This window comes from Sylvia atricapilla, chromosome 1 (assembly GCF_009819655.1).
Source record: "Sylvia atricapilla isolate bSylAtr1 chromosome 1, bSylAtr1.pri, whole genome shotgun sequence".
NCBI classification, from domain to species: domain Eukaryota; kingdom Metazoa; phylum Chordata; class Aves; order Passeriformes; family Sylviidae; genus Sylvia; species Sylvia atricapilla.
In genome coordinates this window covers 8,643,028-8,787,206 of record NC_089140.1, presented here as the reverse complement: position 1 = coordinate 8,787,206, position 144,179 = coordinate 8,643,028, and the positions used below count along the sequence as shown (strand labels likewise).

Below are 144,179 nucleotides of genomic sequence, written 5' to 3'. Positions count from 1 at the left end.
ACACAACACGCAGCTGAGATGGAGCTCACAACACTGTACCTGTCTCTGTCTCTTACATGGCTTCTCTTCCTCCAGAAATTGTATCACTGACATCCAATTATTTGATTTGATACTAACAAGGGCAGATGGTGCTAGGACAAGAGGGAATGGCCTTAAACCATTGAAAGGGGACAGGTTCAGATTAGGTATTAGGAAGAAATCTTTACTGCGGGGGTGCTGAGACCCCAGCACAGGTTGCTTGGAGAAGCTGTGGATCCCTGGAAGTGTTCAAGGCCAGGTTGGACAGGGTTCAGAGCAACTTGGTCTAGTGGAAGGTGTCCCTGCTTATGGCAGGGGGCCAGAACTGGATGAACTCTAAGGTCCCTCCCAACTCAAACTGTCCTGCAACAAAGATCCTGAAATACATCTCAACTGTATTTCAACCTCAGACAGAAATCCCCATGAGTTTCATCTCTACAATGAGGAAGCCTCACAGCCCAAGTTTCCCTTTGAAATTGTATTTGAAGTGCAAACCAAAATACTACTGGGAAAAAAAACCCCAAACCAACAAAAAGGGAACCAGCCCTTATAATGAAACTTAATACTCACTACTAGAGGGAAACAAAGAAATAAAAATTCCACAGTGCAACCACATGCAACCCTGCCATGTCCTCCATGGTGTACCCAGACACAAGGTGCCTCCCACCAGTGTTTCCTCTGCCCCTGTGCCCAAGCAGAGCCCTGTGGACCTTCACAGCTCTCACAATTGTTCTCCAGAACCTCCCAGTTCCAGATGAAACAGTTCCTTCACTGCCCCCAAAGACAAAACTTTGCTTCTTGTCTTCAGCCCTTCTAGGAGTTACCACTACCAGGGTAACCAGAATTGGCTTCTAATTAAAAAGCTCTTCAAACAGCAAAAGCAGAGGAAAAGTGCTCTTCTACTTTTCCAACAGATCTTTATAACTCTTAAAAACTAATGAGTTGAAGTATCAAGATGTCATCTTATATTCCCCATTAGTGGCCTTCACTGAAGGAGCACCTCCAGAACAGTTCTGAGCAAGCCCTAATTTGCAAATTGTACAGCTGTGTTACGTATTTTTCCATTGATTATCAGCTTTAAACCAGTCTTCAAAACCTTAATGCACAGCAAAGCCAGATTACCATAAAAAAGATACATTAAAAAAACCCCATGCAGTTAAATTTAAAAAGAAAAGAATCTCATGTGTGACTTCAGAAAAATGTGATGAATGACTTCCCCAGCTGTTTTGTCAACACTTCCATAGTAATTTGGCAAAAGCACAAAATCACTAAGTTTATACTTTCATCAAATGGCTGTTGGTGCTGTTGAAATATCACAGACACGAGACAGTAAGTGCAAGCTCCACGTTTCAGATTGCACTGTCCACGCTCAGTTTGCAAGGTCTTATCTTTTCAGGTTAATCATTTGAAAAATATTCTCCCTTCTACCCTGAGGCTTAAATATGACACTATGGCTCTGACACTAAGGGTTCCACATATTAATTACAAAAAAAGAAGATATACCTGCCCTCTCCAATTATACCCCCCAATATTCAATTTACTCCTCATCTATCTATCCCTGTAATACCAGGACTACCGCAAGCAAATCCCATCCTCCAGTGTGAGCACACCTCCCTGACTTACAGCGCTCCAGAGACCATAATCTTTTAAATCACCCTGAAAACATCACATGCTCACAGTAATAGGACATCTCATCTGACGGCTCAGTAGGTTTCAAAGTGTTTCATGAACCTTCAGCACAAAACCCAGTCCTGTTTCTGACATCTTCCCAACCACAGGAACACTAAAGTCACAAGCTGCTGTTCAATTTTTGACAGAAAAATGACAAGCCTGAATTTAAAAAAAATAGTGTTTCAAGTTGACCTTCACTGGTAGTTTTGACTAAATACCATATTTAATTATGAAATCTGTACAATTTGCCTTAGAGGAGACCTGACTCCCAAGCTGCATCACCTTTTGTTGTTTGGCATGTCCAACCCATCATAGAACTCTCAAAGTTTCCAAACATTCTTCCTTTCCCACCCATATTCAAGATCTATGCCTTAAAACCCACCACAGTTTAGAAATGCAACTAATTTTTCAAATCCTATCAATAACAATGTTTATGAATGTTTATGAATGCAAATGGATGCACACATATACATGCACGTATTTACAGAGACAAAAATAAATTGTTCCACGTATGCTTCTCAAACTGAACTTCCGACCCAAACAGCCAATAAAAGGAACACAGAAATGAAGATTTTCTCAACTGAAAAATCCCCAAACACCAAACCAGGAACATGACTACCATCCAACACTAACAATACTTACAATTCTCTTTTGTGCCTGGAAACAAGTATCATCAGTTTATACGCTCCTTCTGCAGAGATCCAGTGGGAGCAGGCAAGATTTTACCAAGAGAGCTTTGTGAGTTTTGGAAAGAGAAGGAGAGTTTGAAGAGCAACATTAGTACCTCTTGGTGCACCCAGGAAGGCCATGTATGTCCCAGGAAGGCCACCCCAGGGCTGCCCATGCCCACCTTCTCCTCTCCTCACACACCTTTGGGATGAAGCACCAAGGACAGTAACAACTGTTTCCAGCCACAATCTCTGGGGCCAAAGTAATAAAGGGGGGACCAGAATTTAAGATTTACTATAAAGGCAGAGAAGCTGGAGCGCTCCACAGTCCAGAAGGGTGGAAAGCACCCTGGAGTGCCCACTGGCTCTTGGTGGAGAGATGGATGTGACCTGGGGAGGGCTGCACCCACCAGAAACTGCACACCTGCACAACTCAACACCTGAAGTTGCCATAACCGGCTTCTGCTCAAAATCACCCAGCATAAAGATGTACCCTCATCTCCTGTCATTCTGCAATGGCAGTGAAGCTTTATGGAAGAATGTTTAAGTGACTGTTTGTCAGTGGGCTCCTTATATCATGGTATAAACATTTGAAGAACTATAAAAACAAGTATCAAAACTGCAGAGGTTTGAGCTGTGTAACTACAGTTTTGGACTACTGGCAGCCCAAAGTGCAGAATTCAGCAGAGCTCCTCCACCTCCTCCTTCAACACCAGCAAACTCTGAATCTTCTCAAAAACATTTGCCATGAGTTTTACTAAGTGTAAAGGTGTCAAACTTCATTTACACAAAAGCATTTCTCCTCATCCTTGTGAATCATTGTGCCTCCCTTTGCAGGGTTGGATTGTCTTGAGGTCAGCCCTGTGACAGAGAAAGGAAATCTGGAACAGATACACAACAGGTAAGGCTGATGTTCACCTAACATTCTTTATCATGCAAGTCAGTGACTGACAGAAATATTCCCAGATTTTGCACATTTGAGAACATTTCATCACTTTCCAATTAAAATTCTGACCTTGCTTGAACTGCTGGTATTGGATACAGCCTGGTATCTCTACAGAAACAATCTCCTTTTACAGTAATATTTTAAAATACTAAATAAAAGAATCACGAACTGTTTTTCTAAGGAGTAAGTTGCTTAGTCAAGGCTGAATAGTGGACTGGAAACAGAACTGGAGCCAGAAGGGCAGCAACATTGCCTTCCAGGAGATGGAATCTGTTTGCAAAAGCCTTCAAAGCACTGAATGCAATTAAGAAGATAAATCAATAAATAAAACCATGCTGTTGTAAGAGCAACAAACAGACATTGATGACAGTTCAGCTAGGATCTGAGTGTCCACATCTATCTCAGTTTCAACCGAAAATCTCGAGGACCTATATTTTAAAGATTAGCCAGAATTGTCACAAAAATAGAAAACCCAAGAGGCTTTGACCTCTGTTAGCAATCTATCATCTAATCTACATGAAAGCTGCACTCTAAGTTGCCAGCTTGGCTCTGTGCCACTTACAGGCCCAAACTCAACACCAGAGACACTGACAACTTGGGTAATTTTGCCACCACACCCAGAAAACAACAACGAGCTGAATCCAGAGGCCAGTGTGAACCAAGGGCTGGCTTTTGGTTTCAGGGGGAGCTGTGAGGCGCAAGGCAAAATTCCCACCCCCACAAACAGCTCTCATAAAAGAACTTTCCACTATTGGAAACTATTCTGTGCAGGGCAACAAGCACCTCCCCTGCAGCAGAGCAACACGGGCATGCACTTGGCTTCATGATTTATTCCACGAAAAGGGTTACCAGGGATGTAGTCATCATCTTCTATAAACATTTTGAGGGCAAAAGCATACATGTGATCGCAGAGCAAGTGCTGCAGGAGGGGGAAGAGTGGAAACCACGTAAGAGTAATCAATTAATCTTGTGTTCTCAATTTGGTTCATTAAGAAGAGCAGGGAGGTTTAAACACCTGTATCTTCTCAGAAAAACGTTTCATTTCCCTGAGCTGAGCTGCTTGTTTTTAGGAGTGATTACAAGAAGCATCTTCTCAATTAGTCACTGCATTAGAAGCCACTTAAAAGTCACTTTCTGTTCTATGACACTTTTTGAGACAGTTAGAGCTATTAATAAATAATTAACGGCTACAAAACTGCTATGAGAAAGCTTCCGGACAAATTACTTTACTTTCTTTTAACCTTTTACCAAAAGGACTTTCTTCCAATTCTTTCAGGCTAGTACTTTCAATACAGATCAAAAGTAGGGCAATAGCAATGTTTCAAAAGTACTTTTGAAATTATTTAGACACGCCCCCCCTTGCAATAGATCCTGCAATTTAGATACCATGTAGTAGTAGCAGCTGACATTGATATATAACACATCTAAAATATAACTGTGCATAGTAAAGCAGACATAATTTTCTTTTCACTTAACAGTGGTAAAAAACAATCATCTACTTGTCATTTTTTACCTACTTCTCAAAAGAAAATGGTGTTTTAGTCTACGAACAGCTGGCAGTGACTCTGCCTGATGTAACAGGGCACTTGAGTTGAACAGCAAACAAAACTGCATTTTCCACCTCTGAAATAGGTCCCACACAGAATGCAACCCAAATCTTTTAAGGTCCTTGGGAAATATAGATAAAATCGATAGAATTGTTCTGCTTTGACAAGTTCCAGTTCTGGTACATTTAAAAACAATTAGTTTTGAAGCCATTTCCTATAGACGAACATTCAAGGTGTACCCTGGCTACACACTTTGCAAACGACAGAAATGTTTCTGTCCGAGCCTCCTTTTAGGCCAGAGAAGGGCAGAGCAGTACAGCATGTACAATTGTTTGCTTTTCCATTAACAAGATTCCTTGTGTCACTACAGCTGGCTCTGTCCATGCTGGTGACTGGCAAAAGCTTCACAGTTTCTATTGCTCAGAAAGGAGACTGCACAAAGATTATTTTCAGGGCTGAATACTTAGATCTCAAAATATGGTTTATTTGACCATTGAAGACTAACATTCTGGAGTTCCAGCACTCTTCAAGCAGGATACCTTTCCCAGAAAATTTGGAAGGGACCTCAAGAGATACCAAGATTTACCACACAACAGCTTACATTTTAGTTTTGTTATGAACTATGTTTGTTCCTTATATGACCCAAATGCTGCTGATTTATAATTCTAGGAAGTTGCTTTTCCTCAAGTTCCCCTTAGAAATAAACCTAACAAATGAAGCTCTGGGTATATAAATAAAAAAAAAGCATCCAGAGAGGATTTTCACACACATAAGCCTTGTAGGATACTTCCCTGGCTATTCTGTAGAACTATTTATCTGACATAATGTAGTCTTATGCACACTACCAAAGGTAATTCCATTAACAAAAAGTCAGCTCTTTTCATTGCAGTAATTTAAAATTCAAAACACACATATTCCTAGCCACATGAGATTTAACACAAGCCAAAAATAAAAAAACTTTAGATCATTAAAACATTGCCCACATTCAAGAAAATTAATAGTTTACTCTGTAATGTGGATCATCTTTGCTGTATCATTACACTGATTAACAACAGACTTCCTAATCTTCAACTCAGGAGTTGGCATTAGGCTGCCTCAGGGTGTGCAGTCAGTAGTAGGTGAGAAGACAAGGCCATCCAAAAGGGCTGGTGTTGCAAATTCCAAATCTAACTCCCTGGCACAGTCCATGAGGAACCAGCAACCTGCTTCTTCCTCCTCCTCAATTCATTCTTCCAATTCATTCATTACAATAAAGCACCTTACCTGAACAGATCCAGAACGTCTTCTCCCACATGAAGTCCACTCTTGGCACCTACACATCCCACACTGGATGCTTTAGGGCAATAGTCATCAGGCTGCCCCAGATGCACGTGGTGTTGGCTCCTCTCTTCCCAGCTGCCCTGCTTCCTTGGCACCTCCTGAGAGGCAAAGTGGCCCCCACATCACAAAAACATCCCCCAGTCTCAAAACCACAGTAAGGGAACATGACCCGTGTAATGTCAGCACATCAGGAGGGAAGAAGCCAAAATACAGACCATGGAGGAGGGCTGGAAGAACACTGTGCTCTATGGTGCATCTCCTTCTGCACCCCAAGCTCCTAGAGCTTCCACTACTTCTCTCTAAAGCCCAAGCACTCCCTTCTCAACTAGGAGATATTTTTCAGACAGCTGGTCTTAAAGACACTGAAAGCCAGAGAAACTACTGCTCTTGGCAGCTTCTTCCAACAGTTAATCATCCATGTGTTAAAAATGTATGTTTATCTTCTCATTTGAATTTGTCTGGCCTGATACAAATATTTATACTCTTCTTCCAAACAAGGCGACCTTTGATATGCATAGTTTTTTCTAACTGGTGTACACATTTTTTAGAATCAAAGTGGAATTTGGCACACCATCCTCAGGCTGCAGAAGCACCTCCCCTGCTTGTGCTGGCAGGGGAACAGCCTCCAGAGCAGCCCCGAGAACAGGCAGGGTTCACTGGAGAAGGAGACACAAACACCCATCACTTCTGCATTCACTGTGACAACTCGTGATCATGTTTTCCTGATGAGAAAGGCAAATGCCAAATGAGGAGAAAAGTCCTTGAAATTTATGTCAACAGCACAAAACAAGCTGCATTGTTTTCCTGCTTCTCCCTTACTGGTTTCAAGGACCTTAAGATTTTGATGAAGTTCTTCTCAGGGCTAAACCATCCAATCCCAGAAAAAACAGAAGTAGCACTAGAGGTGTTTAATAAAAGAAACATTTTGGTGCTTGTCCTAACTCTGAAGGTTAATGTCCCCAAGAGAAAAATCTTCCACCTCTTTGCAATTACTCAGGAGCTCAATCAAAAACTGAGGGCAGGAGGCTTGTGAACACTACTCCTGCTTGCAGGCAGCACCAGATGCACCCAAAATAGCTCCAAGTGAATTTCTAGCTCTCTACTGCTCTCCTGGACACCCAGCTCCACTTTGTGTAGAACAGATGAATAATGCCCTTTCATTATCAAAGTGCAGTACATGGTGTGATAAGGACCTGACTGTATTTCCATAGGTACCCAGCAGTAAGAAATGACATTAGCAGAGTAATTCTCAGGGGTGTCTGTGTGACTACTTAAAGATGTCCAAATAAATCAAAGCATAAATCAAATAATCTTGGCTATGTGAGTTTTCTCAGTTTTCCTTCAGAAATACTTTCACAGAGAAGTCTGAAACAATTTTAAAACATCCCCAGCCTGGCTCCCCCTAGAAGGAGAATGACAGAGACTGATACTGCAGAATGCTCTTTCACAAAAGCAAAGCACAGTATTTCCGTTGCTGAGTATGACAAATATCACAACAGGATGACAAATGCAGATTTAGTTTCTGTAAAAGGCAGCCTCCAACTACATGTCTAGGAGAAAACTTTGCCAGGGGTGACTATGGTGACAGTTATGCAAATGTGTGATAAATTACCAAGTTAATCTTACTCTATATATCAGCTACAAAGATTAACACAGGCTTGACACGTATTTCTGGAGGGAAACTGAAAGATGGATGAGGCTGCCCAGCTTCTCTACCAGATGTCTCAAAGCCTCTGCAGCCTTATGACTTCTCTTATTATTGGGAGGTAAATTCCCCTCCTGCACCACAATTCAATCAAGCTTGTGACTGGAACCAAGACCGAAGACTCCAGAGCTGCTGCCTTGCATTTTCAGCTGGTTTAGTAACACCTTCATTTAGCAACTCCATTACGGACACAGCCAAGCAATTCTCTTTTCAGGCCGTCAGGAATTTGTGTTCCACAACACGAATTCTATGACCAGTCACTCAGGCTGGACTCTCTCTCATTCTAGTAACCCAAATAAATTTAAAAGTAAGAAACAACGCAGGGAATTTCAAATTTGACTTTTAACAGTCAAAAAAGAGGAGGAATTGAAGCATCCTCCAATGTACCATGTTATCTGTCCTATCACGTAACAGATCAGATACCTCACGTTACTATTTAATCTCTCTCTAACATTCAGGTGAATGAAAGGATTCAGCTTTCACTGCTGGTAAACTAGCAGCTACAGGGTTTTGTTTTTTCTGTTTTTATGAAATTCACTTGAAGCTGGTTGCATTGAAAAGAAGATCCGGAAGAGCCCTCATAAGAGATTCAGAGGTAAGGATAAGCTATAAATTTGGCAAAGCCAAATTTTAAGAGTTATTACCAGAAGCCTCTAAGAATATATCTTCTTGTCAGTTTTAAGTCTGTTTCAAAAATTACCTATTTTAGTGAGTTTAAATTTAACTCAATATGCTGCTAGGTTAACTATTGTAAAAGCCAGAGAAACTAAAGAGAATTCTATTTAACAGTGTCATCCTGATAAAGTGTTTTACTTATCTTCTCAATTAGACATACTTTAATCCCCACAACATTTTGAAGCTGACAACATCTAAAGGATGTTCCACTTCCTTTATTTTGCAGGTAATTAGCAGTCAGGCCATCAGTGCAATCTACCTCACACCAGGACAGCCCAGCTTTCAGGCCTGGGCACTATCACCTCCAAACTCCTGCCTATCTTTTGGCCACAGCAGCATGACAGAGCATAGAGTACTCATGTGGGGTTTTGATTAACTTGCTACCAGCTGTTGTAAGTGAGATAACACCTAATGCAGCACTGAGTCTTGCCAGAACAGAGTTTTCAGAGAAGTTTCAATGAGTTTAAATCAGCACAGCTTGCAGAGGTTCAGGGTTACGGCTCTGATCATCACAGGATTTTAATTCTTTTTTTTTTTTTTAATCTGACAGCAGCATCTCAAACATGAGGTTTATTATTTTGTGAATGTATGACCTATATAGTAGAGTATAAACCAAGCACCTTCAGCTCTAACCTTTCAGGACTGCATTTCACTCAACAACCAACTCTAGCCAAGGTATTGTTTTTCTAAACCAAGTAGGAAACCCACTAGAATCATACATTCAAAGGTACAGTTTGTAAAACAAACAAAGCCAATGTTCTTCATTTCAGCACTAGTGCAATGTAAGGACCATTTCAGGTGAAGATAAGAAGTTCTGTACCTACGACAACCACTTGAATACAAATAATAACAAGAAAACCCAAACTGTCTATGTTGAGTACTAGGCAAAGCAAGTCCGTGGTCACAATTAATTCAATCTTAAAGTAAACAAGCCCTGAGGGAGCAAACAGTGCAAACAAGCTTCCTTACATTAAAAAAGGGAAAGTTTCAAAGTTTAGTTACTGCTGACTGGCAGATTACTGATAGCCATATTACCACCAGCCCATGAAAATACCATGACTTAAAAATAAGCCTAAATACCAGAACATCCAAAAATCACAACCTAAGAGGCAGATTTTCCAAAAATACTAAGAAACACTTCCACAAAAAGGTTAACAAGTATTTTAAGTACGGAGCCCTTTTCAAAGGTTCTCTGACCACAAGCATCAAACAGCTGTAGCATTCATTCTGCAACACAACCATCTTCAGAAGCACTATCCTGTTACAACCACAGATTAAACTCAGGCAAGAGAGGTATTAAGCTCAAGCTCACTTCTCAGAACAGAAGCAGATTCAGGAACACACATTTCCAAAAGTAAAATTTAAAAAATCTAACTTTATCACTGGACCATCCCACAGATGGTCTGAAACACAGCACAGCTAAATACAAAAGACAACCCTCCAGTTACACCTAATGCCAAAACACTGAAGGAGTCAAGGAAACAGGATAACCAAACACAAACACTGAGAAGAGATACAAACCCTCTGGGCTTAGAGATTATGGGTTTTTACATCTTTTACAGTCATGTTTTCAGCGTTTTAACTCCGCTCATCAATTAACCACAAGTTGAAACAGGATCCACCTTGCAAATGCTATGTAACACATTCTCTGCAGAGCACCTTTGTCACCTACACCACAAAGCAACCCCTCTGACTCTCAGCGGAGAAGTCACTGTGAGAACTGAGCACTGCAGGAGTGCAGACATTTTACAGTGTGAAGCATTCTAACACAAAATCCCAAACTCCTTCAGTAAAGCCAAGTGGAAGGGGTGGGTGCCATGCAATCAACAGAGAAACTGGGGTTAGTGTGCTGCACTGGAATTACTGCCATGCACAAGGGACCAGAAAGAGGTTGCACCAGGAGAAAGCATTACAAAGTTCTTGTATCCACCAATGAACTTTGAAGCAGAGCATGAAAGAGTAAATGACTTAGCAGGTTCAAAAACTCCATCTTGGTTTTTCCAAACTGCTGTTTTTCCGAGAAGCTTAATTTAGATGGGATGGTGTCCCTAACTGTTCAGAATTAACCCCTCATGTATGAAAAGATGGCACTTTTAATCCAAAAGCACCTGGTTTTGAAAAGCTGCTTTATCCCACTGTACATTTGTACCTAGCATTTGCTATCAAGAGCTTTTTCTGTTATTAATTATTTTGTACTATTTGGGCCAAAATTGAAGTTTAAGGAAATGTGCTGTCCTTGATGATCCATCACTTCTAATAAATAGGTCTCATACATCCATGCAAATTGTATATTAGAAAGGAACAAAATGAAATTTTTTCAAAGCAACCTAACAAGTGGGTTTTCAGGAGAAAATAACAAAATTCAGGAGAAGAAATTCAGAATATAACATGGAATGTGGATTGATTTTGTGTTTTTAAAAAGGAGCTGGATGCAAGAAGTTGCATCCAAAAAAAAGTGTTGGATGTGGTGTTATTTCAAAAGACACAATGAAAGAGTGGACCCTGTTAGATTTAGGTCAAGTGAATGATGACAGTTTTTTAAACCTGGAACTGGAATTGCTGGTCCAATGATATATTTGGACCAAGACCACATATCCAGTTCAACCACCAGCCTATGGAAACGCTGGTGTGTGGGTATCTCATTCCTGCAGGAAATCCAAATTCTGCCTTCTGCTGATTCATTCCTTGTGTTTTCCCAGTTTCTCTTTCTACTAAGGAAATGCAGCATTGCCGTTTTAATGCTGCATTTTGGTCAGCTCTGACAAGCAGCTTCAAAGACCTGAAGGCAGAACAGAGACTACCCAAAACACCAGATCTTGAGTACATTTAGTGTTAAAAAAATTTCACTATAGAGCCCTGGTGTGCCCTGTTTGTGTGTGACACTGTGAGAAGGACCACACTCTCCTAGGTAACAAGATAAGCATGTGGGTACAGATTTTCCACCCTAATTGTGTTTTTAACCTGAGCAAGGTAATTTAAATGCTAAAGGAGATAACTTGGAATAAAACTAGAAGGCGAAGTTTGGCAGTTTGATGTAAAACCTATGGGTATCCAGAGGAAGGCATTCAAACTCAACTCCAGATTGTCCTAATTTTATTTGACTTGGTTAATCAATTTTAAAGCATTTTTTACAATTTACATAATTTAAAGGAGCACACTGCATCCTATAAATATAAATTAACATTTTTAATAACTCAAGACATCACAACAAAGCCAAATTTTGAAATAAATTTCCTGTTTAGTTATCTGGATCAAGAAGTAACATACATGGGGGAGGGGAAAAAACAGCATTAACAAGAAAACACTGTTTAGTTCTAAACTAAGTTTGTGCTTCTACATCAAAAACACAACACTGAAGTAACAGGAACTTTGCAAAGAACTTGAAAAGGTATATAACTGTTTTAGTCCCAAAACCAAAGTACATTTTTTTTTTCTTCTACATGTTATTTTTTTCAGTTCTATCAAATTAGCATTAATGGTAGAGGGACAAAAGTACAATATACTAATTTTACTGCAAATACAAATTCTGTTGTAGCAGTTTGTTAGCTTGGTTTGGCTTAAGTTGAAATGGTTTTCCTGCATGAAAAACAAGAGTATATCTTTTCAATGTATTTAATAATCAACACATTTGTTAGTACAAAGCAAATGGTGTTCAGCAAGAAGGCATTAGGTGAACATTTGAAAACACCATGCTTTTTTTTTTTTTTTTTTTTAAATACTAAGCCACCCTGAAGAGTTTTGTGAAGGCCAGATGTTCAAAGCTGGTGCACAGATGAAAAGTGCACATCCATGATCTATGCATGGAACTATCCAGAACCTGGCAGGTGTTAACATACACCATTAGTTACCTGCATGCTTTCTTTGTGACACACCAAAACCAAATCATCTTTCACTAAACTTTGAAAATCTGGTCTTAGCTACAGATGAACTCTTTACTTCACTCCATTAATTTAACAAAGGGCATTAATCCATCTTTTGATTTTTGGTTGAAGACTAAAAATAAGAGTGAGGTATCATAATCCTAATAATTTTATCCAAATCTTCAAAGCAATTATTATTTGTTCTCAAAATAGCAAAAAATCTCATAATTCACAAAGTCTTTTTGTAATTATTAAATGTTAAATAAATAAATTTATCAAATGTATATTTATATTTACTACAGATTATTTTTTGAAGCAAATCTCAGAATAACTTTAGAAAACTTTTTAAAATAGAGGCCTAGACCTAAAACAATTACATATTAGGGCAAAAGATGGAGTTAGAGAGTCAGCCACTGAATGCTTTTTAAAAATAGGTGCTTCAAATACAGGTTTAGAAATGAAATTAAAAACCATGTTTTCAGTCAAACTGAAGAAAACATCTGCAAAGAAAAAAGGCCCTCATCCTTAAGACTGAAGAAAAAGATGGTAAGGAAAAAAAAAAAAAAGCACCGTTTTCCCAAGTTGCCCAAATCACACACAGACACAGGAAGGTTACAAATGCCATTCATGAAAGAATGCACCACAAACATCAGCATTTATTCATTTTGAATTTTTGTTTTTTTAGCAAATGACAGAAGACTCAGCTCACTGGCTTCACTTTTGTTTACCTTTTGCTTACATTACACATTTAAACATTTGTCAAAACTTACTAAAGTTGTCTGCATTCATGCACAACTAGAAAACATCCTTAATTTATTTAAACCAGAAATGCATTACCAGAAATGTATTAACATTGTTCACTACTAAACATTAAAAAAAAAAAAAAAGTTGAAATTATTAAAAAGGTTATCCTGGAACTGTTAACTTCACAGCAGACTTGAACTACTAATTGGCTCACATTTCAAATTGGAGAAAGCAAGATTCATGCTAGTGTTAGTGTACATCTCGCCCTAGCACTACTGAAGGATCATGGTTCACCTTGATCACAGGTAAGAAAAGAAAAGTGCATACAGAAGTTTACAACAATTTTAAGGACAAAAAATGGTCCGATTGATGTGGTCCCAACAATTAACTCAAAAGTCTATGACAAATACGAGCTTCTGTAAGCTACTTATACTACTTAAGATTGAGTACGGATATACAGAAAGTTGAATTCATTTGAAATCTTCAAAAAATGTTCCTGTCAATCCTCAAATGGTGGCTGTTATAGCTTAAAATTTCTGTTAAATGCGTGCGTTGAATTACTTGTTATCCAAGCGTAGCAGCCGCTCCTTACCATTTATTGTTAGCGACCTTAACTGGCCATCTTCTTCAACTTCTACTCTCTCTTGTCCATTCTCAACAATCCTGCAGGACAAAAACACCATGAGCCATTTTAGAGTACCCCAGGCAGTTTTAAACACACACCAGACCTCGGGTTTAGCTAACAAACTGTAAAGGGAGCACCATCTGCTTAATGCAATCGTACTTGGCAAGCTTTGGTATTTACCAGCACAGGAGCTGTCATCAGTAACCATCTACATTTCCCCACTGCTTAGTCAGGAAAATTGCCTTCTGGAAGTTGGAATCCTCCAAGATGTAGAGTTCACAGTTACAGCTGCCACCTCACACACTGTCACAGTTGTGCTCACACTACACACTCTTATCTAGGCCTAAAATGCCTTAGTAGATTAACTGCACAATCCTGACATTGCATTTAATCCCTACCAGTTTGTTAAATGTATGATATTATAGATCCAATCACAATTTTGCACACAGTATAGTCCTTAATCCACTTTTAATTTGATCAGAGCAAATAATTTGTAGACCTACTATATACCAACTTTATGACCAGCATGCATGTTACAAAATTCAAGTATCCCTGATTGAAAAGAGAGATTATTAAAGAGCTTTTGAGTTTTCAGATTTTTCTGGAATACGCTCACAGAAAAATACTATGACCACACCAGCATGTGATCCAGAGGCTATTTTTGAGTGGTCAAGATGACAGGAGCTCTCCAGTACAACAGTTCACAAAACAAGTTTGCACTTAGAAGCATGGGACACAAGTTAACAAACAAAAAAATTCATCCTCCCTTGCTTTTCTGTAATTTTTTTATCAAGTAATGAGATTACATGTATAATTACTTGTTCAGTACTCCTATATTGATTATAATATTCCATGTAGGCTTTTCTATAACTAACTAAAACTTAAGTTTCCCAAATACAATGACTTCGCCATCACAAGCATGAAATGGAGAGAAAGTATACTGTGCACAGGATGTGAAAATTCACTTTCCAACAAACAGGTACATTTTTCTCCAAAGCAGGCTTCGGTTGCTTATTTCACGTAACAGACAGAAAAAAATTACTAAAAAGACTTCACTTCACTGCCTAGGAAAGCACACTAAGCAGATGCTAGGGAAAATTCTTTCGTAACATCTGCAAAACTAAAATTCTTCCCAATTCCCAGTTAAAAGTTTGAAAATCACTAGACACCAAGAACACTTTCCTTCCAGAAGTTCAAGGCAAGGATCATACTAAAAAGTGCAGCACAAAACAGGAGGCTCTGAAGCCCAAAAGAGCTTCAGCTACAGCATTAAGTACTTCAACAATGCCAAGAATAAACAGAGAAACCAATAAAATATTTCAAAATGTTTTTAAGCATTCAGAGAAATCAAAGTAATACGATGAACATAAAACCAGAAGTAAAAACCCATAAAAACATGTATCACTCTATGTGTGTGTGCAAAGATATAGTATATTTATATACATGTACATATAAGTAGGTAAGTCTCTATATAGAGTTTCATATATCACTCACCTCTTTGTAGTAATTTTTTTGCCATTAACTATTTTAGTTGAGGTTGATACTGATTTGAAGTTTCCCATTCCACTGCCACCAAATGACGTAGAGGAGAACGATGAAGTAAGGCCTCCATGTCCCAGTGAGCCAAACGAAGTAAAACCTATTGAAAAAGAAGGCATTTGAATGAAATGTAATTTTGCATGACTGTGGGAACCAAATTTATCATCCCCTCAGACTACATCCTACTTTCAGGAAGCCCTCAGCTGGTTGCATCACACAGCATCAGTGACTAGATAGCATTAACACCAGCATAAGAATAAAACCAAAACTCCAGCCCCATCCATTTCTCTCATAAGGACCCACAGTTCAAATTCCAAATGCACAGCATCATCCAAAAACCATTTGTCAACTCCTCCCCTGAAAAAGCATTCAACCTTTATCCATGCTCTGCACTCAGGGGAAAGCCAGCAACTCTAATGAATGAATCTTTGGTGCAGATGTTGCGATGCCCGGAGGTGGCAGACAGAACAGAACAAATGCTGTAACAGTAACACCCCAACCAAACCCCAAAATGGGGTTTAGGCATATGTTTTTCAGGACCTGTAATAAAAGCCATTACACTCCTGAAAGCAAAGAGAAAAAAGAACTCTAAAGCCATAAAGAAACTGTAGCACCAAAATAAAGAAAACAGAAAGTTCTACTTCTTAGAGATCTGTTCACGCTGTATGAATTTTCACATAGCCCAAATAATCTAACTATGGCTTTATTTACATTTACACCTTACAGAGAGCAGCTTAATTAGGAAAAAAAATTAATAAATCAGTCAGGACTGGCTGAATGGAGAAGCCAACTTATTATATTGAAATCCTTTGTGAGCCAAAACAGAATTCTTTCTTAAGTACTGTGATATTTACCTGTGTCAAATGGAGAGAAACCACTTCCAAAAGCAGGGAATCCACCAAAGGCAGAGAAAAATGATCCTCCACCACCTCTGTTTCTGCTTCCCCTTGGACCCCGTCTGCCCCCGAAGAAGTCCTCAAAAGGGTCTTCTACAAAACAGAAGACAACATTTAAAAGGTCAGTATTACTGAATGATTCTGTATTTAATCATTAGGGACACTTTATTTAAAAAAAAACCACCACATTTTTTGTTAGCAGATAAGATTATTCCTTTGAGACATATGAAGCTACTGAACTAAGACTCCTCCAAAGGTAACTCCTATGCTCCTGGTCTATTCTGATTCTGAATCAGGTCTGCTCCTGATTCCTATTCTGGTCTGAATTCTGCTTGCTTCTGGAGCTAAAAATAATTTTATATATAAAAAGTAGTTGAATTCCTTGTTTTACTTGTTTAGCATTAAAAACTAGTAAATCTAATGGAAAATACTGCATACAGGTACCTGAACTTTCCAGCTTATTTCTATTCAAGATTTATTATGGATCACCATGATCTGAAAAGCAACTTCCAGATAGGTTGTATTAATTATTGAAATCTAAAAACAGCAGCAAGGGATTGGTGACTCATAATCCCAAAGTGTTCCAAGTGTTTAATTTAGCACTTGCCACATTAGATACTCCAAACACGTATTCTGCTGCACGTTTAGCAGCAAAGTATGAGGGTTTACACACAGTGTCCCAAAGAGGCATTTGGGCTGTACCAAGCAGGAGGGAGAGGGCAGAAATAGAGAAAAGGGGTCATGGATAAAATGTTATTTCCAATTCAAGTTCCACTGCTATGTCATTCAGAACAGCTATTGTTCCACCCTCACCAGGAAGACAATAGTCTCTTTCCAAAAATGAAAAAAAAAACCCAAAAAAACATGGGGGAGGTGTTGGGCCATGGGGTACAATGCCAGCACCTATACAAGCAGTCTTTATTTACTAGAATTATCAGAAAACTGTTTTTTTCTAATTCTCTCAAGACAAAGAACAACAGAAAAAAATTGCAAACATAAACCAGAAAGTCAATAAACATGATATTTGCATTAAAACCAGAAAAGTTTAGGAATTAAGTACTCTCTTCATCAATCACAACTCTCCCAGAATGAGTGTTATAGAGAACAATACTGATTTTACCAAGCTTTGCACATAGACACTCAGTATTGAAAGTTCAGAATAATCTTTTAATGAAAAATGAAGAATCTGGTGATACCAGCAATAAAGGTATGAAAGGAAGGAAACTGTGACTGACTGCTTGACTGTTCAGAACTACAGCTGACAAAGAGCAGGTCAGAAACGCAGCATTTATTCCACTTCGGGTACCTCCACAAAAATCCAAACTGATTTATGATAAATCACCATGTTAATGCAACGTGCATTATGCATCATTAAGTAATCAATATGATAATAAAAATATATAACTTACCATCTGATTTATGTGCAATTAGTTAAATGTGAAACATCACAATGTATTTATGCTGAATAAGAGCAGCTGCAACAAAATACCCCTACCCCTCTCCTAACTTCCATAGTTATTAAGTAAAACAACACAGGACCAAACTTTTAGCTTAAATGCACTGGCAAGCAAGAAGTTTTTTGAACTTGGACACTTTTTGCTTCATAGCTTCTTTTTTTCCCCATGTAAAGCAAGTTTTCCTCAATATAAAGATGGCCTATTAGTACCTTTACAGAAGTTAACCAACACTTGAGTGTGGAAATACAGGGATTATTATAATTTCCAAAACAAGCACAATGTCTATTTTTAAAAAAGGCCAGTTTTGTCAGTCTAGCACATCAACCAGCAAGTACAACCACTGCAGTTAATTGCTTTGTAGTCCAATTTATTCTCACAGGAATGACTCAGAGGTTAGTTATGAAGGTCATTCACTCACATGTACAAATGATCTATACTATATTACTCCCACTGTTAAGCTTTCTATTTATAATCCAAATTTTCTCGTTACCTGGAGTTTGAATAAAAACAAAACAACCTATCATGTAAGCTTTGAGTTTCTAATCTCCCACAGTGTATCAGTCTATTCTCCAAGTGAATCTCTCCTCCTCGGCACAACAGCTGCAGAAACAAAAGTTATTTAAGGGAAGATCATGGACTCTCCTAGAGATCCCTGATATCACCCCAGCTTCTCAGTGGAATATTGCCACAGCAAAGCCTAACCAAGACTTGGCCATGCCTTATCAGCCTGCCCAGCAAAGGAAGAGGTCAGCACTTGGTATCAGCACGTGCTCAAACGTCAGGTGATGGCTGTCAGCAGCCCTGGGAACAATCCTGCAGAGCTCTTCCTGTAATTCTCTCCAGTAAGGCAAAGCAGCCGCTCTTCCTGCACTGCGGAATGCTCTGCAAGATGGATTGTGCCGAGACAGGAAAAGGGGCAGGACCTGTCAGAGGAACTACTCCTTTATGATTCTGACAGCCAAGTAAAGCAAGCAGAAGAAAAAAAAATACCAAAAACATTGAGAGAAGGCAGCAGGAGGCTGCTGCATTATCATTTGTTGTATCTACCACCAAATACACGTTAATATAGCAACCTCACAGCTACTCAGACCCTGTTTATGCTTTTACTCCCTAAATCAGGATGATTAATAGCACCACTCAGCAAAATAATAACATTTCAGCTCTTTAAGTCTGTTTCAGCAGAACCTTTCCATCCATGATAACCTTTTCACAAAAAAGGCCTTTTCCAAACAGTTCAAATGCAAGGTGTTGGGGTTTTTTTAATGATTCCTCTTATTATAGTCATTTTGATACTTCAAGTCCATTTTTTACTGAATGTGAGCAGCATATCAGATTAAGAAAACTAAGCAGCAAAAAGAAAAGAAAAAAATTATAAAAGTCAAGGCCTTTCTAAAAAGTGGGAAATACTATATAAATACAACTTCCAAGCTTCAGAAAATCAAAACGTTAATCCAGTGATACTGAAGGGTAATACTAAGCACTGTCTGGAGATAAATTCAGTATATTATAATCTAGGTATTACCAGAAGCTTACGGGAGGACAGAGTATTAGATTCAGTTTCAATAAAAATGTTGAAGTACACTTCTAATGCAGAATTTGTGGTGCTGTCAAAATAGCGAAGATCAAGAGAGAATAAAAGGTGAGAAACCTCAAGAAAGCCAGTGAGAAAAACTTCTGATCTATCAACAACAGCAGATGACATGAAACTTTTTGGAAAAAGGCCAATGCTTCAGCAAAGAACTCATGGTAACCCATTACCAAAACACAAGGCAAAATGAAGGACTTCAGGACTCTTGCTGTTACTAGGTAGGAAAGATGAAGTTACAGAAGCCAAAGAGTTAATGTGGAGATTGGAACACAAATCCCACAGCCACACAGAAGACTGTACACTAACAAACATGCCTGGAAATAATTGCATTGGAGGTAATGTTCCCAGGAAAATTTACTTTCTTTAGAAAAATCATTGCTAATTCAAATGCAACAACTGTCTCGTTCCTCTGTTTTCCTTGTAAAACATTAAACCTGCTCCCTGCAAACCACGGAATACCACCTTGCTTTTCTCTTGTCACAGGAAAAGAATTTCACCTCTAAACAGGTCAAATAACAACAACTACTGTAATAAATATCTCACTGCAGCTCAAAATAAGGCAGGTTGTGGTCTCTCCACTCTGAGGAGTCCCCAGCTGTAACACAGAAACAGGATTTTTCACCTTTCCGCTCAGGGCAGAACACTACTTAAGAGACGTGATTGTTTTCCTTTCCTATCTTGTGATCATGGAACCAAGTAAGTTGCACTAATTTATTGATCCAAAAGAAAACACTGACTTGTTACTTTCTACTGCACCCATGAGCTAATCTCTTTCAGCACTGAAAGTCTGGTGTATGGGGAAAAAAAATGGGGAGGAAAGCACCATACAACAGGGAGGAGGAAAGGACACAAACTTCACAATTTGAAGCAGTCCACAATGCAGTTAAAACTCGAAATTCATTATAGCAATCTAAGGCATCAACTGAAATTATAATAGTTGATAAACTACAAGTGTCCCACTTCCTGTGGCAGTCACTTCTACCAAGACCCCTGTATTCTGGCTGTTACTTAAGGAACTAGATCAGGAATTGATGTGTTGAAAAAAGATGTCCAGATAAAAGCAAGTTCAGCCACATCAAATCTATGCTAGAGTTCACAGCATAAAACTGTGCTGGCAGGCAGCAGCAGAAGTGCCCAAGAGTCAAAGGCAGCAGAGGAAGATTGTTGCAGTCACAGAAAGATGCTACTGCTGACAGAGTGTTGAGCACATTCCTCTGCAATGCCATCATTCACCTCCAAAAATCAAAGGTGCTGAGATAAATGGTGAGCTGTCAGCAAATGCTCTCCCATGCATGTACTGTCACAGTCAGAGATGTCGATAAATCCTTTCAGGACAGTGTGCAAAGGGAACAGCCCTGTCCAAGCAGGGCCACTGCTCAGGCCCCACTCACTGAACCACCTCCCCAGCCAGCAAACCTTCCTTCCTTTATTCTCTGCCACCAGAGCCTCACCACTGCCTCTGCCGAAACACGACACTTGAACCGAGGGCTCCTATTGCAGATGCAGGAGGGTGCCACTCACTGCAACACAGGACAATTGAGAAAGGAAAAAGGATACTGTGCAGTCCCTATGGAAGGGCACACAATCCCACACCCAATGGGATCCAGCATTGCTGCAGTGAGCAAAGGCTGCCTACTCAATGCTTTATCTCAAAAGCATCTTGGAATGACTTTATACGTCCTGCCAGAAGAGTCTCAAATGCAGGTCTGGACAATGTGTTTATGCAAAGGGCTATAGATACAATACCTACAACACAACAGAATTCTTGGAGAAGGTGTTTTCTACCTTGCATCCTATCAAAAAAAAAAAAAGTTTCAAAGATGCAGGTTTGCAGTAAACACACACAGAACCTCATGCTACAGCTCTGAAGAGCACTCAGGCAGTAAAAAACATACCATCAGAACTGGAGGGGCCACAGAAACCTGTAAGCACTTATGCATGGAAATACTGTCCTCCTTAGAAAGTAAGCATACTCTTGATGTCTCCAACTCAGGGGAGATACTAAGATGTTGATGCAAGCACTGTTGCTTCACCTGCCTAATGTTTCAGCATGATCTTTGTAATTGTTCACTTTCATAAATTAGATGTCAAACAGATGTTTGCCCCATTCATTTACTAAATTCCCAGAAGAAGCATTTGGAAGTCTTTCTAAGGATATACAGCAGAGATCTTGGGATTCATTATTTTCTAGAAAAGGAGACCTAAAACATCACCTTTGAATGTCACCTATATGGTAATTACAGAGATGCTGGAGTACAGTAATCAGCATTTCATACTTATCAAATGAATGTTCAAATGTTCAGGCACACCTTAAAAATGGAGGAAACTTCCATTACCTCAGTACGACCTGCTCTCCTTAGGCAATGTTCAGCATTTGTGCTCTGACCAATTTAAGCAGCTACCTGTGCAAGGAAACCAAATCAAACCATTTTCTTGGGGACCATCAACCACAGCTGAACTGGGATTCCCAAGACACACTTTGGCTAGTACGCTATTAAACAGTTCCTCAATCTATCTAATGGGACATTAGACAAAGATTATAGTTTTAAGATAGACATGAGAATTTGGAGCAAGGCCTCCTCCCTTCAGCAGGGGTAATCATGTATTAGTTTGGCCATGGAGCCACAGCACTACCTGCTTTTGTCTGGGTGAGACAATTCTGTGTTTCAAAAGCCCTCTTTGAACCTATCAAGTTATTTCTGAAAAGATCATAGTGAGATTTGGACTATTCATTGGATAATTATGATCTAAGACTGGTGGTTATAAAATAGAACTGAACATTCATATCAAAGCAATGAATACATATGCAAATCTGTGAGCACTTCATAAATTGCACCAAAAGCAGCAAATTTACGTCAACAAAAAGATTAATTACCAAAAAGACACTGCTGTTCAAGACAGCTTTAACTGAAAGCCACCTCCATTTTCAGTTTTAAAAGCCCATTTTACTAACAAATATATTTTTCATTAGAATATTTAAACAATCAATTATCAGAAATGGGATAGCATGTGAATTAAATCCATGATCTGATTCTTATGTGAATCTTTTGCCACAGCAAGACAACTTTCTGTCCTTGAGACAAATAGTTTGATGAAGCTGTCCCATTCAGGAAAAACACCCTAAAAAACGTCTATCATGTAGAGTTTGCAATGATTACTGCACATAAAAGTTTCCTCTCTTTTGTCAGGTTAAAACTCTTTTGCCTGGAACACTAAAAGTAACTCACTGTATTTTTCCAGAACAGTCCTGCTGCTTTTTATGTAATCAATATTGCAGTAGTCAATCTGAAGTAATTCTGACCTTTGATGGAACCAAAGTACATACCAGATAACTAGCCAACTGACATTCTCTGTGGAAAATAATTGTATCTAACTAGCTGTATAAAGGTGTTAAGTTTCATTTTCCCTCTCATTTCTAAGAGTATAGATTTTGAAATATCACATAAACCAGGTAAACAGAATTCTCAAGGGAAAACTCCAAAGAATCCTTATGGGGATGCATTAAAGTACATTGTGAATGCATTAAAGTACATAGTGAATCCTACTTCACAATCTAAAAAACATTTAAGACATTTATATATTACCATCTCCAAATGTACAGTGAGAACATAAGTATGTTTAGGAACCACAGCGAAACTGTCAAGACTACAATCAATGCTTAAAGAGACCCCACAAACAGACCTCTCTTGGGACACTAAAGTCTAGAGGGCGCATCCACCACAAGCAATTTATCATGTCACATTAGTAGCATATTGTACCAAGGAGAGAAGCCAAGTTCCTTGTGGGATTCATTTAACTACATACACAGGCAACTGGAAGCAGTTTGAAATGCCCTAAACCATCTTGTCAAGCTTGTAGACATTGCTGCTACAGGATATTGGTCTGCTGTAGGCCCTGATTTGTATTTCCTAGCCCATACACAAATTACTGGGGCACCACTGACACATCTGGAGATAGCTGGGATAGTCTAGGGTGTGTATGCAGCTTCAAATCTAGAAAAAAATAATTAGCTCCTTAAGGAGTTTCTGTTTGGTAATGTTTTGATCTTGTTATACCAACTCCATCTTTCACAGTAACTCCTTCACTGATAACACCTTCCAACACAGAACCCAATCTTGAAGTGAGAATCTGAAGAGCCTCTAAACCAAAACCAAATCAATTCTTTAACAGCCCAGCCTACACTAAAGCACATCAATTTCTGTTCCTCAGCCTGAAACAGCAGTCTTTCATCAATACACCTCCATTACCAGTGGTAACACTGGGATTCTACCCTCCTGCGAACTGTTAAAGTACAGAAGAAAAAAGGTCCTTGACAAGTTTACTAGTAAAATACATATAAAACACAAGAAGGAACACAAATCACACCATATAAACGGAGTAGGATACAGCTGAAGTATAAAAGTTTAAGTATACTGACACGAGAAACCAATTCCTACACTACAAGTAAACAGTGAATTCCAATGTCAAAGAATGGCCAGAGAGCCAGAGGCATATGGGACAGACTGAACACCTGATCACCAGACACAGCTTTGCCACGGCAGTGCTCAGCAATGCAGAGTGTAGCACTGCACAGGAAGCACCAACTTTTCTTCCTGTCACAAGGATCACCACCCATCCGTATGTCAAGGCTAAAAACTATTCCAAGGAGAGCTCACCAGGAATACACACTCTGCTGCAACCACATGCCACAAAAAGCAAGCCCACAAATCTCAGAGTAAGAGTTAAGCATCTGTCATAGTACCAGATCAAGTTTTAAAAAGTACTTGCCTTCATGCACCCCTAAAAAGAATTACAAAGAATTTGCCTGAAAAAAAACAGTGAAAATAAACTGTGACTGTCTCCAGTGCAACACACAGCATGTAACATTAACTTTGCTCTATTTGGAAGTGTTCAGAGCTGTCTCCAACAGCATTACAGATTATCATTTGAAAAATCTGAAGGAACTCATCATTTAAAAATTGCCACAGAAGTCTTCAAGCATCTTCCTCTTTTCTAGAGATGAATAAAGATGCCTCTGTTTATAAAGAAAGTTTTCTGTAACTGCAAGAGCGGTGCAGTATAGCTCAGTAGAGTTGAACAGACTGAGTTCATAGCACAATTTCAGAAATTCTTCACATCCATAAATTTACAGGAATTATGCATATGAATGCTGCTCTTTACATACTCAATGACAATCAGGATATAGAGAGTCCCACCTGCATTCTGTGGGCTTCACTACGTGCCACTTCAAACTGTATAAAAAGTACGAATGTTTTAAAGTATTTATTCAATTTCATCTTTGATTCCACCAGTGCACATTTTTAGAAAACATGATCTCAGTCCTTATTTAGTGGCTTAGAATATCAATTATAACTTTGAGTAGCTCCTCAAGAAGTTACTAGTTCCACAGAAAACTTATCAACAAGTTGAAAACTCCTCATTCTTAGAAAAATAATTTTCTTTATTATTCACAACAGAACTGTTCCACTAGTGTTTCAACACAGCAGAACCTACAAGGGCTGTAGTTCACCAGTACAAACATTCATGCTATACATGCTAATTCTACTGCTTTTTTTTGGAATTGTAAAATGCACTACATTCAGCTGAAAGCACACATATTTTTATGTTGTACTATCTTGAAACACTCATGTATGTGCAAAGGCAAATTCAAATACTTTTCACAGAAATTTGTGGGGGGGGAAAAAAAAAGCTTCGAGTCACAGCTATCCATGTGAGAGAACGTCTTAAAACATCTTCAAGAAAAAAAAAAGTGCTCACTTTGAAACGTTCTGACTAGAAAAAATTCAAGAGCTTATGCTCCAAATCCAAAGCTTAACTGAGGGTTTTAGGCCTCTGGTCACTGACACTGCAACTATCCTCATAAAGTACAGAGGCAGCTTAGGAACGATTAGTTTTCATTAACTGGAGGGCACATAACACTGCTGACACTGCCAGAACCTCGGCAAGAAGCAGAGCCTGTGCTCAGTACTCTTATCTCCAAGCCAACAAAGACAGCGATCAATACATGAAGTAGATAACCTGCTTTTGAATAAATAAATAAACAAATCTGGGTATTAAGCAGGCAGAGAATGTCTCTCTAGGTCACTAGAGCAGAGGTATGTTGTTAAATTCACCAGTGCCCTAAGGCAAGAAGAATCCCTGCCTCCACAGGAGGGGCTATTGCTGCTGCAGTACCCCATGGAAACACTGGCAGCAGTGGGACCTCCATTTGATAAGCTGGGTAGCTCCGTGCACTGCGCTGTACAGCCTTCTTTCTAAGGAGCCAAAAGGCAGGGCCTCAGCTTTCTTTAAGCCTATTATTTATTTAACAGCAGAACTAAACTTCACGGGTTTAAGGTTAATCATGAATACTGACATTTTCAGAGACAGCAAGTTAAGTTTTCTGCTAGTGTTAATGAAGTAAATAGAATCAAAGTTAAACAGAGCCTATGTCAGTCTCCCACTAGTCAAGCTAGAACATCTCACCTATACAATTTTACTATAAAGATACTTGATTGAGAATCAACTATTTTGTTTAATAGATTGTCAACCAAAAAGTAAACAAAAGAACTCAACACACTCCCTCCCTCCCAGCTCCCCCACACTGGCTTCCTACTCAACATCTTGCTCTTATTTTTCCAGGTTTTCTACCACACAATCACAAAACAACTAAGTTGGACAGGGGCCTCTAGAGTTCATCTGGTCCAACCCCCTGCTCAAACAAGATCAAGTGGAGTGGGATTTCCAGGACCACTCCAGGTGCCTTCTGGCTATCACCAAACATGGAGATTCCACAACCTCTCTGGACAACCTGCTCCAAAACACTGTTGCCCTCACAGTACATTTGCGCTACCTTAAATTCAGACAGAGGCTCCTGTGCTTCCATTGGTGGTCATTCCCTCTGATCTCTCCACTCCCTTCTCAATGCATTCATGAGACTCTCACCCTGAGCCTTCTCTATACTGAACAACTCCAGCAATTCTCTCAATCATGTGAGAGAAACTCCTGTTATTACCTTTCACTGGACTCTATCCAGCAGCTATCCTTCTTTTACTGTTGCATCTACTCAGTTCAGAGCCCATTCCACTCATCAATATTTTGTTAGCTGCTTCTTCCGATCTTCCCTTTTGTACTTTCAGCTGATTTCACATTGGATCCCATTGCACAATTCAGCTGCTTATCTTCTACCAGATTCTTCCTCTAGCTATTCATCTAATTCATCAACTAGCATTCTCCTGCATTCAACTCCTGGCCCTTCAACCCCTTTTCTAATCCTTCATTAGTCATCTAACAGCTGATGATCCTAAAATAGCAAACCAGAGAAAGATATAATCAAAATCTGAACTGAATTACCCCTTAATGCTTCCAAAGGTAATAAATTACTTTTAAGAATATTAAAACATTTATAGACATTATTACAGAGGTAAATCAATACCTACATACTGAACAGGAAGAAAGCTTGGTTATTCACGTACACTTCTTGCAGTTTCAGTATGGAACTTTCTCACAGTAAATACTGAACACAGCAACTGTTCTGCTTTATAGGTCAGAATTTTGCTGAGTTGAACATACACAGATATTGCATAAGAATCCCAGGACCTCTGAAAAGACCTTCACTAGAGCAAGCAACATCACAAGGCAGAAGACCTTCAGCATGAGGATAATAAGATTACTTAGACAACTTGTATCACATATTGTTTCCTAAATGAAGAATTCAGGCCTCAAGAACTATTTTACTTGAGTTTCTAGGAGCTCTATACCCCAAACAAACAAGTGACATGAATTTGGGACTGTGTCTAGATGATGTATGCAACTGCTCCTATTCTGATAGAAGAAAATCAGTCCTGCTAGGACACAAGTTCACACTGAGAGCTATGGTGTAACAATTATAGCTAAGCTGTCCAATTCAGAAGCTCTCCAAGTTTTATTTTTAAATTTATTTACAGATCAAAAGAGAGAAATCCAACAGACTAAGTTAGCCTGCTCAAATTCTTGAGAGGAAATTCCAGTATGCACTTTTTCTGTTGATAGATACTCATAACTAAAACCAGGGCATCACTTACCAAAGAAGTCAAATGAAAAGGGGTCCCTTCCACCAAAAAACTCCCTGAAGACATCATCTGGGTTACGGAATGTAAATCCAAAATCAAATGGATTATCATGATGATTTCCACCTGAAAAAAAGAAAAAAGTTACATTTCAGTTACCTTCACATATTCTTACAAATAATAAAGTTCAGGCCCATAGGGTACTTGAATCATCTTAAAATATAAATTATTTCCAAAATTTCTCTTTCAGATATCACTCAATTTAAGTACACACATTACTTCTTTACTTTTTATAATCGTTTCTCTGTTTTCAGATAACACTAACATCATTAATAATAACTAGAAAAACTGTGAAACAACTATAATCTCAATTTTCAAAAGACTGAATTTTAGGCCTTAGTACAAGCATTTCCAGACTCCTGTCTCGAAAAAAAAAATAGAGAAAGCAAAGAACTGCTGGTTGTCAACATACCTCCACCTCCATTTATTAGGCCTTCTTTTCCGTATCTGTCATAGATGTCACGTTTTTTAGCTACAAGAAGAAGTTGTACATCATGTCAGTAAACAGGTTTGTTAGTTTTGTGAAAAAATAAAAACACTTAACTGATATTCTCAGCTAAGCATCTTCTCAAAGCTAGTTTATTTAAGGAAGTTCTGGCCTTTAACAAGGACTGCCAAAGCAATTTAGTTCAGAAAGAACAGTTACTGAACTTCAAACCTATTACCATTAAGTTGTAGAAGGTCTGGCCCTGATGTATGAGAAAAAGATTGGTTTAAGGACAGACTTCACATGGAAGTTTACCTTTAAGAAGCATATGGCAGTTTTCTTCTTTGGACAGCTACCATGAAAAGCTTTAAGGCTGTGAAGGACCTCTGGACTTCAACCTGCTCCTCCACATAAGTCTAATCATGAAATTGGTCACATCCTGCCTGAATAAAGCTGTGATCACCATCAATTTCCAAGATAAGATTCTACAGGCTCTCTGGAGAACAGCTCCAGTGCTCAAGCAGTCCCTTCCTTCTATCCCACTCGCAAACCCAGACCACTGCCTGTTTTCCTTTTATTGCACAAGGCTGAGCTCATTGTGGTGGGAGTTATGAGAAACAGAAGACCAGTGTTTACATGAGTGACTGCAAAACCCCTAAAATTTATTATAACCACTTCTGCTAGTTTCACAATGGAGAATGAAGTGACGTTCCAAAATGCCATGGAAGGATGTGACTCAAACTGCTTGCTCTCTATTATTTTAGAAGGCATGGAATGACTATTAATTTCACTGCAGACCAGCCTCACAGTGTTCATCAGAAAGGAGAGAAAAATGAACTCTAAATTACTGTACAAGATCAGATGGCACTTTGGTACTTTTGGAAGGGAATCTGAAGACCATAAAGAGGCAGACAGTCAGCTCACTTTGCTTGTGATGGTATGGAGGTATCAGTCAAAAACCAAGCAGGGCATTTGATTTTAGTCTCTTAATATTACCATGCTTTTCCCAGTGGAATCTCTTCAGTGAAAGATGTTTTGAAAATTTAAATAGCATCACTTAAAGAAAATGCAGTTACCTCAAACAGATTCTGGAAAGTAAAATACTTCTGACTAACAGGAATTAAAATTTTATATAATGGTTATCATCTCAAATAATAGGAACTTGCAATAGGTTCACAAGCAGACGAATCCCCAAAGCTTGATACATTATCTGTATTGCCTTTTTAAAAAGCAGTTTTTAAAGAAAGGAGATTAACCTACCCATCAAATTATGAAGAAGATAGCAGGAAAGTAGATAAACTGTCACAGGCAGGAAACAGCAAGGATGCCCTGAGGGCTCCCAAAGACCAAAATTCATCTTGAAAAATGTTCCATTTTTGAAACCACAAGGTTTCCCACAAGGGAAGTGTGTTCAATGATCACCCAGTTTCAGTATTCTTTGCTTATGTAATCCCTTACAAAACTATTCTTCTGCCAAAAATCTGTCATCATTCAAGCCTGTAATGGTGTCAGAAAATTTCATTAAGTTTGCAGAACATCTGACTGCCTCTCAACCACTGGGCTCAGGATTCCAGTATCCCTGCTGCACAAATGATTGTTAAGACACCAGTAACTTAGGATTTGGCCTAAGTCCAAAAACTGGTAGCACTTTTAGAAGATGTTCTAAAATTCTAGCAGTGTACTGCTCTCAAAGAACTTAGAGATCTGTGCAACAACCAGACCAGTAGCTTATTTTTATCCTGCTCAAAAAAATGAGCTTAAGAAGGATAAAGTACTCTAAAAGACAAGTATACAACGAACTAATGATAAATAAAGTTCTTTTTCTCCCCTGTCAATTTAGTATCAAAACCAAGCAAAGAAACACAGTGAACAGGACTGCAGCTCACTAAATCAGGCTGAACTCTGAGAGGTAATCTAGATGCTGCTGGTGCTTTAAATATAGCTTTCCCATGCTCACTGTCTCAGGTGAAATCAAGGACAGTTCAGAAATAGCATATAGACAGCTGCAGTCTATTACAGAGGAAAATAATCAAAGTAACTTAAATCACTTTGTTATGATTCAGGCTGCTTTTGTCAGAACACTGGCAAAAGTTAATGATACTCTTCAAGCAAAAAGACACGGGTAAGCTGTAAACTGCATCCCTGCACTACATGGGTCAGATTAAACACCTCTTTCAGAACAATTCAAAATAAACACTATCTTTAGTATCACAGTTGACTGAATTTACAGAACCCATTCAAATGCAATTCAAATTTTCAACAAGGTTTACAGTATGCTTGGTTTTGTCAAGACTAATTTACTGTTACAAAAACTAGAAGCCATGGGCCCAACACTGGATACTTCAGAGTTGGTGTAGCCTGACTTTAGAGGATAAACACAATACTCCTATACTGATGGTAACACTGGCCTCACCTGCTAAGATAAAATTCATCTTGGGATTCACAGAAGTCTCTACAGAAATTTCTGGAAGACACTGAATTTCAGTTTCTAGTAGTTTGGTTACATATCTAGGGATATCCTGAAATTCTTGCTTCAAAATTTCTGCTTATTCTGTCTAATCTGCAAGCTTCTTTCTCTCGCCTTTCTTTTGAAAAGGAAGTAGTCAAGCTGGATGGTGAACCAAAATTACAATATCCCTTCAAAGCACCACAGATCAATGTTTTCAGACTGATCCCTAGAATAGAGACAGGCAGTTCAAGAGCCCTTTTAGAATACCTACCATCTGACAAGACTTCATAGGCCTCAGCTACTTGCTTAAATTGCCGTTCTGCCTCATCTTTATTGTCCGGGTTTTTATCAGGGTGCCATTTTAGTGCCAGTTTACGGTACCTGAGTGGAAGGAAAACAAAGGACATTTTACTCTGAAAAAATGGAATACGCTACACAGATAAATACAATGTTGTCAAGCTAAAGAGGTTGTCAGGGACTGAAGTAAGAAATTCCTGGTGCTTTGTATCTTGCATATTGATGTTGGGATCAACAGATCCTGCAGGTACACAAAGAACCACCTACTCAGATACGTTTTAAATTAGAAAGTAGGTTTTGGATTCTTTACTTATTCTAAAATTACTCCTGTGCATTCCTGATGATCAACATCTGCAAGACCTAAGCAAACATTCCAAAAGATTTCTGCTTAGAGCTCCATAATTATTCAGTGCTACAACCAACCAAGGGAAGCGTCAAAAAGGCTCTGGTATGTTAGATGTTGATAAAGCTCCAATACACTGACTGTGACATGCTAACATCAATGCCTTCTTTGACAGCTACACCTGCACACAATTCCTATTCTCAAATGAAACAATTTAGGCAAAGTGCTCACAACTTCTTACTTAGAGGGGCAAAGCTAAGCTTGCGCTTTAGGCTGATGTTTTGCAATCATCCAAGATCACTGTTTGAACATTTGAGTTAATAAAGTGGCATGTGCAGGAATTTGCAAAAAAACACAGGAAGACAACAAAATGTCAATCCAAAACCCACGTAATTATATCTGTCCCTTAAAATCCATAGCATCTACATCAGTGACACTCACGCTTTTTTGATATCCTCTGCTGAGGCATGCTTCTGCACTCCCAGAACTTCATAATAATCCACCATGTTTCAGGAGTTGTTTTGGTAACAACAGCAGAGTCCTTCAAGTCCTGTAACAACAACAACAACAACTTGTAAATAAAGCTTTCCCAGACACTGCTACTTCATAAAAGTCAGGTAGGAGCCTGGTATTGCCTTGTACCAAATGTGATCAAAGAAAGACAAAGTTCAAATGTTCCAAACCTCAAAAAATAAAACTGCTTTCCTTCAGGTCAAGAGATCAAAGAATTACTTTAATTCATATTTCTGTGTTCTTTAATCCCACTGAGATACAGTGTACAAACACATAGATATACAGCAGTCCCTGAAACAGATTAGACTGATAAGCTAAATTTAATCAGTATTTTAAAAGTGTATCTGGATCACAGCTTTGATGTCGGTATTAGGAACTCTGAATGCAAAAGTTCACCTGTTACCTGTGACACCAGTCATGACTTTTAAGCACATATGAGCATAAATAAAGGGACCCATCTTTCACATTTCTTCAGAGCATCCACTGAGATGCTCCGTTCAGAAAAGCAACATATGTGAAGGTCTTGGAAATTTAAAACTCAGCCTTATTGAGTCCAATAAACCGTTCTTGTACTCTGACAAAAATGCACATGTTGCCAAAGCTACTGAATACCATTTGTCTCCCTTATGTTTACCAAGAGAAGCACATAACCAGGCAAGATTGCTCCAACTGCAAGGTAAACTCAACCAACCAACTCCAGTGCAGAGGCACCTAATGTTTGCTAGTATAAAAAAATAGTTACCACAAGAGTCCTGAGAAACCTAGACGTTAAAGCAATTTAAACACTGACAGTTTCTTGTCAACGTTAAAGAATAATTACAAGGAACAGTTACACTGACCATTACTCCAACTAAATGACCACTAAGATTAGAGAACTTTCCTAAAATGTTTCAAGAATGTTCTGTGTCTTCATGCAAGGCTACCTTTCTCTCCATCACTGTAGAAAGTCTCCACTTAGCAGAACTTCTAACCCCCTTTCCATTTTACCACTGCTGGTTCATTCCAAGTTTAATGAACACGGAAACAGTGACTTTTTCCAGTAGTTATCAACTTGTTGCAGGGCAAGTCACCCAAATACACTCAGAACATAACAATACAGCAATGTATTAGTCACATTTTCTTATCTTGTGCACCAAGAACAAAAATTCTTTGAAGTAACCTTCCTCCCCTCAAGTCATTCAGCATTTTTCATTTTAGCCCAGGGAAAGTCTGTTTCCTTTTCATTCCCATAAATGCTGAAAGAACCAAGTATTATGCAGCCTAGTGAAATACTCTGAAATTAATTTATTGTACTACTTTTACATGTTATCTTTCAACATCCCGGGATATAATCACTGAAAAAAGACTTCCTTTAAAATAAATTAGTACATCTTCAAAATATGTTCTTAAGCTGTAGGTTAAAGCTTAATTAACTTTAATTGCGGTTACACACACATTCCCTCAAACGGCAAAACCAGCTTAAGAGATACCCTGCCATGCTTCCACTCCTCTCCAAACTACTTACAGAAGGAAATGTACTGGAGGACCCATGTGTTTAAAACTTGGTGGTTTTAACAATCTACTTAACCATACAGTCCCACAAACACAAAATTAAAGTGCAGCAAGTCAACAGCCCTTTGCCCTTTGAAGAAATCTCCACATCAAAAAAAAAAAAAAAATAAGGGTACAGTTAATACTGTGACCAACACCAAAGGAAGTGGGGGGACGTGCATTAAAATTAAGAATGCCAATAACAACATACTAATGGCAGGGTTCAGTATATATAAAGATACAGATTACCCAAAATATCCCAGGAGATTTGCTATCAACTGGCCTCTCTAGTTTTATCGTTTCCCACACAACAATTAGAACAGCTCTGTGAACACAGAGGTGAGGAGCAAAGTCAGTATGGGTTACGTATGTTCTCAAATCCCACAGCCAGCCTTATGAGCAATAGCAAATACGGAACGTAGAGTTTACACAAAGAAATCAGAAGGGGGGAATCCAATCTGAGTCAAGCTTAAGGCCAGAGGTCAGAGTCCCTCCTAACAAGAGGTACTACCAGCCTACAACTCCTAAGCTAACAGCAAGAAGCCACAGGACAAGAGCATACACAACAACACTGTTTTCTTTCCATATGCTCGTTTTCTTACATACAGGACTTTCATTAGCTCTCCTCTCAATTCTGGTACCTTAGAGGGAAAATTTAAAACTCAAGCTTCTAACTAGAAAAGCATGTAGGAAAAGCAACTTAGACATAAAAAATAAATCAGATCTTTTCCTAGAGAACTCTGAACACATGTAGTCATACTGATTTCAAGACAGTATCTTTTTAAAAACCTCCCTGCTCATTTAAAACCAATGCTGCAGAGCTGTTAAGTTCAGACTCAATACAAACTCCATATATCCTAGACAACAGAAGCCTGAAGTTGGGACAAAGAAACAAACCTGAAGCAACATGACCACCTCTTAACAGATGACTCTGACCCTAAAAAGCAAGTCCTTCAAGACAGAGAAATTATTTGTTTCAAAGAAATGTATGGGGTTTGAATAGTCTGTCTTTAGTGAGTGTTACTGCTCAATTTTTACTTGCCACTAGTATGAAGTCTGGAATTAAAACAAGACAGAAACTGTCTAGAGAAAACAAATTCTTAATATTTTCCTTCTCCTAATCAAAGTGTCATGAAAGTCAGGTGACAGTAAGAAATAACAGTATATCAGAGATGAATTCTATCTGCTAGTTATCATAAACTGTACTGCTGAAATTTTAGTTATCACAGGAACCTTTTTTCTGTATATAAAAAGTTTTAAAAATATTTACAAGAAAAAAAATTCATCTGCTTTTTTTGTCCAGCTTAAGAAAAAAAAGTCAGCTAATATTTAGCCCCTCAACAGCCACTAAGACTGAGCAAAACACCACCACACACATCCACAAAAGCCCCCTCCCTCCAAAAAATCCAACAGTATTCACCAACTAGAAAAGACCTCTGTCTGTAGTATTCTCAGGACAGAGTTATTTAAAATACTCACTCAAGGAAACAGACACCATCAGCTTATACTAAAGCAGAATATGGATGACCACTGACTTAGAAAATAGAAGATGGCAAATTTAAAAAAAACAAATCAGTACTTTTAAGATTCGTAGGAACGTGCATGGTGAAAATGCCAAGATGTTTCAAAGATGCAAACCATATACCTCCCTGCAAGAAACCACTCAACTATCCTAACCAAAATGACATGACAAAAATCTTCTCCAAACACCCAATCTGTCACACAATTTGTCTCCAAATATACAAGCAAGGCTCATTAATTAGGCACTTGAGAGTTTTTTCTAAAGCCAGGAAGAAGCCAGCCTACATTAGCTGATTTCCTGCCTCCATCCACAGAAAATCTTCAAATTTTCAGAAGACAAGACAAGCCAAAAAAAAAAAAACCTCCATGTTTCATGGCCTTCGTGTTTGCTCACAAAAAGCTGTACTTCCTTGAGCTAGGAACAGCACTATGTTTACAGTGTGCTATCAGTTACTCCAACGCCTTCTTTGGGGCATGAAAATCAAACAGGCAAACGTTTATATGGACCAGAGGTTTCCATAGTTCATAGATTTCTCAGTCATCACAGGAGAAGGCAGCTGTGCTCTGGCTTACAGAGCAGTGGCCCTGAACCACTGACTGAAGGCAAGTGACAGGGCCACATGAGCAGGCTCAGCCCCTCCTCACACAGCTCAGCCCAGCACTCAGCCAGTTACCCAAAACCTCTCCTTACAGCACAGTCCTCAGCTACAGAACAAGCATGAGAAGGATTACAGAAGGCAGATATGTAGAGAGGTCTAAACTTTTGTAAGATCAGATGACAAGAGGAAAGCAAGTAATCGGACAAACAACTGGCAGGGATGAGAAAGCAGCATCCCGTACTAAGTACATAACAGAGAAAAGCATCCAAACAAGAAATTCTTTGGAGCAGCCAAGAGAGAATTCATACAGCAAGGGGCATAGGACCTTTGCAATCAGCTTAGTCAGAAAAGTTATCTATTTCTGGCCATGAAGCAAGGGGCAGCACAGAGAGCCCTCAAAGATGCCAGAACAACTCGAGCTCAGTGACTACAGCAGTCAGTCACCTGGAGAGAGGGCTGGAGTTCCAAACTCCTGATTCACAGAGTTCGCAGAGCAGGCAGTCACCAACATCCTCTGCAATTCCCACAGTCCCCCAGCCCAGGTCTGAGCACCTGCCTGCTGGCCACGGACTCACCTAAAGGACTGCCTCCTGCTGCCAGCTCTGGAGGAGCCAACAGCCTGCTCTGAACCTCAGGGCACTCTGAGCTCAAAAAAATCCACCGTGCTAACACAAACATTCCCACAGTTTACAAGAAATTTTTTCTAAGAGTAAGAATGCTAAGGAACAAATAAAGTTACTTATGAGTGCAAGAACACGGAGCAAGAAAACCTGTGTAAGTTTTATAATTAATAAACCTGACAAGTACATTTAAACAAGGCACCAGCATTATTTTTCTTCCTTCTGCTTATACATGTACAGTGCAGTGCAGTGCAGACTAAAGCATATTAACAGCTTCAATACTTTTAACTTTTATTTACCTAAGCTTAGAAAACCTGTCACAGGTTTAACTTCACGGGCCCCTGAAATTTAATGTTTCATGGAAAAATGTTAATTTATCATATAATTAAAGTTTATAAAGTGTACCTAAATAGCCATGTTTATGCTCATTATTTTAATACTGACTCACCAGCCCCAGGAGATGAATTTAATAAAATGAACATTCCAAAAAGCTTAGTTTAATCTCATGTTTACAGCAAACATCCTGCTTGTATGTCAGACAGCAGAGTGGATTTGGATGCAGTTATTATTATACCAGTTCATACAGGGGGAAGGCAGCTGGGCTGACTGCTTTATTTGCAGTTCATGTTCCGTTGTAGAAAAGGCAGCAACAACACAACTCCAGCACAGCCAAACAAGAGACACCTGCACAGGACACCCTCAGCCCTGAAGGCAGGATGTTACAAAGAAGCCTGTCCATTCCTCTCCTCCCCAGGGCAGGAAGACAACTCTGGCATGAATTACAGGAATTGGTCTGTATTGCTGCCTGGCACAATGAAAGCCTGTAGAGGGCAACAAGTAAAAAACCTTAAAAAAGAGTGAACCAACCAAAAATTGAAACAGAAGAAATCCAACATCTTCATCGGTAGAAGAAATGTAAACTGGCTAACAAAAAACAGGAAAGGATGTTGATCAGTCAACAGGCCACCCTCACTCCCTTGGCTGAGACTCTCCTGCTTATCCACCCATCTGATCTCTGATAAAAGAGGACTTACTCATGATCTTTCCTTAAAGCAAAGGAGTATTTTTCCAAAACACGACAACTCAGGTGTCCAAATTTGGAATTGTGTCACAAATATCTGGAACACTGTCACTCTCCTAAAACTAACCATACATGGCTATTTTATATGAAGTAAAATTCGTATCGTACTTTTAAAAATATATTATCTGTGTATGATTAAGCAATTAAAAACAGTGAAAGCCTCAACTGAAAGATAAGGCCCAGAAAGTTTTAGGCAAGTAATCACATGCAATCAGATGATTCTTCAGATAAAAGAAAATAGTTTAAAGTTTCTACACATTTCCCCTGAAGTGTTTTCAAAGTCATGATAAGCTTATTGAAGGAAAAAAAAAAAAAAAAAAAAAAAAAAAAAAAAAGGGGGGGGTGGGGAGCTTCATTAAAGCAAAGAGCAAATTTTTTTCAGAGTGTTGACAGACTGTCACAGATCTCAGGCTACATTTTAAGACAGAAAAAAAAAATCTTACCAGAAAATTTAGTTTTAATAAAAACCAGCTGCAATGTAGCTATGAATGGCTTCAAACTTACTTTGTGACATTTAAGATCCTTGTTAAGTACTGAGTCCTCACTAATATCAGCCGGATTTCTGTACTCAGAACAAACAGAAAACATAAAGCCTACAACTAGTAACTGTAGGAGTGAAATGCATATGCATGAATTATTTCTTCCCTAGCAGTTAAATAAATAAAGCAGAATGATTTCATTAAGTTTAAACTAAGGAAAATCTAACATCCATTCCAATGTATTTCACTCGAAAGAAAATATAATTTAAACCTACTAATACTCTCAACTGCAGTTTTATTTTAAATCTATCCTGAAAGAAACAACCGTCACACGCAAGATCCAACAAGTTTTGACAAAGCTAAGTCATTTCTCCCTAATCCTTCCATTGCTTGAATAAGACAAAGGAAAAGCTTTGACAGAAAATGTTTCCAGGACGCAACTGACGAGGTTCTTTACAAATGCCATTAGAGAAATGGAGCACTTCCTACTTAAGGAGCACAAGGCTTAAACATAAACCTTACAGAGAGCTAAGTTGAAAACCACAGCAAGAATTCCCTTCCAAGCACGAGTCCCCGGCTGGGCAGCAGGAGCGCCCGAGCCGCGCTGCCGCCTCCGCCCATCGCCGGCCCCGGGCTGGGGACAACGCCATCAGCGCCCTCGTCCCGCAACCTCAGCGCACGGAGCTCGGCACAGATACAGAACGAACCAAAAAATCCCCTGTTTATTTCCTCAGGGCAGTCCGGGTATTGTTAGGAACTCCGACATCCTACAGAGGGTGATGATGATTTAACATAAGCTGCTCCCTCTCCCCACATACGTTCCAAAACTTCTAATGGATAAAAGAATCCAGTCGGTAAAGAAATGTATTTGTCTATTTAAAAAAAAAAAAAAAAAAAAAAAAAAAGGTAGCAAAATGCATTAACCTTCTAAATAAAACTTCAGTGTTATACAAAATAAAGCCCTGCATGCCTTCTTCCCAAGCCTAGCCAAGACAAATTAGCCAACTGCATCGATCTGGGAATAATACCCGAGAGAAAATACCCCAGAGAGAAGCTGTTTGGTATTGTGCTTTCAAACTACAGCAGATTCTTACCCAAAAAGACAAGTCTGATGGAGAACAAGGGGAACTCCGGAGTTTACAGACAGAGATATTATTAGTAGTATTGCAGTCTCCAACAGTGCTGCCAATAAAAGCAACAATTTAAATTTCTCCTCCAAGAGAGATTATTTAAGAAAATTTAATACTAATTTAACTTCCATTTTCAGCACACTCTTATTCTCTACTGAGAAGTCAGCACAGGAGCCAAGGCGAGTATACAAAGTTAGACCAGTGTTGTGCAATAGTTAAAATTAGGGCTGTTTGCAGTAATTAGAAAAAAGTAATCACAGAGACAAGATCTGTAAATACATTTACTCATTGGTCCAAACAAATCTTCTCTGACAACATAATCCATCTAACTAAATGGTATTTTAACTACCAGCCTCTTGATCACCAGCTGAACATAAAATCCCTAACTGGACTACAAGGATCTCCAAAGAGTAAACAAAAATTAAGGTCAGCAGGCAGCAGTGACTGCAACCTCTGCTGCACGACTGGGGAGACAGAGCCTTGCTTCACCCTAGTTGTTCCCTTTGTGTCAACACCTTGTTCTTATCGCTTTTCGACACTTTATACCCTAAAAACTCTTGGGTTTGATCACTACTATGCAACGTCACAACCCTGACCACTTGCACATTAACGCTGTTATAAACTCAGCTTTCATGTTACTGCGTCTAATTAATAGCAGTTTATTATTATCGAATTCTAGTAAACTTAAAACAGATTTGATCAGTATTTCGAATAATTTCTAACATTTCTATCATTTTCAGCAGCCAAGAGGAGCTCCGACAGCCACACAAAACGAAGCGTTGGTGCGAACAGGAACGCGGGTTGTAAACCCAGCCCACGGCCCCCTCTGAAGTGCAGCAAACACTGACGACAAACACTGTTCCTTACCTGCCAGTGTCAATTTTCAACTCAGCTCGGAACCTGGCAACAGCGAATTCCAAACACCCGACCTCTGCCGACCTCACTCACAACAAAGCTCCCTCCTGCCCCTACGCCGAGCGATGAACACTGAGCAGGACGTAACTAAACTGCTTCCATCGGAGGAAAAATCAGCGCCTTTGGCTTGGGATCATCAAGGGTGGAAAAGCCTCTGAGATCATCCAGTCCAACCACCTCCCCCAACGCTGTGACCCTTAACCACTAAACCACAACACCCAGAGCCACATCCAGGCGCCCCTTACACATCTCCAAGGATGAGGGCTCCACCACTTCCCTCGGAGACCTATTCTAATGCCTGACCACCCTAAACGTGAAATATTTTTTACCTGATCTAATCTGGACCTACCCTGTCTCATCATAGGGCCATTTCCTCTCACTGCAAGCACGGCAAAAGAGTCCGTCACGCGCCTCGTTACAATCTCCTTTCAGGGAGTTGTAGAGAACGGGAAAAAGCAGGACACAATAACGCTCCCAAGCCGCCAAGGCAGTACCCTGCGACGAAAAGCGCTTAAAGGACAAGGTCTGTTTACCGAACCAAGGCTCGTCCTCATCTTCTGGAAGCTCACACCGCTGTGAACGAGGAATGGAAATCCTCCATGGAAATGGATTTCTTTTCTGCCTTGCGGCGAACGGGCGGCAGTGCGAGCTGGGACCGAACGTCCCGGGATTTGTCCCGCTCCGAGCCCGGGGGGAGCCCCGGGCAGCCGCTCCGGCCCCGAGCTCCCTGCGATCCCCGCCAAGGCCGGGCAGAGCCTCCACGGCACCGAGGCCGTTCCAGCACTGCGGGGCCTGCGCCAGCCGCGCCGCGAGGCCCCGGTACCAGGGACGCCGCTGCCGAGTACCGGCACCTGGCCAAGCGCCCGCTCCCCGCTGTCTCTGCCTCCCGCACGCCGCAGCCGCTCCGGCCTCGGGCCCGCCTGCCCCGCACTCACCTGCCGGGGTCTCCTCAGCGCGGCCGCGCCTCCCGTCCGTCCCCTCCCGCGGCTCCCGCCGGGACAAACGGCAGCGGCCGCAAACAGGAAGCGCCCCCAGCGCGCGCCGTCACTTCCGCCCCGCCGCTTCCGGAAGTTTCTCGAACGGCCCCGCCGGGTGTCCTTGTGAGCGGAGAGCGCCCCCTGCCGGCGGCCGGCGGCCCTGCTATGGGGCGGGGCGGAGCCGAGGATGGGGAGGCGCTAATGATGGGCGGGGCTCTGTGAGGGACGGGCGGGGCTCTGTGAGGGAGGGGCGGGGCTCTGTGAGGGAGGGGCGGGGCTCTGTGAGGGAGGGGCGGGGCTCTGTGAGGGGAATGGTGGGGCTCTGTGAGGGAGGGGCGGGGCTCTGTGAGGGGAATGGTGGGGCTCTGTGAGGGGAATGGTGGGGCTCTGTGAGGGGAAGGGCGGGGCTCTGTGAGGGAGGGGCGGGGCTCTGTGAGGGAGGGGCGGGGCTCTGTGAGGGGAAGGGCGGGGCTCTGTGATGGAGGGGCGGGGCTCTGTGAGGGAGGGGCGGGGCTCTGTGAGGGGAAGGGCGGGGCTCTGTGATGGAGGGGCGGGGCTCTGTGAGGGGAGGGAGGGGCTCTGTGAGGGGAAGGGCGGGGCTCTGTGAGGGAGGGGCGGGGCTCTGTGAGGGGAAGGGCGGGGCTCTGTGAGGGGAGGGGCGGGGCTCTGTGAGGCGAAGGTGCTCGGGCGGCGCTGGTGTTTGTGCACCCGCACCTTTTAAACCGGCGACATCCGTTCCCTTCTCAGCAGAATCACAGGCTGTCTAATGGGCATTATGGTGTGTTCAGTTGGATTCTTAGAGGGTTTTTTTCCCAACTTAATGGACAATGTGATTTTGTGAAGCAATTCCCGGGTGTGCAGCTAAGGGAAAAGGAGAAAGAAAAAGAATAATGTTGAGAAACATTCTTTGAATAGGTGAGTTTTGCTACTAGAAGTGAGATGACAAAATTCCTTCCCCTTCTGTGTCTTTACTCTCAAAAACTGGGGGTGCCAAGAGGATGGACCAGGCTCTGCTCAGTGGTGCCCAGCAACAGGACATGAGGCAGTGGGCAAAATCTGATGCACAGAAGTTCCACCTGAACATGAGGAAGAACTTCTTTACTGTACAGGTGGAACAGAATGCCCAGAGAAGCTGTGGAGTGTCCCTGACTGGAGACATTCCAGCACCATCCGAATGCAGTCCTGTGCCATGTGCTCTGGGATGACCATGCTTGGGCAGGGAGGTTGAACTAGATGATCCATTGACCCTTCCAGCCTGAGCCATTCTGGGATTCTGTGAGGGGAAATGTAAAAAGTGATGCCTGAGTGTGGTGCTGTAGGAAGAGGTGAAAAAACAACTAATAATTTGAAGACACGCTCTTTGAATGGGTGGGTTTGGGTGCTAGAGGTGAGATGACAAAATTCTTTTCCCCTTGCGTGTTTAATTTGTAGTCTCAAAAATTGTAACTCTGGCACACAATTCCTTTGAGGTCAGATTCCTCTCCTTGCATGCAGCATGTGGTTAGAGCTCAGCACTGGATGAATGTACTGGAGCATCCTTTGTGTTATATTCAAGTCTGTGGTTTTCTGAGTGCCATGGCTGAGAGCAAAGTATAGGGCAACAAGGTTAGTATTCTATTTTTAAAATGTGGACTTTATCCATACTTTAAATTGCTGAAAAATTATATTTCTTGCACCTTATTGAAAAAGTGAGGGCATTAATTCATAGATGACCAAAGTGCAGTTAGAGAGTTTCCACGCCTAAAACGTATGCTTCCCACATAAAGTCAACGAAAAGGCTACTCAATATTTAGGAAGTGTTTGTGTGAGAGTGGAGTCAGTTCAAAAAGACAAAAGCCAGCTTGGAATAAGGCAGAGGAAAACATAAAACACATCAGCAGGATAAGTAATAGGACAACCCTAAGTATAGGCTTGGTGTTTTGGGAAAATGCAGGCTTCAAAAGAAATATTGTTGATTATTGATGCTAAGTTGTGGTCATGGACACAATTCTTCAAAATTGGAGGAAAGAGACACCTCACTCCATTATTAGTTTCTCATCAGCAAGTCGCTGTGAAGTCCAAGTTGTTGATCCACTTGGAAAGAAAAAAGCCAAAGGATTAGTAGGTTGGACTGGCTCTTCCTAATGGGTGAGGCTCAGACCTCAGAGGATTCGCAGCCTGCTAAATGCAGAGGCAGGTCAGTACTGTGTGGTGTGGGAGGAGACTGTGTAAAACTTTGATTTAATCCTTTAAACATTTCTTGATGTGGAAATAAAGGTTTTTCCCCAATCTTTCATAACTGATTACAAGGGAGAAAAAAAGTGTGTAGAGTCCTAAAATCTGAGCTGCAATAAACAAGACAGAAATTGCACAAGGCAGTTTCTTTGATTTAATAGAGAAGATTAAAATTAAAGATTTAAAGAGAAGATTTTATATTTACAGTTAAGTTATGATGGATGCCAACCATAAAACTTTCTGTTTATCCAAGCAAACAGAACATGGCAAAGAAGCACGATTCCATGTGGAACTAGAGAGTTGGAATCAAAACACTGCCTGCATCAATGCAACCAGGCTTCTGTAACACAACTGTTATTGTTACATTGGTCTGCTCAGAGATTCTCTAACACTGTTCTGACTCCAGACAGCCCTGCTTTAGCATCCTTCAGATATAGGAATAATATTTGAGACCAATTTTGCACTTGGAGAAAGGAAGGTATGAAAAGCTGAAGTGCCTGCTGATAGCTGAGGGCAGGGGCCAGCTGTACGAGATGCAGTTTCTACAGCAAAACACTGAGAATATAAACAAATGTTTCCTAACAAAGTTATAGATGGAAACAAAAGATTGTGTAATTATTTTAAAAAATATATTTTAAGTGGTTTATTCTTGTTTTCTTTGAATATATGAAGACATTTCCCAAGACTTTGGGAATGGGCAAAGTAGAATGGGCAGCTGACAAGAGTCACCAATTAAAATATCATTTATTAGGGCACCTCTTTTGTTTTTAAATTGTAATCTTAAATAGTTAAGATTATCTCTAACACTGAACGATAAGAAGAATTATTTACTTTTTAGAAGTTTGCTCATATTGTGCACATGATATTTAATTTTCTGTTCTCCATTACAGGGAAGGCAGGTGATTTCAAATAAAATAGCACATGGCTGAGCCCACCAGAGGAGGAACTTCAGGGGTTACTGAAGCACATAAATCCAGGTTTGCCTTGTACCATACAGAATCCAGCACTTATGCCTGGTGGAACTTCATATGGTTGGTGATTGCTCATCCCTCTGATTGGTCTCAGTCTCTGCAGGGCAGAGCAGAGAGCAGGTCAGCAGCTCCTCCCAATTTAGTGTCCTTGCCAAACTGACTTGGTCTCCCTTCCAGTCCTGCATCCAAGTCACTTATGAGGATGTTGAGGAGCACAGGGCTGAGGCCAGGGCCCTGTGGAACCCCACTAGGGAGAGGAGAGCAGCCTGGTGTAACCCCATCCACTGTAACCCTCCGTGCTGACCCGTGAGCCAATTGCTCACCGAGCCCATCATGTGTTTATCCAGCCGTGTGCTGGACATTTTGTCCAGAAGGGTCCTGGGAGACACAGTATCAAAAGTTTTACTGAAATCCAGAAGGCTTACATAACTGACTCATTAACATTTTTAATTAGATCTATTTATAGGACTAATAAAACTGAAAAGCTTTTAGATTCAGAAAACCTTCAAAAGTATTTGCAAAACTATGAAGTCAAAGTGTCCTATGTTTTTATGGCTTGCTTCTTGCAGCAGAAGCCTGGAGTACTGTGTTAAAGGGGCATTAAATCTGATGTTGCTGGCAGAGCATCAACATTCCAATAACAAAAGAAGGTCTGGTGGGTCTGTTAAAGCTGGTATCAGAGATCCGGGCTGATATCCAAATGCTGAGTCATTGAGTCAGAATAAACGCTGCTATCAAAGATTCTTAATTGTTTAAGAACTTTTAACTCTCCTCTGAGAACATGAGGGAAAGGTCTGGTCCCTTCACCTAACTTCAGCTGCCTCAAACCTCCAGTGAAGAGAGAGGAGGAGAGGGCACCTGCAGGGCACAGTTCATCCCACCCTCTTTGGAGATGTGTTTCAGGAAACAAGGAACTGCTGCCCAGAGCTGTGTCCCAGGGCTGCCTTTTCTCCCCAAGTGCCTCGACAGCCACCTCACAGATGCCTGAAGTTAAGTGAGATGAATTCAGGCCTAACTGGTAGCTATAACCTAATGATGGAAATAATGTGGCAGCATTCCAGGAGGTATTAGCAATTCACATAGTTCCCAGATTCTTTTTTTAAACCATCTTTTATGATTTATGGAGGTCAATTGTATAAAGACCATCAGAACACAAGAAATGCTTAAAAATGCTGCATTAGAGAGGCATTAATATTAGTTCTCCTAAGGTGATAATGGCTGTAGCCTTCCCAGCCTGCTGCTCTGCCCTGCTGCTTAATGCATCCAGTTTTTCTATTTACAGATTTACAGATTCTATTTTTGGTGTTAACAAAGAATATGAGCATATGTATCAAAGACTGTTCTCACATCATCTAATTATAGTACTGCTGGCAAAGTAATTCTGGAAAGTGCCACTTAATTAAATATAAGCATTAACTTTTTTGCTGATAGCTTATCAGAAACAATTAGACTTGAAATATGGCAATACACCTAGAGTTTAAAACTTTCAGAAAGCATTAAAAGCACAAAATAACCCATTTTCACTTGCATTCTCCAGTGTTTTCCTGCCAGTTTCCATCAGTGCAGTGTGTCTTAGGTAATCTGGAGGCTGCAAGTTTATCTGGACTCCTCTTTGAGCACAATAGCTTGAGCTAAGTGGATGCTTTTGAGAGTGGTTAAACCACTTCAGCATAGTTGATGTTTTTGCCAATTCCTCCTGAATTATCAGATGTATTCTGCTGATTATCTGGGGTCTGCACACAACAACCCAGGAACTATTGGGGGCAGATGATCTCACAGCTTATGCCAAGTGCTCATTCTTTGCAAGGACAGCTTGATCAGCATTTACATTCATTAACTTGATTAGGGATATGCTTTTTTGTCCATGTGAAAATGCCAAATATTAGTTAATTCTATGTAATTCTTCATCAATAGCCAGATAGATCTACCAGATAATTACACCTAAAATATCTCTGCAGAACTTTAAGCTCTGCTGCTGTTTGCCTGAAAGTGAAGAGGGGGAAAAAAAGAAAAACAGAGCTGTAATGAAAGTAATTATTCTTAAGTAAAGATACAAGTAAAGATACAAGTAAAGGAAACAATTCCTTCAGAAGGTTTGTTTGACAACATACAGCAAAACTACATAGCAACTGAGGAGAGACACTTTTCCCAGGTCTAACATTTGGGCAAGCAGCAATAGCAGGAGGATCTGAAATAACACCATCTGGTGAATGCCTGTTTCTTTCTTCAGCAGTCAAGAACTATGTGTAACTATAAACAAATAATAAAATAGAAATAATGCAAAACTACTTTTCAGTTAAATGTTACACCAAATGAACAAACAGCTGCTCTGGGAATGCAGAAAAGAATGATGTTAAATATAGCAGGAAATCTGAGCACGCTGCTCCTATAAATACATGAACCAACTTTGCAAACAGAATGTATGATTCTGCAGAGCTCTGGACAAGCTTAGTCCCAGACTGGAGAGCAACTATTCTGGCAACAAATGTAGCAAGGATTTAACCATTACACAAGAAGAGCTCATCCCTTGACATCCCTCATCCTTGTGAAATCAAGCTGCAGGATATCTGTGCTTGCTTTTATGTCCCATTTTTTGCCAGTCACAGTTCCCATGTTTCTCTTGTTTGATTGTCTGATGTGCTTTGTTGAATTCTGGGCTACAGGACCTTCAGGAGACAGTCAAAATACAGGAGTTTGCACAAGAGGCTGCACTTGGGTGTTTGATGCTGTTGGAGGCAAAAGCAAATAGACATTTAGGTGATTTAACATTAGTCCTATGATTTTATATCAATCTTTAGCATCCTATCTCTAAAACATTTGTGAGAATAATTCAGAGCTCAGTTTTTACTAAGTCTGATATTTTGCCTTGATAAGAGATTTGCAAAATGCTTGGAAAGTCAAAGCAGCACTGGAAGTTGAAAAAGCAAAGCCACCAAAATCTAACCAATTAAATCCAACCGTACCTGGTAGGTGACACTGATTAATCATAGGAATCTGACAAGAAAGAGATTTACTGTCATTTATCTCAGTCCTCAGTCACATCAAAGCCCTCAAAAGGTATGAAGAGAGAAAGATGATTTAGGTTTTGGAGGCTGTGTCATATGAGGAGAGGTTGAGAGAGCTGAAGTTGTTTACCCTGGAGGAGGCTCAGATTCCTTAGTACTGCCCTACAGGGCAAGAGGCAGTGGGCACAAACTGGAATACAAGAAATGTGTTTAAACCTGATTAAAAAGGGTTTGTTGTGAAGTTGATTGAACACTGAAAACAGGTTGCCCAGAGAAATTGTGGATTCTCCCTCCAAGGAGACATTCAGAGCTCCACAAGTGAAGGTCTTGTGCAACCTGCTGTAGGTGGCCCTGCTTTGAGCAGGGGGCTGGACTAGGTGATCTGCAGACATTCCTCCTGACTTCAGCCATCCTGTGTTCTTTATAATGCATTCAACTTGTGTAACTTCATGATCACTTTTTGCCTTATTTTGTCTCTCTACACACATGAGAAATTTAATGTCCTTTCCAGACTACCAGATGCATACCAAAAAACAGGTCAGATACATGGGCATTCGTGTCTTAATTAGTGCTACAAATTAGGAAATTCCCTACAAGAGGAGGTTTTTGTAGTTTTATTTTACTGCATTTTTAGTAGCAGGTAAGCTGAAGCATATATGCTGCTATTTCTAAGCATTCAAAAATAAATATGCACAATACTAACTTTATCAACATTAAAGTAGATCTAAAAGTGTATATAGCAATGAAAATAATAAATAAGCAAATGGAAGCAGCTAAGTCTATTTATCAAAGGAGATAAAAAACTAAATTGCACTTCAAAGGGGCCCACAAGTGTGAGAATTCCAAAAGCAGCTGAAAAAGAAATTTATGAATTACAGTTTCTCAGACTCCCATCCATGGCGGTTTTTTCTTTCCAAAGATGTTAGCCTATGGGCTAACATAACTGTCCTGGGTTGTAGTTTAGGATGTATTCTATCACCATCTTCAGTTAATGGCTCATCAATGCCTTGTGCATGACTCATAGATAAATCCCTCTGGGAGTTATCTCTCTTTAATGGGCCATCAAGGCCCTCTTCCATGACTCATCATCCCATTGTGAGATGCTCCCCCCAGGGGGAGGAGCCAAGCATTCTCACCTGGATATAAGCTGGGATTTGGAACAGTACAAGCAGCCCTCATCCACTGGATTTTCTGAGACCAGAGCTACCAGACTTTTCTACGGGATCACTGCTTCAGGAAGACCACCTCGCCTGGACTGCTTCCATCACCCTGCTCAGGTTGTATTCTGACTCTGTCAGTTTATTTTTTTTTTGTAAGTTTCTGTATTATTGCATTTATTTTATTTTATCTTTTTTCTTTCCCCTTTTCTTCTCATTAAATTGTATTTCTGACTTAGAGCCTCTCAGTTTGTTTTCAAACCACAACAGACTGCCATCCAGGCTTTTTTAATGGGACAAGGAATGATGCAGAAAGATGCAAAAGTCCTCCAAGATTGCGAATTTTTTCAGTGTTTGTAAGTCCCTGTCCCGACAGAGGCACAAAGGCGCCTGCTGCTGCACTGTGCTGGATTGAATAGACCTCGTGGCTTGAGGAGTGGAAGTTCTGTCGCCAGCTCCAGAAAGAGACTGAGCACGATCAGGAAGTGGCACAGCCGCCAGATCCTGAGGGCACGGTGGAAGACGAAGGGTCAGGCAGAGCTGAGAGCGAAAGGGGGGCTGGCAGCGGGAACGGCACAGGAGGCGGAGTGCGAGGCGGAGACAGGAGCGAGGCGGTGCAGCCCCTTCCCCTCTCCTGACAACAGGGGGGCTGAGGGGGGCAGCTCAGTGCCGAGTGGGGCTGCGCAGGGGCCGCCATGGCCAACCGCACGGTGAAGGACGCGCACAGCATCCACGGCACCAACCCGCAGTACCTGCTGGAGAAGATCATCCGCACGCGCATCTACGAGTCCAAGTACTGGAAGGAGGAATGTTTTGGCCTCACGGCCGAGCTGGTGGTGGACAAGGCCATGGAGCTGAAGTATGTGGGGAGCGTCTATGGAGGGAACATTAAACCTACGCCTTTCTTGTGCCTGATGCTGAAGATGCTGCAGATCCAGCCCGAGAAGGACATCATCGTGGAGTTCATAAAAAACGAAGACTTCAAGTATGTGCGAATGCTTGGAGCACTGTACATGAGACTGACGGGCACTGCCATCGACTGCTACAAGTACCTGGAACCGCTGTACAACGACTATCGGAAAATTAAAAATCAGAACAGAAATGGGGAATTTGAGCTGATGCATGTGGATGAATTTATTGATGAGTTACTCCATGAGGAACGTGTTTGTGACATCATCCTGCCTCGACTGCAGAAACGGTATGTTCTGGAAGAAGCTGAGCAACTTGAGCCTCGTGTTAGTGCTCTGGAAGAAGACATGGATGGCGTAGAATCTAGTGAGGAGGAGGAAGAAGAAGATGAAAAGCTGGAGCGGATCCCATCCCCTGACCACCACAGGAGGGGCTACAGGGACCTGGACAAGCCCTGCAGGTCTCCAGTGGTGCAGTACCGGCGCAGCCAGAGCAGGTCTCCAAGGAGGTGCAGCCGCTCTCCGAAGAGAAGCCCATCGCTGCACCAGGAGCGGCATGGCAGCCAGAGCCCCAGGAGGCAGCGGAGCAGATCCTGGGACAGGCGCCACAGATCAAGATCTAAATCTCCAGGGCATCACCATAGTCACAGACACAGAAGTCATTCCAAATCACCTGAAAGATCTAAGAAAAGTCACAAAAAGAGTCGGCGAGGGAATGAATGACAAACAAAACCCAGGCCACCATTTAAGGGTCTTGAACTGCAGTCTAATGCTGTCCTATTTGCTCTACAGGACAGCTGGCTCCATACTGGCTGCTTTAGGAGTCTCTTTTTTTAATCCTTATCATTTTGTTGTCTTGGATTTTTTTATTAAAGGTAAGCTAAGGATACTTTTTATGTAGTTAGTTACTCATTCTTGTGATAGAATTTGAAGGTTGTTTTTTAATTGTTTTTCTTGAAGCCTGTAAAAGCAATGTTTGTCTTTAAAAAAAAAAAATTAAGATCATTATAAGTTATAAGCTATTTTATAAGGTTTTTGTGTTTTAAGATAAGAAGTAAGTTAAGTAAGTTGAGTAAGTTAAGTAAGTTAAGTTTATGATAATTATTTAAAAGACAACCTTTTAATTGATTATTTTGTTGTTGCTATTGTCAAGAGCTTTGTTTTAAAAAGGTTTTAAGAGATATCACTCAAGGTTCTGGCCACACTTTGACTTTAACTAGAGAAGATGTTTTCATCAGCAAACCCAGATGTTTTCTGCACAAGACAACACTAGATAAGTCACTTTGACTTGACAATTTTACCTTATATATATATATTTGACAGCTGAAGACTTTTGATGTAAACTTGGGGAGCCTTACTCAAGGAGGCTACCTAAGCCCTCCCTGAAAAGGAGTTTTCAGCTGTTGCAGAATCTGGGACAACGAGACAATATTTTAGTAATTGACAATCATTCAACTTTATATGTGTTATTATTACATTTCCTTTTGAGAGATGACCCAGCCTAGATAGCTCAGTCCATAGAGCACTGTGACACCATTGACAGGTGCTCCAAGAGAACAGCCACCAGGAATTTTTCTCATTTGTGGAGATTGAGCCTGGTCTGCAGTATCATGAAAGGCTGTAGGAGGTGTGCAAAAAATAATTAGTTATACCTCTGACTCGGTCTGAAATTGTTCAAGAAGAAAAAAGGGGATTTGTTGGGATTTATATTTGGATTGATTGAGGGTGAACAATTTCAGACTGGGCCCTGAGCCCACAGCGCCTGCAGCCCACAGTGGCGCAGTAGAAAATTCACAGCTTATATTTAGGTGTTCTGGGAAGTAATGAGTTTCTAAATGTAGAATTGTAGTTCTAACACTTTAGCCACCTTAGGACTTAGATAAATAAGGGTTGTTTGCATTCTTTGTATAGCCTGTAATGTAAACTAAGTGGCAAATCTATGTAACTCACTGCGGGCTGATAATAAAGGGAAATTGGACATGGAAGTCGTATTGTGTCGTCTGTTCTGTCCAATCTCCTGTTAGTAAGGGACCCTTGCTACAGGTGACCAGTTCCAGCAGTACTAACTTCAACACCAACAAGCAGATATTAAATTAATACTAGATTCTTTATGAACCTATTTAATACTATCAGTTTTTAACAAGAAAATGCCCAATTTACTGCAAAAAATGAAAATGTTTCTGCAGAGTGTCAAGAAAACTCAAATTATTTTATTCACAAAAGCAGAAGTCAATAAAAATATAGATATCCTGATCAGTTTTACAGACCATGTTAAATTCTTCTCTCCATCACTGACAGGCAAAAGCATCATGGAAAAAAAAGTAACAAGCATTTACATCACAGACCATTATTATCACAGATTCATGTATATGAGCAAATATTACAGGTCCAACAAACATTTCTCCTTTGTTTTTTCCTTCTTTTTCTTTTCTGTGCTGCACTGTTTTTCACTGGTGGTAAGAGTATGTGCTGTGTCACTGGTATTTAACTAACAGTTTTTGGTAGAAACTGAAATGTATGAATTCACTGCGTGGAAAGTGTTTTCTCTGAATTCCAAACTCCTTTATAGGATTGAATGAAGACTCTTGTGCTATATTACTCAAGTGATGCTGAAAAAATGTCAACCTTGCTACTACTAGCATAAGGAAGCTCGTTTTTTATTATTTTTATGGAGCACTTCCCCAAAAAATACCTGAAGATAATCCTTATTCAAATCAAACTTCTGTCAGCTCAGTGATTACACATAAACCTGGAGAAAAATCTTTCTCTTTTGAAGATCTATAAATGTTCCCTAGAAATCAGTTTTGTGACATTTATATAAGTCTGGCTTTCAGGACCACGATGGAAGACAACAGAGAGTAGGGGCAAGGTGAATTACTCCTGGTTTGGTTTGCTGTGCTTTATGTTTTTTTAATCCACCTAACAGGACCGAACCCCCATCTGGAAAAACTCTTACTGAAATAAAGAGACCAAGTGCTAATTTTATTTCTTTATTCCACTTTTAACGCCTTTTGAGCTTTGTAAAGATGAAAAATTTGTGAACTCTTCCATCATACAGACCTTGACAAAAATGTTTATAGAACAGGTTACAAAATCACAAGCCCAAACTTACTTGAAAACAAAAACCAATCAGAAAATACTCGCATTTTCAAAAAGCAAGTACTGAATTAGGAGGAAGAAAGTAGTACAGAAACTTAGTTTAAGGATGGGTTGTCTTGGACAGAAACCAACCCCAAACTCATTTTTGCTGCTATAATTCTGATGATGAAATCTACAATAATATTTCGTGTTGCTTGCATGCAGAGTGCTCCTGCCTCTGCCTACCTAAACTCTGGGAGCATTACCACTGGGGGACAGTTCGGTCTTCTTTTAAAATCCAGTTTCATATAGAAACAATTCTTGCTACATAAGTGCTACAAGAGATCATTTTGACTCCCCTGCTCCTCAGAACATGACTGTTACGTCTCACACCTTCATCTCCTGTTCTTTAAAATATCCAGCAATAGATCATTGAAAAGCAGGAACTCGTGCTTGATCCTGCCTCTCTGGAAGCAGCTGGCAGAGCTGGAAGCACTGGCTGCCAAAGGAAAGCCTCACTCTCCTCTCACTGCAGCCTGGATTCTGCTGAAGCTGCACAGACCTCCAGCCTGTGCACAGGAACTCGGGGTACAACTGCTCTGATGCCCTGTCTGTGCAGTGTCACACTCCACGTACAGCACACACAGACATGGCCGAGTGCTGCAGACCGAAGAAATAAAACATCAGAGTATGGGCAGCAAACTCAATTGTCTCCTGAAGGTTCCTGCAGCTCTGTGATTCCTGCAATCACTGCTCTGTGCAGGTCACTCTTCCCCCAGCCTACCCTCCCTGTGGCCCCTGCTGCTTTCCTGGCCACAGACAGCAATAGTGGGCACTGGCTCCTTTTCAAAAGCACAAAGGGGACGTTACCAGTCACCAGTACTTGGCATGACTCCAACACAATCTTCAAAATACAAATATTTAATAGAAAAATTTAATTTAATTTTACAAAATACAGATACAACACTACCCAATGTAGCAAAATAATGGAATTGAAAAATAATTTCAAAATATTTAAAGCATTAGGTTCTAAAATAAATAATGCTATCTAAAAGAAGTGTTCAGGTTTTGCAATTAGGAGGAGGCAGTTTCACTATTACTGATCTCTTTTTCAACTTCTTTACAAGTTTCATAATTTATGTAGAAAAATATACAAGAAAGGAATTTGGGATAAAGAATAGGTTGAATATGTACCATTTAACATAAATAAAAAGCCTAAAGCAAAACCAAAAAGAAAACCAATCATTTTATTTCTGTACATCAAGACTACAAATAGTATTTTAACACTTCATTTATTACCCCAATTAGGAAATTATACATTTTTATATGGTTACTAGTAAACATCTTAAAACCACTCAGTTTCCCCACATTTAAACAGATATTGCTGGTTACTGATTATTAAATAGGAAATCCAGCAGAGTTTCCAGTAACAGCAAAATATTTTTTTGCATAAGAGATGAGTACAAATTTGATTGTAACTTCTGATTATTTAAAATATAAAAGTAAAGTTCAGAGGGATGGACTGATGAATCTTACAGTCTGAACTATAATTCCTTTTTTAAATTCACTGGAGTTTGCATAATGAAACCCTACGATGTGCCTACTACTAGAGGATCAGCTCCTTCCATACAAGAGCAATTTTTTCCCCAGATATCAAATTATATTAAGCAGCATATTCCCACTTACTTTTCTCAGCAGAAATACTGCAGGGAAATAGATATAAAATCTGTTTAATCAAAAAAAGAAGTTAATCTGATTAGTGTCTACAGCACAGATATGGCATTTAAGACGAAAAGAAATGATAGGGAAAAGGAATGTGAACACCACAGGCTTCAAATATAAAAGATAAAGCCTGATAACTTTGGTTCAAATAACTTTAATAATTATTACATGTATATTTTTCCAAAGTGGTGATTTCTGTATGTACTGTGTATGCAATAGGAGACTGATTCATTTAAAACCAACCAACCAATCAACAAACCTGTACAGGCACAAGACAGAAACAGGACAGAGAAAACCTGGAAACTCACATCCATTCAGAACAGTGTCCAAGTGATAATGATGCAGCAAAGCTTGAACTTAAAATAATGCAAATCAATTTTCTTCGAAGTGTTCCAGAAAGCACAAATGGAATATTACACCCATTTTATCTCAGTGCCTATCATCTTGAGAGAAGGTAGTATGAAACAAAATCAGTTCTGCCACAACTATCATAGAATCATGGACTATGCTGAGTTGGAAAGGGTTGATCAGGATCATCCAGTCCAACTCCTGGTCCTGCACAGGATACCCCAAGAGTCAGAACAAGTGTCTGAGGGCACTGTCCAAATTTTTTTTGAACTCTGGCAGACTTGGGGCTGTGACCACTGCCCTGGGGAACCTGTCCCAGAGCCCAACCACTCTCTGGGTGAGACACCATTTCATGATACCCAACCTGAATCTTCCCCAGTCCAGTTCCATGCTGTTTCCTCAGGTCTCATCTCTGCTGACCACAAAGCAGAGATCAGTGCCTGCCTCTCCTCTTCCCCTCACAAGGAGTTGTAACTGCAATGAGGTCACCCCTCAGTCTCCTCCAGGCTGAACAGACCAAGTGCCCACAGCCACTCCTCACACGGCTCCCCTCCAGGCCCTTCACCACCCTCGTGGCCTTCTCTGGATGCTCTCTAATGGCTCAAAATCTTTATATTGTGGCACCCAGAACTGCCCTCAGCACTCGAGGTGAGGCTGCCCCAGAGCAGAGCAGCACAATGCCCTCCCTTGCCTGGCTGGTGATGCTGGGCTTGGTGCTCCCAGGACAGGGTTGGCCCTCCTGGCTGCCAGGGCACTGCTGGCTCGTGTCCAGCTTGCCATCAACCAGGACCCTCCAGATGCCTTTCTGTGGAGTTGCTCTCCAGCCTCTCATTCCCCAGTCTGTCCACACAGTCAGGGCTGCCCTGTCCCAGGTGCAGAATCCAGCACTTGCCCTGGTTGAATTTCATACGGTTGGCGATTGCCCATCTCTCTATGATTTGTAAACAACTCTACAATGTAAGTTAAGATGTTAGGTTGTCAGTAATGAGCATTTTCATTCTCTCAGTTCTGGGATATCTGCAAACACCTGCTTTCCTTCCTTCAAAAAGATTAATTACAGGATGTTAGCCCTGTCTCATCCCAATGCACCGCACAGTACACAACTTTATTGCCAGTTTGCAAAATTATTTATGTTTGAACAGCACAAAGCCAAAGCTTCATCTTTGGTTAATTTCACTGAGATGTCACTGTTCTTTAAATGTGCTCTTTCTTCACATAAACACAGAAATCAGCCACACTGCACACAGCATTCATTGTTTTGAGTTATAAAAGCAGTGTCAACACAATATTCAGTAATGGAAGCTAACTAAGAAAACGTGTTTAGAAATGAAACCTATTTGAGGGCATTTGGTAAGACACAAGAGCTGCAGAAATGAAGACAGAATTCCCTTAAAACTGCTTGGGTATGGGTGCTGCTTATAGAGTAGGCACTGGTTCGTTCTTCTGCAGATCATCCAAGTAAGCATCGGTTGGACTCAGCTGAGTTCAAATCCAGCAGCACATTCAATGGCATAGAGGAGCTTGCTTCGCATCAGGTTCTCATCATAAAACTCGGGAAGCTTCAGCAAGTTCATGCAGGTACTGGCAGTAGGCAGCCTGTCTAAATCAGATCCTCCATTGTGAATGCAAAATGCAGGATATAACTCCTGGAAGATGCAAACAAAACAAAAAACAATCACTATCAAAAAAAAGATATACAAGCCAAAACCTACTCTGTAGCAGCTGGCACACATTTCTGTGAAGTAAATCACTAGATGAAACCTGTCACAATGACACTCAAATGGCATTTCTTTCATTCCTCATAGAACCAAAACCACTCTTAAATTGTGCAGTGTCTCTCTCTGCCTTATCCCAACAAGATCCACTGATTTGGAATACACAAAGCAATTTATATGATTCCAAGGAAAATACAATGACTTGTATTGACAGTCTATGATACAAATTTACAGTGCAACAAAAACATAATATCAATGTGCATAGTGAGTCTGTAATATATAAACTTGTCAAACCCTGATTATTCTTCTGATGTGTTAACTACTGATCTGAAGAACACACTGTAAAGACATTAGGTATGTAATGCTAATTGTTTTAATAATATCCTATATATCTTCTTCCAAGAAATAGTATACTGAAAAAGATATATATTTGTTACCCCCAAAGCACTGCTTTTTCTGGTAAGATAGTATTCATTTTATCAAATGCTTGCCTGAGGTAAAAAAATTCTGGTTTTAGAAACTGGGAAAAAATTCCAGCTACAAAGGCAAAAGGTCAATGAGATTCTAAACTAAATTATTGTTCAAATGGAGGCCTTAAAAGTATTTCATGGCTAAAATGTTGCATTTTTAGTGTTCCTTTCAAAATGCTAATTGAATTCCCCTACTCTAGCTTTAAAAATGGAAAAATGGAGTTCTAAATTGAAATGTCATGCCAAGGGCACCATTTGTTGCATAATTAAATACTGTACAGCGGGAAACTGCAATAGTTTGGAAGGGAAAAGTACCATCAATTTATTATGTGACCTGATTGGAACTTAACAATTTTCAACCACACTTTAATGATTTTTTTTTTTGGTCCGTAACAATCACATTTATTAAACTTATTAAACTTTAATTAGCTTTAGTAAATGTTATTCTGAACCTGACTCTGGCAATGAAAGTTTAACATTTTTAAATAATGCAAAGCTAAGTTATGTTATCTATAAGCTATGACTGTCAAGATGCTTCCTAATCTTAAATCAACATGCACTAACTTGAAGAAAATATGCTGGTCCCACAATATGATGCATACACAGAAAATTTCAGAGTAAGAACCAGAAATTGTGTTTCTTTCAGAAAAAAAATACAGCACACATGCTAAAACTGCAAACAAATTTTGAAGATGGTTTGTGTTCATGTCTCCCGTCAACATAAACACATTCTCACACTTACTTGGCCAGCAATACTCAGCACTCCTGTGGCTTCACACCCTGCACCTTCAAAGCTCCAAACAGTGGCACTGTCATGGGCTACCAAGACATTCCTGCTGATGACAACACCAGTCACCCACTGCCTTTCATGGCAGACCTTTCCTGGCAAGCCCCTGGTTTGGAGGTAAATCCCTGCTAACAGGAGCTGCTGCAGCCACCCTGCAGTTCTGCCCTAACGCCCTTTCAGCTGCTCTCCTCTGCCAACACTGCTGCGTGTGCCTGAGCATGAGAGCCCCTTGTACAGTGAAGTCAGCTTTTCACTTACTGCTTTCCTGCTGAAATTTTTGTCATTTGCTTACATTTTTTCCTAGCTATGTATGTTACAGGCAGTTTGTGGCCCATCTCCCAAGTGAACACACAAACTGCAGCATTCCACATTTAGTTTCTTTCAAGTGTGTCACTGTCAGCCTTAATATTTTTAGACTTTTGATTCACTTACTCCATCTCTTCAAAACGTCTTCAAATGTCACACCGGCTACCTCAAAGCTGGGTACCTACATTTGCATTTCTTCCTCTCCCCTTGTAATTAAAGAAGATGACAACAAATGGGAACTTCTGCTTACTTGGTTTCCCCTTCCTCAGGTGACTAATGTGCACTGTCCTATCTTGGTCTCATCCTGCAAGAAAATTGCTTTTCTTGATGTCCTGTAAAATCCTATTCATTGCTAGAGTACTGTACAGTGATATCTGCATGGACTTGAGGGTTTGGGAGAAAAGGCTGCAGACTCTCAAATAGGGAATCACATAAATCAATCAACAAATACCTGAGACAGGATTCATGTGATTCAACAGCCATGTCCATTGTTTCCATATCCATGGCTATGGACACTCTTTACTGTTAAAGGCAATCTGGTTAGCACATTTTGGTGAGTCCAAGACGTGACTCATTTCATCCTGAAGCTGACACACAGAACAGTCACATCAATTACCGACTGAAAGTGCCAGTTCCAATCCTAGATGTCTGGAAAAAGAGTGTAGCTAAACTATAGATCACAGATACTGAAGATGGAGGATGTTCCCCATCCACATGGTAACACCACCACACAGCACTGAATGTTCCCACATTTTAGAGGAAATGATGTGATGGCTCGTTCTTAACCAAAATTTTGCAGTCCACTGAAATTCATGGGTAGAACAACCCCAGAACTTAGTTTCAAAATGTCTTCACCTTGCTTTGGCCTCTCTTTAGTTTTATCAGCAGATTTTTCCTCATACTTAAGCTTCCGTGTAAATAGCAATCTGGAGACTGCAGCTAAATATTTTGCTGCTAAGGGTAATGAGCAGTGAGCCATAAGCAGATAAACGGGAATTAGAAGAAAATACATGTCCTGTTTCAAATGGTTAATGTAGGAGGATCAAATTTAACAACTGCTTTTATATCTTAAATTCTCTTTTGCCTGACTTAGAAGACACTAGGCTTAACTCAACCTGTTGCTTGAAACTGGTAGCAACTCTGCTTCTGCCCAACATGAAATGGCAGCAAGGACCCTCCATCACACATGGCAAGTGCTCTAAACAGTGATTTGCAGGTTTATCAACTTTCACAATTAAAATAGAAAGCAACAGAACACTCCATTACATATTTTAAATCTGTACTTATTATACATGCAAATGCAAACATTGAAGCTGTTTCTGTAGACACGGACAAGTCTCAAGCTGTAGATTCCTGGACAAGAAAAACTTGGACCAACATCTGCAGCATTTCTCCAGCTTGCCAGTAAGTCAGATGACATACCTTAAACCCCAGAAGAGGTGGTCGAGAGCAGCTCGTTACAAATTTGAGTAGTTTGCGTTTCTCTTCATCAGTGAAGCCTTCTACAACCCTCCAAAATATTTTGATTACAGGATGGTCTGCTGTGTAGCCACCTACGAGGAGATTTAAATGCTTTACAGCTAGGATAGTTTTATGTAAGAAATAAATTCTTCAGAAAACCTAGCATCAGTCTTGAAGGTTTGGGGAAAATATTATAACCAGCAGGCTTGTACTGCTAACTTCCAGTACCTACAGATCTGTCATCACTACAATTTCAGTTTCATTGCTTACCTATGGCTACTATATCCCTCAGCTTCTTAAATGCAGTTTTCTTCATGGAATCAGATTTTAAATTAATTTTATTTAGTTTAGCATTTAGCCAGTAACTTCAGATTATTGCCTTTCACTCCAATAGTGTGCAAAATTTGCAAGACTCAGGATGTTACTGAATTAATCCACCTACCCTAAGGTAAGCCCAGATGTGAACTGATGATTTGGTAGCTACCTTTTGATTACATTAATGAGAAATGCAGGGGGGACAAATGAAGTAAGATACCTCACATTTCTCATAAGGAAAATAAATGATCTCTCTCTTCACACTGTCTAAGAAATGCTAAGTATCTAAATGGGGCAGTAAAAACTACTATCCTAAAGTCATTTGCAGACTTATTTTCAGATCAGACACAGTGAGTGACTAACTTCAATTTAAAAAAGAAACACCCTCAAATTATCTGGCTATACAATTACATTTAAGCAACTGTGTATCTCAATTTCCCACCATTTATAAAACTGGGTTGTAATTTTAGCCAATTTTCTGAAATCCAGGTACCTCCACCAAATCTGGCCAAAGGTAACAAGAATAACTCTGTAACTTTTTCTTTAAAAAGTAGGATAAAAAGCAAGTTCAGGTTATTCCCAAGTCAGTCATAATAGATTTTCTGTACTTAAGCAAAATATGCTTACCTGAATAATTTGTGAAAGATTTAAGGTCATCCAAACTAATAGGAACTTGTGCACCAGAAGTCAGAACCTAACAGCAAAAGGAAATTAGACCATTACATGACAGTAATAATAAACAGAATTGTTTCTGTTCAGAGCACTAGTTTTGTGCAGCTTTAAGCACAAGTACCTGTATTTCCTGCTGGTCAAACATGCGAAGCCACTCGAGGTTGACGACGTTGGCCAGCCCCTGGCGGAAGGCCAGGCAGTGCTGCCGGATCTGTTTGTTCAGCCGGTAGTCAGCCACCAGGTGGATGTACGCGATCCGGTTGGCGCTGGTGACGGGAATGTCCTTCCCACCCGGCTTCAGCTCAACCACCTACAAACACAGCCATGCCCATCACCTGGTGAACTGCACTGCTGTGCTCTAACCGTGAAATGCGGCTGCGAAACATTCTAGTGAGGGATGTATCTGATTGAAGTACACTAGACCTCAGGAACACTCACCTCAAAGCTGATACCTCAAATACTCCCTCAAAGAGAGAAGAGTAGGAGGAGTTACAAAGGTAGGTGTTTTCTCTGGTTATGTGTAAGAGCACATTCTGTGCACCCAGATCTCCAGCTGCCAATGCAGCTCATCACTAGCCCTCATGGTTAATCACCAGAAAGCAGATAAAGCACAGTGAGAGCCCTTTCATAGGAGCTGTCTCTAACACCAAATTCACCAATGCAAGTCAGACAAGAACTGAAGGGAAAATACCCTTCCTTGGCAAGCTCCCCACAGCTTCACTGCTAAGTACCCTGGAAGGGAGAGTAGCCTGTAACACCACAAAGCTCACACAGAACACTCTCCCTGCAGCTGGATTAGGGAAGCTTGCTTGCCTGGCTGGGCTCTTCCCTAACTGCTGCTGGTGAATTCTGCACGGTCACATTATGGCAAAAGCAATGTCTGCTGAGTTAAAAGTCAAGTCTGACAAGCCTGATTTGCAGAATGCTCAGCATTCACAATTCATCCTGTGGAAAATGTACTGTTGTACGTACTTAGTACATTCAAGCAAAGAAAAAAAACAACCAAACAAATCAAGCCTAAGTGTTGTTTTTCTACTGGGAAGCTCTACTTTTGTCCTTCACGTACACCAAGGTACCTCAGTATGGGAGAATTTTTTAAAGAAAAACCCCAAAACTAAAGATACTGTATTTGCATTAAGATATAAACCAGGTTTAAAGATAGCTGTTATTAGAACACTATAGGCATTCACATATTCTACTCTTTACTACATGAGGTTAATTTTGTTAAGCAGCAGCCCAAATTGGAATATATTATTAGGGTACTTAAGAGAAGAATTAAAAAAACCTGAAAAGCCGAGATACTGTCACCTTCTGAACTCTTCCAAAAACTGTTTCTTTTTTTTTTTTTCTACACTCTGGAGTCAGCAATTTCTTCATTTAAACCAACTGTGCACTTCAGTATCTGGCAATGATGACATCTTTAAAGCACAGAGAATTAAACACAGGAACAGCTTCTTTTCTAACATGCTACCTAATAATGCAAGCTGTTCTTGTACTAAGCCCAATGTGCAAAATGGTATGATTAGAAATTCACAGTGCTTTTGAGCATTCAGATTTTTTCTTGATTCATAGCTCTTTAAGGCAAAAGAAACCATTAAGATCTGTGAATCCTGACCTCCCAGATAACACAGGCCAGATGATTCTGTCTAGAGATTCCTGTATTTAATTCCATAAATCCACAGATGAGTTAGAGCACATTTTTAGAGACATGCAATCCTGTGATGGAGTTTTGGATCAAGCCACTTTCTTTGATAAGCTACCACAACCTGAATTACAATAGGTGTTGAAAATACATCTTATTTCCCACTTCAATCCTTCAGTTGCAAGCTTCTGGCTTTTGTTAGCGCCTACAGTAAAAAAACTCATCAATACTCCACCATGTCTGTGTGCAGGTATTGATAATGATTAAAACCTACTCCTGCAAGAATTAAGCAAAAGGAAGGTGTCAGTGTAGGTAACACCACTTCACACCCTGCACACATTATGTTGCTCCCTTTGATAAGAACCAGGGACACAAGACCTGGAGGGCTCTCTCTGGGATCACCCATCACAGAGCCTGGCATGGGACACAGCCAGGGACCATTTGCAGAGGGTACAGGTCAGTGCCTGGGGCTACTGGCTGGCCTGAGGATGAGGGTATTTTTACCAGTAAAGCCCACATGGAGTATTAATAGCAGCATGGGCCACGTTCCATACCGTGATGGAAACAGCTGATGAGAAGGGGCCCCTGCACTACTGAACTGTCTTTCATCCCACTGTAGTAATTTTACTACTGACACTGGAAAGTTAATCATCAGATTAATCCAAGTATTGACAAGAAATATTCTAGTTTTCACTTCAAATCCAATGGGTTTGTTCATACCCATTGTCCTTATTTCAGTGTTGAAGAGCTTAATCAGTTCTTTCCTTCCTCCTCAAATATATCCATAATGTATTGCTTATGGGCAGCAACTTCATTAATCTTCCCAGAGACTTTTACATGGAACTAAAGACAGTTTTTTTTTTTAATTTCCTCCTATAAAATACCTTTTACAAAGCCTAACAAGACCAGAAAGCTCTCTCTTATTTCTTAAATTCTTGTCCTCTTTAGCTTTACAAGACCAGAGCAACCAGTGATGCTCCACATGAACAGATCAGTGTTGTGACCTCGGTATTACTAATGCTTCACAATCTGTCCAATTACAAACTTTCTCTACTTGTTTTGCAGAACTGCAGAATCCCTTGGATTTTTGACACCATTTAATACAACCCCTCTCTCTGAGGTATGGATACACTGAATTAGGCTATATTAAAATGCATTAAAGCATATTTGTATCACCTAACTCATCAAGCATCTCTTAAGAATATGGACACCAACAATAGAGTGAATAGATATCACTCCATGCGCATACGACAATTTCTCTGAGCTCAGTATTTACACTAAAAGATGCTTGAACGGACCTCCTTCTTAAAATAGCCAAAGGGAACTACTGGCAGAGTGTTCTAGAAAACTTCTGTGTTTTAAGATTCATCTCAGCACTGGGTGAAGTAAAATGTCTGACCTTCCCTGCAGGCCAGCAAACTGAAATCAGGACACAGATTAATTTACATTTGCACTGTAATAGCACTGGCTCCACAGTGCTCTAGGGATGTCAGGAGAGCTGTATTCATTCTATAATAAAAAGCTATTCTTTCCCCATAAAGTTCTTCCTGCAAAACAAAGAACAAAAAGGTGTTGCACTCTTTCTGACTGCTATTTTTAGAAAACAGGACAAAGTTGTTTTGGTTTTTAAAAAATCCTATTATTCCTTTTATTTTTATGTTTTTAAATAGCAAATCTTGGTTTCTGATTCAGCAACATTTCTGTAGCTCCCTTTCCTTTCCAGAGCCCTGCACTGCCACAAATACAGGTACAGGACTCAGTTAAGTTTGTTTCCTGGGGTTTTCCAGAGACCAAACTATCCATTTGCAGAGTTTGTCAGTGTGAGGTTAATTTTACCACTGTTATGTCCATGTATTATCCAAGACCAAAAAAAAAAAGGGATAACAGAACATAAATGATAAATACATTACGCCAAAAAGGCTAAGAAGGATGTAAAACATCAAACAGTAACACTTGGTAAGCATAAAACTGAAGTAAAGGAAGATGTACTCCGTGTTATCCTGGCATTAAAGGAACTATTGTAGAATTCTCACTTAATTCTAAAAGTCAGGAATGATGGTTGAAAAGTTCCTTTTCAAAAAGACCATAGCACAACTTAATAGATCAAAAACGCTTAATCAGCTTTATTTTTACTTTTATCCATGCCGTTTTGGCCACTAGATGGGGCAAGACAATAACCCAGGTTATCCTGGACAGCTGCAGGAGGAAACTACAGCCCTGTGTGATCTGTTTCTATCTTGTAGATCTAAGCTTAAACAAACAAACAAAAAGCATTTTAACTTGGTTTGTAATCAAAATTGCATGCACTAAAGGCAATTAAACCATAGATATAATTTAGGTAAGTATTCAGATCATTCAGTCAAATTTGATTCCCTATACATGAAGTGCATCCAAAATGAAGGGGAAATACCAGAAGGGGAGAGAAAAGTCCCATATGAAGACAGAAGACAAGTATCTCTTCACAGAATCACAGAGCCTCCAGTGCAATTTCATAAAGCTCTTACAGATATTCAACAACTCCTACAAGATGAGAACTTTTTATCTTTTCTCTTGGGCTCTGATCACTTTTGTTCACATCACCCCTACAGTTTTTCCCTATTTTGAAAAGAATCAATTAAGTTTGTTTTTTGTTTTCCCTGTCATCTGCTTTCCAGATGTTCATGCAGGGGTTCCAGGTAGGAGACTGCATATGAATGCCTAAGAATGCATTTTCTGTAAGTGTTACAAGCCTGTCTGAGAAGGCTCAGCCTCAGCTTAATAATTTTGCTGCTGAAAAACCTCTAAAATCATCCATCAAAGCCACTATATCCTAGTAAAGAGGCTGTCAAGACAGAAACATTCAAAACTCTTTTAAGGCTTCAAAATTTCCCCCCAAAGAAATTTAAAGGCAAAGAATTCTCCTTTGGTGAGTCAGCATATTTTCAGTGACAGCAATGGCACACACACCTGTTTAAAAAGCCCAAGAAGGTGTCCCAAAACCGAGTTCTCTATGATACAGATTTCATGGAAACTGTGCCATATTGTATCATAGTGCTTCTCTGTGGATTTGTGTTTTTACATCTTTCTTTATGGACTCTTCTGATCACACTCAACTCGTGATCCGTGTACTTTCAAATATCAGTGTTTGAGGCTGATACTCTCAAGCAGAGTTTCTGGAGTACAGTTTCTGAGGAGGAAGAATGAGTATTTACATCTCCCTCTTGCCCTGGACAGCCACAAAACTCGCCTTCCTCACTGGAAGAAGGGCAGGGAGGAAGATCTGAGAAGGGAAGATATTTTCTTTAAATTGCTAAGCTTATTCTTCCAGATCTTTCATAACCATCTCATCTACAATATAAAAGGAAAAACTAAATCAATATACAGACCTGAAACCACAGGCTGACCTCCTCTGAGACTTTGCTACTGGCCACCATTTTCTGCAGGAGGCCCAAGAGCTGAAATGTAGGCTGGAATCACTGCATTTGATAGATCTTTATCAGAAGCTATTCGGGGTTGGAAGATAAGGTTGATGGCATAGCTCCCCTAATTAGCAGGTCTAATGTGCAAATTATTAAGTACCTTTTTCAACTTCTGGTGAATGCACTTTGACAATAGTTTAATGGGGTCTAAAAGCACATTACAGGATTGGAATCAATACACTGATAATAGAATTTCTACCTTCTACTACTGACAGAGGCAATAGAGCCCCTTTTGAATGTGTCTTTCATTGCAGATAATGCTTTTGTGCCACAATTGGTGGATGGACACTGTCATGAGGACAGCTATTTACAACGATAGATTAATGAGGCATTTATTGGGCACTAATTTATTAAACCCTAAAGTGGTTGTTTAGTTGAAAACTACATATAATGTACACTCAACACAAGGAGTGCAAATTAAGCTCTTTTCCCAAAGTGAATTAGCCTTACCTTGGCACCATCAATTAGTATGCAATGGTTACAAGTCAAATAACAGACAAAATGTATTTATCCATATGAGGTTTATTAAGGTAATGAAATGAAGTATAAAAAGAAACTTGTTGCATTGAAAGGCAGAAGACAGTGACAAGAACCAATGGGTTCTGCTGAACTACACTAACATGCAGTGAGCCTCATAAAAAGAGGCTGATATTTCGTGGGTAAAATATTCTCTTTTCAAGTATAAAAACAGCAAACCAGCATCAGAATATTTATTCTAAATTATATTCATCTTGTTATTCAGTAACTCACTAACATATTAAATCTTCCTTTTAAAGTAATGCCAAACAACTACAAATCAGAAACCTTGCAAACAGCAGTGGTAGCCCACATTTTACTTCTATACTGAACTGGATTTGTGTTAGCTGTAACCAACAGAGCTATTACTTTAGGTCAAGCTAAATAAATGGGTTTAGAATTCAGACTTCCCCCCATTGTTAAAAATCCCAGGTAATAGGGATTGCCAGTTAGGGTGCCTTGCACCCCAGAACCCAATGTCTGAGTGCTCCAGACCTCAGCTCAGTACCAGCCATGGAGAGCACACAGTAGCACAGAGCAGGCACTCTAAGAATGTGCTTTTGGGTACATCTGTACCACACCTTTATCTCAAGTTTTTGAGTTTTTACTAAAACCAGTGCAGGTCAGATGTTTTCATACAGGGAGTGTAATCCAGGGAGGAAAATGACATATGGCACGTGTTTTAATATTAAACATTATTTATATCAGGCAACTGTTGCCTCTCTCCATTAGTATGCTCTAGGAATCTCAAACCTGAGGGTACTATTTTAAAATTTAATGCAATCCAGATTCTACGATCTTCCAAAATGGCAGGAAATAGATGACAGAAGAGTAAGATAAAATCCAAGCCTGAGACTGTTCAAGCAGGAGTCTTGGCCAGCAAACTTGCTATGACTTAAGCAGCAGCAGAGAATTCAAGGTACTGATTTCCAGGAGAGGTTAGTTCATCTCAGTGGTGCTGCTGCACTGGAAACGTGCACAGGCCCCAGCAGCAAACCCCAGAGAACTGCTCAACCCCTTCTGGAGCCTCCGTTTCTTCCTCACAAGAGGAGTCTGAATTCAGATGCTGCTGCTTATCACTATGTGTCAGGTCTGCATTTTTTACTCAATTACATGCCATAATCAAAAGTAAGTTCGAAAACCTCGATTTTAAATCCTCAAAAATTAAAAAGGAAGCATGACAAAAGACTTTACCTAGGAGGTTACCTGCATTAGTAGACTAAGGCAGGCTTTTAGAGCTCTACTGACATTTATTTTCAACTATGAGTAATCTTTAGTACATACAACAGAGAAAATAAAAGCTGTAATCAAATTATATGGTGCAACTGTGTTAAAAACTCAGAGTTAAGGGACGGCTTTTCAGAAGCACTGAATGCCATTTATCCCCTTTGACTAATCTGGTAGCTCAACCCTTAAAAAAAAGTGTGGGAGGTAAAAAAAAATAATGTTGGTCAAACTTCAGGCTCTCTTACTTTGAAAATTACAGATAAAGAAGACAATGTTTATCTCACAATAAAGGGTCTTTAATATCATTATTATTTAAAACCTCTCTGACTGATAACTGCAATTCTAAAACCTGGTAGTACTTCTGTAGCTTACAATCATCTAAATATGGCTATTATTACAAGTGCAATTGAAAAAACAACATATTTTTGTTCAAGAACATTCCCAGGCAACAGAACTTTACATGTATGATTGTCAGAAAATAATCACTGCAGTTTACTCCTTAAAAGACCAGACCTTTAAGTAATCATTAAAAGTTATTTTCAAGTATAGTTAATTACTGTCTACTCCAAATATTGAGTCCAAATCCCAACTGATGCCTCACAGCACCTTTTAACACTTGTTTCCTATAATATTTAAATTAAAAAAAATTCGTTTGTAGGGATAGTAAAGATTCACCAGTCATAGATAAAAAGAAAAAAATTCAAAGCCCTTCTTACCTGCGCTTCCCCAAGGTCATTATTTACCACAGTGAAGTTTAGCCCAAGTTCTTCCACGTCCCCTTCATAGCTCTTGAGAAAAAGCAAATTTTTGTACATCTCTGGGTCTAGTGAAGCTAAATGATGAATGTCAACATCAGCACTTGTCCCTAATAATTTTGAGAGGAAAAAACTAGCAAATGGCAGCTCCACCAGCATATTTTCATAAAGAGCCTGAAAAATAAAACAATTAAAAGCACATTATATTTTATTGTTGTACATGCAAGAATTCCAAAGGTTATTGTCTATTTCTCAACTTTTGAGTAATACTGTCTTAATTTGGTGACTGAGTAGGTTCTTCTGGCATAGAAATAGTTCAAATATTGCACAAACCTAAGAATATGCATCCAAAATCTGAGATCTGAATATTCTTGTGAAATACCAAGGTCCCAAATATCACAAATGAATTCTGTTGTGATTTAAAATGCAAGGTCATTGCTTATCTGTCATTACTCTTCTTATCCAAATTGCATTTATTTTCAGGAAAAGCAAGGTGTGTTAAAAGACAATGCAACTGCATCAAGAATGTTTTACAAAATAAGTTTACATCTCTACTTCCATTAGCACCATCACAAGCAGTATTATTCCACTCATATCAATCATTACATGCAGAACTGTCATCCCCCTCATCCCCTGAAAATAACTCTGTAAACACAGTACATTTAAAACCAATAAAAACTATCCTCATGCACATTGCACAGATGCATTGCTGCACTTTCGGAGAACTCCACTGCACCAGTGCCACAGTCAAAACATTCCCAAGCCAAGAGTTTACCAGTCCTGACTGTGTTACAGGTCAAATCCTTTCTATGCCTGACACTGCTACACATGTCAAAAAATTACTGAACCAAACATGTACCTGACCCAAATTTGCAGCTCTCAGAAAAGATCTATGTTGACTGCACACTCAAAGTATCCTCAAGAATTTTCAAATTCCAGCACCAACATTCTAGGTTCATCTACTGTAGGAGCACATTTCCATGTAATGCAAAGTATCTTTGCATAATTTTTTATTAAGTCAGTAACAACTGCTTGATTGGAAGAAAAAAAGTCCTTATGGTAGCTCTCAGAAGAATGAGAGGTGTACCCTTCACAGCTATTCTGAATAAAGGACCACTGCTGTGGAAAGACCCATTCCTGGCACACGCTGCCTTTCTCATTGTCCAGTCTGTGCCACATCAGCAGCATCCCTACCATTGACAACCAAATCTTTACAGAACATTAATGTCACTGCCAGGCTGATCAGGAAAAGCATCAACAACATAACATCATTGTAACATCAGTGTTTGTTCCCTTTTAACTCTCCAAGAGCAGCGTTTTGGCATTACTTAATGCCTCCATAATCTAAACTTAGAAAAGGAATCCCACCGAGGGGGAAAAAAAAAAAAAACAAAACTGAAAAAAGAGGAATAGATGTAGCTCTAATCACTCAATGATATTCCAACAAAGACTTTAAATTCCTGAAACTTTTGAAAGAACATTTTTCTATGAGGTGAGTTAGACCTTGGAAAAAACCCTGAGAATAACGAGTTCAAAGCCAAAGGGTGCATTATATTTAGAGCCATATGATTTATTCAAGGTGTAGAAGTCAAAATCCTCATTTGTATAGTTGACTTTAAAAGCAAACTAGAGGGATAAATCATTAATTTGCAATGTGTAAGGTCAGTGTTTGCTGTTCCTGCATTAGTAACAATAAAGCTATTGTAATTCCTTAAATATATCAAAGCTACCCGAATTTAAAATGGAATTCCATCTATGACTCATAAAATGTAAATGCAGAGGTGTAATTTTTTACACAAGGCAGGTTTAAGCCTTTAGAGCATTTAATATACAAGGACTAATAAATGATAGCACTAAAAACTATGATCACATCAGCTAAATGGATTATAAATTAAATTTCCATAATGTATGCAACTGAAATACAAATGTAGACATAAATCAAGGTATTTTCTAAACACAGGTTAATTACACAAATTCAAAACCTGTCTATTTTTTATGCAAAATAATCCACTTAGCATTTTTCAAACTGGTCTTAAGTCCTTACCACTTGCAACACTTGATCCTAGAAGCCTATCAATAATTCCTTGTCAGGAAAAAACAGCAATAGGTATATTGAAGAAACTTGTAAGTTATTTTTCAAGTGTCTGTCTTTTATGAGTGTTTATTGCTAGAAATTGTGCCAAAATGATTTGAAATAAAAAGGATTAATTATGGTAGAAGCTTTTTAATATAAGTGAGTGCAGCTGCAATGCAATTAATGCAAATTGTGATGCTATCAGGAAAATAAATGTGAACAACATCACTGGCTATTTCTGTTTGCTGCCAAATAACTTCAGTAATTTACTACATTAAGAATCAATAAAAAAATAATGCATTTCAAATGCATCACTATTAATCTTCAGGTAGTTCCAAAGTGAACATTTATAACTTCATCTAAAAACTATATAAAGCATTTTTAAATAAACTAAATTGTGCAACTTGAGAATAACTTTAATTACTCCCTCTCTTAGCTAAGTGATTGCAATATTCAAAATAAAGTATTTTTGGAAAGAAGACAAACAGTAGTGTTTTAATTAGTTTGAAAGTCAAGCTATCCTAATAAAGTTTAATAAAAAAATGCAGTAAAAGTCTGGTGAATAAAGTCATGATGAACTTTGGGTTTGTTTCCAAGAGGTGAATGCCACCATTATAGCCCCAGCACTGTGCAGAGATGCTGAGAAATGCTGTGTACAGTATGAGTAAATAAACTGGAACTTTATTTTCTGGATTCCAACTAATTTTTCTGTTTCTCAGTCAGCATAAAGTGATCAAACTACCTGTTGTTGCTAAAATATGTGATGCCACACATTCCTGCCAGGGCAATGAAACCAATCAGCTGCTGATTCTCCTGGGTTTGTTTGCAAGCAGAGCAGTTGTGCAGTAGAGGCTACAGGGTCATTACAACATCAATAAGGTTAAAAATTTACCAATTATTTGTGCTGTGCTTTGTTTGGGCTGTTGGATCTGGGGGTTGCAGGGTGGGTGGGTATTGGTGGCCACAGCATGGACACTGAAGTTGCTTTTAAATTAGAGTAAGATCCAGCTCACAGCCATGGCTAAAATGAGGTGGGAATTGCAGGACCATTTGTTTCACCAGGAGCAACAACCTTGGAGCTGCCAGCTGCCCATGGAAGCCCACCCTGATGGGGATTTTTCTTACTAAAGCTAATCTAATGGCCAAGAGGGTGACTTCCCTCCTTCCTTGTTTTCCATACTCAACTGCCTTGGGGAGCTCTAAGTTACGCTATTTTAAGCTTAGTTTTTTTGCCTGTCTGAACTCTCTGAACTAGCTTTCTGCAACACCAACATTAAGGAGGCAGGAGCCAAGCATCAGCAACAGGCAAGGGAATGGTAACCACCTCTACCAGAGGGAAGCAGCTGTCAGATTAATCAGCTGCAGTGTGAAGCTGCATCATTAGAGCATACTTACATAGTCCTTTAATACAATATATGGTCATGCTCTCCACATAGACCTTGTCCTTTTTCTTCCTCTCCCAGCCAATGAGGAATAACCTTGATGGGAGAAATTGGCTTGCTCTGGACAGAGACGTCTACTTCTGTTTGGTTAAATCAGAACTTCCTGTGCTGCTTCAAGAGATCAAAGCCAGCAAGCTTAACCAATGTCTATTTTAAAACTAATCTCTTCTCAGACTTTGAGTACTCTCACCCTTTTCCAAGTTTCCTTTCACTCTGCGGTAATCACCAATGGGACTGATACATTTCTATGATGAATTCTGACAATTCCCATTCCCAGCTTTCCTATCTGAGCCCCTGACTCCACTGTCTCTACCCTGCAGCCCATAAATTGCAGCAAGCCTATGTAAGGCAAAAAGTCCAGATGGGAAGTCATGAAAGGAGTGATTGGTGGTCACATACGGCATCAAATTTCCAGTTTCCAACTTTCTAATATTGACCTGGGGGTAAACACAAACAACCTCAATCAATTCTATACAGCTCTGCCTCCTTGGAAGGCTGGGGTATTCACACTCCAGCTGGACAGAAGTGCTATTTGCAGGTATAGGCTTGGGGCAAGAAGATGGTCTGAAGCAGAGACAGTGATGTTCCCATCAAGGGCAATCCCACAAGCACTGTAATGCTCACAGGGTGACATATTCCCAAGCAGCTGAAGGGTAATGTCTGCTGAAATGGCCAACCTGGATTTCCTAGCACTCTTTCAAACTCATGTTTGAGCATTAGGGATGCTCTTCAGTTAAGAGTTGACATCACTAGATATCAAAATAAGGTAACTTAAAAGCTTTTGAAATCACTAAACAACAAAAAAAATATTTGAAGTAACAAATTATTTTTAGTATTCCCCAACCCAGTGTTCTCCTAATTATGTCAACCCTTTTCTATTTTCTGAAGAGATGGTTAAAATAAGGGGGTTTTCTGGTTAAAAGGCCACAAGAAATTGTTACACTATGGAGAAAGTAGTATTCAACAAAAGGAACTTCACCCACCTGTCTCCCCCTTTATGTGAATGCCTACAAAACACACCAGAATATTAAAAAAGACCAAAGTAACAGAAAGCTTACTGTGGTCAGTAAGTTTTCACTTCACACACAGTCTGAAACCTGTTGTTCCTCTTTTAAATAATCTCAGCTACCTGTGATTACAGTATAGTTCCACAGTAATTCACTGCTACAGGGACTGGCCTTTACTCAGTTCAGTGACACAGATCACAGTGTGGGCATTTGAAGTGATAAAAATATGATGTTCAGGCACAAATATGCTGAATGCACTCACTACACATTTGTGATGTGGAGGAACAAGCAACAGTTCTTTAAGGCGCAAGCACCCCTCAGAATACAGGCATGCAATTAGTATCTGTAATATGGCATGGAAGAAGGATCTGGGCTGAAAGACAGCTGTACATAGCAAAAAGAGAAGGATGACAGTTCTCTGGGTAAGGAGGACTTTTCTTCTTTCAACAAAATAAGAATTATGCCTGACAGGGACTATAGATGGTAACTGTCACAATACCATTTAAGTACTACATAGTCACACAAGGTATTGTTCAGGTATGACCCCAAGATTCAGGAAACTGCTCTTCAGAAAGAAAAGATTTCACGCCATATTTTAAATTTGGACAAAATGTAAGCTATTAGAGTCATTTCAGCCAGATTAGCTATACACAGCAGAGGTTACCTGAGCACTTCAACGTGCTGAGTAAGGTTCAAACTGCATAAACAAATTCACAGATGAACTCCCTCCCTCTAAGGCATCTTTAGTGCCTTTACTTCTAGGTCTACAACTAATTCTTTCATGTATTAGTTCAACTAAAATCTCTTTAAAGAAAAATAATCAGTCACTGCTTCTACTTTCCATTAATCTTTCACAGCCCAGAAGTGTATTTTAAAGCATAAACAATGCTAAAGTCATATCCCCAGAAAGATGCATGGCTTTTGGAATAAGGCAGTAAATGACTGGACTTAAATTCAGTTATTTCCATAATCAGCCCCCAAGACCATAACCCTCTCTATTTCAGTAATTTTAAACAGTTACTATTAAATAATACTTAGCACTTACAGAGTGCAATAGATCTTCAAAGCTGTACAGAACCATTAATAAAAATGATCGAAAAATAGCAAAACCATTAGAACTTCCTTCTACCATATTATTTATATCCTAGAAATATCACACTCACAAAGCCTTTGGGGGCAGCAGAGACTTTTCAACCCTAATGAAAAAGATTAAACTAAAAATTTAAATTAAAATAAAATTAACACATAGTCGTATTTTTGAAGCATTTTTAGAGCTAACATTTAGTAATCCCTAGATAAAATAATTTCTTCAAGATACGCTTAATAATGTGTTTTAAAGTGAGCAAACCCCAAATGTTATTGTTTCTAACGCCAATATGGTAGAATAAAATTAATTCTCTCAGATATGTCTCAAAGCAATGTGTCCTGTTACCTGGGAGCTCTAAGTCACTGTTTCTAAGACTCTGAGCAGTAGCAGATGTCTAGATGCATTCATATCACCATAGTAATGGAAAATCTGGTGCATTATCTTCCCTGTATTACTGTGAAAAATCATAGCTTGTCTTTATTCTGTCTTTTAAAAGAACAGGAGTCCAAAATTCCATAGCTTGATGGCTGCAATTAGACTTCTGTGAGCTTTAATAACCTTTGCAGCAGTGTGAATATCATCAGATTTTAAAATTATTTTTATTATTTTTTTAGAAAAAACCTTTTGTAAATTGGTTTTACTTGAGATTTCCCACTCGGAGGGAATTTGAAGGTCAGTAAGTACAACTTGATAAAAATTTCAGAGACTTGAGGTGGCAAGACTCAGGTGTGAAGGACCCGCTGCGTGTCACAAGACTCAGGCGTGTCACAGCTGCTGCAGTTCATGGAAATCCTTGAAATGGATGGCAGGGGAGTGGCAGCACAGACCAAACTCCCAACTCATGAACACAGGACCAGGAAATGCAAGGATCCATGCCCAAAGACTTCACTGGATCATATCAACTGAAATGACCTTGAGTTAAGATTTAATTTAAAAACAGAAAGTCGTGGTAGTATTTTTATCGTAGGAATTTAGGATGTCTTTAATAACATTAATGTTTATTACCAAAAGAGAGTGCTTCAGAAATGCCAGCACGTGCAGAAAACTACCATATCATCAGCTTGATACTTGTTTTCTCATTTAATAGGAACAGTTATCTCTGTAACTTATGCCATAAATATGATATAAATTGCTATCAATGTCATTTGGGCAGTTTTGAGGGATGAGAGGAAAGCAGTATAGATACCTGTGGATGCACTGGATAACTGATAGTTATCATTCATTACTGAAGTTCCAGTAAAGGCTTAATATATTTTTCTTGTTTCAAATGTAAACATAATTTAGGAAGAACTTGAAGATAAAAGGAAAGCTACTCCTCCTTATTTAAGTTTAATCTTCTGACATACTGAACACTTAATATTATATAACTAACCTCTGGATATGCTTCTAACATAAATCTGTATTTTAATAGCAGTGGAACTAGCAATTTTTAAAGTTCAAACCAATTTAAGAATTTCAGTAAATATTCCAAACCTAATTGATTGAAATGGATGTAGGTGTTCCCAACTGTGAAAAAAGATCAGGATACCATTACCACACACTCTAACTGTTTATTTATTCCCTGTCTAGGAACCTGATTTAGAGGCAATAAAATGCAATCAGTACACAAACCAGAAGCAGGAATCATCTGCTAATGGAACTTTTAATTGAGGAGTGACCACTGACATGAGGTAATTCTTTCCATGCACAACTCCTTGCAGAGACCTCTATGCACTTTGTCACGGTAAACAATCACTAACATATGCATTAAAGAAAATTTAAATACATTATGACCCAATAAATATCACAATCCATCAATAAACACTTTTCCTCCCTAAAGATTTAGAGTTAAAATAACACATTTCAGTAGTCTTTTAGCGCTAGACATATATTTACAAGGTTACTACTAACACAGCTATTTGTAATCAAAAGATAATTGGTTTTGTTAAATGCACCAGTACACAAAGGAATTGTCAAGCTGAAGAACTGTGTCAGAAAATAGATTCAGATTAGTTTACATCTGCATTCATAAATCATGAAATAACTTCCACAAGGTATCAATTCTGCTCTCTTAGGATTGTGTTTCTGCACTAGAAGCTTTTTATTAAAGGACTGTGCCACTTTCCATGGTAAATTCCTGTTTTGATTCTATATTAGATTCAGGAATTTCTGAGACAAATGATCATCACCTAACCTGCTTTTTAATCAAAATGCTGAATCTACAAAGTCATGTGTGAGGTAACTGAAATTAAAAAAATGAAGAGTTATACCAATTAACTCCTCTTTGCATCAGTATCACCAATCCCATACCTACTAGGTACTAGCAGTATAATTTGTGGCAGCAGCACAAACCAATTAAGGGGGTACTGACTTAAAACAAGCCAAAGTGGGTCTAATTAAGTGAACAATAAGAAAAGGAAAAGGGCAGCCTAAAAATCAGAAGGGAAAAAAAATCCCACCCTCCAACAGTCAGAGTGGCAGTGCAATGTTTGACACACAATCCCTACCAAAGAATCAAGTATACAAAACTCAGTTCTCATTGTACAGTTTTCTTGCTTTGTTTTCTTTCCATAAGCTTTTGGTGCACAAACAGCACTCAAATATGTTATTAGAAACATTTCCTTGAATGTTTTAACCCCATATGTGCAGCTTATTTATAATTTAAGAGTTTAGGATCTGATACAAATCTTGCTGAGAAAAGACTCCCCTGATTCAATACTTCTTAGATAAGGCCCAAGAATGATGAAGAACTATTTTAGCTTTTCTGCAGGATGGATTCTACAGACACTGTTCATCTTAGAATTGTACCTTCCAGAGAGGCACAATATTCAATGTTACAAACAGGAACCATACGGTTCTAATATACAGAAAAATAATCAATAATTAGGTCCCACATTTACTTGTAGTGTAATAAAATCTGTATTTGAGCTACTATTAATCTTCTAAAGCTTCATTTTAACCAAGGACATATTTTATAACTCTTCTCTTAAATTATATATATTTAATAACATTTAGATATATGGAAAGAAAAGTCTGTTAAATCTCAAAAACTCATAGGAAAATAAACAACTTTGACTTTTGTCAATATAATATCCATGAGTCCATGCAATTACTGATCATTATACCATTAAATATTAATGATCAAATAACTAAACCCAGATTTTACCCACCATCAAAATAATGCTAAAATTTAAAATGAACATGTTAGTTTTTCTCAATCCTTGCTGCTTCTTCTATGAAACTTCTTTACTTGGTTCCACAAAGGAAGGACTCAGTTCAAAGCAACTCAAAAACCATTTTGTTCTCCATGCTGCTTTCCCAATCATTTAAGACAGAAGTTGGGTCTTGGTAAAACAAATCTAAATCTTTTCAGAAAACCTTAGTGTCTTCCAAGGACTGAAGGTTCTATTGCTTAGAAAAGGAGACTTAATATTATATTTCAAAAAGAGATGTCCTTCAGCAACATGAATGTGTGACTCACAAGTGCTGTTTAATATTCTGGAATAAGAGAGGTGGTAGAATTCAGTAAATTCAAAGACACTGAGTGTATTATACAAAAATCTCTACTGTCAGAGTCACTCTGTTTAACATGCAAAGACAGTCACTGCAAAACAAAGCAAATGCAAGAAGTAGCAGGCTTATGTCAAAAGGGTCAAAAGGGAAGAAGAGGAAACCATAAAAATTATCATACTAATCTGGTTTAGTAAATTATTATACTGGATAAAAATTATCATACTAATATGGATTTCCTGCCATATTCTTAAACTGATGCTGATACTTCATGAAATTTAAGTAAACTATCCTAAGAATTAGCAGCTTGATGCCAAAGAATTCCAAATGCAAATAATGTCCTTTTCCACAACATCTGTCACAGTAACATCATTGAATAAATGCAAATGTAAACTGGAAATGGGGAAATATGTTTTATACTAGACTGAGTTTAGGTCAGAACATGGTGAAGTTCAGATTTTACTTCTCCATCACTGTTTCTGCTGGAATGGTTACCCAATGTTTCCCTCCTTTCAGGTTTGCAGCAGACCCTCAAGAATCAGCATGGAGAAAATCCTCCTTTAATATTCTCAGGTGTTGCTTCCAAATTCCCTTGCTTTAGTGCTTCTTGGCAGCCTGTCAAAAAAGCCCCCTTTGTGTTCTCCTGAGCCACTTCCACTACACAGCAGAGTCTGTATACATGGGGAGATTTTTAGTTCAGGCAAAACAACAAACACTGCACGTGGAAAGGAAGTGGAACCAAACCAGGAGCCTGCCCACAGCCCAAAGCCACCAAGAGAGCAAAAACATCACAGCATCTGGACCATCCCTCCTTCTGGGACACCACTTGGGACAAGGCGGCTTTACTTTCCAGAGAGGATTTAGGGTTAGAACCCCTCTGCCTGAACGTTGCTGACAGCCCTCAGGACACCCTTGGCCCTCAAGCAAAGCCTGGGATTCAGAGAGTCCCAGCTGTGCTTCCAGTGGGCAACACTGAGTTTCTAACCCCTCTGGCAGTAGAGACTCTTTCCAAAGCTGTGCACGGCAAACTGAGCTTTAACTTTTAAGGAAGAGAAAGGAAAATGCTTAAAAGGCACCAGTGCTAAGGTAATATTTACATTTCAGAGTAAAGTCACTGACAGTTGAGAAATGTAAACTTTGGAAGTGTTTGAGTAGCTGCTGTTTAAGCAAACTCATTTCTGTTGTTTTTTTTTTAAGGATGATTTCAGACAACATATGCAATTACATGATCACACAGTATTATTTCTACAAAACCTTTTGCTCCTCCAGTGACTGCAAAAGCTGCATCAACAAGCTATGCATTTTGTACACAGGTTTTAGTTTCTTCATTAACTAGAATAATGCATCCAAAAGTCAGTAATTTATTCAAGATTAAAATTATTTACAATTTCGGATAAACCATTTGTCAAGATATGTTTTAAATTTTCAGCTGTTTCTGCTTCTGAACTGACCAATTAACACAGAAGATGCCAAGCCGTTAGAAACTTCCTGATGAGAAGAAAAACTGAATTAGGTGTAACTTTATGGTGCTGAAAGTTAAACGCATTTGGATATTAGTGTGAAGTGGTTACTAAGAGACAGAGAATTTCTATAAATTATTGTATTTTAATGTATTTGTCTTCTGATAACATTGAAGCTTCTTACGTGAGAGTTTTTGGTGGCAGCACTCTTTACATACTGCTTTCCACAAATAAGAAATTGCTGCGGATGCCCGATTGCTTCCTTTGCATTATATCTGTTTTGTTTGCAAAGAGGCTTTTAATAATTCACTATTGCTCTCAAATAACCCTGTGCAAAGCATAAAATGGACACATTTTTGAAAACGGATGAGTGGGTATTCAATAACATAACCAAGATCACAATACTGGCAGGTTTTGAATAGTATGGTCGTGCCTTATCTTTCTGTTTAATTCATCAGCTCTCTAAATACACTACTAAAAAGGTGTCTGTGCACCTGGGCAAGGGTAATTATTAAGTATCACTGTCACTTCTTACCTTATCTAAACATACTGCAAACACAATTTATGCTTTCAAAATGTTAAATAATAGATTCTCTGATTTTAAAAAGAAAAAAAAAACGCTACTTGTAGCACTTGGCGAGATTAAAACACATTTTGCAACTTCAGCCTCTATGCTAATATTTGAAATTCAATTACAGAAGGCAATGTGCTGCTTTGACAGATGAAACTGAAGACTCAAAATTACAATTATTTTTTTTTAAATAATTTTTCAAACATCTCCTGACAGTTGATCCCTGCCTCCTTCCTAGATATACAGAAAGCATTTTTGTGGTAAAGTAGCTTCTTTAACAATACCACAAGTATTTTCTTTCCCATTCCAAAAATCTATACATGCAGAAAGAAAATGAAGCTTGGACGTGCAGTATCAGATATAACTACCAACTATTGTAATAGTACTGAATCCATCTCCCAACAGGAGTGGGAACATCACTCCACTTGTTTATTGAAATGGCCAATTTGTAATTTCCATGCTTTAAGAAGTTTGGATATAGCAGTAGCTAGGATGTATTAGCAGGGGCTTTGCTTACAAAGAGGCAGTTTTATCTACATCAGTCGACTGCAACTCACAAGCACAGCACAGTTTCCACAACTCTCAATTTGCCAACAACATCCCTTAGAAACATTTCCAGCTACACTACAAAGAATCCAACTGCACGTCAATCCTCACTGCAAGGCAGCAGTAGGATTTTAGCCTCCAAAATATTTCAGGCAGTTAAATTAGACTTTTACATCTTAAATACCTTCAGTATTAGACAGGGAAGTAGCAGTTAATACTTTTTTTTTCCTCGAAATGGAATTTGTATTCCAAATTTTGTTTCACAATTATTATCTTTATAAAAATTATTTCAAGTGCTTAGAATGAAATAGCCTCGTATTAAACCTGACCATAAAAGAAAATTGAATGTAATTAATGTTTGTAATGGTTTCTCTCTTTGTTCCTCCTCCATTTTTCATCTACCTCAACAAGCATCTATTAGCCTTTGAACATTCATATCACCAAATTATGAAGCACTAAAACTCAAAAAAGATGCAAAATGTACAAAACCCCAAACAGAATGTGTGAAAAGTAATTTGCATGTGGCTCCTAAGTACGGTAAATGCTGATGGCAAATTTTAAATGCTACCAAGAACTGTATACCTCATATAACTATTAACTGTTTAAAATATTAATTTCATATATTCCAAATGATGGAAATGCAACTACTGTCATATTCCTAAAAGCTCCAGGTTGAAAATCACTATATGCAGAGCAGAGTTGGTGACTTCAATCAACCTTAAGCACAAGGATATACACAGAAGCAAACATATGCAAACTTTGCTCAACTGGCAGTCAGGATAATGCAAATTTTCTGTACTTCCCAAGTATATAATTTATTAAAATCCAATTTCAGTAGTAGTATCCATATAGTATTCATATCTAACATCTGAAAGTTACTGTCTCTCAAGTCTGGAAAAATCTTTTGTTTTTCCCATCCACTTCACTTGTTAGAAAAAAGCATTACTGAATAATTTCAGTATTGCCATAGCTTTGTAGTACAGAGCACTGGTTTTACCTTTCCAAGCATTCTCCCAAGGAAGTAGTAATGTCGGGCATACGAGTCTCCAACGAGCATCTGTGCAGCAGGGTTAGGGTAAAGCAGTCCCTCATTGGTGGTTTTAAAAAAACCCTGGTTAGGGTTAAATCCTGATTTGAGGAGTTCATTCAGAAATTCTCTGAAGATTCCACCACCATCAATACCAGCTTCATCAAGACCATGTGCATTAAGTAAGTGAACACGAATGCGCTTTTTTAGGTCAGGTTCTGCAGAGAAAGGAGAGAGACAAACACAAATGCAACTGACTGCTTCAGTTTTGTATGGATAAAAACACATGTAACTACACACACAAACTCTATATGCTAAAATAAAAACTGACCTAGTAAATAGTGGCAAAACTCCTATTACTGGGTTGAATTTTGGAATATTTAGTTTGTGAAACACTCACTTTGTAGAAAAGGTCTTGTTTGAAGAGTCATTAAAAAAAAAAGTGGATAAGACCATAGGTAGGGGAAGAAAAAAAATCCTACAAAACATTTAAAAGAGACCCAGGAATAACTTGAAAATTGTATATATATAAAATACTGCGAGTGCAAAATTCACACAAATTCACACGAACAAGTGATTTAATTCAATGTAGTAAAATTTACAGTCCTACATCCCCCATCATGAAAAAGAGTCCTGCACTATTATCAGACAGATTGTACCCAGCAAATCCTGTTCAGTCCATATGTATTTGCCAGCAGAGATTATCAAAGCAGATAATACCTAATGCATTGCATTGAAAAATAGACAAATTACAATTATTTGGATGAGCAAATGGGAAGAAAAGCACCATAAAAATGGGTTGTAAAGAGGTTATTTAGACTGCAATAATCAGACAGAATACGAGTGAGAATTACTTCTGTAAAAACAAGAAATTTTAACTTCTGAGAACTTTCACATCTCAGAGCTGATACATCTATAGCATACCAGTTAAATAAGCAAATATGAAACTATATAAGAACAATCAAGTGTTATGACAAGCTGATAACTGTAAGCCTACCATTCTCAGGAGAAAGTTTATCATAAGCATCTTCATAAATATAATTTCTTCTGATAGTGACATTAATTCCATCCAAAAATGGCCCATCTCCTTGAACTTCTTGCTTATCAGCATAGATGAGTCTTTGAAAAATCTGTTAAAATTAGTGGAAAGAGCAATCATGTCAATGTGTAGATCTAAATATTCAATGAGAGATGGTTATTTCATTACTGTTACTGTCCTCTGACCTGCCTCACTCATTTTCAAGTGATTTGACTTCTCTCTCATTGAGCTGCAGAAACTTTATACAGAGCCACAACCCATGGAAGGGGAGGAGGGGGACAGAAAGGCAAAGGACTTTTCTGTGCTAAGATACCATCCTCAGCTCTTCCTGCATGAAGAGGTGCATCTGCAAACACTGTGCCAGTGCTTCCAGTTTCCTCTCTAACTTTCAGAGTTCTCAAATGCAAAATACTCAAAAACAAAGGAAAAAAGTCTCATGAGTATTTTACACACACAGAGGTTATTCTCCATACTGGCAAATAATTTTTTGTTGCTGTTTGCATTAGTCAGGGAAATTCTCAGTAATTAAAAAATAGGTACCAATTCCCCTTGTATAAGTAGTGAACAAATGATTCAGACTAAAATCATGGCTATTACTGCCACACTAAAAAAGAACTGGAGCATCATAAAAATCAAAACAATTATGCCAGGTGAAGTACAAATTGAACTTCACATTGCCCATTTTAAAGTCTTCACAACAGGAACCTCTTCCCCTGAAGTGTAACTGTAGCTAACTGTGCTTCTATGTCAACATGTAGCATGGGAGGAGGTTGCCTAAATAATATTCCCTCTATCCAGGACATGTATTTTTACTATATTCTCTCTTGACATCATTCCCATATCCAATAAATAGTCTAGTACATTTTCCAAGGAATATAATCTCCCAATAATATGTCAGATCATTTCTTAATGAAAAAAATTAAGTAAGAGGCTGCAGGGATTTTTTAAAACAGCAAATTTAACATGAAAGAGGAAATCTGACCAGAGCAAACAAAAGTAGAGTAAGGTCTCAAATCTACTGTTTTTATGGGCAACTGTTGCTAGTGGAGAAGATGCTTTCCAACCAGGAACATTACAGTATAGACAAAGCAGGAATCTTTCCTAAGGTACACAGCAGGAAAACAAGAGAAAATAGTCCTAAGCTGCAGCAAGAGAAACAAGGGATGGACATAAAGAAAGAAGTTCATAATAGGAGTGATTAGGTATTGGAAAAGGTTACATGAGAGTTTGTGAATTCTCCATTTCTGAAGATAGACAAAACTCATCTGGACAAGTCTTTGTGCATGCTGATCCAAGTCTGTAATTAATCTTGTGTGAAAACGAAACCTAGAGTACCTCAGAGGTCCCTTCTGGCCTAAATTTTTCTACAGTTTTATAACATCAAGACATGTAGCCACAGGCACTTTTTTAATGTACAGAGCATGAGAATATGCTCATCACCACTCTGCTTCCTGAAGCAGGACTAGATACAGTTTATTATTAATTAATTGAAATTATAATTAATTATAATTATTAGTTATTGTTATTATTATTTCTTTATTATTGTTATCCAACTCAGTATGGAAAAAATCATCTGGTATTACATCTCATAGCAAAACTCTTTGTGGTACTGACTCTGACTCCTTACATAAGCCAATGCTCATGGATATGCTAGCCCTGAAAGTGAGACCTCTAATCCACAACTGAAGCATTTGCAGTGACTTCAGACAACCACAGAAAAACAAGCAATGCTGACTGAAGCACACAACATGGAAAGTAGCATCACCAACTAGTCAAAGTATGGCCTAAGGAGGTGAGAACCAAGGCACTCAATATAATTTGGATTCGTTACCTCCCACAGACTGAAAGGTGCACCCCAATGTGCCTTAAGGCTGAAGGGGAAAACACTCCCTAGGGCCAGAAAGCTGAAGAGCCTACCATGGAACTGGACCCTGCAATTGCTTATAAGAGCATCTGTTATCTGGTAAGTCAAGGTAAAAATGGCATAAAGAAGTCAAAAGATGAAAGGGCATATGAAATAACCCACATACACAAGCAGCACTGATCTCACAATATTAAATTACAGAGCAATAGACAGCAACTGACCAAAAGAAAAACAAAACCTTATCATGGTATTTTCTTTCCTTATTGCAACTTGCTCTGAAGAGGCAGTGGGAGACTCCAAAGGAATGCTGACTCCCACTATTATACAAAAAGCACCGTACACACTTGTTCCTAAGCAGAGTGTAACAGGATCTCCTCTTTAAACTTTCGAAGTTCAGTTGTAGCTTTATCCTTATCTCCAAGCTCTCCATGCCATTGTTACTTCAGTTTTTGTCGTAAAAGCACCCAAGGTTTTATGAATTCCAATTGCACAAAGAAAGGTCTTATGAATTCCAGAACCATAACATGTATGCATCTCAACACAGCTTTAAGAAGTCCAGAGGTTGGGAAGGCAGTGACTAAGTCACGACACAGAGACCCCTGCTTGAGGTCAGTTCCTATGATTTCCCTGTAATCCTAGTGTGAGATCACCATACAATAATGTTTTGTTGGAACAACCGTTTCAGAGAAGCCTGATAAAAAAACACATTTTCTACCAAGCTGCCTCTGTCTGTTTTGACAAATAAAGACTGACTTTCCCTATGGAATTACTCATCAATCCCTTGACAGTGTCTTGAAATGTAACATTTCAAAGACAATTTAAGGACCAGCTTTTAAATCATTGATACTGTTGAAAACTAAACCCGTTAAAAAAAAAAAAAAAAGTGTTTAACAGAAAAAAAGCTTTAAGAATATTCACAATGCAAACTGAAATAGGTAACAGAACTAACAATTACATCTACAAAATCTGAAAAACATTCAAAAGCAAATCCAATCAATCAAGTACAAGAACCTTGCAAGCCTTAAGCTATACACTCTATTAAAGTACAGCTACTCAGCTACTCATGCAGGAACATAATCTCTAAGTGTTAATTTCCCAAAATGGAGATCCATTCTCTCATTTGGAGCACACCCATCCAGTGCTCCCAAGCCTCCAGCTGTGACCCTGCACTCTGGTACCGACACTGTGCCACCACAAGAGGGTGCAGTCATATAGAGCCGCTTCTGAACGAGGACGGCAAACTGCTCTCATCTGTCTCGGAATATGTTTCGAACTCTAATGCTAATATTACTAAGGGCAACGTAAGTTGGAAAGTAAGAGAGAAGTCATCAACTTCAAATGTTCAGTTGCTGCATGAGTACTGAAGAAAAACAGTGCAGACTGCCATTTCCTGCTGTAGGGAATCGATCCAGTTTCTGCTTCACTAAGTGATTTTTTACACTTACTCAAAACAAAAAGCTAAAAAAACCAATTGCATATTAAATTAAAAATTAGGTACCTTTACTCTTTCTTCAAAAGGAACTACAAAAGGTAGCTCTGTCAGAATTGCAAGTTGTCGTTCTTCAGATACAGACAGAGGTGCTGGTTCCAAACCCACTTAAAATAGAAATAATAATTTTAAAAATTTTGGAAAGAACATTTTTTCAAACATTTTATTCTGTTTCAAGTGACTCAATCTACTTTGTATAAAAATACATACACTGAAATAGTTTCTTTACTACATATTCACTCAAAGCCTTACCTTTCTTTAAACATTAATTGCTACAGGCAAACTGAAATATAAGTAGTGAAAACACATGAAAACAAAATGCATATAAAAATACGTACTTCTGTACCCCTATTTTAGTCAGAAAAAAAATCTTCTTATTGACATTTTAGTTAGGAATTAGGAAAAAAATGCATGATAGAAGACAATTAGTAACTGTGATGATTTAGAATTTTCCTTGCAGGAATATACAGTATTCCTACTCTCATGCTCAAAACTGTTTAGAGTCACTGTGCTTTCAACTACATCACTACCGTCAATCAAGTCGTTTTAGGTAAAAACCTTAAGAATTAAACCAAATCTAAGGAAACCAATAGAAAGATAACATTTATTTCAATGAGTTTTCTCTCCTAACAGCAAAGTCACAGTGACCATATTAAATCCCAATCACTGCAGAAATAGTGAAAATATCATCAAGAACTTGCATAATGTACTTAAGACAAAAGTATTGGAGAAGAATTCAAGAAGCCACAGCAGAGAGGCTCATTCATGTAGTTCCCAAACTACTGTGCAGCTCCTTTGAACCCACAGGGGATATTTTTGGGAAACAACTCAACTCTTGGTGATGCATAGTAGAAATGACAATCCTCCTCTAGTTTCATGTGAGGAAACTCAGCCAGTGAGCACATACCTGACTGTAAATTAATTAAGTGCAGGCAGTATTGCTCACTCCTGAGCCACTGTGGCCAAAGGCCCTCCTCACTTCAGTCTACAGAGGTAACAACACCCAGTTACTTGGCTGTTTCATTTTCATGTTTAATAACCACCTCTCTGAAAAAGACTCCAGAGTCTGGACAATTCATAAAGTGTATTACAAGTATTATAAGTAAATCCTTAATTTCACTACACTGTCTGGAAGTTTTGGTAACAGTTTCACAGTTTTTTCTTTGGCTTCTACCCAGGGTGACAAGCATCTCCTGCAATCTTCTGGACTGAACACTTCAATGTTATTTTCTGTTTGTTTTTTAAATCCTCAAAGCACTTTAAGTAGTGATATTTTAAGCACCAATTTAATAGGAGATGACCCTAAACATCACTAATCTTGATATATATTCATTGGAAGCAGGTTTCAACATTGCAAGCATTTCAAACTTCTGATAAAATGCTTATTTGTGATTACCTTTAGTTTACTTAGTAAACATTTTTAATTAAAGTCAATGTATGAAGCCTATTAAGCTAACAGTTAAAAGCATTTTAAATGAAAAGTGCATGTACAGCAAAGGTAAACTACTACATGACTTCGACAGTTCAATTATTTCAGTCAATTAGTCAATTTTATCTGCATTTCTCCATCACAGCCTCTTTCTTTAAAGAGAAATATGGGATGGAGTCATCAATACAGAGGGCATTTAGAACTCACAAGTCTGCCATTTAAGTAAATGAAAAAGCACAAATAAACATGACCATATGTGATTCAGCAGTACTTTCATGCTAATTGGCTTTAACCCATATGGAGTCAAGAGGGATTAAACAAGTCATGTGCACAAGGTTACCTGCTTGTTTTCACACGTTCGTGTTGACTGCACTTTCATTTTAGCCTGATTTCATATAAATAAGGTTCACATGAACACACTGTCATCTTTCCTCACCATCTTGCCTCCAACACACCTCTTAAGCTCATCAGCTGAACTTCAACTCTGACAGAGAATAGGAGATCCAAAAATACCAAGTATCGAGAAAATTTTCAATGGGCCAGAGAGGAGAAATTCCTTTAGCAGCCTGAATAGAGGCTCAGCCAGGAGAGCAGAGCTCCCTGTGCCAGCCAGGAAAAGGAGGGCTCACAGCTGCTCACACCACCACAGCACAGGTATTCCTTATCCCCCAACTGCCCACACCAGGGGAGGCACGAAATGGAGAGAACTGGGGGCATCTGGGGAAGGAAGACGTGGCACAGAGCTCAAGGTACTGCAGGTATGAGGGCAAGGAGACCAGAAGAATGTCGAAGTGATAAATGTAGAATAGCTTTGACAGTGGAGAACATCCAGACAGTATAAACAGCTGTGGAAAGTCATGTAGGTCAGTGTAAGAAATAAAGGATTGCTGAGGTGGAGAAGTGGTGACCTCCAAAAAAAGAAACTAAACTGAAAAAATACATAATTTAAAATTCTCAGCAGTACTTAAACTGAGCCAACTAGTTATTATCTGGCAATTACACTAAAAAGGTAATCAAAATAAACTTTTACCATCATAGCTACTCAAATAAAAATTATCACTAGAAGTTTTTAGGCTTCAACTCTGGACAAAGCTCTTAATTCTGTACAACTCTACAGCAGCATTCAAAGAGTACAGCCTCTCCATGATCTACTGTATCTGGCTAAACTAGCTCAAGCAGATTGCATTATCTTAAAAGAGAGGAAGGACTCCTGTAGATGAATCATTTTGCCACTTAAAGGCCCCATTTTTAATTCATTATTAATTCTGCACAAGTGCCAGTGATTTAATGATTATTTAACCTGATCACAGAGAGGTAAAATTCTAGAATAGTGAGGCTGAAAAGGTATGAAAAGCTGGAAGAAACAGACTGTCTACATAAGAAAGCATATTGGCAGAATTAATCTGGTTGTTTTTTTAAATTTACCCTGATTGCTAAGTCTGTGCCATTCTCAAATCTTTCTCTGCAAGTTCCATAAAATCCTGATATTTTGAGTAATTCAGAGGTTTAAGTTTCTGCCTTATCTAATTAGAGACACTGTTTATAAACAGGAATTAATATTCACCATGCAAAGCCTGTTTGTTACAGTTTAATACATATTGAAACTGTTTCTTTACAGTATACAGTTAAAGCAAAATCTCAATGCTTTACATCTTCTAAACTGTATTAATTTTCTATTCTATGTAACTGCCCTTTATACATATTAATACATTATTTTAAAAACACATAATTTCCCCACTTACCATTCCCCCTCATCAATGCCAGCAGAAGCTTGGGCAAAGAAATTAAATTAAATAAGAGTAAACATTCTAAACATATACGCATGTGCATACAAGTACCCATTTTTTCAAAATATATTAACCAAAATTATCAAAGATTGTCTTGCTTTTGGCTACCAAGATTTTAATACAAAATACTCAACTGAGTTCCAGAAAAGACAGATTTCTTTGCATAAGGCAAACTCTTATTTTGACTTAGCAAAGCTGAAATTGCATAGACAGTGTCTTACCATCCAAAGTAGATTGCAGAGGTCCTATTCTCCCCATCCTCCTGACTCTCCAGACATGTCTGGCCGATGGCACATACAGCTGTGTGACCTCACAAATTAACAGGATTTCACAGTTAAACAGGATCTAATTACACATCACAATTTACTATTGCATAGTAAATACACAGAGCTGTCACATGCAGGAGTGTGTCTGAATGCCTTAACATCTTCATTTCTGCTGTGCCTTACAGGAGAGCTGCACAGTTAATAACAATACAGTATAAATCCCATGTATTTAAAAATTCCACACCATGTTACATTCAGTTCTGGTATTTATAACACTAGAGAAGCTGACTTTGAATTTTGAGATATCAAATATTCTGTTTGTTTTGTATTGAGCATGTGTCATGATTCAAAGGAATCTAGTCCACAGCAGGTGTTAGCTTTTTCTCTTGCACACACATAACGTGCTTTTTGAGATCAATATAATTCTTTTCAAAAGCTCTTAGAAAAAAAAAAAAGTAATTTCGAGGTGAGGTAAGCACAGAAAATGCTGAATTTTCTTTTATTTTGGAAGAGAATTTTCCCCACTATAGAGCAATTCTTTCATTTAGCATTTTTACTACGAGAAGATGCAACTAAATGCTACCAGATTTCCCAGTCTCCTCTGCTATAAATGCCAATGATTTACACTCTTGCGCTGTAGGGCAAGTTCCCCTTTATGGATTGGAAATGTGCTTTAACATACAATTTCCTTAACAGATGCAAGACTCTTACATCAGAGAAAAGCAACATTATTCCAGGTTTTAGACTGTACAATCTGTGCAACATCAACATCACTAATACTGTCAGGAGCCAAACACTTCGCCAGTGAAAATCTGGCACCTGTAAGGCCTTGTGGAAAAGGACATGACTCTTACCTTATCTGCTTTAATGTTCTCTTGTTCAGAGAGCCAGTGATTTGGTGGACAGAAATTTCTCCTTGTATCCCTCGATTTCAACATTTTCACTAAGTTTGTGATGACCTAGGTGTCAGAAACACGTACATTCAGTATACATTTAGCACTCTGAATGAAATTACGTAATTCACAAAGCAAAAGCTTTTTTAAAAAAATCAGTCGCGTATAAAATTGCTGCTTATTTTTAACTCACAAAAACTTGCTGTTAGACTTAAATACCTGAGAATGAAATTAAGTAATCATGGTTCACTTGCAAGACATCAAAAAAAAAAAAAAAAAAAAAAAAAAAGGCTTATTTAAGTCTCATTCCAAAATCTAGGAACAAGGACTAGATAGGATTTAGCAATACTGCACACCTCAAGCGCTGCATGGCAGTTCAGAAAAGCCCAAACAAATCATTACCAACATTAAACTACTTACTTAACGAAAATAACACCTAACCAAGTATACACACAATATATATTATGTATGTATATAATGTTCTTTTTATCTTCCTAGCAAAATTGAGAGGCTGAGAGAAACTGTTATCATGGTCACTATCTTTGCAATTTTAGTGTTTTTCCTGGCAGTTTCCCCCAATGCAGAAAAAAGAAATGAAAGTAAGTAGAGAAACCAAGCTAGTAAGTTCTCCACCTCAAACAGAACTGCCCTACTCAGTTGCAATGCCTTCTGTCCAAAGCTGAATCAAGTTCACCCACCACTACATAAAACATAATTAAGTGGAATCAATAGAATAGTAAATTATCAGGCTAAAAAGACATTATCACTGCTACAATGAACAGCCATCTGTTTGGCAACTTCAAAGTACAGCACTTGAAAGATGAGTAAGAAAAAGATGTACACAGAGCTTTCCTGAAATCATCTTGCAAAAAGACAGTCTTAATAGACAGGTGTCAAGAGTAACAAAGTTTAATGGGCCTTCTAAAGGATTCTGTGTCTACATGCTACACAAAAGAGCTTTTAACATCCAGTTTTAAGGTAATGTCTTCATTCAAGACAGAACAAAAAATGCTATTAAGGGAACTGTCTGATTACATGGGAATTTTCATCACCTTATAAAATTCAATGCAGGTTGCATGAGTCACTGAACCTCTCTGGTCCCATTACCACTGTAAGTGAGGCAAACGTTTTTGAAAAGGAAAATAAAATCAGAAAAGACTCTCCACAGGAAGACCACATAAATACAATATTTTACAAGCAGCTAATGAAACTTTTAAGGAAGCTGAATCAGAATAGGTGAAAATGGAGTTTCTCCTGCAGAATGCATGAATACTGAGAACACTAACCCAGCTGCCACCCCAACTCAGCATTCCTTTGTAAAAATTTTCCTAAGTATGTATTCCATTGAAAAGGAAGATGTACTACAAAAAATAATATTAAAATGGGGATTTCTTTGCAATAAAGTGTTCAATGCAAGCAGCATTTAAAATTCAGCAAAATCAGAAATTTGATTTCACAGGAATAACTCAAGATAGTGAAATAATTCTTTTGTTTAACAAAACAGAAGAAAGGAGGAGGTGAAAGAAAAAAGGAAAAAAGAGAAATTAAAAGCACAGATGATAAGGAAGGAATATGCCTATTTTTGGGCCATCAGCTTGCAAAAGCTTTAGCAAAGATAAATCCCATATACTTGAAAGATGTATTTGACACAGTGCAAAAGAAAGAAAAAGCATTTTCTACTTGAATTTATAATTAACTACTTCAGTTTTGTTTCAATGATTTGGAAGAAGGTTCTGCTGGGTGCTTACTGGCAGGAAGCAATTTTGAAGCTGCCTTCAAGAAAGACTCAGTGCTATCACAGGAGTCTTCCTGACATTAACTTCAGCCACATTCAATTTTTATCTATAACAACAAACATGCATCCTAAGATGCAAGCAAGGGAAGTTTTGCTATTATCTTCTCTTTTTGGGGTAGAACTGGAGCCTTCCAGATACCTTCAAGACTTGTATTTCCAATTCAGCTGATGGAAGACAACCCTGGCTCCTGAACATAGTAAGAGCACACCCAGTTTTGACAGTTTCATATGAGTTTCATTTCTGACTGCCAAAGTGGGATAAAGTAACTCAGCATTTTACAACTTTCTGAATGACAGCAAAATATGATCAAATTCACCTGAAATCCACCAACTTACACAAAGATTAAGCATAACAAACAAAAGCAAACGAAAAGGAGGCATGATATGAACTGCATGCACAAAAATACCCCTAGACTGACATCCTTCTCAGAAAAAAAAGACATATTGGGGGGTTTCATTAGAGACCTCAAAATCAAAAGTTTATTGGCAATTTAAAGACAAATATGTAAATCAGATTGTGCAAATATTTATTAGATCAATCTGTGCAAATTACAAATTCAGTGGTGCATTAGGACTGTATTCAATGCAATCAAAACATTATCAGTTACTCTCACTGCTATTAATGCTTATGCTCATAAGTGAAATGTGTTGTAAAATCAGGCAGAATAGGCTGGATAGAGGCTACCTTAGACTTGTAGAATGAATAAGCATTCCTTAATTAGCCCATCAGGTTAAGTGCAAGCCTTAATGGGCCTTTCCTAAAGTCTAGCATGACATCTTTCTCCAAACATGGCCAAGAAGAAAGTTCCATTAGCAATATTAATACAAGCTTAGTTGATCATTTTCATTCAATTAACTTCTTTCAATTAAATAGATAGCTTGACAAAAGCAGTGATAAAAGACCTGAAGGGACAGCTGATGACTCGAACTGAACATTAGTGTGCGAGAGGTCGCCAGTATTAAACAGACTGTAAATCTAGCATTCAATTTGGAAAATGCATTTCTTCTGCTCCCACTTCTTTAATGAGCAATTTTAGCTGACTAGATGTGTTTGCTGCAGAATTTTCATGACAAGTCAAGCACTCCTTTTTTTCACCAACAGTTATATTAGGGTTTTTTTTTCTTGCCAACGTTTTCAGCTTCTCTTAACTCATGTCTTAGCTAGGATGCCACAGATAAAACCAGCAGAAAAACACTGGTAGATATCCAGAAAGAACATGCATTATTAAATTCACATCTGTTAAGCCAGATTCACCTTCCCTTTAGTATTCCAGCAAACCCAAAATGAGGAATACCAACAGGTTTTAGGAGAATACCAACAAAACCAATGCAGCATGGTACCAGTGTAGTGAAGCCTCCAATACAGAAGTACCTGAGTAATCATTAGATTTTGTTAGAATTTCACACCTATACAAAAGTTATGACACATGCTTAAGCACCTTGCTGAACAGGAGTCTGAGTTAAACCCCATATTTTACACAGTAAATGTTTTATAATCAAGACAAGCAAGAAAACTGAGAATTGAAAGAAGGAAAAGAAAAATGTTACAGTTATCAGAATTTAGTTACTTGAGTTTAGCACATATGCCAAACAGCAATCTGCCCAAATCCACATTCCTTGTTGCAACAGCAATAACATGAGAGGAAAAAAAAAACTAATTTCATATCTTCAGCAGAATCAGAAAAATTTAATTCAGCTATGTTCTGAAAATTGACAGAATTTACCTTGAATAATTGAATCCACCTTTTCTGTTCTGTCTGTATACATTGCTGCATTTCTGTGTTTTTTGTTACTCCAACACTTCTAAAGGCTGCAATATATTCCTCACGAACCTCTGGCTTTGTTTCTGGGTAAGCCAACTTTATGATTCCTAGACAAGCATCTCGAAGGCAGCGGGAGAGTATCACAAGCTCTTCTAGTGTAAAAGGCATCATTGATGATTGTCTTTGACCTACAACTACATGAAACACAAGTTGAAGTTTGCTTAAATGACTTAAAAATCCCACTTGTTTAATTAAATTTTAATATTCAGACACATCATATGGTAGAGAAAAGAAACATCACCCAAAAAGAGAATGAGTGAACATTTAGAAAGGAGATCAAATCTTGGGACTGCGTGCAATCACAATTATTTTAATTACAGTATCCCCTTATCTCTTTTGTGATTCCTGCTATGTTAAATTTATACATTAAACTACATGTTCAGTCCAGAAGAAGTTTGCTCTCTTCAGTAACTCATTAAAAATTATCATGATTAAGAACTTCACATCAGACCCTGTGTAAAGCTAGGGTTCCCAAGGTGCAGACCATTAATTTTTCTCTCTTTTTTCTAAGTGCAATCACCATAAAAGAGCCAGCTGACAGCTGAGTGCTCAAGGGACCATCAGCAAGCCAGCCCAGAAGATCCTTCCTCCCAGATGTCAGCAAATCATTGCCCAGGGAGCTCTCCAGCCTCACACAAAAACATTTAACAAAGCAGTGCTATTTAGTATGTTCAGAACTCACCTTCTATTGGGTCACCAAAGAATTCATTATCATGAATAGAAATAAGTGAGTGACTAAACAAAGAACTGAAAAGGTAGAACAGAGGGATAATTCGGCTAGAGTCCTCTAAAGACATTGGAGAGCCTCTTGAAATCACTTGAAGAAGTGGCACCATAGACCTTAAAATACAAAATGCAGTTTAAAAGAGAGGGTTAATAAAATACTGAGAAAGTACTACCTTCAGCACTCTAGCAAAAGAATGTGGTAGTAGCTCCAAGAGCAACATAACAATGGTGTTTTCAGTTAAATAACTATTATTTCCAATTCTTGGAAAATAAGGTTACTCTTCACAAGTTCTTGTCCCTGGTACCTCAGTGTCTCCGTGACCAACAAACCTGGGCATTAACTAATAGAGACTGCAGACACTTTGGAGACACAAACAAAGGGAATAATTCCCTGAATGTCAGCAATGAACTTATCTGTAGGTCCAGTGCCTCAACTCCCAGGACAGTGGTTCTGCCACCATCTATTTCTGGACTAGTCAGAGCATGTGAGATAAAACTCACAAACTTGAGATTAACAACCTGGGGCTTCAGTGTTTGTTACACTGACACTTGTAAGCACTCCAAGAATATTCCAAGAACTTCAAGCACTACAAAATGTTCAACTCAAATAAGTATTTTCTTTATTCTGTCTGATTTCCAAGATTTTGCTCAGTTTTATGAAATCACAGGAGGTAAGTAACCATACTTCTAACTGTCCCATTCACTTTTGACTAGGTATGTCCTACTTTAACAAAGAATCAGTTCCAGAAATGGTACAATACATACCCTGTAATCATTCGTGTAGTCATTGAAGATATCAAATACCAAAGATGCCTCAGGAATCTGGCATTAAAGGCTAAACTATAAAGAAGCCTGCAAGAAGAAGTTGAAATAAATTTTGTCTTCCAAAATACTGTTCCCACAAAACACAATGTTTCTGTAAGAACTTTTCTGTCAAGCATTTCTCAGAAATTAACAATTTAAATTTACATTTTCAAGACGAAGGGTCTTAGGGTTAGCCCCAAAAAGCTTAGGGAAAGCCCCAAAAGCTGAAAACCTATCATATAAAACTTTACATCAAAAATAACAGTTTAAATTAAATCAGCAACAAACTAGACAACATAAACCCACATTTCCAGTCTTTTGCAGAATTCAACATATATTAATAAAAATAATGTAATACTGAATTTATGAACTGGAACTTTTGAAATTCTAATATAGAAAATGACACCAAACTAGTCAACATGGCACATCTGTGGTTCTTCTGACAGTAACAAACACAGCAATTTTTTGCAAAAGGTATATTAAAATACCTTCATTTATGTCAGAACTACAGCACTTTTGCTGGTATACTCAGCTTGGCAGAGAGAAATAGAACATCAATGGAACAATGTCAGGACTGCTACATGTACACTAACCCATCTGTAGACTGAAAATTGTTTCTTATTTGAAAATATCTTATTAATTTGTAAATGTGTCCTTTCACCAGTCAGTTACACACAGGACTGACTTTAACCACATTACTTCAGACATGATTACAGTATCAAAAACATTTTATAGAAAAGATAAATAAATAGCTTCCTGAAACTAAAAGGCCACCCCTAACGTATTTTCTTCCCTTTGCAGGAAACAACATATGAGACGAAGTCATTTGAAACAATGTCTTCTAGGAACCAAAGGGGATTTCACTGACTAAGCAGTTATTTTTCATGTATCAAAGAACAGTATTCAGTTAATTTTTCTAGATGCTACTTTCCTAGGTCTCCTAATTCCTATTAGGAACGAAGTAAAAAAAAAAATGAGATTGACATCTCTCAGTGTTTTGCAACATCAAAAGTCTCTGTAACCAGGCATACAAGAGATAGGAAACTGGAAAATGGGAGCAGGGAGGGGACACTATCCTCTGTCAGAAAACAAAGTATTTATTGTGGACCACATGGGAATTAAAATTTGGCAGATGGCAAAAGGAAAAGAAGCACACATTTCATTAAGGGAAAAAAGTTACATATCAATAAAGGCTTAAAAACATTGGAGAATGGTTTAATGCCCACACAAGAACACCTCCACACCCTCTGACAAACCAGTGCACAATGCCACATGTCCCTGGATCCTGGCTTGCTGGCTGCTCCTCCTGCTGCCTTCCCACAAGCACAGCCTCACTCCAGACCCCACAGCTGGTCCTTTCCAGTTCACCTGCATCCCCCAGATCCAGCTGCACAGACAAGGATCTGTGCCAGGATAAAGCAGCATGAGGCAGGCAGAGCTCCTCAGTAAGCACAAAGGATCATTTCACAGGTACAGGGAGTTTTGGAAACAGAGTAGGGCCATGCAGAAAAATGGGAAATGAAACAAGCAACCTTGAATTTGCAGTGTGCCTCTTTGAATTTTAAATGCATAGATCAGTACCATCAAAAAGAGTTGGGAGCTTCACTCATTTCAAAGAAATTGCACATTGGGGACATTACCAAGTCCAAGCCAAATTTGAAGCAAGTGAAGCTAATACCTCTTTAAGATAAGCTTTGCTGTTACATGAAGTCCTACTTCACCTATGTGGTTTTTTTGAAAAAACTCATCCTGAATTTGATACATGAGAATTCTATTCCCTTCTGAAGTCACATTATTTCGACATTTGGTGAAAATTATGCATTAACATGTAAGGACAGCCCTATCATACCTAACTAATTTAGAAAAAGGATTTGTATTTTAATGTTGAAATATCTGAATGATAGTTTAGATGTCTTGGTTTCTGAAATGAGGAATTTCCCCAGTGACCTTCAGTTTTCGGCCTCATATCTAAAATGAAAAGCAATTTGGCACCTTGCCTTCAGATCTCATGCAGCTTCCGAGTAAAAACTTGTTAATATCACAATCATCCCTGGAAATTATGTAACACTCTGAGCAGAAATGAACAAACATTATGGACAGTGAACCTATCATAATGTAATTCATTTTTCCATTCTAGCAATATTCAGCAGTAATGAAGGGGAAAAAAGGACAAACCTTAAGAGCTTATAATAATAACCTTTGCCTAAGTTTTAGCCATTTTTATTCCATATCCGTCATTCAGGCAGTCAATTGAAGCAACTGCTCTGTTTCATGGCTCAGTTCCAGAAATGCTGAATGCATTCAGCTTGCACATTTCCCTTTCCTGAAAATCTGGTTAAGTACAAAAATGCACATTTGGAAAAAGGTGGTACCAATAGCCTGTTTCACTAATATGAAATAACTGTAAATATGAAACAAATAAACTCATCAGTTCTAAAGCTTCCATTCTCAAGTTTCTGTACTGTGACCAGAAAACAAACTGGTCATAGAATGGTGAATTGGACTGTGTGCTAAAAGAGATTTGCATGGCTAGATTCACCTGAAACTTAATCCATTGCAGTAGTAAAGATGGCAGAAAATACCAGCTACCTTCCCACTCCAAGTACAGAAATCGGCTTTCGAAGTTGAAAATGACAACTGTAACCAAAAAAAAAAAAAAAAAAAAAAAAAAAAAAAAAAAAAAAAAAAAAAAAAAACAAAACCCCCAAACAACAAAAAAAAAAAAAAAAAAAAAAACCACCACCAAGGATGGCTTTGAAAAGCTGTATCCACACAAAATTTGCTATAATAAAGTCTCAAAACTTCTGATTTCACATTGACAAAAAAGGACCATCAAAAAGAAAAAAAAAATAAGTAAAAAATTAAAACTTTGAGAATTAAAATAGGTCAAAATCTACCTTATCTGGTCTTTTTCCTTGTCAGAGAAAGAATGTTCATCTGCTTTAAAACAGCCTTTCCAGGCAGAGCTACATTAAAATGACAGAGTGCAAGAATTCCTGATAAACAGTGGAAGAGTACAGGGATGGCTTATATATCCTGAAGAAAAAGCCTTATGAATCCACAAAGTTTAGAGATCAGCTAACATAAAGCTTGAGTGTCCATACAGTCTTGATGACTTTTTTCTTTAAAAAAAATTCCACACAAAAAAATCTAGAAATAAAAAACATTACAGACATTTAAATTTTTACGTAAACTTGTAAAAGCTAACTCAAGAGTTTCATTTTCAATATTTCCGCTATTCCAAAAACAACCCAAGCAGCTAAAGTTTAAATTCCTCATACCTGGAGATTGTGCATTTTCTTGAAAATCTCACTGAATGCCACCAACTTCTTTATTATGAGATTATACATGTTTTATGTAATGGATTCATTATTATATTTTCTGTAAAGTCCAACATTAAGATTTAGCATGGTTGTTTGGAAGAAAGAAGCATTTCTGCGCTATCAGAAAGGATAAACTTCTTTCAAGTGGAAAACCATGCAGTGCCTCAACCTCAGGCCGTGACAGAGTTAAATTCACTTTGGTGATTCCTGTTAAGTATCAATTTTAATCATACCAAATTAAATCATCTGTTCCCAAAAGTAAGTACATAACGATCATTTATTTAGAACCTTGTTTCTCTCTCTAGGTATCTAATTGTCCACAAAGGCCACATGATTTATGCCTACTTGCCAGAATAGCATTTTGGGCACCTCTGGTTTAAAAAAAGTGTCAAATTCCTCCTGTGCAATGGGACAGATTAAATGACCCATTAAGCTTAATTTAGCTAAGGCACCACTACAAGTTAATTAGTTAAAGGCAAGATTTTCAGTCTAGGTCATAAATTGGGCCCAGTTTCCCACAGAGACCATTTAAGTTAATGAAGAGAATAGAGCAGAATGAGAGGAGCTCACACAGCCTGCGACAGGTCACTGCTGCCAGGGCAGTGCGTTCTGTCACTGCACAACTGGGAGGTGTCACAGGTATGAGACAGCAGCAGCACAGCCACTGCTAAAAGAACCCTCCTGCTCTTTAGGCTGCTTTATGCTTCTACATCTGTTTGTACTGGACCAAGAACATAAAGCAAAGCTTAAAACAAGAAGGTTAAAACTGCATATACAATGGTTTTGGCTTTAAGAGAAACAGCAGTGTCAGAACGCAGCCTAAAGAATGATCCCAAGAGTCCCATGTAAAGCCTGTAAATCTCAGCACACACATGAAGACTGCTCAGATCCCACCAGAGTGGCATTTGCCAAACAATTCTGAACCACAGGCTGAGATGAGCAGTGTTACAGTCATCAAGCAGTGGTGATGAACAGTGACAATGGAGCTGTTAACCCAAGGTGAGCAAACCCGGGACTGATGTCACAGCAGCAGCACAGCTTCCATCACTATTTAATACTCAGCTGTAATAAAGATGAAGTCTAAGGTATTAAATTACACCCCAAAATATTTTACAGAAATAGAGCTTAGTATTTATTTAAAGTATAGTTTTGATGAAGAAAGTCTTGCAAGTCGCTTTGTGAGAACTACTGTGCAAGATACAAGTTTTCTCTTTTTTTTTTAATAACTGTATTCAATAATATGTATCAACTTCATAGTGAAAATATTAAAGCCCCATCCTTTTTGAAAATAAGCAGAACTCCCAATGGCTCCTTTACAATCAGGATTTTATTTTACACCTCTCATCTGGGTTACTGAACACACGCTTCAGTGTGTTCAGTCAGGTTTTTCTTGTACTGTGACTTTTTTGATAGCATATTTCCAGAATTATGCAGAGTTCATCAAAATTCCTAATAACTAACGCAAAGCAATGTGTTTTTTCAGTTATTCACTTCTGGATCTCTCCATCCTGTCCAGAGCATCAGAAAATAACTTTACAGGCTTGCTCCTTTCAAAACTACATTATACTTGTGGGTCTCTTGTTTTTGTCTCGGTATCTGTGGCAAAACCAAGGAAAATACTGACTTGATTCAGCAACAGCAGTGTTCCTAACACCATACAGTATCACCATCATCAGCCAAAGTATAAAAGTACTGAGAAGCCTCAAGAAAAAAAAAATAAGCATTAACAGAGTGACACAAATCTATATTCTGAAATTCTCATCTTTGTCCAAGAAGGAAAAAAACCCCTCAGAACCATTAAAACAATACTGAGATATTTGTCATTTGTTCCCTTCTAAAGCCTGCACTGATCTTAGCCCAATTTTCTTGTTATTGAAAAATAATTTTCAATTAATACTCTATTTATCATCCCATTTTTCAGATTTGAAGAGTCTGTGTTTTTATCATTATTTTATATTACAGATGTATATGCTGTTAAATAAACTAAGTATCTCTAACAACTCCTTCTATCTTAAACCATATGATCCAGTATGATTCCAAACACGAAACAAAAGAGCACTACTAAGCTCTTAGAATATACTAAAAATAATTTCAGATAAATTATTTTTGCTTAACTATTTCTACATGGTTTTATTAAGTGGATACGCTTCACTCTGGGTATTAAGTAATTTAAAATTTACAAAGCAAGTGTAGCATTTTTCAAAAGACTATCACTAAATTTGATAAAATTTTTTGGGCACTAAAAAACAATCACCAGACAAATTTTAAAAAGTGAAATTCAATGACAAGAAGTCTTTTAATTATCTTTTTAAATGCCACAAATAAGCATCATCTGTCCTGCAAAAAACACTCAAAAATTATATTTAGAATAGCTGCTTGGTAACTTAGGCCAAGTCTAAAATTCACTGAGAATAGGACAAAAGGTTGACACTTGCTGAAATGATTATCCCTGGCAAATCCAGCACTTACAGCTGACTTCTAAGTCAGAACTAGTCATTAAATGTCTACTTAAATTTACCAAATATCTGTGTAAATAAAGTTCATTTTGACCACAAAAGTAATTGCACTGGTATCACTGACGGAAATCTTAGTATCTACTACTTATTTCTAAAATTCAGCTATTCGAAAGTTACAATTTGTCAATTATTTACAACTAGAAGATGCTGAGTAGAACTTCCATAACTCCTGAATTTATCCAGTGTGTAAATAGCTTGTTATCACAAATAATTGCAAAGACCCAATAGAGCTTCTCAGAGGAAACAGATGCTATACTCATACAATTAATGTTCGGTGACTTCTTTATTCATTAAACACCCTTTTCCACACAGATCACCAACAAGCCTCTAGTCAAAGCAGCGATGCATTTAAGTTCAGTAATTACTATCCAAGGCAATGTACTACTTGCAACAATAAAGCTGGCACACTAATTCAACTGCTGCTATGATCTTCAGGTCTCACATCCTGCTCTAATGCAATTAGTCTACAAAGAACTAATTACCCTAATCGAGCAATCACAGTTTCACTGACATCTTACTTCCTCTAACAGCTATAAACACCATTGGGCTAAGACAGCACCTAATTAGTTTTCGGTATCACTGTTTACAATGCAGTTTGAATTATGTTTACAACATTCCCTAAATACTTACTTTACTACCAGCAACTACATAGGTACTCAAAACTACTTGCACCAGAACAGTGTTAATACTTAAGGGTCTCAGTCTGATAATAAAAAGGACAAAAAATCTTCTCCCATTGTTCTGACATCTGTGGCTGCAATCTTTGTAAAAGAATACTCCATAAATGAACATGTCTTTTTTTTTCATCTCAGGTGCCAAATGCTCCCCCAACAATAGCGATTTTCAATGGTCAGAAATTATTTTAATTTATAGCAAGAGATTTTGGCATATACTAAAGAAGGGTGTCAACAAGTTGGTTTCTGTGCTCAGCTAGCCAGAGAGGCTGGGGAGTTCCTAGCACTTAATGATTTAAAAACAAGGTAGTCAAGGTAGAATGACACTCAACATTGCCTCTGAGCAAGGAAATAGATAAAATACTTCCAAGAATCTTGAGAGGGCATAGTGAAGAGCAAGGAAAGTAAGAAACAAAGAATCCACTCTTTGGTTTGCCTGGAATTACTGTTTAAATGCTGAAATTCCAATTATTTCAGCTAGCTGTAAAACAAAACACAGAAAAACTCCATAAGGAATTTAAAACAAGTCTATCTAAGAAAGCTAATTTTAGATGCACTATAGCTCAAGATCACCATTATTCCTACTTGCCTGACTTTTGGCACCATCATTCGGTGTTGTACCATTAGTGTGTGGCAGATTGATGCCATCAGGGTGAAGACTTCTTCACTGGCAGAATCTCTCCAAACCATGTTCAGTAGAGTGTTAGTCTGCTGCTTTGTGTCCAGTTTCTTCAGGCACTCCTCAGTTATGTACTGCACTGATATTCTCCCATCACCCTACAAACACATCAAAGGAAAGTTTACTTTTAATTCTTTCTAATGATATCTCCTTTTCTATAAAAAAATACATCCAAATTTAACGAGAATGAAGTTTTCTTGTACAATAAGTAAAACAGAAGCACATATATATGTCCAAGTCTTCAAAATATCAGATCCAAGAGCCAACTTAAAGCCCCAGGCGGGTAAGTGTTGTGCTTCGGTATCCTTCCTTCACTGAGGCCAGTGGAAATACTGCCTTTACTGTAAGAATGCTCTGCAACACTTGCACGCAATCAGGCAAAATCATTTACTGGCATGAAACACATGAATTATCATCTCTTCTCCACTGATATCACTCAGCAATGCACATGAACCCCAGAAAAGCATGTTGTCTCTAAATCCCTTCACCGGGAGCATTTTCACATTCACAATTCTTGGGTTAACAAATGACAACAAAGTTCAGGGTGGTGAGTACATGTCTGAGTAGTACCAGCAGTGTGTGAAGAGGAATGAATGCTTTCTCTTGGCATGCAACTGAGTCCACCTCAAACTTTCCTTTTCCTAATTTCCTATCTTTTTCTTGCCCCCAGTTGAGCAAAGCTGTCAGGCTCACTGAAGGACACAAGTTAACTAGTCATAAATTTTTAAGAAAGAGGGGTTCCCCACTCACTCACATTTTGGGGTTTTTTTGTAAGACAGGCGTGAATGAAAATATAGCATACTTACAATAAATTACAGCAGAAACACACAAAAATATTGCAATAAACAGTATTATTCATATAAAGCCTCCTCAGAGCAGATTTTTTTTTTCTAATAGTAGAAGTTACCCGTGAACAGAAATTACTGCTTTGTTTTTAGCTAATCACCTCTTAAGCATCACCCATCTCTAAGCCAGAAGTAGAATCTGCCAGTATTTACACTGCACACAGTGTGTGTGCCTGGAGAATTAAATATTTTATTCACACTACACTGGTAAAGATTTTGGTGTGACAGTAACACACAGCATCTAAAAACACACAAATAAAATGCTGCAAGTATTCCCTGACAGCATGGCTTTGCCTAAGTTTCTTTTTAATGAACTTTAAATATGGTGAAATTTCTCCCATTCTAGAAAGAAAGCTTGCACACTAAGTCCTTGGATGACTGTGTCTTCTGAAAGAATACATAAAGGCCAATAAGAAACTGTTGAATTTACATCTCTGTCCAACTTCAGTTAGTCAAAGCCTTGATATGAGTAACAGGAAGCTAAAGTTAGCAGAGATTTATTCTGTTTGTAAATTTAAACTGTAGTGAAAAAGTTTTATTTATAAGAATGTCTCTATGTATTATTACAGAAAGCAGGTGTTTCCCTTTGAGGGCTTTTGAGTTAGTGGATATATAGAGACCTATTCTACAGGATAGAGACTGTAGTGGAATTTGTAGTTATTTAAAATGAAAAAAAAATGAAAATACTAAGTTGGAGTATCAGTATATTTCATGATATATCAGCATCATCATGGACCTAAAGAATACAGAGAGTAAGAAAATCCCAGTAAAATACAAATGTAAAAAGGCAATTTTAGCCTTTTTTTAAGTAAAAGCTCTGTACTTTCACAGTCATGCTGTCATTTAGCATCTATTATTATAGTAGTGAGTTTGCTTTAATGTAAACAATCAGTTCCATTTGCCTGCAGTGAACAGTCATCAATCTTTAAGAAGCAAAAAGGCTCCCTTCTATACCTATAGAAAAACACTGGACTTAGGGTGATCATGTTTTTGCTTATCTTTGCTGCTGCTGCAGTACAAATCCACTCACAGGAATCCTGCACTGCTTACCGGTGTAGTCGTCATTTTACTGATCTCCTCATCCTCATCTTCAGAATCACTGTTTGCATCTTGACAGTTTGTACCAGCAGCAGACACAGGCAGCTGAGAGAGAAAAGTTTGGAGTACCCTCAAATACACAAGAAGTCCTTCCTCTGAAAGGGATCCTAGAGCACATACATTGAAACAAAAGACCATCAGCAGGAACACACAGGAACACACATAAACAAGTTATGCCAAATCTAACCAAATTAGTGCATTTTTATAATGAAAAGGGTAAAAATAGGTAACAGAACAGATCTCTCCAACACTTACCCAACTTACCCACTGTCCTTTTTACTTGGCAATGAACCACGTTGAGGAAATACATAACATATCAATTCCAACATGAAATAAAAATGAATTATCCACTCAGCTTGCTCACCCAAATATGTTTCTCCAACTGTTAACACAAAGTAGAAAAGCCATGGGGCTTGATCACTTCTTGAACATCCACTTTCTGCTAATAATAGTGCATTCAGAAAGAGTTCATAAGGGAAAATGGTCTGCACATCAGCAAGCGCTGGAATGATGAAATGGAATATCTGATCTGTAAAAGGTGCTGCCAGAAACTCCTCTGTGAAGGCTGCAAAAATCTGCTGCCTGAAAGGAAGAAAAATTGTTGCTTTAGAAAATATAGGCAAAATTTCCCACAATTATACCAATGGAATAATAGATCATTTTGCATGTATGAACACATCCATCAAGAGGACTGCAAAGATGTGCCCCATTAATTTCATCCTAGTACATCAAATTTCTCAGATTTCATAAAAATTAACTTCTTACACTAAATCCTCTTCCCGATGATCTTACAAGCAATTTTATCCTTTAAACTTTTCATGAACTGGAAGAAAACTATTCTGAAGTTAAATACATTTTTTATAATCTTGAAGAAAAAAAATACATCTAAAAAGCCCCTTTTACACAAAATCTTACTGAAACAAAAAAACACTACTGCACGTGATAGGACCTGAATTTACATCTCCTCTGTCTACACACCTGACTCTTTCTGCTTGTAAGCTGCCTTAGTAATTTCTCTCCATAAATCTCAGCCCATCTGTCACAAAGTTCTTTTGATCTCTAAAATTCTTTTCATCTACCCTTAGCTGCATCTCTGCTGCCATCTAAATTTTCCACACCCTCATTCCTATGTACTCTGATACCTACTATTCTCTGTGGTGTTTATTGCAGCATTCAGCATTTTATTGCCTTTTTCTTAAACACACCTGAAACTAATTGTTTCGGTGATGTACCAAAAATCATTACTGTACAAATACATCAAGAAATTGCACTGAAAGAATGGCCAGACAGTAGACAGCAACAAACTGAACCTGTGACTATAGCAAATGAGTACACAAATGGTTAATATTATCTTTATTTACCTTGCACCTTCTGGACAGGAGCTATATGTAAAGTGCAATGGCTTCAGAACATTCTCCAGAAGTATTTTTGCAATAGGGACACGAGAAACATCAGAATACTCAATACTCGAGGGAAGCTTATTGTTAATTAACAAATAAAGCGATTTGTAGTAGCCTGCAAGTAAAAAAAATCACTTTTAAACACAGCATTATTTTTCTTCTTTTCCATATAAAACAATACAAATTAAGTTGAAAAATACTTTTTAATTCATTACATGAAACTTGACTTAGGAAGACATTTTACAATAGTCACATTCACATAATTAAGAGGCTATATCAGCAATCTCTTTGGAAACACCACATTATAAAATCATAGAGTCAGTTTGATTTTCAAAGATCAATCAACTCTTGCTGATGAAGTGAATAATTTGATTTTTTCAATAATGATTCATAAAAAAGATGTTCTCTTCCTCCTTAAGTGACTGTAGTCCTGTTGCCCTTCCACTCTTCCAGAAATGAACCATTTTCCACTCTAATCCAAAACAGGACAGCATCATACAGGCAAGAGACCTGCTGGCAGAATGTCCCAAATCTGTGACCACCTTGCCTCAGCAGGCTGAAGAATACAATCACTATTTCCAGAACAGGACTCTCTCAGACAGTAATAAAATGCATTACCACCCATGCCATAAAGACATGTAGAGCAAGTCATTTATTTTTGTCTTGCTGAAGTACAAATGGAACCAGGTGATTTCATTCTCCTTAAACCAACTTCCTTCCTGCTCAATGAACTCCGAAACTAAGTCACAAGTTCCACAATTACAGGAAAACTGTAAATACATAAACAGTGTCACACCATTGAAAGCCCAGTCTAAGAACCCTTCTCAGAGACCACCTAACTTGTCACAGTCCCCATAAAGGAAATGACTTAGCAATGCTGACCAGACACACATGGAAGGCAAATTATATCTAAAATGATACAGGAATGAAAACTGCTAACAGATTCTTTACAAGTTAAGCATCAAAAATTATTAGGAGACAGAACATCTGCAGTTGCACAAAACCACTTCTTTTTGTTTTTTATTACAGGTAATCAGAAAGCTAAATTTTACTTAAAAACTTATGATTCTATAATATCAAACTTTCACATATCAGTTGTAAGGACAAAATATTTTAAGTATAAGAACAAATACATGCATTTTGGAAGATATATTTACTATATAAAAACCAATGAGACAAATATACAGTTTTTGTTCTGCCAAAGTAAGTAAAATGAATGTGCTACAATAAAATAAGAGTAATATTTTTCTCATAGTGACTTCAACATACAGTCCTTAGTAACAGGATTAGGTAGTCAGGTCCACTGAATGTACTTGAAATATTATATAGAAATACTCCAATAACTAATCAATGGAAGATGCTCTTTCTGCATTTTATACCAAAGAGGCTGAAACCAAAAGATTTATTTCAAAATGTTTTTGTCTTTCCTCACAATCCACAAGTTTTGCAAACTCAAGCCACCATATCAAAAAGGCAAAATAATTTATTTTGGACGTTGCCAGAAGAAGAAAGTTTCTTTGCAACTAAACACGATTTTGGTGCTAACTACCTAATTCATTAACTTTCAGAATGTTTGCACAGGTGTCACAGACTGCAGTTTAGCAAACAGTTTTGCTGATGATGGTAGGAGAAAATAAAAGCCAGGCCACCATCTCTGCTAAGGTGTCTGAGCGCTGGCAGGGTGAAAAGGCAATGCCAATCTAAAACAATAATGAATATTAACATTTACAGAGAACAGTACTGCAACACAATTACCAACTTTTATACAACTGAAGTTTACCTCTGCCACAGTGTGTGTGTCCATGTGAGAGTGTTAACAGGTACTGGAATAAAACTTTTGTCAGGCAATATCCACCTACTCTCAAAATCTGTGGTACAGGTCTGTATAAATAACTTAGCAGAATGTTCAATTTATAAACAGAATTTCCAAAGAAATCAAACAGTAATTTCTCAAGCCATGATCTCATTAGAAGAGCAACATCCACCTAATGTATAGGTTAGTGTACACAGCACTTTACTCACCGCGTCTGCAGTGAAGACAAAAATTTGATTTAACAACATGGGCTTCAGGTGTTCAATTTTTGATTATTTCCCGGAACTTCTGGTTCATAGCTACTCACCTTTTTGAACCATGTAGTGCAAAATTTGTTCAATTAATGATGTCACATAGCTGACATCTTGTAAAACAGGCAAATACGTATTCTCAGATGAAAATACCTCAAGCATTCTCATAGGAAGTGCAACATTCAGACTGTCATCATTGCAATTTTGCAGTAGCCTATAAGTGAAATTAAAATTATTTAACAAGACATTCCTTGTATTTCACCACACATTCACCTTAAAGTAACTTATTTCTATCTACTTGGTCTCCAGGTGCTCTCAGTAGTTTAACTGCATCTTTTTGATGGCATCTTAATATTAATAACTCCTGATTTTAGGATATCTACAAATATGGCATTCTACCTTTAAATCCTACTAAATTCTTGCTCGGAGTGATTTGAAAATATGGAGGGCTACTGCATAAACTGGAAGAGAAGCAAAGAATAATGCATGTTTACCAGCTTGTACCACTAACCATATTACAAATGTAGCCATGGAAGCCTCAGAGCAACACAGGCTGGGAACAGGTGGTAGAGAACATCATGTGCATTAACTAACACAACACATCTTTGATTACAGACTGAAATACTAAAAATACAACCATTCCCACCCTTTTAACAAGTTGCTTATGTAACAGCTACCAGTAACCACAGAAATTATGATGATTAAGAGCCTGTTTAGAATTCAAAAGTATTTTTTAGTGTGAAATGTGTATGGGTTGACTTACCCTAACATTGTGCTTTTTCCCCCCATCCATATTAAGAGCTGCATTTACAAAAACACAATTTCCACCCTAGTGAAAATGTACAATCCAATGCAGTGACACCACAGCTGTGTCCCACTGCACGTGGACTTTAAAATCCACCACTCAAGTCTTCTTTAATATCTGGCATCAGTGTTTGTCATACATACAGTTAACATACTTATATAAGAACACAAGCTTCAGTGACTTCAGTGAAACAATTTTCTCAAATACAAGTATTTTAAAGCTCTGCAGAGTGTAACTAGTCTCTATAATTGATAAGAACAAACATATTGTTTTCTAATAACAGAATAACAGTAGCCGCTAGATATTCAAGTGACCTTAACAGATTCACCTTCCTGTGATCCTCCCACTACAAATTATAAATTTAATGCTGAAGCCAATAATCTAACTGCTTAATATGCCTTCAGTTCAAAATAAAGTGTGAGGAAAGCCACATTAAATTATATTAGTTTTGAAACAACATCTATCCAAAGCATATCCTTGGAATATTATATTAGTCTACTTCTAGTCTTGGAACATATATTAGTCTACTTCAGATAACATCTAAACACTATCAGTTCCCAAGAAAGCCTGTTTTTCACAAATTTGCCAATGATATGACTATACAAAAACAGTTAAGGATATACTCAGGCCTATCCTAAGAGAGCATTCCTTAAGCACATGTTGAACTTGACAGTCAACAGAGCTCAAGAGCATTTGATTGTTCTACATGGGAACGTGGTATCCCATACCACGGCCTACATATATTTAATATAAACACTCCTCTATATTAAATTAATGTACATTTAATACTTTACTTGCTACAAAAAGAAACAGACAAGTGGCCAACATAATTTTTTAACACTTTTAACATAGCAGCACATAAAAAAAATGAACTTACCTGCAACACAGCCCCAACAGTCTTTTTATTTGGAATAAGCAAGTAAGTCTGTCTGGACCATCCAATTGCTTAACAAACTGAGAACTCTGTTTAATTAAATTTTGACACATCCATACCTGCAACAAGATGTGCACAAGTTTACAGTTTATAATGACAAATTCTACCACCTATGGCAACACGGACAGTAATATTTCAATGCGCTCATAAATACCTCTAGAGGACTTACAAAACACAAATTCAGATTGAAACAGATTCAGTTGAAAAAAAAAAACTTGTTACTCATTATAAACTCCACAACCACTAGTACTAAATTTTCAAAGCTGAAATGGAGTTACCCCATCTGGTAATTTTTTGTTTTTAAACAGCCATAATTCTTTAATGGCCATTATTAACAGCCACTATGAATCACACTTACTCATACATTTGAGAAGCTGGCAATGACTTTGCAATTGATATGTCTGCAATATTGAACAGTGACAAAAAAAGTATCACTCAAACACCTTGGGAATGACTATGGGGCTAAGTAGAAATACTGTCTAAAAATTAAAATCCCAACAGAAGTATATTGTTTTAAAAAACTTACTATGAATAATACACATAGGATTTTTCAAGGCTTCATTTCACATATAACGTACGTGGGTGGGCACACGCACTTGTAAAATCTAATTTTATGTTATTGTAAGTAAATGAGAAACAGCAGAGTGCAGTGAAAAGTCAAAGACTACTTTAAAAGTGCATGAAATGCAAGTACCATGTGCAAGTATGTAACAGCACTCACCAAACGCTTTGAATCCTCATTCTGTCTATAGAAAAAGAGTAACTGGCGAACTAAGAGAGTCAAATTCGCTCCATTAGCAGTGGAAAAGGTTCCTCCAGACTGGGCCAAATTAGCACAGCGATCAAATTCACTTCTTTGGATAGAGTACTGAAAAACAAAACATGCATCAATAGATCAGTAATGGTTATGATTTAAAACAAAGACACAGAATTTCAGCTTCCCATCCAGAGAGGTTGCAAAGTAGTAAAATAGATACAACACACACTTGTTAAGAGATCAAATGTATACATGGTATCATAGTTGAAGCCATAACTCAATAAATCTGCTGCTTATCAAGCATTATCACTTCAAACACTTTAGTCTTGTTTACTCAAATAATGAATTTAAACAAAACTCTTTCTTAGAAGAATCTACCCAACAGCAACACAGAACAACTTTTTGACTCAAACTACCACTTTTACCATACTGTAAAAAAAATTAAAGCCTCCACTGGTGTGTGATGCTTTTTATCCAATTTATCAGCTAAAAAAACATGGCAGGACCTCACTCAGGTCCAGCCACATCCATGCTTTGCAGAATATACATCTGTTTACTAAAATACTGAGTTTGAAATAAAAATGCCAAGAAGGAAAAAAGAACTTCCGTTTTTGCAAATACTCAAAACAATTTTTCAATAAAATAAATTACTACTAGAAAGTCTCGTTTTCAGTAAAATTATTTAGCATCTTTCTAGTTAAATAACTAGGTACTGACTTGATGTTTTCTGTCTCTGTACCCTCTTACAAACGACTGGATTATTATTGCATTTTTCAGCCTCCGCCTTTCTTCCTGTAAAACAAAGCAAGAAAACCAAAATCAACACCACAGGACTGACTCTAATTTCTCCCATTTTATCAAAGATATTTGTATTCAATATGGCCTTCTAATGAAAATTAGGCAGTAATCATTAGTAAAATAAATAATTATTATGTTTGCACCCAATACACATACATGAGAATGCTTTCCATGTTTTTAAATGCAAATTTACCCCTAAATACTGCAAAAGACTCTTTAATACTCAGTAAGTATGCAATATGGCAGAAATCAACATAAATATTTTATTACTTCTCATCACTTTATTGTTAATGCAAGACATTAACAGTTAAGATAAAGTCTTAATACTATGCTGAAAAATGTTGAAGGATACATCAAACTCAATGACATCATTCCTCTTTCTGCATAGAGCAGCAAACACTGACAACCCACTTATTTGTTTTCATTCAAATAATACAAAAGCATTATGATGCTGGCACAGTTTAGATGTGGGGAAAACAATAAAAAAACCCAGTTATTTGGAGACAGTACTCCTGTCACAAGCAAAACTATGCTTAAAGCTCACTGCAGCCCAGGAGCAAAATATAGAAATTAATAAAAACTCTCAGTCTCTTTTCCAAACCAGACATATCTAGTGAATCCTTTTATGACATCTTCCTCAGTAGGTAGAAAGAGTATCAAAAGTCCCCCCTTTCAATGGCTCTGAGGAACTTAAAGCCAGCTTGCTTGAGATGCTATGGAAAGTGCTCTTGGAGGATTCCCTGACAACATCCTGAGCACATCCCATTACAATAAATATCTGTGGGATGTGGCTATTATGATTATATTTCTATCAATGTCCATATGATTTCTTAGGAAATAAAAGAGGGGAAATAAAGAGTTGCTCATGAACTTAGAGCTACAAAGCAGTGGCTGAAGGAAAAGTACAAGGATCAAGAAGCCTGCTTTAGAAAGAGAAATTTTAACCTAATCAATCCTTACACTATATTCAATCTATAATTCTGAGGGTCACCAGGCAAAAGAAAATACCAAACTGTTTTCATAAATGTCATTAAAATAATTTTGGAAAGTTCACATAAACTTTCAAGTTGCAAAACCTTGATTTCCAATTTATTGTCCTATCAAGACACATCCAACTTAAAAGCACGACCTGAACTGACCAGAGAGAACACCAGACAAAACTGCAATTCAAGGCGTATTTTATTTTTCTTGGGAAACCCTGGTTCTTAAAGCAACTTATCTGAATAAGCAGATTCTTGAAGACTCTAACTGCCTCTAAATCATGGACCAAAATTAAAATTTTGATAGGCCAAAGGGTATTTCTCTCTCTGAAGTATTGACAGTGAAAACGCAATCACGAGAGAGTTTCAGAAAGGCTGTGTCTCTCCATAGCCATAACATAAGGCTCAACTAAAGCCCAGATAACTTCTCTCTAGGTACTGGTTTTATCTCAGAACACATAATTGTCAATTAGAGACTCCTAATTGCAAAGGTTTTAAGTCTGAGGTCACTGCTAAGATTCTGCTACAGGCAGTTTTAAAAAGCCATAGCTGATTTTATTCCCAGAGGAGTCATTCATTTTGTGAAAATATGCTCCATGCCACAGCAAATCACTGTGTGCACATGTGTACCTCCACCAGGATGAATGTATCCTGTTGCAAAGGACAGAGCCAAGCAACTGAATGGGTTTATGGACCACAAAGAAGAATTTTTACAGGCATTGCTAAGGACTCATTGATCATAAAGCTGATTCATAACACAGAATTCTGAACTAACAGGCGAAATCCTGGTACTTTCGTACTTGAACTTAGTCCATAACTACACACCCATGGCTGGAGAGAAAAAAAAGCATTAACTGTCCACAGAAACTGAGGAGCCACTGCAGAACTTGTGCTTAATCTAGCATGGGTCAAACACACCTTTAAGGGCCAAAGAGCTGTTTTCTTCGTGAGCATGAAACCTGCATAATTATATTTTTTAATCAGTATTTAATATCAAAAATTTTTCGACTTATCTGGGAGGATTGGGGGAAAAATTTCAAAATTAACATATTGACTCAAATTCCATACTACTAAATTTTGGATTCTTTATTTCAACGCCTATTTCTCCTTTGCATTATTCCAGACTGAATTTTCCAGAGCAGTAAGCTTCCATGACAAACCAATATTAAGGCTGCTAAAGCCCCACACATCAGTTTCTCACTGCTCCTTAATTATCAGGTGATTTCAAAGCACTTGAGCACTTTTCAAAGCATTCAAGAACCACTGGTCTGATTTTACCTTCACAGAGCTGAGGCACACACCGGGGAAGTGAAGTACTAAAGGTCAGCCAAGAAACCATAGCAGAACCAGGAGCACAAGAAAGTTTGCTGAGATCAACCCACAGTAGAATACGGACAAGTAAAATTTGCAATTTACTAGCCAAATCCCTATCTTTCCTCAACAAAGACTAGATCAAATAAACACCAAAATAAAAGGAAAAATTCCCTTCCCACCCAGTGCATGCTTATCTTCTTTTGAGATGAAACGCACTTCTAAGAAACATCTTAAAGCACTCGAATTGTTTTGCCAATTAAAGCATATTTTAAGACTATACAGAACTTGCAAACTGAAAGAAAACATGCTGAACTAAGTACCACCACAGCTGAAGTACTTTGCACTGTAAATGGAACATCAAAGAAAAATCCAGTGGGCAGGCAAACGCTTACAGGCTACTTTACCTCTCGTTTTCTCCTTTCTTCCTGAGTACGATGAAGGAGAGAAGCCTTTTCTTCCTACAAGACACAAAGAAAGATGCTACTGCATTTTCATTCAAACCTGCTTCAACCCTGATCAGAATATTCACTGCAGACTTCACTTCAGGGATTACTCAAAATGCATCACACGTAAAACACAGAGCAAGTAGGTGTTAATCATTCTCTGAACTCACAAATACACGGGCATGCCGCCCTCCCAACAGACCAGTGATGGAGGTAAGCTACGGCCCTATGAAAAGGGACCAGCAAAGAGCAGCAAACGCCACTGATCCCTGCCTATGTTTGTGTTCTCAGCATCCCAATCACCCTGGCAAACATCACCCACTTACAAACGGCAGAGCTGGAGCACAATAAGGTCGCAGTCCCACCAGGTCAAACCAGAAGTCTGAGTGTTTTCCTTGCCTGGAGGGTACAGAAATCCCTGGCCCAGGTGCTCACAGCAAGCTGTGGCACGTTCAAAGCAATCACATCGTGTTTCAAAGCTCCATGCTTTTGTCTAACTTACAAAAAACCATGAAATTCTTATATTTACTTATCCTCTTTCACAAAGCTCGTCCAGAAAAGATACCAAGAGAGCTGCAGCATAAATGGCAGGAATTTTTTCTTTTAAAATTCTGAACTCTTCACCCAAATTAAGGCAATGCATCCAAACTTTCAGCACAATGATTTCACCAACAGCAAAAAACACAAGAATACTAAAGTATCCATGAGGCCTCAAAACCCAGTATTAAAACAGAAAAAACATGCATTAGCTTTTAAACCACAATCATATATGAGTACTCATAGATTTCAACATATAAACAAAGCTTTATTTGCAGGTGTCTTACTGGATGGTTATGGATAATTTCCAAGGAAATATACAAAATAATTCAATTCAAATGCACAGTATTCAGCTTCCACTGCAGGCAACGGGAGATGAAAGCACCCTGGCACCTTCCCAAACCCAGTCTAAGACACACAGCAGATTTTAGGAAACTATTTTCAATTTTTTTGACGCTACGACACATATGACAACTTCATTTTTCTCTGTATGCCTCTATTAGCCTAGAAAAGTTAAGAAATTAAAAAACTCTCAAGCTGAAAATGTACTGTATTTTAATACAGAAAAATCAATTTGAAGCTGGCAAACAAATGTTTATAAAATATTTAACTTCAGCTAAAACAACGGTGCTGGAATACTCTCAAAGTCTATCAGCAGATACAAAAAATGAGAGCAAAACTCTTCTGCCTTTCTTTTTTGATGATACAGAGCAAGCAAAGTCATGATTCTCTTATTTCCTTTAGGATAGTAAATACTCTATCTAACACAGACCACCAAGAGAGTGAAAAAGAAAAAAAAATCCCACAGGAAGGTTAACCATCTTTCCTCTGAACACAGTATTTATGGCCAAAGACACCACTAACTACAGCCCTCTAAAGACAGGGTTTGCTCCATGTGTTAAACACAGTAAAAGCAAATGTGAAAGCACAGTAAAAGCAAAATAAGGAAATCCATAAGGATGATGTATCTCCACTCAAGCAGTACAGAAAGGCACACACAAAGACAAAATAAGGTAGTAAATTAATAATCAACGAATGGTTTAAAGTGTCAGGACTTTTGCAACAGCTGATTCCCGATGCATTAAAGAAGCTGGTGAAATGTCCCAGTTTAGAAGTGATCGTTCTGCAGACAGCACCATGTAAAGTGCATTTCTGCTTAGAAACAACGTTTTGTAATTTGCCCTTGCACTTCAGAGACAACTGAAATAAAAAGCAGAACAACATACAGGAAAGGGAAAACAAATTGCTATGTGTGAATAGAGAAGAGAATGGTATGAAAAAACAGGCACAAAGACAAAAAATACTAATTATTAGTAGATAAAGGAAAATAAGTGGTCAGAGGGTTAATCAGGAACAAACAATTTTAAGTCATTTGAAGAGGGAAGGCAGTGCATCCTTAGTGTATCACCAGCCTTTCACTGAGTCTTTAATCCAATTCACTCTTAAACTAACAAAAGTTAAATTTTTAGTCAGTCACATAATTGCTTTGAGTACTTGTAAAAAACCGCCAACTTGGTAAAGCATAAATTAAATAAAATAGAAGAGCTGTCCTAAGACAGTCAAATATTCAGGCAAGTACATCCCACCTTTCACGAATTATTATGCATAAAATAATACTGTTACTCATATTCACAAGATACACACAGATCTTAACTATTACTGAAGAACACATTTAAATTAAATTAAAGAAAAATATATCCCCTTAAAGGGTTAGTAAACCAAGCCGGAATACATTGTCTCTTTAGAAATTAAAAAGTAACCGTGCACGTGCAAAAGAAAACAAACCAGTAGGAAAGAGATAAAAAGAACCATTAAATAATCTTCTTCCAATATAAAGGGCATTCTATCAAAATCATTTCTTAAAGAGAGGTCATCGCTGTCACCTCTGAAATCCTCCCTGAACTGGCCCTTGACAACCAGCACTGTGAAAAGGAGCCAAACTCAGCAGCTGTTTGCTGTGTAGCTGGCTGTGAATGACAACATTGTTACTCAAGTGACACACCTTTGACAACTCCCACCCAAAATCTCCTGACTGCTGCCAGCGACAGCCGCAGTTCCAGCTCCTCTCCTGCTGCCGCCAGCCAGAGCTCCTCCGAGCAGGAGATGGCCCGACAGGAACCCCCAGAGATCACACCTGGCCCACTCCCCACCTTGCCTTGATCCTGTGCTGATCGTGCCACCGTCCTTCTGCACCTGCCAGACGGGCACAGGTCAGGTGTTGAGTCTTCCTTTCAAGGTAAGGGGAACAAAGTATGATCTTGTCCTGACGCTGTCACCCCTTATTCAGATGGATGAAAAGCCATTCCCTGAATCTCAGTCCTGACTTTCTATGATGTGGTCGTCTTCTTTCGGGGCTTGCTCTCCCAAGTGCAGAATGCGGAACACAACATCCGTGAGTTTTCAAGCAACACAGGAGACATCTGGCGGACCCTTTCCTGCCTGATGCTTTCTCCCATCAGACAAAAGACAACCAACCTAGTGCTCCAGGATGTGAAACCATGAAAGCCACCATGAAAAACTCAAATTGATAAGTTTTCTGTGAGGCACAGCACAAAGACACAAGAAAGCAGAGAAAGCATAATGTGACAGCAAAACACAGTGCGACATTACAGACCATGACTCCGAGGGTAAGACAGAAGGAGGAAGGAAAGGTGAAAACAGAGAAGCAGATGGAGGACAGGACACAGAAAGGAAAACTTGTGACTGCCACCAAAGAGATGTTGAGTAACGCTTGAAATGTTAATTTGTACATGGGGACAACAGAGACCTCCGTGTGTGTCCAGCTGTAAGGCAGCAGTTGATTACAGCCCCATCTGACAGTGGAACGATGACATCAGTGCTTCAAAAACTGCAGTTCAATCCATAACGAAAAAAAAAAATTGAATTCAAGTTGTTTTCTTGTCCTTGTTTCACTGGAGTACATTTTTTGGTTGCAAAAATATGTTTGCAGAAATCTTAGCTTTCACACATCCTAGATTAAGACTGAATAAGGTACACAAACATAGAAACTATTATTCTTTTCCTTCTGCATTTGAATATTTTGTCTCGAAAGAAATAAACTTTCAGCCCTCTTGGCTCAAAATCTAGATTCAGAAAAACCAAATGTATACATAATTAAATTCTTTTTAACACTTCTAATATTTGTTGACTCTTAGAATCTGAAGTTTTACACTGCTGGACAGCTATGTTAATCAAACTATCTTAGAGCAAATAAATTTTAAACCTTAATATGCCCACATACAAAGATGAAACTGAGTAATTATTTTCAGGTACTAGCTAAACATTGATTTTTAAAAAAATTAATAATAACATACTGATGCCAAAAAATTAATACTATTAATAAATGTTTGGTGCTTCTTTATAAATGAAGAGGATTTATTTTGGTTAGTAGTTGAGAATGCTTTGCATTTCACATTACAGAAGGTCATGCAAAGTACAAGGCATGACTTTTTATGAAATTTTCTTTAAAAAACAAACACTTGATCTTTCTAATTTTTGTGGACAATTATAAAAACTTGTATATAAGTTTTCATCTACAAAATCCAGGAACTTGAATCTTTTTTGCTTTCCTTAAAATGAGGAACACGATTTAACAGCTGAATTTAACTTGAACCACATAAAAATCAGTAACAACTACCAAAACAAATGAAGTGACCTAAGCAATTTATAGAATACAATTCCTTTCAACACAGGTATTCAGTAACTCCAGCAAATAAATGGAGAATTTTAACATTAATTTTTACAGAACAAATGTGGCCACTGGGAGATATCCCCCACCTTCCCAAAAATATTTCTATTTCCCGGCATTATTTTAGACAAGATCAACTCCAATTGGGTTTTTTTTTAATCTGAACAGTAAAAGAAATTTATATTTTAAAAGGCTTACAATGTCTTGAACTGAATCTCAACGATTTATATTCCATTGAACAACTGAATCTCAACAATTGAAATTACATGTCTGAATATGTTCAGCAGCTTGAAATATTCTACTTTTAACCAGTTTGTGATTCTTCTTAATAAAGATATAAATAATTAGAGATATGATTATATGTAGAGCAGACAATCTTGCAGAAGAACAGAGTTTGAACTATGCCCAGGAGGAGGCATTTGGCCTGACAAAGCCGGGCCTCACTGAAGTCAATGTCACAGAAATTGTCACATTGTCACAATGTTTGTCAGAAAACGCCTCAGCACTTTAGCTGAAATTGACTGTGGGATGCTGGGAGGATCTGGAACCTCTTCTGTCCTGGTACCCATAAAACCACACATGGTGGATTTAGAATGTGATTGGAGCCTCCAGAGGACAACTGAAATGCAAGAAAGTTGCTTTTACGTTTATGCTCAGTTTGTCCCTATTACGATTTTTAAGGTATATATTGTACACAGAGCTGTAGGTGAGCAATTTCATGGAAGGTGTCCCTGCCCATGACAGAGGGGTTGGAACTGGGTAACATTTAAGGTCCCTTCCAACCCCAACCATTCTATGACTCATCATTTTCTCAAGAACAAGCAGAGGAAATGTATTTATAAATGCAGAAATTTTTTGGTTTGAATCTAAAAAAAAAGCACATAACTGAAAAAAACCAGCATAATCACTGCTGTCAGCAAACTACAACTCCATCTTTTGTAGCACGCTTTCAAATGAGGAGAATATCAAGTGTTACAGAGAAAACAAATGCCTTTAATGCAAGGCTGCATTAAACTGACAGGCAGTCATTATTGTCCAACATGATGGTCTTCATGGAAGTCCATGTTATAGATCTGACATCCCAAGAGTATTTCAAGACTTAGGCCGTGACACTGCAAGATCCTGGATAAAACACAGCTGACTGAGGGTAAGGAATGTACCTGCAGGCACAGCTACGCCACGTGCCTGATGGGGCAAAGCATCGCAATTCCTTCCCACCAGTCAAAACTAAACACTCAGTTTGTGTTGCCCTGATTTTTTCAGCCTTCTGATGGTTTACATTTCTGCACTGGAGTTTCTCAGCACTGTAACATAAACAAAGAGTGATGTTTCGTAAACTGTGCATTCCTTCCTGGGTGAAGGACAAATTGATGGACTTCTGGGTTGACCAATGGGGTCAAAAAGGTGTCAACCTCCTCCTCCAATTCCTGATCAAACTCCAAAACCTATTTAAACCCTAATCCCAAAATAAACGTCCCTTTTTGCTCACACAACTTGATGGCATAAGTGTGGTTCTTTGTGTCCATCTGGCAGCAATAATCCAGAATTCCCACACTATAAATCCTTACCATCATTTCACTTCCACTGTGGCATGATATAGGGTCAAATAAGTTATAAAAAAATAAAAAATATTCCTTCCTAAAATTGCTAACCATTGTCCTCACTCAATCAGTAAGAGAAAAAACAAAACTGGTTTTTAACTGTCCCATCAATGCTTATATCCTACAGAATCCTATCACAACAACCAATCCCAACATGGGCAGATGTCTCCATACACTGGCAATTTTACAGCCTACTGTTTGTAAAATTCTAACTTTAATTCCACAAGAAGTTATTTCATGTGTAGAATACACACAACAAAGAGCAAACAAGGTGCTTCTGGAGTTCTACCTCTGCATTTCAGCTGAAAGCAGGGGGAAATATAAACAAGAATCTAACGTTTAATGTCACGCTACTAATTTAAGAAAGCCAATCAGTAACTACGAAATGAAAATACAAATTAACTTTGTAAATTGAAGATATCTGATTAGTAAAAAAATGTCCACATTAAAATAAATTACTCAGACTTTTTAAAACATAGATGGAGTCATCAATATTTGCTTATTAATAAATTTCTGTCTTCCACAAAAAAAAAGCCAAAATATTAAAAAGAAACCCAAATTAAATGAAGTTGTTTTCACTTTCACTTTCATGACCATGCTAACTCATCTGTATTACAAATTCTGAAAAAGGAGGGTTTTTTAAAAGATCATCTCATAATGCATTACAACGTCAAAAAACTCTATTTTAAACAGTCTTGGGATTTGTAAAATCATGCTTCAGATAGCTCAACTGATATTGCACATTTGACTTAATATTCTTCTACCCATTTTTCCTGCTAGACTTCCAAGGTGTCATTCATACAGTTCACAACAAATCAAACAATGTGGAGCCACAGAGCCCCGTGTACATCTCAGCACTGGCCTGGGGATCCCCTGCATGGGTGTACTAAAGCATTGCTACCTCAGATTTTTCTTAATACTACTGAAATTAATGAAGTAACGCTCGGCCTGAGCGTCCCAAACCAGGCTGACGTGGTTACACCCATTTTGGGCTGTGGCCAGCCTCGTGCTAAGATCAGTGAAAGCTGCCAGCTGTCCCCAGAAGGCCCCGTGACACTCCACCTAGCAGAAATATGTTCACGGCACAGGGCACAGGGGATGGGAGCAGCCAGGTGAAGGGACCATCTGCTCCAGTCCTCCACGCTGCTGGGTTGGGTGAGGCCAAGCTGAGGTGCACCCCAAGCCAACTCTTCATGCACAGCTCTGCATTTCCTGCCTAACACACCACAGACTCTCTGCAGCCACAGTCCTCCAGACAACAATTACTGTCCTGTACAAAACATCCATGAGTAATTCAAGATGTTCGCGTATTGAACTCCAATAACAGCGCTCATTTTTGGAGGCTACTTTACTTAAGAAGCACAAAAATATGGTTTGCCAGTTACAACTGAACTAAATCTGAACATTTCTTTTGAAGAGCCTCGTAAAGCAAATAACCATGTTTTAAAGGTGATGATCAACCACGCCCAAAACAAAAATAAATAAATATACCCCTCTAAATTTAGCTTATCACACTGTCAATAAAATCCTGTATCTTCACCCTCAAACACGTACAACAGGGCAAACAGTCCAGATGAATCAGCAGATTCCTGAAAGCAGGTATGGAAGGAAAAGTGCAAGCACTGCCAGTATCACCGACATTTTTACACTTTTGTACAAAGCATTACTATAATGCTGCAATAATATTCTGAAAGGATTAGTCACTAAGGTAGTAATTTCGAGAACATTAATTTGCAGCCCATGACTAGAACAAAAACAAGTGATGCCTGATATGGGTGGACAGAAGTACCTCTCAAGAGCATACACAATTCAGACCATAATACACATGAATGTAAGATGCAAACAGCACAAAAACAGACCTGAAGCTCTCTTTTTCTTTAATTCAAAAATGCCATACAAGCCAGTGATGAGAAGGCACACTAGATTCAGTACCTAACTGCCCAAATTATGCAAGTCTCCAATTTTACTTCGGTCATTTTGCTTCTACTGATAGACCTTACTGAAGTCAGCCCCTTGTGAGGCCTAAGGGAACACTACAGACACACAGGGCAGTGCAAGACGGGTGTCAACACATGAGCTGTGACCAACACACTTACTGTTTGCAGCTGCAGTTCCATCAGCAAAACCACACTTCTGGTAGTGTTGCTGATCACTGTTCTGGTGTAGTTGTACTCATATCAGGCTCCACTGGCATCTTTAGCACTGACTGGCTCTCAAACAGGTGTCCCCGTGTCTGTACAGGGAGGTTTTGTCATTGTTTTGCAGTGGTGCAACCACATTTGGGAAACTTTCTCAAACTGAGTAGAGACTGATTCTTGGCATTAAGCAGCCTGCATGGCCCCAGGGTTTCTGAACTGTGCCTTCTTCCACCAAAGGAATCACAACAGACAGCACTAAGTATGCATCTAGCTACCAAAAGCTAGATGAGGTATAGCGTTGGATCTTTCTGAAGTTATACACCATTTGGGAGGGCAAGGGCATTTGTCAAAAAAATGAGCGTTTTTTGTTTATGTACCAAAAGCTGGAAGGAAATTCAACTTTCTGTAAAAATGAAGCCAATATGTAAGAGAAAGATGATCCTGAGAAGCCTCTGATGTGAAATAATGAGAAACTCACTTGATGCCTAATTCAGGCTTACCTAAAAACAGAGACCAGACAAAGATAAAAGCAGATATATTTAATGAAGGGCTTTCGGGTACTTTAAGGGCAGACAAAGCCTCCACAAGGGGCTACACCCAAAATGGACAACGGTCAAAAGTTTCTCAGACAGATGTAAGTTTGGTCTATTTACATATCAGGTATTAATCCTCCAATTACAGCTTCAGGTAATGGTATTCCCCCAGTTTGCTGCCCCCACAAATCACTTTTGTTTATACTTTTCCAGGCCTGAGGCTGTAGGGTGTCCTTGGATAACAGGCCCAGAGGGATTGTTTTGTCTAACTAAAATGTGAAGACAGTTAACTACACTTTATATGGAGTTCAGAGCTATGCACTAATGCAGCACAGGATTTGAAAAATACAAAAGCTAAAATCTTAAGGCATCACATGGAACCCACATAAACACTTCCCACAGCAATCTCTGTTGTAGTACGTTTTCAGAGAAGTTCAGGTAAACCTCATTTAGAAGTATTTTTTAGTACTGTTTAAATAAACGTTTTCGTTAGTACTGTACACAGCTTCTGAAAACAAGCAGCTATTTCAAGGACACTCTAGGATGTCTATGTAACCATGATGCCCAAAGCTGCGTGTAACTGATTTGCACTGATGCAGCACAAGCACTTCAGTGAACCAATGTAAAATCAAGGAATCTGTGCACCAGTCAGCATCAATCTCATCATGAACCACAACCTCTACTGCACAGAGTGAAGGTTACACATCAATTTCAGTTTCCAGCCCTTTACATGCCCTTGGAAATTTATGCCTGCATAACATTAATAAATTTGTCCCATATAATTGAAATAGACACAATCCTGATACATCTTCATGAATTGCTATGTGAAAAAGAAGATGTTATGACAGTTGTTTACTTCTGTAGGAGGCAACACGTTCAGCAAGGAACACTATGAGCAAGTTCAGGATCAAAAGTTGCAAAGTACCTGAAGTGTACAGCTGAGGGCCAGGGCATGCTCTGCCAACTCCTACTTAAGCTGGGAGTATTTATGGCATTTTGACTCATGTAATGCCAGTTTACGTGGCCTAACGAACAGAAATGTCTGAAGATAGACAGAAGATGAATCAGAGGAAAAGCTGCATAATCTACATACAGTTTCTGTATACACTCTCTTCATATTAAGTCAATACGCCAAAATGCAAACTTCACTGTGATTTTAATATCACATATCGCAGTATTTTTGCTCATTTCCTGACTGCACTGCCAAACTTTAAATGTTTCCAAGAATCAAACTTGCTTTTAGTGTGCATTAATAAAAATTCAGGGTTTTTTTTGTTTTGTTTTGTTTTTTACCCAATTAAAATTCAAAGATACTAATGGAAACACGCATTAGCTTCCCACACAGTCATCTCCAATGACAACGGGGAGACTCAGTATTTTCACAGTGAATTAAAGTGACCCCTACAGATCAGGCCACTTCTAAAAACATTCTGTCCTTTCTGTCGTTCTTCCTAAGTCCTGTGCCCTTCAGTGCTCGACTAAACATTTGCTTATCCCGTCTAATCAGCACGATCTGAATAAATCATTCTGCTTCTTTCCCATCAATAAATACAAGGGGATCAGTCTGGTACAGCTGACAATTAACTGCTACTCACGACAAACTGACTGAACCTAAACTTGACAGAGACCAAACACGGCAGCCCCGGCTCACGTGGATGAACCTCCCCCAACAATTCGGGCTGCGCGAAGCTGTGTGTGTCCCACATCCCTCCGGCGAGGCAGGTCCACTCCAGACATTCCCTCCGGAGGGAAACGACAGCAGGTCTCCGAGTCCTTTCCCCCGGGAGACCCGGAGAGTGACTGCTCGGGAGCCGCGGGCCACGACACCCGGCATCGATCGCTCGCCTGCGGGGGGGACGAGCCAAGGAGACATTTCCTCGCTTCCCACAATTCTTACTATACTACAAGCCTGGGATGGTGTGGCCTGATGATACAAAAAAATAATAATAACAACAGAGAGGCAGGGAGATCAGCGATAAACACACCATCGGGAGGGGATGGTTTTCCCCCTCTATTAAACCTTAGTCATCGCTGCTCCCATTTCTGAAGGCCCGACGGTAAAAGCACCGATAACAGGGCGGGGGGCGGCGGAACCGACACAGGCACGGGCGCCGCTCCTTACCTTCCTGCTCGCTCCTCCGAGGGACACCTTGGGCCTTGTTTTGAAATCCCCTTCAAAGCTGAACATGTTTACAGCTTATCCCATGGGGAGCGGGGCCCGGCCGGCCGGCAGGGCGAGCGGAGGGGCCGCACGAACCCCCCGGGCTGGCGCCCCGCGGCCCGCCCGCCCCCGCGGGGCTGTTTCCCCGTCCCCCGCCTTCCCCGCGGCCTTCGCTATCCCGGTCGCCCCCTTCCTGACCGGCGGCGGCGGCGGAGCGTAGTGGGAGGAGGGAGAAGGAGGAGGAGGGAGCGGAGGAGGGGGCAGCGGGAGCGCTCCCGCCGGCCGCGCAGAGAAGATGGCGGCCGCCCGCCGCCCGCCGGGCGCGCTCCCGACACACGGCCGCGCCCGCCGCCCCGCCCCCGGCCCGCCCGGCCTCAGCGGCGCCGGCTGCGGCTGCCGCCCGGGACATCCCGGCCCTGCCGGCTGAGGGTGTTCCCGGGGACGCTTCCCTGCTCCCGGCGCCCCGGGAGCTGCCGCTGCGTGTGCGGGGGCGGCTGGGGCTGCGCTGCGCTGCGGTGCCGCATCCTGCCCTGACGGGCCGCGCGGAGGGCGAGAAGCGGGCTGAGGGTCCAGCCGGGCTTTGGCATAGGGCTGCCCTCCTCAGCGTCGTTTGGCTGCTTGTTAGACACACGCACGTATGTGTATATGTGTATACATTTATTTATGTATGTATATATATATATATAATTTGTACTTTTAGTAGCATAAGCATATCACAGAATAAATAAGGTTGAAAAAGACCTCTGAGATCGCAGAGCTGAACTTCAGACCAAACACCTCCGACAATAAGTGCCGCATCCAGTTCCTAAACAACTCCAAGGACGGTGACTCCACCTCCCTGGACAGCCCATTCCGATGTTTAATCACCCTTTTCTGTGGAAAAAAATTCCTCCTATTGTCCAACCTGAACATCTCCTGGTGTAGGTTGAGGCCAGTTCCTCTCCTGTGCTGGGAGAAGAGACGGACCCCGACCTGGCTGCATCTTCCTTTTAGAGAGTTGTAGGGACAGATAAGGTCATCCCTGAGCCTCCTCTTCTCCCGGAAGAGATGGACATGTGATGGACACGGCCCCATGGCAAAGGCTTCGTGATCAGGGTGAAGACTGAGCACTGAACACACCAATACAGGCTTCTGTCCAGCCATGTCAATTCACACAGCCATGAAAATACACTCGACAAAATCCATGATAAAGGTGGGCTCAGGAATGGGACCTCAGCTGATGAGGAGTGGAAAAAGACTGTGCTATAAAGGCAGCAGATCCAAATGGTGAAACTACACCTGAGGCTGCTTTACATTTCTTAGCCCGTTCTCCATTTCTTCAGTGTGGTGACTGCATTCCTCCAGGTACAGAGGTGGCACAGACAACAATAACAAAAAGCAGCTGCTCAGTCTGCAGCTCAAGGCAGTAAATAAATATACGTGGCCAAATCCAGCTTTCATTCCCTTCAGTGGAAATTTGATTTCACGAGCTCTAGCTTGTGAATTCACACATCAGTATATCACAACAAAGAAATGGCAAGTGCCCACATCAGGAGAGGATGTATGCGCTTTGCAGCTGTTCATACCAAGAGCACAGTGCTCTTTAACTGTTGTCAAGCTGACTGGCAAATGAAAAATTTGTTCAGATTTCATTGGATTTGGATGATTCAGAAGAGTCTAAATTTTAAAATTTCAGACTTTTCATAAGGGAATGAGTGCTTGGCAATAATCAGCATTAGCCTGGCATTTCCCCAGATAACATCGTCTCAGTATAAGCAAGCCTGGCCTCCTTAAATACTGTTTACAAATGCAGATGGGGTTTAGGATATTGTGAAATACCAAGTCAAATGTTTGTTCATAGTTTCAACATTGCATTGCTGATGAAATATACCACCACTTTGTATTGAAATAGATAGTATGGGGTTTTTTCCCAGCATGACAAGATTCTTTTCAACTTACTTTGGCCTTGATAAACTTTGTCAGTCTCATACAAAAAAGGACTAGTCTAGGTGTCCCTAGCAATTAATTAATTAATTTTCATTAGCACAGAGTAAACCTGTCAGTTTTTGCCATCTGTATCAGTACCAAAGACAACTTAGGGATGCAACCCCTCCTCATGTAAGAAGCCAAAGAAGCATGAAACTACAGAGGGCAGAGTTTCTATGAAGTAGGTTTTTCACTGATACAGATTTGACATGGTCCAGCTTGAGTATCATAAGGACACAAGATCTTCTGCTGAACCTGGCTGTTACCTTCTGCAGAAGTGGTTGGTGAATGATACAGGCCCAGCTGATGAGTGTCTGAGGAATTTTGGTGATTTCTGGTGTCCTGGGCACAGGAAGGACATCACCCTGTTGGATTGAGTCCAGAGGAGGCCACCAAGATGATTAGAGGCATGGAGCACCTCTCCCATGAGGAAAGGTTGGAAGAATTGGGATTGCTCAGCCTGGAGAAGACAAGGCTTTGGGGTGACCTTATTGTGGTGTTCCAGTACCTGAAAGGAGCCTGCAAGAAAGATGGAAAGAAAGTTTTTCCAATGGAATGCAGTGACAGGACAAGGTGGAATGGCTTTAAAAAAAAAAAGAGTAGGTTCAGATTAGATATTAGAAAGAAATTTTTTACTGTGAGGGTGGTCAGCACTGGCACAGGTTGCCCAGAGAAGCTGCAGATGCCCCATCCCTGGAAGTGTTCAAATACAGTCTGGATGGCACTCCAAGCAACCTGATCTAGTGGGAGGTGTTCCCATCCATGGCAGGGAGGTTGGAACTAGATGATTTTTAAGGTCTCTTCCAGTCCAAGCCATTCTGTGATTCTGTGATTTGGATGTGCCCCTTGAGGCCATGACTGGTTTAATATCCTCAGGGAGCAGCAAAAACAGATTGTTCCATGAAGGAAGCAAAGTGGATGCTCCCAGCAGAGGCCATGGCCTCCCAGGTCAGAACATAATTTCACAGGATCCAGAGAGAGAGAGGGCAGAGCCTGGCAGTGGTTACACAGGATTCACTGACAGCCCCGGGCAGGGTGAGTGGACAAGTCCTGAGAGGCCAGACAGTGCTATGGGGTAGGTGCACAGTTCATCCAGGAGGAAGGGCTGGAGACAGGTACACCTGAACTTAGATGGACTGATGAGCAGGGGGGTGAGTGAGTGGGGACCCCAGATGAAGCTGTTCAGGGCAATCCAGGGTCCTGACAAACACATACTCAAGGATGTAGGAACACTGCTCTTGTATGTATGCTCTGTTAACCCACCTGCCTCGCCTGCTGCAATCTTTCCCATGTTTCTCATCTCTTTATTACACATTCCACAAGACTTTTTGTGTTCTCCTGGTCACAGTTCTCTGCCCTGTGATTGTACCTTTTTGCCTTTACAAGCATGTGTACACAGTACTCCCAGGTACAGGTGGCTTGGTCCAGTTGTTTATCAGATGCAGTCTATTAAAAAGACGTAATTCCTCGACATTTTCTTCAGTCCCTGACATCAAGTTTCCCAAGTGTGTACAAATACCATATTTTTCTTGTAAATGCATGCCATAGAAATTGAAACAGCAACACAAATATAGTCACAGTTATGTCAATCCACATTACGGAGAAACTTATCTATAGACTGTCTCCAGGGCCTGCTTCTAGGTACCAAGGGACAGGAAAAATCTGTGGTGCCCATATGGCTGTCGTAAGATCTTCCTTTTTCACTGTGAGTGGCTCAGAGCAAAGCCATTTTCTAAAAGTCTCTTGTTGACACTTCTGAATGTCTCTTGTTGAGCAGAAAAAAAAAAGAGAAATTAAGATTTGGTGAGTAGCAATAATAACAAGAAAAATCATTCCTTCCCAACAGTGATGAAGGTCTTGAGTTGTTGTGCTGGGTGCCAAGGATAACATTACTGAGGTGACTTATGAACTTTTAAAATTATGAGCTCCTGGTACCTTAATGTAAGTAGCAGAACACACTGCCTCTGTCAGGGAGATTTTTTAATTTTTGTAAATACCCTTTCTATATATTAAAACAAATCAATGGCACTTAAATTTTTAGAAGGAAAATAAATATTATGCATGTTTTACCCTTTAAATGAGCACTGGTTTATATCTACAATCTTTTTTCTATTCTCAGACTATCTCCAAACAATTTAAGTTCTGATGCATTGTCCTTCTGGCCTCATTCTGTACACACATTCCTGATTTAGACAGGTAAAAAATCAAAATTGTATTTGGCAATTGCTCAGTTCTGTAGGGTATGATGGCCAAATTGTCACCACCTTACCATTACTTTCCATTCCCTATGCAATTACAATAAAGTGTCCTAAACTTTTTTGCTGACTTGCTGAACTCAGATGAAAATCTAAGATGCACTGACAGCACCTCATTATGTGCTACATTATTTCCCAAGGTACAGAAAGATTTTTTACAAGAGTGCATAAAAAATGAACAGTAAATAAGTTAGAAATGCTTTAATTTACAGGAGATGAGGCTTGAGATTAGTCCAAGTGCTGTGATAGGCCAATATCTGATTTTTAGTAATGCTTTTAGTAATGTTTGCTACCATATGGACTGACGGTGGGAGGTAATTTTTTTTTTTTAATTTATTTACTCTGGGTAAAACACTGAAAATTAAATCTACTCTATCAGAGAAGATACTGGCAAGACTGTAATGTAAAAAGCACTTCACTTAAGCACTTCCTTTAGTTAAACCTGAATGCCAATAGACACTGCCAAGGAATGAAGACATTTTATTTAAAATTACACTGGCAAGAAACCATCAAATTATCCTTAACATTTTCATTAAATTGAGATACAGATATAGTTAGGGTAGTAAATCTTTTCAATACAAGGAGTTTATTCCTGAGCCAAGGCCAGATTCAGCAGTAATTGTAGGAACTATTAAGACCTAAAGGCTCATCTACATTACCAAAACAACTGTTCAAGGCTTTGGCCCAGAAAAATGGACAGGCTCCATCCCGTACTACAGAGCTAATCACATCAGCAAACTACAGTGATGCCTTTGGGTTCCAGTCTGGAGCCATCATTCCATGTTTTGTGGGCTTGGTTCAGTGAGATTTTGGGGATTTTCCATTAGAAATTTACAAATATCTGTTGGTTGCCCTCTGTCCCTGCTCTTGTAAAAAAGTCAAACAAATGGTACCTTTCTCAGTATTGACACCTTATTCCTCTAGAGGTGTGTTGAGCTGAAAAGATGAGGAACCTTATATCCATAGCTTCAAAGATGAAAAAGTTCCTAGCCTGTGGTCTCAGCTCCTTTATAGCATCTACATAGCAAAATTCCACCCCCAGAGGTGCCTACATTTCATTTGCATCTTCTGATGGAGCAAGATCATTTATTTTCAGAATCTAGTCTTCTGAGGAGCACTGGGGGTAAGGGATTGTTATAGTGTTAGAGCTATTGTTGCAAAACCTTATGTTATTTGGCAAATGTTACTTAACCATAAATCCTGTTTTGTTTTCTAGGGTTTCAAAATATAAACATATTTAATTCAAATACTATTGCTGCAAAGATGTTCAGCTAAATAGTAAAGATTAGGATCATCTATTTCAAGTCTGCCTAAAACCTGAACTATTTATTTTAATAGGAATGGCACATTCAGGATTCTTACATGTCATTGAAAGTCCAATTTTAAAGAATAATTATACTCAAGTGGACACAAACATAACTTCATATTTACCTTACTATCTTTGGCTCACCTTTGATACACCTGGAAGCTTTCCCTAAACATAAGCATTACAAGAATTGGTATTCCAAGCAATTCCAACATGTTGATATTATCTTGAGAGAAACATGTGTGCTGTGGGCGAGTACACATCTAGTTGTTGTTAAAACATGTTCCATTTAATTTCCTATTTAAATTGGTTGGAGTATTTTCACCTTCCCTTGGTGCTCATGTAAACAAAAACCTTGTCGAAGTCAAATCTTTCAAATTTGAGAAAAAGCAGACCAGATTCTTTCTTTAAATTAAGTCACCTGAGCTTCCTTGTGATCCAGAAAAGCAGATGCATACTTACATGTGCATGTATTGATACAAGGATTTATGGATGTATTTTCATGTAGGAATTCAGACAAGAATTTAAAAGGATTTAAAAGGGTCCGTCATAACAAATTACTCATAATTACAAATGTTAACATTCTTGAATGTTTGAAGAAGATCCCAGTACACCTCAACCTCTGTTCATTAAATATCAACACTCAGATGGATTGTTTGTTGCACAAGGCCTGGGCTCCTGTAAGAGTGAAAAAAGGACAAAAACACCTGTCAGTACCATGTCCACTCAGAAAGTAAATTTTCCCTGATCAATTCTTACAAGGTGGAAGTGGCCTTCATCTGGAAGCAGCTTGAAATTAAGGGCAGCCAGTAAATTCATATTCTGAAGACTCGTTAAAGAAGTATTTAAGGGACACAAATTATGATCTCATGGAAAAAAAATCATGGAAAAGAAAAGAAAAGAAAAAAAAAAAAAAAAAGAAAAGAAAAGAAAAGAAAAAACCCACCCCACAGCAACAAAACCACCAAACAAACAAAAAAACCCAAAAACACCCCCCCAAAAAAACCAAAGAAACAAAACAAAAACCACAAAACAAACAAACAAAAAAACACCACAAAAAAACCACCCACCACAGAAATCTAAGGGGAAACAATAGTATTCTGATATTTAAAATTATTTTAGAGAATTTACTACAGCTAGCCATGGGATCCTTAAAAAATGTTTTGATTTACATCTGTGTATCATTCAAGTTATTCAGATTAATTTGATTAATTTTCTACATGGGTGTTTTATCTTAGTCCTATATGAGCTATATAGGTTCTTCTGTAGTTTTAGATTTTGCATTTTGCATTAGATTTGCCCTGATCCATTCATTTAGGTTTGCCATTGATAAAAATGAGCATGGGTACACGTGAAATCAGTAGGAGTCAAGACAGTTTATGCTGCCTTACAATAAAGTTCCTGAATTTTACTCCTACCTACTCTTATATTTCTTTATAAGTGACATCAGTGTAATCCAATTTTAGCTGTCTAAATATTAGGCATCTGGTCTGACCTCTTCATCTAGACTTCACACAGAGAGTCACTTCCTTCCTCTTCTAAACTCCTCCCTTATAAGGGATTCAGGTCACTGGATGTGCTGACTGTCTGAAAGTTCATTATGAGACTGGGCACTTGCCATGTGCAAGGCTGAAGTTAGCTGGAGTCAATTCACTTTCCATGTGACCAAAAACAAGCCAGTAAAGAAAATAAAGAAAATAAGAAAATAAAACAATAAAGAATACATTTATCCATTATCCTTAAAGCAGGAGCAATGATGCTTAGGCACTTCTAAACAGATTTTAAGATCTAAAGGACAAATGAGCCATAAAATTCTTCAGGATTATTATTAGTGTCAGAGAAGGATGCTGAGAAAAGTGTCAGAAACTGCTGAATAATTCCCATTTTACCAATTCTTAAGACTGTAGTTAGCATCTACTCTAGAAAAAGACACAGAAATTACATTTTTCTTTCGATATCTTCCAGTAAATTTGGATTCTCAAAGTGCCATTAGGAAGAGATGGAGGTGCCACAGGATTCAAGAGATGTAGTTTTAAGTGCCAGGCACTCCCACTAACCTGCTGCATAATCATGACCAAGTAAGCCAGCTGCAAAACAGCTGTGCACAGAAATGCCTGGGCTGCACCTAGGCAAGAAGTTGGACGTGAGTAGGCAGTGTGCCCCTGCAGCAGAGAAAACCAGCTGTGTAGCCAGTTGTATTAACTAGAGCATAGCCAGCAGCTTGATGGAACTTCTCTCTGGGCTCTTTACACTCTCTTCTTTCTGAGAGTGAATCTGCAGAGCTCCATGCAATTCTGGGCTACTCAGGGCAAGAAAGATTTTGAAATACAGGAGGAAATCATCAGAGGACCAACAACACGATGAGGAAATAGACTGTATGATACAAAGAGAGGCTGAAAGGATTTGGTTTGTTGAGACCAGAACTGAAGGAAAGACCTCCCTGCATTTTATTACCCTCTAATCAGAGTGCAGTGAAGGTGGAACCAAAGTCATCTTGAGGACACAAGTTGGAATGGACACAAGTTGCAACAAGGGAAATGAGATTATTTTCAGCTAGAATATTTCATGCTGGTGGTGGTGAAACACTCTGGATGGGACCCAGAGAGATACCTTGTGAAGCCTGCATCCTTGGGGACATTCAAACCTACACTGCACAGTGAGCTGAGCAATCAGTTGTCCTGCTTTGCCCACAGATGACTCAGTTCACCAAACTAATGGCCATGGTGTGGTTGTTTACATCTCATCTGGTTGCTCTGTGTTCCTTTGGGGATCACTGTTGTGACTCTTCCAGGGCCAGCCTCACGATGAGACTCACCAGTCTGTGGTGAGGATTGCTGTTGCTGAGATATTTCTGATGCCAAAGGGGTGTCTCCTCTAAGCCACAACTTGGTCACATTGGTCCCACACTCTTCAGCTCTCTTTCACATTTGCAAAGCAGAGAAACTCCTATCTTAATACTTTTTTGGAAGAATACTTTTGTTAATACTTGACTCTCACTCAGAGACTGTGGTGTTGGCTGCTGTGTATGGAAAGAGAAGAAAGAAATAAAGCCTTCGAGATGATGACAGCACAATGGCTCCCTCCTCCCCTAAGCAATGCCAACAATAATCTTAAATCAGCCTTTTATCTTCAAATGTATTTCAGAGCCACTTTAGAGTGAGAAGAGCTTCTTAACATATGAACTTTCAGATGGGTGGGTTGAAGAAAATATGGAGCTTTCCTTTAAACAATTAGAGACCATTTTGCTAATCAATTTTTGTCAGGCGCCTAGAAACATTTTTCATTATCAGATTCCAAATTGTCTTAAACAGTACAAACTAATGAACTTTTATCAGTCCAGTTTGGGGCACTCTGATACATCCCTGCTCAGATTAAATAAATCACAAACCTTTAATTAACAAAGACTGGCATGGCTGCAAAAGCAATGAATTAGTTTATACGCTGTCAGAGAGATCACAAACGTACAGTAGTTACAATTAATGGATTTAATTTTAAATGCTAGGGCTCCAGCATGAAAGTGCCTGTGAAGTCCATCCTGGCATTCTTATTACACTTTAATTATAATTGATGTACCTGGGAAAGATGTCAGCAGTGTACATTTTAACACAGGTGCTGGTCTTACTTAAGAACTCACAGTCCTTGCTTGAAACAATGATTTGCAAAATCTTGCAACAAGATTTTGGTGAAATCCAAATTTATTAGGTTTATTAAAAGTTATTAATTATTTGGCACTGTATAGGTGTAATCTGGTACTATTTTTTAATAGACAGCTTTATATATTTAAGTTTCAGAACTGAGGTTTATTTTTAGTTTAAAACATTTCTGTCCTTCTTGGTCCCCTCCTGTCATTCTGTTTCTTGCAGATTTTTTCCCTTCTTAGGCTAAGCTCTTACCTTCCAAGCAGGTATTTCCAGCTATTTTCCATGGGTTTTTTCCAGCCTCAAGAGAGGTCTTCAGTGCTCCACTGTCACCATTGCTGTATGAAGCAGCTTCCAGGAATGAAGTCAGTCAAATCTAAAGGATAAATTCAGTGAACATCAGCAGAAGATAAACCCATCTTCTGTAAATTGCATCAATCCACCGCCATTGTTTGAGGTGTCAAGCTTGAACTGAACGTAAGTGGCATCAAATTAAATGTTTTCCAAAGGTAATCCTCAGCTTCCCTCTGTCCCACATGCAGCCCAGCAAGCAGGGGTGACACCAGGCACGGATGAAGTCACAGTCTGACAGCTCTGCTCCCACTGCACCCCTGCCTGTGCCATCTGCAGAACAGGACCAGCAGCTCCTGCCTCTGCAGGGCAGAAAAGGAAGGAGGTGGACGGTCCCAAAAGCAGACATCATTGCTTCCACCCACCTCTCCCCTGAGGGACAACAGCAGGGACAGCTCAGCTGGGCTCTGCACCCCACTCTCCCTCCCAGCCTGGTCCCTTCACCTTCTCATAGTTGTCTGGGCCACACTCCCAGCCCTTAATTCCAGAGCACTCCTGTCCAATTCATCAAATCTCCCTGTGAGACACTAACCTTTTCCTGCAGGATGAGTTTAAAAGAAAAATTTGTTCTCCAATTGACTGGAGACACTTAATTAGAGCACAAACCTTGTGATAACTTGTCCTTCTCTTATTGCCTCAACTACTGGGCTTATTAGACTATGGGAAAACTCCATCAGTCAGTTGAAGGGGAAAATTAATTTTTTGATTACAGAGACTGGAAATGGCAAGTGGGTGAGTCCTGAAGGCTCATAAAAAACAAAAGGCAATTAAAACTAATCCCATATGGATTTCGTCATTGACTTTACAGAAGGTTTGTCATTGACTTTACTGTAGTCAGAAATTTCTTGATTCCTTTTGAAATATATTTTTAAGGATGTGTCCTGATTATTGGGATCTCATTCACAATTTTTGAGTATTTTGGCTTGGCAAAATACTTTGTGGAACTCTGTAACAGAGGTACAACCATTTGCTAGATCTTGTGTATTATGCATCTCTGGAACACAAACCTGTAATATGAAAAATAAATTATTTGAATCAAATAATGGATCTGCAAGACTGGAGTTTGTATTAATTAAATACTCACTTTTATCAGTTCAATTTTCTATGCTTACCTTAGTCTCTACAGCATTTGAAATCAATAACAGCAAAATGATGGATGGTGGAGAATATAAGTGAAATATTTTTAACTGAGAAATGGAAAACTTGCCTACAAGCTGTGCTTGTTTCGCACTATCTGATACCCTAGTCTTAAGCAAGGAAATATTTTGGCCAGATAAGAATGCTCATTTGGTCTGTTGTGGAATACAGGACATAGAATTTGGTTCATTTGCCTCTTCAGTGATCCATACACTTTGGATGCAGGAGTTGAAAAGACATCCTGCACCATGCACTCTGGTCTCCTGCTACCACACATTCCTTACATATAACCCTTGGCACAAATTTATGTAGCTCCATCCCAGGAACACTTAGGCTGTTTGAAGCAGAGACTGATGTTTCCCCTTCTGGAGTTTGGCCATTCCCTTTTTGAGCCCATTTATCCTTGTGGACTCTGTAACATTCTCCAACAGCAGAATCCTGTTGCTGCATGCTTATAAATGCTCTATGGGTGAAAAAGTAATGCCCTCTGTTCTAAGTTTTTTACTTGAGTGTTTATTGGGTGTCCCTCAGTGGTTATGATTTTCCCATTTTCCTGACTAATCCCATTAGAAGCTGCAGAATCTGGCTGGTATGGAGCCTAAAACTACTCTTCTAACTTGCAGCCCAGCTCTGTTGATGGACAGTATATGTCCATTTATTCTTGCAACAGCACTGGCTTCTGTCTTATCTGGTTGAATGTTGGGAGACCAAATCTCCTTTCTGCCCTGTCGAGTTTTTCTAGGCTGAGCAGGCCTTGCTCTGCTGAGTTAGGTGAAGTTGCCAGAAACAGGCTGAGTCAATCCATCAGCTTCTTGCCATTGAAAGGGATGATCCCTGATTTTCTTCTCCTCCTCCTCCTTCTTCTCTCCCTCCTCTCTCCTATCCATGTCTGTATTTCCTGTGCAACTGGTTCTGGCTCTTGTCCGTTTAATCAATGTAGGTGATTAAATCAGTATAAATAACATAGGTGATTAAATCAATAAAACAACCCAGCAGAAAATATAAAGAGTTTTCTGCTGATTTAGGGAGCAGGATCAGTTTGGCAGGTGGTCAAAACTGGGCATTTTCAGCCCCTCACTAGGAGCCACCGTGTCTTCTTGTAAGATCAGCTCCCCACTCCCAGCATCATTTCATTAACCCTTCACACCTTTTGTCAGGATGTCTGGCCAGGGCTGGGTGACAGGTTGCAGAGCAGGTCTCCCTCAAATTAAAACTTTCCTTGTGCTCTTTGAAGTACTTCTGTGTATGCATTTCTATTCACTTTTCTCATCTCTGCATAAGGTTGTTGCCTCCTAATTATTCTGGTATTTGCTGGTACATCCTGATTTCCCTTTTCCTCAGACGTTCTCAGCTGGTGAGTTCAGTTTACAGCAGAAGTCCCTCTAATGAATCCCCTAATGCAAGACACTTTTGCACAATGAAATTTGCCAGTTTTTGATTCCAGCACTTTTGGTTATTCAGTATTTTCTTTGTCCTGCATATTCAGATTCCTTTCAAAATAAAGTGTCTCTCAACTTTTTAATTTTGGCAAATCCCTGATATGTGTGTCATGGTTATTTAAAGAAAAATTGTACAAAACAAACCCTAGGCTGGACAGGCAGTAGAGAGCATGTCTGGTGACCCCTCAGCTTAGACAATTTCTGCTTGACTAAAGTTTTTCTTCACTAAACTCTGTTTACACTAATCTTAAAGGAAAATGTAATGTTGCAAAGCAGACAGATTATGTCAGACAACTTGACCTTGATTTTTTTCCTCACCATCCAAAACACTGTAAAGCCTAAACAAGAGGGAAAGTTAAAATATATATATATATATATATATACAGGTTAAGTGCAGTCAATTACTGTACTGCTCTTGCTATTGTCATTTGTTTGTGTGAAGCTTTTTTAAATCAGGTTTCTTTGCAGGGTAGATTGCCTTTGGAAGACTTCCTGGAAAAAGTATATTTAAAAGTTACCTTTCAGTGAATAGAAAGTCATGAATTTGTTTTGAAAGGAGACTGGCCCATGCATCTGATCTCCTTATTGCTTAGAGCTGGTGTTAATAATTTTCAGGTGAGTATGCTGTTTATTATTATTTATTTGGCAGCCAGCTAAATCCCCTGCCTCCACTTTTTCATTCTAAAGTTACAATGACATGGCATGTTTAACGTGGTTAGGAATCACCAAGTGGTACACCACAAATAACCTTCAGATTTTTATTTACCTGGCTAGAGAGGTAGAACAATGAGATCTTGAATATTAGCTAGTGGTTAGCTGTGATTAAGTTATTTTTAGAAACTGCCATGATTTTTCTTTCTGACTCTGCACCAAACTGACATAATTCCTAGGTAAGTCTCTTGCCTTTGGGAGCCACAGAAGCAAACAAAACACCTTGAGATGCAAAAAATTATACAGCCTTTGATATGCATTTCTTGGCCCTGCACTGTGCACTATCTATCTAGTATGCAAAACCGACTAGGGAACCAAATTCTATGGATATGTTTAACTTTTGAACTCAAGAAAATCTCTTTACTTAGTTTCAGACTGTTCCTGCTCAAACGACTGTACTTGATATGCTACACCAATGTGTCACTGCTGATTGCTAATTTAGTAAATAAAATATCTCTGGCAACAATTTTCCAAGACATGACATCTTCTGTAAATTGTATTTTGGTTTTGAGAACATTATTCTCAAAAACTCCAATAACAAGGCCTGACAGAGAGTAACATTTTCCACAGCATATCCTGGTCTCTAGGAAAAGAAAATAGCTGAGTGAATACAAAGAAAGTATAATTCTATTCAAAGAGCAATTATTGCTCTCTTTGCATTAACCTTTCAAGTCTCCAGCCTACAATGCCTGTATAATGTATTTTACTTGGCATTTAGTAATGAAATCTGGTAAACAGATCACTGTAGCAAAAGGTGATCAGGAAATACTCACCGATGACCAGCAATGCTACAATGTGGAGGATCAAACGCTGCAACATGGAAACACAGTGACACTGTCACATACAAAGTGACAGGTAAGGAAAAATAAGGCAAGAGGGAGAAACTCCTAAATTCAAGTTATTTTAATAGCGGTAGATCACCTAGAGGCTTCCTGAAATTGGTGTTTCATTGTTTTTAATGAAAAAAAGCTTTAAAAAATCTGATTATTGGTGTCAAATAATGGTCAAAAAACCAATTGACAATTACTTTTGGAATTAAAAGAAGATAGACAGGTGGCTGGTATTTACAGCAAAGCTAAGTGATGTCATCATTGAAATGTAGTTTCTAGGCACAGTCAAATCCACACACAGAAACTTTTAATTTAGGGGGGTAATGTCTTGAACTCAAGTTGTTAGGCCACTGGGGTAAAGAGGCCAAAGTAGCCCAGTTCACACTCAGTCCTCACACAGTCACAAGATAATGTGAGCCCAGACCAGCTCTGTTCAGCCAGGGCCTTCTTACAAATCCTCTGGCAGTCCAAAAGGAAAAGTGCTTCCATGTTCACTAGGAATGAAGTTCTCGACAGGTCAACTTTTACTAGTGCCTTGAAATATAAAACTTGTCTTTGTTGGACAAATGAATAAATGCAGAACAATATGGACGCAATTCTAATGTTAGTTCACAGAATAACTCAAGCAAAGCTAACAAAAAAAAAAAAAAAACCACACAAAAAAAAAAAAACCAAAACCAAAAAAAAAAAAAAAAAACAAACAAAAAACAAAAAAAAAACACAACCAAAAAAACCCCCAAAAAAACACCTACAGAAAAATAAACTCTGTTGCCTCTGTAGTGGTGACATTACTAAGATAAAATTAATTCATAGCTGTTAAGAACACTGAGTCCTCCTAGTATCAGACCCTAGCTGGCAAATTATGCAATTTTTCATCATCCAAAAGAAGTTCAATGTTTGTATTCAATATTTAACATTAAAACCAAATTCATTCATTTGCCTATTCAAATTGCATTCCTTTACAGTTAATAGTCTCCTTGTGCTAAAAAAAAAATTCAAAGACTTTTCATCTTATTTGTCTTGTACAATTGATTTCTATGACAAGATTACAAATGAAGTTTTGGAAACAGCATTTAATGTGAAACCACCAAGATATTTCTCCATTGACAGTTGAATTGAGGTATGCCTTTAAAACAGGAATTTAGTTATTTTTGTGCTAGAGAAGGCTGTATTTGACTACAGTAAGTTTGCTGAAAATTTACAAATGCATTTGTCTAGCAGCTTGTATAATACAAGAAAATCACATTTTTCTTCTGGGGGTTTCATTATTTTTCTTTTTATTATTAGATGATTTTGTCTATAAAAATATATTAAAAATGAGGGGGTTGTCATGTTTACCCTGCACTGAAGCATCCGCATGAAAAGGACTGTTAAAAGTTTAAAAAATATGATTCAGAGATTTACTGCTGTGAAATCTGGCTACTGGACTGTAGCAAAAGAGGACTGATGGTACATTCCAGCTGTGTGAATCTGCTAATGTAGCATCTCTAATTCCATTCCTTTTTAATTATGTTCATGGCAATGGCAATATGCTATTCTTAAATTTTGGCAGTTTAAAAATCTTATAAATTTGGAGAAAGACTGAAAGTTCATTCACTAATATCTTTTTGGGCCTTGCCTCTGCAATCTGCAGGTCATCATGTGGGTGTTGTCACTTAATGTTCCACTGATTACTATTTTAGAAAGGATGCTGTCTAATGTGACAGATTAATCTAATCACAAATGGACTCAGGGTTTGGAGGACTAATGGATTTGATGACAAATATTTTAAAAGGCAGCCCAGCACTTGGGTTTATATTCACATTTGTTTTTAAAATAGGAATGAAATTGTTTTCTAATACATGAATAATAAGATGTCTCTGTCCCAAACTCTTAGTCATAGGAAACCAAAACCATTAGATTAAAATGTTAGATAAAGCCATTACATTATGTTCTGACCATTTTTAAAACAGCTCCTTTGGAAATTTTTATTGGCAAATAAAATTCTTCTTTGGATCTCTCTAAGGGTAGTTTCTGAAGTGTGTAGGCTGAAAAATGATCCATTTGTAGATTATTCTACAGTCTAGGACAGGGCCTATTTTAAGGTTTACTAATGCATAAATTTTGGCTTCCATAGAGTCACCACAGTTTCACATTCTAGAGCTTGCCATATAACAGTCTTCCCAAAAAGTGTCTGCTAAAAATTACTTTCAAAATTAGTTTGTAATAAAGTTTTTTCATTACAAATACTGGATCACACAAATGGTTTTGTATTTATTACTTGTGAAGAAAAAGCTATGAACTGTATTCTTCTAGGACAAACCACACAGAGAACAGCAGAGATACCACATTTTACCAGAGGAGTAACTTCAACTTTTTCACTTGAGTGATTCAACATTTCACTGAGTTTTAAACCCTTGGCCAAAGAAGCCTCTTTGCTAGAGCCCCAGATTTGGCCTTTTTCTGTCTCCCTGCCCTGTCCTAGAGCAAGTGGCTCTGTGTGATTCCCAGGTTTTTAAATTACAGCTCCATGGCACTGGAAAAAACTTAAAATGCAAATCAACCAAGGATGATAATTTTCTAGCAATCAGAAGTTCTCAACAATTTATGGATTTTGTTAGAATTTTTGAGCCATGCATGGTCTTTCAAGAGACCTTTCCAAATGACTCAGAGGAACATCTTCCTCCATTTCCATGAGGAGGAACCTCCCACAGGAGTTTGAACCCATCATTGCTGCTTCAGTGCAGCAACCTCATATAACAGCTCCAGGGCCATTGTGAGGATGCTCAGCCACAGGTTTGAAGGCAAAACACCATGAGAAATGGATTTCACACCATTTAAAGAAACCCAAAGAACTCCACCAGCAATCCCACTCCTTCCCATGAACAATCACTCCATGGTGCCAATAATTCACATAGTCCCACTGTGACTTCTTCCAGTTAAGCTATTTTAGCTGTATTTGATATCTGACTATTATACAAATCACTCTGTGGATGTGAGCATTACATTATGTATTACCTGGCACACATGGAGGAAAAAAGGAGGAAATGGGATGAAACAGTCTCACTAAGGGCCAGGAATTATCCCTTTACACAAAGATTTCCTGAAATTTTCTCTTTTAAACTGAACTTGTATCCATTTTATTTTTTTTTTTCATGACAAGGAAGGAAATCTGTGGCATTTATGCAGTTTGGACTTCACAATAAGATTTTTTTTAGAATATGCTATTATTTCTTTTTTCAGACTACGTCAGCCAGCTCCTGGCTGGGTCAGCAATCCATGGTGCCTTGCAGCTGGTGAGTCAGGATATCACCAGAGGAATGAGACTGTCAGCTGTGGAGATGATCTGTCAGATTGCTCCAGGGACCCTGGTGGGTTTGGTTCTCACAGTGGTTTCATTGCAATTGTGGGTGTTTGGTTCATAAGGCATGAAATCTCTCTCTCTCTACTCCCACCCTGGCCCTGTGATCAGAGAAATCACAGCACACACCTTCCAAATTACCCAGCCTCATCTAGGAAAAACAGAAATTATCAATGAGCTCTGCTAATTTTAAGGCGATAATGAAGTAAAAGAAAGCTTTTATTTAAGAAACAAGACAAATTCTCTCAGTGCTCTTTAGCTGTTCTTAAAAGTAATTTTCATATTGCTTTTAAAGCACAAGATGGAGTAATTGGATGTTCTGAAAGCAGAGAAAACCCTAAAGAAATTATAGAGGTCATTTTAACAATCAAATTAGTTGTGATTAATACTCCATACTTTTATAATTTCTAATCCTCATAGAGGAAACTTCAAGTGACAGAAATGTCTGATGAAAGATGGCCATCAGATGGAGTTTCCTTCTCATCTACAAGATTTTACATGGAGGAGATTAAATTGGCTGGCTTCACAGACCTATTTCCTCTGGAGCTCATTGCCCCATTCACTCGGTCAGTGCCCACCATTTGCTAGTGCTATAACTGGGAAATTCCCTGCAAATTAACCAAAGATGGCATGGGAGAAACCCCCCACAAAACCTTTTCCTAAGAAAAAACGCCAAAACTTAAAATATTTTTTAAAGTGTTAACTGTATTCATCAAACTGATTCAAAAACATCAAAAAAACCAACAGCGAGTGTCAGCATTCACCCACAGCCCTCTGCCACTCTGGTGCTGACCCCCAGGAGCAGAATCACACTGCACCAGTGCACTCATGTTCCACTCAGGACCCACACCACGAAGCAGCAAAATGTGGGACTTTTCCCAGCATGGGAGGAAATGTTCTGTCCTTTCAGACATCCATGAGGTCAGAATCCCCTTGTCCTTCACGTCCCTGTCCCCTGTATTCTCAACCCCCTGTATTCAAAAACACCAGTGGCTACTCTACACCCTCCCAAATGCATGTGCCCTGCATTTGCTGAGAGAAACCTGTGCTAAGAGCTGCAGCCTTCCTCTCGCTCTTTCACTCTGCCTTGCCAGTACCTCTCTCCAAAATCCTACAGAACTCAGCTGCTCCCTGTGTTGTCCTTGGGATCATGGGAAGCTAATGATGAGGAATAAAGGAATGTTCATGTTGCTCATGCTGGATCTTGATAAGTTTGTTTGGTGTTTTTCTAGATGTTTTGGATTCCTTTAATCAAATTTGTGATAAAACAAGGCTTCTCAGGTGTGGAGACTCTTTATTTGAGGCAATGGAGCCCCTTAAACTGCAACACTGTCAAATGCAATAAGCAGGGTAAAGTTTACAAAATCTAAACTCGTGGTTACAGAATTATGGTGGTCTGGGCTTCTTTTTTTTCTGTTTCTTTCAGATCACATCTGGTACAGTTTCAAAATTTATTTCACCTGCAAACTATATGTGGAATTAGAGAGATAATAAAGCTGCAGCTACAGAACTTGGGCTGATAATGAATAAACCAGAACAAGAATCCAAGAACCTGGGATGGAAAGCATTCTAACTTTGTTAGATGGGTTTTATGCTGACTTAGTTCCCAAAAGTTTAGAAGTTGGGCCTCAACTTAATCCAGCAGGATTTGAGTCTTTTATTATTTTTACTTCTTTTTAGGGTGATTTTTTTAGGTTTTTACAGCTTGAAGCTGCCACTCAAGCCTCTCAGCAGTTTGCATAACTCACACAGGAAGGGTGGGGATATTTTGTCTGTCAGAAAACATCCCCAGTTCCCCCAGCTTCAAAGAAGGCCTGTCTGCATCCTGATGGTCTGCTCTGCTTCTTTGTCAGAAAACTCTGTTTTACAGAAGGTTAAAGTACCACTTCACAAATCCTGTTTGTACATGATGATAGTACAAGAGGGCTGGATTAGCCAGTCATGCTGAGCTGTGTTCAGCATGGAGAAGGCATGAGAACAAAGGAAACCTGGACATGGTCATCCTAATCCTTGGGCCACTCAACTGTTCATTAATCCCAGCTGCCTGTGGCCCCCAGGATTTATGATCCACCATAATGCTGGGATTTTGGGCTCTATCCCTTTTCCTAGGAATGTATACAAAGGTCAGGCTAAAGCTGACTTCCAGTGTCTTTGTGATGTTGAATTGCTAGAAAATAATTGCATAAATTGGAAAATAAAATTAAATGTCTCCTCACAACTCCCGTTTGCTTTCATGCGGGGTGAAAACTTCTGCAAAAGTTCTCATACTCTGGAACTGGTATTTCTTGTGGTGCTTCATCATGATTTTGTGCTTATCTACTCCTCCATATTCTCCTTCGACTCTCAGGCTTAGGACTGTCTAGTCTTGGGCTTGTGAAACACCCAGCACCTCTGCACCCACCACTGCACTGAGTGTTTGTGAAACATTCAACGCAGACAATAAATAGCGTTGCCACAATAATTGAAATCAGAGACCAGTGTCCAGTATAGACAGGGGGAAATATCATGTTTTCCCAACCAAATAATTCCTGAGAAAAAGCAAAAGCAAGGTCCTTTCCTTTCTTGGCACCGAGTCACTGATGTAACTTCAATTAGACTTTTCAGAAGCAACAAAGATTATGATATGAATGCAGTTTAATCAGTAATTTTACAGCAGAAACAGTGGCCATTAGAAGTGGTTTAGTACTCTTAGGTCAAGACTAAAAATTACAGAATTTATTGCTGCTGATTTAGAGATAAATGTGCCAATTAATCAATTACTCAACATAAAGAATTGACTATTCATTGACATTCTTTTTCCAGGATGGCAAGCTACTGTTTGATAGTTGAGAATTTAAATATATATATATATGGATCTGGAACAACAAGCCCTTTGGAAGAAGTGCAGGTGGGTAAAAATAGGCTAAATAAAAATAACATTGAGAACCTTGGCAGTTTTCATCAACCTCTATTGCCACAGGGTTATTGCAGAATGAAAAATCAGATGCAACATCTGATTTTTGTGTAGGATATGAACATACTCTGCAGCAAACAGAGCTGTGGTCCACAGGCAGCCTAGGCATCCCCTCCTCCCAGACCTGGTTCTGCTGTTGCCTTTCTTATGCAGTTGTCAGAAGACATTTAGGGGAAGTGGAATGAACAAATAACATACCAGGCAATCCCCCCTTCAGTTTTCTGGTTGGGCTTGGCCATACCTGCCTTTTTTTGTTTCTAAATAACCCAGCCTGCCTGTTAAACCTGGGCTCCAAACCAGCCCTTCCCACTAGATGCCCTGTTGTGATGCTAGCTATCAGAACTGCCTGAAGAGCTATTTCTGTTCTGTACAAAAAAAAAGAGTCAAGCTTTGAATGGTGCCTCCAAACAGGTGTTTTGATGGTGTTAGAAGAATTAGCACCTAAGGAGTTAGTGGGCCTTGGAATTTGTGTGAGAGTAATCTGCCCATAACTGCCAGTGCAATTCCCACCTAGCCCAGGAAGGACAGAAGTTGCAGTTTCCAAGGTGCTGAGAAATCATTGCCCTGTGGGCTGGTGAGCTCACTCTGGTTTCCCTGCTCAGAAAATCCTGTCTCAGTCATCAAAACAATGGGGCTACACAGTACTGTGCTACTCTACCAGAGGAGTATACACCTGTATATAAGGAATATTTACATCTCTTCATGTTTGCAAGAAGGAGAGAGAAAAAAAGTCAAAGATCCAAATTTATTTTGATATGAGTATTCTTACACACATAGAAATTGTATAAATATTGCAGGGTTTTTTGTTATTTGAATCAAATCTAACAGTAGGAAATGGATGAGAAAAAGAGAACTTTTGCATTTAAATAACTTGTTAATGTCTAGAAACCAAAACAGTCACAGAACAGCAATAAAGAAGCTCTTCAATTGTTGCTGGAGGATGTCCATAAAGAGGATATAATGAAAAAGACTGCCCAAATGTGAAAAGATAATATAGTTAATGTATTACTTCTTTTATTATTTTATCATCTTTCATTAATTGCTGGCACCTTTCCTGCAGAAGCTGGTTCCATGAAAAGGGCTTTTAGTCAAATGTCCTAAATGAAACAACCACTTAGAACCCAAGAACAAGGTTGAAACAAGGTTCACCTGACTTCTCTAAATCACCCTGGAAAGGTGAGGGCAAGCCTCATAGGTCTCATTTTTGGGCATCCCAATGTCAGGACTGAACCAGACCCCACAGAACAATGTCCCCAGGAGTCCAGCTGTATCTGTATCCCGAAGTACAGACCAGGTCTGAGAACATTAAGAGATATTTCTATCCACCTGGGCTTGGGCTTAGTAATTGTCTTTACTGAATTCTCACAGAATCGAGCCTGGGGTGGATGCTGGCC

General features: G+C 38.8%; 2 protein-coding genes, 1 long non-coding RNA gene and 1 pseudogene across 7 annotated transcripts in view; 2 read left to right on the top strand and 2 right to left on the bottom strand.

Annotated features, from left to right (window-relative positions):
- The window catches only part of DNAJB6 (DnaJ heat shock protein family (Hsp40) member B6), a 66,198-nt gene extending 25,855 nt beyond the window's left edge, over window positions 1–40,343 (bottom strand). For 4 of the 5 annotated variants that reach the window (XM_066314534.1, XM_066314543.1, XM_066314524.1 and 1 more), the window contains exons 1-8: window positions 40,186–40,343; window positions 31,304–31,412; window positions 30,494–30,603; window positions 27,759–27,818; window positions 27,302–27,412; window positions 16,173–16,307; window positions 15,274–15,418; window positions 13,747–13,817 (exon numbers count right to left, since the gene is read on the bottom strand). In XM_066314534.1, the coding sequence (XP_066170631.1) occupies window positions 13,747–13,817; window positions 15,274–15,418; window positions 16,173–16,307; window positions 27,302–27,412; window positions 27,759–27,818; window positions 30,494–30,603; window positions 31,304–31,368 (697 nt within the window). In that variant the 5' untranslated portion in view covers window positions 31,369–31,412; window positions 40,186–40,343. Of the gene's footprint in view, window positions 1–13,022; window positions 13,274–13,746; window positions 13,818–15,273; window positions 15,419–16,172; window positions 16,308–27,301; window positions 27,413–27,758; window positions 27,819–30,493; window positions 30,604–31,303; window positions 31,413–40,185 lie in introns of those variants that run through there. The other variant, XM_066314552.1, reaches the window with a different exon arrangement.
- A 622-nt stretch (window positions 40,344–40,965) lies between these two features.
- On the top strand, window positions 40,966–43,914 carry LOC136363268 (uncharacterized). Its single transcript, XR_010743964.1, has 2 exons — window positions 40,966–41,595; window positions 43,332–43,914. It is a non-coding gene; the product is annotated as an uncharacterized lncRNA (long non-coding RNA).
- A 4,036-nt stretch (window positions 43,915–47,950) lies between these two features.
- Window positions 47,951–49,464, top strand: LOC136358583 (pre-mRNA-splicing factor 38A pseudogene; annotated as a pseudogene).
- A 1,453-nt stretch (window positions 49,465–50,917) lies between these two features.
- UBE3C (ubiquitin protein ligase E3C) lies at window positions 50,918–123,172 on the bottom strand. Its single transcript, XM_066314472.1, has 23 exons — window positions 122,822–123,172; window positions 112,164–112,217; window positions 109,385–109,459; window positions 108,632–108,778; window positions 107,854–107,969; window positions 106,228–106,385; window positions 104,069–104,222; window positions 103,072–103,289; window positions 102,660–102,814; window positions 100,675–100,862; window positions 93,534–93,620; window positions 92,725–92,882; window positions 91,944–92,176; window positions 88,386–88,490; window positions 87,487–87,574; window positions 84,059–84,156; window positions 80,655–80,787; window positions 79,628–79,875; window positions 66,916–67,128; window positions 59,478–59,666; window positions 59,312–59,378; window positions 58,331–58,461; window positions 50,918–55,276 (listed from the first exon to the last, which is right to left on the bottom strand). The coding sequence occupies exons 1-23, from the start codon at window positions 122,885–122,887 to the stop codon at window positions 55,106–55,108; spliced, it is 3,252 nt and encodes a 1,083-aa protein (XP_066170569.1). The 5' UTR covers window positions 122,888–123,172; the 3' UTR covers window positions 50,918–55,105.
- Window positions 123,173–144,179: the final 21,007 nt, after the last annotated feature.

Bases quoted from the DNA above. Each gene is read 5' to 3' on its own strand.
- UBE3C (XM_066314472.1), bottom strand. From the start codon at position 122,887: ATGTTCAGCTTTGAAGGGGATTTCAAAACAAGGCCCAAGGTGTCCCTC. The intron at 112,218-122,821 runs GTAAGGAGCGGC...TGTGTCTTGTAG, and splicing joins TCGGAGGAGCGAGCAGGAAG to GAAGAAAAGGCTTCTCTCCT. The intron at 59,379-59,477 runs GTACTTGTGCTT...TTTTGCTGTTAG, and splicing joins TTGACCAGCAGGAAATACAG to GTTCTGACTTCTGGTGCACA.